This window comes from Saccostrea echinata, unplaced genomic scaffold, assembly GCF_033153115.1.
Source record: "Saccostrea echinata isolate AGI-Se365-2 ecotype Australia unplaced genomic scaffold, CSIRO_AGI_Sech_v1 ptg000028l, whole genome shotgun sequence".
Lineage (NCBI taxonomy): Eukaryota > Metazoa > Mollusca > Bivalvia > Ostreida > Ostreidae > Saccostrea > Saccostrea echinata.
The window spans coordinates 3703858-3847207 of NW_026889777.1; the positions used below are offsets into that span (position 1 = coordinate 3703858).

The 143350-nt window shown below is 33.7% G+C and overlaps 5 protein-coding genes across 8 annotated transcripts; 1 reads left to right on the plus strand and 4 right to left on the minus strand.

The window, feature by feature from the left end:
• Positions 1 to 8682: 8682 nt before the first annotated feature.
• Positions 8683 to 18432, minus strand: LOC133193914 (mucin-2-like). The gene is made up of 5 exons (XM_061329826.1): positions 17760 to 18432; positions 14236 to 14339; positions 11121 to 11346; positions 9539 to 9672; positions 8683 to 8772 (listed from the first exon to the last, which is right to left on the minus strand). The coding sequence occupies exons 1-5, from the start codon at positions 18430 to 18432 to the stop codon at positions 8683 to 8685; spliced, it is 1227 nt and encodes a 408-aa protein (XP_061185810.1).
• A 319-nt stretch (positions 18433 to 18751) lies between these two features.
• On the minus strand, positions 18752 to 22458 carry LOC133193915 (fibroblast growth factor receptor-like 1). The gene is made up of 5 exons (XM_061329827.1): positions 22371 to 22458; positions 21623 to 21786; positions 19838 to 19961; positions 18910 to 19070; positions 18752 to 18757 (listed from the first exon to the last, which is right to left on the minus strand). The coding sequence occupies exons 1-5, from the start codon at positions 22456 to 22458 to the stop codon at positions 18752 to 18754; spliced, it is 543 nt and encodes a 180-aa protein (XP_061185811.1).
• A 9773-nt stretch (positions 22459 to 32231) lies between these two features.
• LOC133194033 (fibroblast growth factor receptor 4-like) lies at positions 32232 to 63321 on the minus strand. 3 transcript variants are annotated; one of them, XM_061329953.1, is made up of 8 exons: positions 63303 to 63321; positions 49971 to 50244; positions 49107 to 49270; positions 46849 to 46972; positions 44169 to 44329; positions 36313 to 36655; positions 35364 to 35618; positions 32232 to 34879 (listed from the first exon to the last, which is right to left on the minus strand). In XM_061329953.1, the coding sequence occupies exons 2-8, from the start codon at positions 50053 to 50055 to the stop codon at positions 34575 to 34577; spliced, it is 1437 nt and encodes a 478-aa protein (XP_061185937.1). In that variant the 5' UTR covers positions 50056 to 50244; positions 63303 to 63321; the 3' UTR covers positions 32232 to 34574. The 3 variants fall into 3 exon arrangements, with proteins under 3 accessions (XP_061185937.1, XP_061185938.1, XP_061185936.1); XM_061329954.1 differs by lacking the exon at positions 63303 to 63321 and adding an exon at positions 63157 to 63260 and having other exon boundaries at positions 35364 to 35615; XM_061329952.1 differs by lacking the exon at positions 63303 to 63321 and adding an exon at positions 63157 to 63260.
• Positions 63322 to 67005: 3684 nt separating this feature from the next.
• On the minus strand, positions 67006 to 82321 carry LOC133194034 (inositol polyphosphate 1-phosphatase-like). Of its 2 annotated transcripts, none has more exons than XM_061329955.1 (6): positions 82181 to 82321; positions 74938 to 75212; positions 71602 to 71719; positions 69953 to 70099; positions 68136 to 68304; positions 67006 to 67660 (listed from the first exon to the last, which is right to left on the minus strand). In XM_061329955.1, exons 2-6 carry the CDS (start codon positions 75151 to 75153, stop codon positions 67159 to 67161), a joined length of 1152 nt encoding a protein of 383 aa, XP_061185939.1. In that variant the 5' UTR covers positions 75154 to 75212; positions 82181 to 82321; the 3' UTR covers positions 67006 to 67158. The 2 variants fall into 2 exon arrangements, with proteins under 2 accessions (XP_061185939.1, XP_061185940.1); XM_061329956.1 differs by having other exon boundaries at positions 82161 to 82321.
• Positions 82322 to 82514: 193 nt separating this feature from the next.
• On the plus strand, positions 82515 to 95617 carry LOC133194035 (cyclin-dependent kinase 13-like). The gene is made up of 10 exons (XM_061329957.1): positions 82515 to 83496; positions 83924 to 84622; positions 84863 to 85009; positions 91092 to 91228; positions 91547 to 91717; positions 91927 to 92116; positions 92478 to 92639; positions 92854 to 93048; positions 93234 to 93365; positions 93615 to 95617. The coding sequence occupies exons 1-10, from the start codon at positions 82883 to 82885 to the stop codon at positions 94858 to 94860; spliced, it is 3693 nt and encodes a 1230-aa protein (XP_061185941.1). The 5' UTR covers positions 82515 to 82882; the 3' UTR covers positions 94861 to 95617.
• The last annotated feature ends 47733 nt before the right edge of the window (positions 95618 to 143350 follow it).

The window sequence follows — 143350 nt, forward strand, 5'->3', positions numbered from 1 at the left end:
TGTGTTAGTCTATAGATAATATTATGGACAACATAGATTTGGAAAATATAACTTTTCCATGATGTTTGCAAACTGAAAAACACTAGTATATTATCTCTGAGGAAGAGATTGTCTTCACCTTGTACGCCCTCATTCTTTTTCGAAAAAAAACAGACCCACTGACAACGATTAATATGCCATATCTTGGGTTTCAAGATAAAAAAAAATGTATGTATCCAGGCATTCGAAAAAAAAAGCACTTTCTAAATACTTATATGGTATTTTAATTCTTCTGTTTACTTCAATTGTTATTTAAAACACAGCTGTAAAAAGCTTTAGCTGTCATTGGAAGACATCACAGATTACTTTCAATGACTTATGTTCCTACAATGCGATAAATACGGCGCAGTAAATTATGGAATTAAAGAAAACGTGCTATGGTTTTTGCATATATATATATATATATATATATATATATATATATATATATATATATATATATATATATATATATATATGGAGGACTTCTGTATATAAGGGACCACTCATCCATATATATATATATATATATATATATATATATATATATATATATATATATATATATATATATATATATATATATATATATATATATGTTAAGGTGACCGTGATAGTACGGGTACACGGAATTGGTCCCCCTAATGTTTAAGCTTTAATACCCTGATAATGGACTATTTCAAAGAAAATTAATTGTGAAATTTTAATAAAGTTCAGTATCATGTTACATTATTTATTCAAATTTATTTCTTTAAAATATCATTAAATGATATAAAAATAATTTTTTTTATTCATCTTGTATATTTTAAGGAACATAAAATTATGCTTTCGGGGCACCACCAAAAATCATCAATTTTTTACATATTTCCGATATATATAAATAAATCAAACGATGCATATTTTTATTCATCATCTTTTAAAGCTTATGCACACGATTTCACATATTTTTGAAAACTAGTTTAAAATTTTCTTTTCCTCTCACTGGGCATCTTCGCTAGCCAAGTGTTTCCGATCCGAAATCTACTCTACAACAGGGTTGTAGAGTAGATTTCGGATCGGAAACCCTTGGCTAGCGAAGATGTAGATTCCCTATCCCTCTCACACCAACTTTTACGACAAACATTTACAAAGGTGTGATAGTGCAGTTTTATAGACTAAAGATTAAAAAAAAAAAAAAACAAGCGTGAAATACATAACATAAAAGTTAACAAATGCACTGGTCGGGAGTGGTTGTCCTTCACACGACGACGCCTCTCAGAAAAGAAAATAAGGAAGGTTACTACGGGATAATAAATTCTTTACTGACATGCACCAAGAATAAAACACCAACAACTGATTTTATTTACATAACCAAATTAATCATTGATGCGCATCAAATTTGTTACTGACAGCATATTCTTTTATAATTTTCATAATAACCCATATCACACGCCTGATTTTGAAGACAGGAGTAACTCTGAAAATTATACATTAAATGATTATTTTTGAACTTTATAAAATTTTCAACTTCAGACATAAGAAAGTTTAGAAAAAGACAAAAATATAAATAAAAGTCACTGAACCCCTTTTGTTTGACATTGCAATTCAGGTTTTATCAAATAACATGCTGAGGTCACTTGTCGGAGATACCGTTTTATACAGATATACCAGCTATTTTTTCATTTCTGAGCTTACTCAAGTCTCATTTCCTGAGGTGCATTTCTCACATTGGGGTGTATTTGTATTATATGACATCTTTCTCCGATTGCAATAATACAACACAAAAACCATCAAAAGCACGACCCCAACGGCCACACCCACGATTATGTAAACAGTATTTGAAATTGTTTCCTCTTCTGCCTCATCAAGCTGTGTTGATTCTTTACTGGTCGGTGGACGTTGTATGTTAAATTCTGTAAAGATTGTCGTCAATATGACTGAGAAATTTGAATTAAAACAGATATTAATTTTGATCACAAAATCCTTGATATTAACAACTAATGATATTTTAACATTAATCCTAAAATGATGGGTTCCTTTAGGTCAATAAAGAAAAAGGGAGATAAATAAGATTATTTCATGATTGAATAATTCCTAGCTCTCCAAATGCCTGACATCCAAAATTGTAGAAAAATATTACGCTATGTTCACCGGCACGTGACCTTCCAGTTTAGCATAGGAATTTATTCTTTTTTACATTGGACTCAAAAAAGAATGAGAACTTCTATACTGATACGATACGTTCACCCGCATTCGACCTCCACCCAGGTGAATAACGTTCAGGCACGTGATATGTGTGTATTAAAGGGTGGGGTTTGGGTAGAAGGGTGTGCCCCTTCCTACTCTTTTTTGAAAGTAAATATATACTTTATTAATTTAATATAAATCTGTTCATTGTTAGTTTGGTTGCTCCCTCCCCATCCTACCTTTTTTATATTCAAATTCCCCTAGTGCTCATGGACAATACCCTCCCGCCCACACACACACTCACACACGAAATAAGATTTTGTTGTTTGGAGAATTCTCTTTTTTTAACTTGTTTATTCGTTTTTTGGTAAATTGTCAATTATTCTCCTTCCTGTCCGCCTCCCCCTTTCAAAATGGTTGCTACACATGTATGTGTCTGACATGTATTTTTTTCTGTAAGAAAATTCCAAATTGATACAACTAGTTCTGTAATATTAACCCCCCCCCCCCCTTCTCATTGTATTTGGCTAGGACTTCGACATTTGTAAACAATCAAGAAAGAATACCATGGTTCGCTTAAAGAGTTTGTATTATTTGAATCATGTATCATTAAATTAAGTAATAAAACAATATTTTTTTTTCAGTCAATACGATGATCGAGTCATCACCCTCGGGTTCGGTGAATGTTGTACTCCTCATGTGATCATCATATTAACCTAAATCAGCAATAATTGTATAATATTGCTTGTTCTTGTATTTATGTAAACATGTTGTAAAATATATGGATAATAAATGTTTCTTTTAGTTTAATTGCTATGCTTTTAAATACTTGTATTAAATAATTGACGCAATTGCTTATTGTTTTTGTAAGTCTTGATGATCAAATTGCGCTTTTAATGCTAAGAAAGTCAAAATTATATTACCCTCAAGACCCTCGTCGTCTGTGGTATCTAGGTAATATATCATAGGATTTGGGGTCATTGGTCTTGGCCTCGTTGTATTGGTGATGGTTGGAGTAATGATGGTTTTGGTTGCCTCTGTTGTGGTGGTTGTTATTGTGGAAGTGGTGTTAGGTTTCACTATGGTGTTTGTTATATTTCTGCTAGTGGTGGTGGTCATTGAAGTGATGGTGATGGTTGCCGTTTTTGTGGTTGTCCATGTAATGATGCTGGTGGTGTGTGGTTTTGTTGACATTTAGATATATCGACGATGTATTGTCAATTAACAATGGCTATTTTCATTCTTATGTCGATACGATATATCCTGGTGAGTTTGAGATAAAAGATACCACAGAGTCTGACACATCTGTTTCATATTTGGATATTTTACTTGGAAAAGACGTTAATGGTAATCTAACAACCAAGCTTTATGATAAACGTGATGACTTTAACTTTTCAATCGTCAACTTCCCTTACTTATGCAGCAATATACCTTCATCACCGGCATACGGGGTATATATCTCTCAGTTGATTCGATACGCAAGAGCATGCTCTACGTATGAACAATTTCTAAAACGAGGTAAATTATTGACGAACAAGTTGATGAAACAAGAACATCAGCTGTCTCGTTTAAAGTCATCATTTCGTAAGTTCTATGGTCGATACAATGACCTTGTCAGCAAATACAATTTATCATTGAGTCAAATGCTGACTGACGTTTTTCATACTAATTGTTAGGCCATTATTTACACACTGAATTGTCGACGGATTTTTCCGTTATTTCCCGATCATGACAAGGAGCACACGGTGGGTGTGACCGGTCGGCAGGGGATGCTCACTCCTCCATGGCACCTGATCCCACCTCTGATGTTTAGAGGTCCGTGTTTGCTCTGCTCCTATTTTGTATTGTTTAATGGACTTTTGAGCTTGAATACTGTTCGTTATCTCCATATATTTCATACTATTGTTGTTTAGTGGAAATTGGTCCTTCTCTAATAAAAAAAAAATACTACAGTTAACTATAGTTTACTATAATATCAAAGTTTTAAATCAAAGTTTCAACTAAAGTGAATCAAAGTTTCTTTTGTATTTCATTTTCAAAACTCCCTACCGTATATTCAATTTTCTTATAGTACAAGGAATAATTACTTGTATATTTACATTTTTTTCAAAAAAATACATCGTTGATATGCAATTTAAGAATTATTTTGTCTCTAAATCCTAATTCAAGAGTATATGAAGTTTTATGGTAAATCAAAGTATTTACTATAGTTAACTATATCTGTAGATGTTTTGAGATCGATCACTGTTCGTTATCTTCACCTTTTTCATTCTTATCTCTCTAAAATTGATTTTTTTAGTGCATGATACATGTTAATTAAGGTGTATGTTAATGGATTAAATTCGTGGTTTGTTAGATCAAAGAAAATACAATGCACTCTAATTCAAAACAGAGGAAAAATTTCATTTTCTTAATTATGTGGAATAACGGTTATATTTCTCTATATCATATCCTATTTTGTATTGTTTAATGGACTTTTGAGCTTAAATGCTGTTCGTTATCTCCATATATTTCATTTATTACAATATATTTCTATAAAGATTATTTATATTAAACAATATTTTTATATGATTGCTGTATACGGATGGTAAGGAATTCAATCAAACTAATAACAATAACACTCATCCAAAAAGGCTTGATATTTTCAAAATAACACATTAAATGATTTTGATCACAATAACAAAAATATATAATATTAATGAAAGATATATTATTTTATCCTCATATTTCAACAATTAGATTTCCAATATAAAAAAATACATACCTTATATCGTAATTTTTCATGAAACACATCCCCGTCTTTGAACCACGTTGTTTTGGGTTTGGGATACCCGTATGTTGAACAGTTATGCTGGACGTCACTTCCTGAGAACTTGGTAATGCTGATACCCTTATTGAGTGGCCATGACTGTGGCGTCTTCCATATTGGAGCTTTTAAAGTATATTGATTGCAGGATTATTAGATTAGATTTCACACGTACTTTATTTTCAATGACAAAACTCTGAAGATAAATACCGATTTATTTTAATATCGTCGATGTTTTTTGTTTGTTTGTTTGTTTGTTTGTTTTTTTGAAATAGTTGATATTCAGTCTTAAATTACCTTCGTGTTTTGTTTGTTTGTTTAGATGTTTCGTTTTGTTTTTTGTTTTGTTTGTTTGTTTGTTTGTTTTCTTTTTTTTTCTTTTCTTTTTGGTTTTTGGTTTTTTTTTTTAACAAGAGGTTGAATTCAAGGAAACTGGTGGATAAGCTTAAAAAGTATTTGAGATATGACTTGTAAGGTAGTTTCATTAGTTGTTACCATATAGTACTCCAAGAACTGCACTGTCTTAAACTGAGTAGAGTGGGATGGGTAGAATACTATTTAAGGGAAATCTTGACCAGACATCGATAACTCAGAGACAATATGCAGAGACATTTATGTAAGATCTCAATTCATAGCTAGCTTTAATGAACAATAAAAAACATAAACAAATTTAGTCGTACTTAAAAGTCTGGATTGACTTTAATAAGACCACTTATACTTGTACAAACCTTGAAATAAATTCTGCGTAGCATTATATCACTCCAAAACATTTTGACCACATGACTGTTTGCTAAAATGGTTTTATGTACATTTTCACCGATTTAATGTTTTATTTGTTAATATTCTGTAATGAAAATTTTGAATAACTGACTTCCACTATTCTATATACAGATAGAATGCATTTCATTTTTCTGTAATAATGAATCACTCTGGAACTTCAATGTTTTCCTTATTTCATACTTAAATTATTTTCAGCTTCCTCTGAAAAAAAAATCTGCAGAAAAAGCATGCAATATCACTTGAAGTACATAATGTTTCTTGAAGACTTTTTGATGCCCATGAAACATTCAGTAATTACAGTTCTCTGGTTCATCGTAAAGACAATTATGTAAATTTATGTGCGTATTTTTTTTTCAAACATTATTATTAGCTTATTATAAAGTTTAAGTGCTGTATTTTGCCTAAATAATGAAAGTGTTTGTATATAAGCTTAACTTGAGGAAATAAGTATCTTAATAGCTTCAAAAAATTTAATTGAACTAAATGCATATTCTTGAATTAAATATATTACTACTAAACAAAGACGCAAACAAAAAAATATATATGTGAATTTTGCATTATTACTATTATAGCTTTTCTTATATTCATTATTCAATTTGAATATTTACATTTCCAATGTCTTTGTCCGAGATAAAATTACAAATTGTAAAAATACTTTATTTCTACATAAACCTACTGGTTCATCGATAGGCGCGGTTTAAAAAAAATCACGTGCGGGGCAGGACAAATAGAGACAGAAGCGGGGCTATTAGCACGGGAATTTGCAGAATCAGGAGCATGTAAATATAAGGAATAACTGTCAGATTTTTTGGATTCATGACGATAATCAATTGATTGGCTTGCGTGATAATTTTATGCATAAACGCCTTTGGCGTTTATGCAAATTATCACGCAAGCCACTCGATTGATCAGATCATGAATCCAAAAAATTAGACAGTTATTCCTTAATACTTTACTCGTACATTGTATAGTACATATTTAGTACTTAGTTGCTCCCTTTCTGCATAAATATCAATCCTAATGCAATTAGAATTGTTATGAACTAAGTGTCCTAAAACTTTTTTTGGAAATGAACACCGTTCTCTAGAGAGGTTTTCATATATCTTTTTATTAATAGGTTGTTCCCATGTTTTGGGTATGGTCCAGTCTTCCTTATTTGTTTTAATTTTGGTTTGAATCAGGATTGTCTAAGGTCAATGGACGTGTAGAAATTATATTTCGTTTAAGATATCTCTTGCGCTTTTTGAGTTATAGCATGCTGCTAAATACATGTAATATCTACAAAACGTTTTCTGCAAAATTCGGAATAAGCACATGTGGTAATAAAAAATTCATCGCTCCTGATGAGTACAAGAAAGTTTCTCAAACGCAATGCATTTTTTAGACTAATGTGGCCGAGAAGCATGCATTTCTAGATGACACTCAATCACAAGCATTTCAGTTGAATTTTAATATGGAATGAGAAGACTTAAGTTAAAAAGAAACATAGAGACATAAAAGAATATTTCACAATACTTACGCTTCTTTTGTATTTGACCATCAACTAATGATGCAAGACAATTACTGCCAACCAGTAAAAATATACACAAACGTTGAAAAGGTTGCATGATACAAAATACATGTTACGTTCACGATTTCTGAAAAGAATGTTGACTTTTTTCATAATGCAAATTTGCTTCGTTTGCACTATTTAAGATTTTAAAAACAGTTACAACCTTCTCTCTCGTGCTCTCCAATAAGAAAATGGAAAACAATCTTGGGCCAAAGTTTAAATGAAACAAGAAGGAAGCATTGTCAAAATCAACTTTTAAAAAACTTGACCAAATGTCAAGGAACACTTTATTTCCAAAGCCCCTAGATTTTCTAGCCGTCTCTCACAATCTTTTCTGATATAATTTGAGTAACATTTATAAAGGCGTGATAGTGCATAGATTTAAAGACTAAAAATTAAACAAAAAATGCAAAGGTGTATTTCATAAAGTAAAAAGTTAACACTGTTAGCATTGTTCCGTGGGGATTGTCCTTCCCGCACTGCCCAGAAAAGAAATTTAGAAAGGTTAATAAGAAGTACCCAGTGTAAGATAATTTGCTGTCATGCACCAAGAATTTTTTTTATTGGTTTATTGATTAACGTCCCTCTCGAGAAATTTTCACTCATATGGAGACGCCACCACTTGCCGGTGGAGAGCTGCAAATTTTGGCGTATACTCGGCACTCAGGGTCATTGAGCAGCGAGGGATCTTTTCGTGCCAGCGCCTACTGCGACATGGGACCTCGATTTATACGGTCTCATCCGAAGGACCAGTCTCCACGTTTCGCAGTGGTATCGAACCAGCGACGTAAAACGAACGCTCGAACCACTGCGCCACGCAGGCGACACAAAGAATTTAACACAAACAAATAATGTTTGTTTACATGACCATATCAAAAACTGATATGCATCGCATATGATACTGAGAGTGCGTTTCAAACATATTCTTTTATACTTTCTGTAATAAATCATTCCACAAGACTGTTTTTAAAGACAGAGATACATCTGAAAATTATAAATTGAAGCATGAATTTTTGTCTTTATAAATTTTCAAATTCAGTAGTAATTTACCTAAAGTTAAACCCCATATGGCATATATAATGTGCTTGATTTTGAATTTATCTAAATCTTCTGTTCGAAAGATTTTGTTATATAAATCAACACGTGAGCAAACCATTACAAATCTTCTTTTATCAAGGACATACTTTACGTATAGTATCTTCGATAATTTTGCAAGATATTATAGAGTTAATTAAATATTAAAGTACATTCCGATGTTCTAAGACAAAAAAATCATAATACATTAACAGGGGTTTTGAAAAATGTCAAATGATGAAAATCCTTTTCCATAAAGATATATTTTCAATGAGAAAGAGACTAATTATATACTAGTAGTTGTAGCTGATATTTCCTCAAAATGAGTTCTAGAAGTTATCATAAGAGTCTCATAAACGTTTTTAACTTTCAGGAACTAGAGAAAAAGATAAAAACAACTTTAATTTGCATGTGTCCTTTAGTATTTATGCACTGTTTTCTCAACAACAGACTAAAATATAACACAGATTCGGAATACTAAAAAGACATGATTAAAGAACAATTCCGTATTTTGATAGAAGAGGTGTCCCCTCTCAATAATGTAAAAACCAAATATTTAACAGATATGGTTGGCTACATAATAAAATATACACTGTACACACTTGTTAAGATATTGAGCTTTGTTAGAAAACAAAACTTGGAAATTTTTGTGGATTATTATAAGATATTATGATTTGAATATATTTTATTGCACATGTGCTTTGGGACTGGACAAAAGTTCGAAAAACTTAAATACTATAAGATATCATAATGACCCAATTGAATATCAAAAGATATTCAAATATATATAAGTGTTAGAAATTGATACATGTAATTTCAATAAACGAAGAAAGCATGCATAATGATAGTAAAATTTAATCAATTCATATTTCTCTCCTATAATAAAGAAAGGTGAGAAAAGGACAAAAATATCCATAAGAGTCACTGAACCCCCATAGTTTGGAAAAAAATACAATTCAGGTTTTATTAAATAAGATGTTCATATTGTCATTTGTCAGAGTTTCCGTTTTATACAAATATACCAGCTTATTTTCTCATCCCTGAGCTTACTTAAGTTTCATTTCCTGAAGTGTAATTCATACTTTCTAATACTGGGGTGTATTTGTATTATATGACATCTTTCTCCGATTGCAATAATATACCAAAAACATTATCACGAGCACGACCCCCACGGCCACACCAACGATTATGTAAATTGTATTTGAAGTTGTTTCCTCTTCTGCCTCATCATGCTGTGTTGATTCTTTACTGGTCAGTGGACGTTGTTTGTTAAATTCTGTTAAGATTGTTTTTAAGTTAATATGACTGAGAAAATTGAAATAAATATTAATATTGATCACTAAGCCTTGCTATTAATAACTAATGAGCCTTTAACATTAATCTTAAAATGATGTGTTCCCTTATGTCAATAAAGAAAAAGGGGGATAAATAAGATTATTATATGATTGAATAATTCAAACCTCTCCGAATGGCTGACATCCAACTTCGTAGAAAAATACTACGATATTTCATCGGCACGCGACCTTCCAGGTTAACATAGGGATTTATTTTTTTCTACATTGGACTCAAAGTAGAATGAGAACTTCTATACTGATACGATACGTTCACCGGCATTCGACTTCCACTCAGATAAATGTTACATTCAGCACTTGGTATGGGTATGTGTGTTAAAGATTGGGGCCGAGGATAGAAGGGTGTCCCCCTTCCTCCTTATTTTATTATTTAATTAAATGTTTACTATATTAATTTAGCATAAACCTTTCATTGCAAGATTGCAAGAATGCTTGCCTTCCCCCTACCCTTTTTGTATTCAAATTACTCCAATGTTCATGGACAATACATCCTCCCCCAAGGAAATAAGACTTTGGAGTGTGAAGAGTTCTCATTTCTATGCTTGGCAGTGATTTCTTTATAGGTACATTGTCAATTATTTTCCTTCCTGTCCCCCTTTCAAAATACATACAATGTGTGTCTGACCATTTTTTTTTTTCTGCCAGACAATTCCAAATTGATGCAACTGGTTATGTTTAGTTTAACCCTGCTCTCTCACTTTGTTTAGCCAGGACTTCAACATATGTAAATAATTTTAAAAAATATACCATGGTTCGCTTAGCGAGCTTTTATCATTTAATCATTAAATCATGTAATAAAAATAATTGCTTTTATTAAGTCAATATGATGACTGAACCATTCTCGAAATACAAACCTTAGGGCTCGGTGAATATTGTACTTCTCAGGTGACTAAGTCAATATATTGACCTCAAAAACAGCAATCTTTGTATATTATCACATGTTTACTCCTTTATACGGTGGATATAGTTCATGGGATATCGTTTTTATATCAAAGGGTGTGAAGTCACAATGGTTTTTGTCTGAATTTGATCAAGTCAAATATTGTGGATTTACAACAGTAAAACAGTGTAAAACATGTAATAGCTATGTGTAAAACACATGATAAAAAGAATCTCTTATGGTTTGTGGTAAGATCCTAGGTTTTTTTCATCCAACTCGTTGTGTGTTTTTATCCCCGAGCCTTAGCAAGGGGATAAGAATACACAACTAGTTGGAGAAAAAATCATATTCAACTACAAACCATGGGAGACCTACATGTATTGCCTGTTCTCGTTCTTTTAAAAATAAATACTGATTGCAATTGCTCATTGTGTTTGTTAGTCTTGATGATGAAATTGCACCTTAAATGCTAAAAAATTAAAATTATATTACTCTCAAGATCCTCGTTGTCTGTGATATCTGGGAAATGCATCATAGGACTTTTGGTTATTGGTCGTGGCGTCGTTGTAATGGTGGTGGTTGGAGTAGTGTTGTTTGTTGTTGCTTCTGTTGTGGTGGTTGTTATTGTGATGCTGGTGTTAGGTTTCACTGTGGTGTTTGTTATATTTTTGGTAGTGGTGGTGGTCAGTGAAGTGGTGGTGATGGTTTGTGGATGTCCCTGTAATGATGAAGGTGATGTGTGGTTTTGTTGTGATGCTAGTTCGTATTTTATAGCGTAGGTCCACCGTCTAGCAGTATTAGTTGTCACTATAGTGCTTAGTGATGGTTTTGTTGTGGGATAGTTATTGATCTTCTAGTGATGGTGGTTGTTGTTGAATTTTAGGTTCCGGTGGTTGTTTTGGCATTTTAACTGTATTCTGATTTTTACATCAAATAATGGGCCAAATTTGGCCATAATCATAACCTCTCCTTTAATGCATCCCCAAAATTAACATGTTTTCGAAATGCGAATTTGATATCAAGAAAAATACTTTGTTTAACACATTCAATTATTTACGTCATTTAATTAATATTTAACTTAATATTATGCTGTAACTGTTAACTTGAAAAGGTATAATAAGAAATTGTGATTTGCTTTTGAATTGTAATAATTGATACTGCTTTAGAATCTTTTTTTTTTTTTCTTTCATTTTTTTAGCAATCTTACCTACAACATTCAAAAGGAAGGTAAAGTAGTCGTAGACTGTCTTCTGAATTTTGGACAATATAAGTATAGCTTCCGGTGTCTGATTTCTGGAGAATCTTGAGTCTTAACCATTTCTGGCTATTGCCTAAAATTTAATTTACGCATATTAAATTTTTAAAACGTTTCACTTTTTTGTTAAGACATAAACTTAAAAAAAATAATAATAACTCAAAAAAGATCGCAAAAATAAATTCATAAATCTTTAAGTTTACCCTTCAAATGTTACAAAAATGTATTGACTATTAATTTTTAAAACCCCAGAATTTAATATATCATTTCTTTCAAAAATTTCTACATGAGAAGAGGAATACACTTCCTGTGGCCTTAAACTCGGCATTCAGATATATCGGCGACGTTTTATCAATTAACAATAGTTACTTCCATTCATATGTCAATTCGATATATCCTGTGAACTTGAAATTAAAGACACCACAGAGTCTGCCACATCTGTTTCATATTTTGAAATCTTACTCACTGTAGAAGATAAGGACCAACTAACAACTAAATTATATGACAAACGAGATGACTTCAGTTTTTCCATCTTTCCTTATTTATGTAGCTATATTCCGCTATCACCTGCATTTGGTGTTAAGGTCTCCCAACTTATTAGATACTCAAGAGCATGCTCGGAGTACGATCATTTTTTAAACCAAGGCAGGCTATTGGCAGATAAGTTGATGTTACAGGATTTCAACAACCTTGTTTAAAGTCATCGTTTCGGAAATTATATGGTCGTTATGATGACCTTGTTAACAAATATAACCTATCATTGGGTCGTATTTTGCTTGACGTGTTTCATACCAATTGTTAGGTCTTTCTTTTTATATACAATTTGCCTACGGAACGTTCAGTCTACCTGATCAATACATAGGACTTACTGCCAGTGTGACCGGTCAACAGGGGATGCTTACTCCTCCTTGACACCTACTCATCTCTCTAACTCCCAGTCGTCCATGTTTTATGCCCTGTTCGCAGATACGTATTGTTTGTAGATGTTTTGAGATTGATATTTTTCGTTATCTTCTTCTTTTTCATTCCTTTCTCTCTAAAATGAACTTTTCAGTGCATGATACATGTTAATTAAGGTGTATAATATGGATTGAATTAGAGATTGTTAGAAAAAGATTCAAAACAAAAAGAGGAAAATTTTCATTTTCCTTCTTATGTGGAATAACGGTTATATTTTTCTATATCACGTTTATTGCAATATATTTCTGTAGATTATTTATAATAAACAATATTTTTTTTAAGATTGCTGATTACTGATGTTGAGGAATTCAATCATACTTATAACAATAATACCTGTCCAAAAAAAGACTAATCTTAAAATTCATTTTCCCAAAAATAACATGTTCAGTGATTTTGATCGTAATGACAATCATATACAATATAAATGCAATAAATAGGATTTTATCTTCATATTTCAAAATAAAATTTCCAATATAAAAACTTATATACCTTAAGTCGTAATTTTTTTCATAAAACACATCTCCGTCTTTGAACCACGTTGTTTTTGGCTTGGGATACACGTATATTGAACAGTTAAGCTGGACGTCACTTCCCGAAAACTTGGTAATACTGATACCCTAATTGAGTGTCCATGGCTGTGGCTTCTTTCATGTTGGAGCTTTAAGAATACTGTAATCGTTTTTTTTTTTACGGATTCATCATTCCGCGAAAACATAATTTCTGTTCAATCCACGGGTAGAAAATTATGCGGATTTCTTACATTGCTATTATGTACCTTAGATGTCCTTTAAGTACGCTGGGACAAATTTCTTCGGAGAATTTATGAACGCGTACATATAGCGTAAATTCATACCACGCGGAAAAACGTTCTTCTACAGTATATTAATAGCAAGAACATAATATTATTAAATTTCAGACGTACTGTATTTTCAATGACTGAACTTTGAATAAAAATACTCATTTAAATTTATATTAAACTAGAATTAAAAAAAAATTCAAGTAAATTAAATTTGATTGTTTTAAAGAGGTTGGTGTTCACTTTTTATTGTCTTCATATGATAATTTATATGACAAATATGATGACTTCAATTTTTCCATCATCAACTTTCTTTATTTATAGAGTAAGATTCTGGCATCACCTGCATATGGGGGTTTACGTCTCCCATCTTATTCGATACTCGAGTGAATGAGTACTGTCAACCTTTAAACCGAGGTAGGCAACTGACAGATAAGTTGATGTTACAAGGATTTCAACAACATTGTTTAAAGTCGGTATTTCGTTCATTCTTTGGACTTTATAATGACTTTGTTAGCAAATATAACCTATCATTGGGTCGTTTTTTGGCTGACGTATTTCGTACCAATTGTTTGACTACGGAACGTTTAATCTACCTGCTCATAGAGCTCACGGCGGGTGTGACTGGTCGACGGGGGATACTTGCTCCTTCTGGGCACCTGATCCACCTCTGGGATTTCTAGGGTCTGTATTTTATGCCCTGTTCACAAATATGAATTGTTTGTAGATTTTTTTAAATCGACCACTGTTCGTTTCTTCATCATTTTCATGTAATGATAATTTTTAGAGAGACATTTCAATGTGAACTGCTGGATAGGCCTGTAAATTATTTGAGATTTGACTTGTAAGGTAGTTCCATTAGTCATTACTCTGTACTAGAAGTACTGCATTGTCTGAAACAGGGAGGAGTGACTAAATTGGTTTGAATACTATCTAGGAGGATTCTTGACTAGAAATGGATAACTCGGAGACATTAGCAAAGATATTTACGTAAGATCTTAATTCACAGCTAACTTCAATTTGTGAAGTAAGGCCTAAGTATAATTAACAACATAAACAAATTTAGTCGTACTTAAAAGCCTAGATTGACTTTGATACATGTACGACCACTTGTACAAACTTTAATGTAAATAAATTTTAGCATTATATCACTCAAAACTTTTTGAGCACATGACTGTTTGCTTAAATTGCCCAAATTTTACTGGAAGTTATTGTTGACAAAGTACTGGCAGATATATACCAAGATCAATCTCAAAGCTATATTCATCATGCATATAATGCAAATAAATCCAAATTACAAAAAAAACGATAAGTTGAATCATACAAAAATACAATTTAACTATTTCAATCAATGTTGAAACAAAAACTGTAGTCAGAAGTCATTCTGCATTTTATTTCCCATCTAAAATATTTTAGAATACTTACGCTTGTTTTTGTTTTGACCATCCACTGCTGATACAAGACAAACATTGCCCACCAGTAAAAATATAACCAAACGTTCGAAAGGCGTCATGATATCAAATGTTATGCTCACGATATATGAAAAGAATGCTTTCCCTTCTTCGTAATGCAAATTTGCTTCGTTTGGATTCTGCGTTTACTAAGATTTTAAAAATCTACAAAAAGTTGCGTCCTTCTTTCTCTTGCTCTCCAATTGTAATTTGAAATCAGGAAAATTGAAAACAGTCTTGGGCCAAAGATAATTGACACAAAAAGGAAGCTTTGTCAAAGTCAACTTTTAATAAAACTTGACCAAATGTCAAGAAACACTTCATTTCCAAAGTCCCTAGATCTTCTAGCCCACTCACACCAACTTTTCCGTCAAACATTTACAAAGGCGTGATAGTGCAGTTTTATAGACTTAAGATTAAATAAAAAAAAAAAAAAAAAAAAAACAGGCGTGAATTACATAAAATAAAAGTTAAAAAAATGCACTGGTCGGGAGGGATTGTCCTTCACACGACAACACCTCTCAGAAAAGAAAATACGGAAGGTTAATAAGGGATAATAAATTCTTTACTGACATGCACCAAGAATAAAACACAAACAACTGATTTTATTTACATAACCAAATTAATCATTGATGCGCATTGAATTTTTTACTGACAGCATATTCTTTTATAATTTTCATAATAACCCACATCACACGCCTGATTTTGAAGACAGGAATAACTCTGAAAATTATAAATTAAATAATTATTTTTGAACTTCATAAAATTTTCAACTTCAGCAGTAATATAAAAAAGAAATAGAAAATTATACAAGTAATTTCAATAATCAAGAAAAACATACATCACGATAGTGAAATTTATTCTATTCATTTTTCTTTTTAATAAGACATAAGAAACTTTAAAAAAAGACAAAAATATAAATAAAAGTCACTGAACTCCCTTTGTTTGAAGACAGTGCCATTCAGGTTTTATTAAATAACATGCTGAGGTCACTTGTCGGAGTTGCCGATTTATACAGATATACCAGCTATTTTTTTTCATTCCTGAGCTTACTCAAGTCTCATTTCCTAAGGTGCATTTCTCACATTGGGGTGTATTTGTATTATATGACATCTTTCTCCGATTGCAATAATACAACACAAAAACCATCAAGAGCACGATCCCTACGGCCACACCCACGATTATGTAAACAGTATTTGAAATTGTTTCCTCTTCTGCCTCATCAAGCTGTGATGATTTTTTACTGGTCGGTGGAAGTTGTATGTTAAATTCTGTAAAGTTTGAAGTCAATATGACTGAGAAATTTGAATTAAAACAGATATTAATTTTGAACACTAATCCTTGATATTAACAACTATAATGATCTTTTAACATTAATCCTAAAATGATGGGTTCCTTTAGGTCAATAAAGAAAAAGGGGGATAAATAAGATTATTTCATGATTGAATAAATCCTAGCTCTCTAAATGCCTGACATCTAAAATTGTAGAAAAATATTACGATATGTTCATAGGCACGTGACCTACCAGGTAAGCATAGGAATTTATTTTTTTTTACACTGGACTCAAAAAAGAATGAAAACTTCTATTTTGATACGATACGTTCACCCGCATCCGACCTCCACCCAGTTGAATAACATATAGGCACATGATATGTGTGTGTTAAAGGGTGGGGTTGGGGTGGAAGGGTGTGCCCCTTCCTACTCTTTTATGAAAGGAAATATAAACTTTATTAATTTAGTATAATCCTGTTTATTGTAAGTCTGGTTTCTCTCCTCCCCATCCTACCTCTTTTATATTATAATTCCCCCATTGTTGATGGACAGTTACCCCATCCCCACCCCCACACACACTCACACACACGAAGTAAGATTTTGGAGTTAGGATAATTCTCTTTTTTAAGCTTGATACATGTAATTCTTTTTTAGGTAAATTGTCAATTATTCTCCTTCCTGTCCCCCTCCCCCTTTCGAAATGGATGCTACGTGTCTGACAATTATTTTATTTTTTTTTCTTCAAGAAAATTCCAAATTGATACAACTGGTTATGTTTATTTTAACCCTCCCTTCTCACTGTGTTAGGCTAGGACTTCAACAATTGTAAACAATCAAGAAAGAATACCATGGTTCGCTTAAAGAGTTTGTATTATTTGAATCATGTATCATTAAATTAAGTTAAAGAAACAATATTTTTTTTTTCAGTCAATAGGATGATCGTGTCATCACCCTCGGGTTCGGTGAATATTGTACTCCTCAGGTGATCATCATATTAATCTAAAACAGCATTAATTGTATAATATTGTTTGTTCTTATATTTCGGTAAACAAGTTGTAAAAAATATGGATAATAGATGTTTCTTTGAGTTTACTATGCTTTTAAATACTGTTGACGTACTTTTTTTTCCGCGTGGTATTAATTCACGCTATTGTACGCGGTCACAAGTTTTCCTCGGAAATTTGACACAATGTGCATTTCAGACATACAAAGGCAATTCAAGAAGTTCCGCATAATTTTCTTCATACGGATTGAAATAAAATTATGATTCCGCGGAATTATGATCCCGTGGAGAAAAATACGTGTACAGTATAAAATAATTGACGCAATTGCTTATTGTTTTTGTTAGTATTCATGATCAAATTGTGCCTATGCTAAGAAAGTCAAAATAAGATTACTCTCAAGATGCTCGTCGTCTGTGGTATCTGGGAAATGTATCATAGGACTTTTGGTTATTGGTCGTGGCTTCATTGTAGTGATGGTGGTTGGAGTAGAGTTGGTTGTGGTTGCTTCTGTTGTGGTGGTTGTTATTGTGGAGCTGGTGTTAGGTTTCACTGTGGTGTTTGTAATATTTCTGGTAATGGTGGTGGTCATTGAAGTGGTGGTGATGGTTGGCGGATTTGTGGTTGTATTTGTATTGATGGCGGTGGTGTGTGGTTTTGTTGTGATGGTACTTCGTAGTTTATTAGCGATCGTCATCCTTGGGGAAGTATTAGTTGTAGTCACTAGAGTGTTTAATGATGGTTTTCTTGTTATTGGTCTTCTGTTGTTAGTGGTTGTTATTGGAGATTTGATTCTGGAGGTTGTTTTTTGAGAGATTGTGGGTGATCTGGTGGTTGTAATCGTAGTTGTGGTAGTGGCTGTTGGAGTGGTTCTGTTTTGTTTTACTGTGATGGTAGTTTTATGTCTTTTGGTGGTAATGATTGTCGGATAGGTGGTGGTTGCGGTTGTTGTGGTGGTGGTGGTGTTGTTCAGTTGGTTTGTTGTAATGGTAGTCGTTGTTGTTGTTGTAGTTTGTCTTACAGTCAGCCATACATCAACCAACTTTATGCCGATATAATTTTTTGCCATGCATGTGTATTTTCCAGTATCTTTTGGGCTAGCACTCTCAATAACAATTTCTGGCCCCTTGCGTAGAAGTTTCTAAGAGCAAATATTGACAAGTATATTTAAATTCATTACTACTAAGGACACCAGGGAAAATGAAACATCTACAAGATATCTACAATAAGAATTTGTCATTGATGAAAGATACGTTCCGATTTCGACTTACAAAAGTAAGAAGATGATTTTCATAATTGATCATGCACTCAAAAATAAGCTTTGTTCTTAAAAAGAATATTGATGCATTCAGACTTATGGATGCCTCTTACTTCTCTAAATGTGCCTTTTAAATCTGGTTAAAGAGATCAAATGTCAGTAACTATATGTATTTGCAATTTGTAACACCTTCACATTTTTACGTTTGTAATAATTTTGTATATAATTATAACTATATTCACTTACTATGTTGCAAGTGGAGCTTGGGATGTTTAAGTGCACGCATACATCTTTATTGTATCCACCTGTATCACCAACTTCAGTGTCCCGCTTTATCCACTGAGTGGTGGCATCTGGGTCATTCAAGACGCGGCATCGGAACACTACCCTCTCTCCCTCCATCACTGTGACATTCTGAGGCTCCTCTACCTCTAGTGGCCAAGGTCTTCCTTTATGTAATATCAAATGTTACTGCCGCTGGAAGTTTAGATATACTTTTGTTCAAATATTTTACGTATAGTCTGTCCCACATGACCTCATTACACATTCGAATTATAATTTTTTAAACAATTTTTCGTCAGATTTAATAAATACAACTCGAAACACATACGTTTGATTTTTTTTTACCTTACAAATTAACATTTTTTATTTTAGCCATTGTTTTTTTAGGACACGAAGAAGTTGTTGCTGTTGAGGGAATTGTACAAACATCAAAATTTGTTTCGTCATTACCCTATGAAAATCACTAATAATAATGGATCCCTTACCGAAGTAGAGGCCATTTTTGCAATGTTAAATTCCCGTAAACTTTTGAATTTTGCCGCGGTGTCCATATATTAGTTGAATTAAATTAAGGGATCACATATGATTTTGGGAAAATCCATAAATTGCACGTAATTTGAAATAGTTATATGATTGGAGATAAAATGCAAAAAGTGATGACGTTAGTATCGTCAAACCATAGGAAGGATTAATATTTTCGTCTTGGTCATGTTATTACTAACCAATTAGTGCAACAAGAAGTTAAGTTATACTTTTTTTCAGATATATTAATCGCATATTGATTTACATTGTCCCAATAACGTTACTTTTATTAAATCTCTTCTACAGGTATTTTTACTATCATTGTTCCACAAACACGCCCTCACACACACACGATATTATTTTTACTCTTTCTGACAAATTTCTTGTGAAAACAGCAAGAAAACAAACTTACGAATGATATTGACAGTATATGTGAAATTGAGACTACCCTCTGAATTATGGACCACACAGCTATATTCTCCCGTGTCTGATGTCTGTGTATCATTTAGCAGCAATGAGAATCGTCTGGTTTCTGTCTAAAAAAAGAATTCGTTGAACAATTAACCGTGGACAATTGAATTGAATAATTGTGATATGTGAACCTTTGTTTACATTTTATTGCAGTTTACGTGTATTTGTGGGTTTTTTTTTTTTTTTTTTTTGTGTATTGCACTGACACTGCAAGTGTTGTAAGTTTCTCCTGGTAACTTTCTCTGCTGCTACGGAAGATGCACACAGTTACTTTTTTCGCTTTTCGGAGTGTTTTTCAATTCATCCGTCTACACAGGTGAAAACTGAATACATTGAATCGTGACTAAGTGAACGGCTTATATATAGGGGCCTCAGATATCTAAAGACAGAATAAAAGAATATGGCGGACAAATTCCTTTTACGAATCGTGTTTAACTTGTAAAACCTCCTTTAATACATGTGGCCAACGTTGTGATATTTCTTAGCGTTGCAAAATTTGTCAGAAGTTTGTCTCAAATATATTTCATAGGTCGCTAAGTCATTGCCATGATCTCTAAGTAATCTCCTAGAGGGATGCAAATTCTCCATGGTCTCATCAAAATTTTTATTCTAGCTCAACAATCCCAATAGTAAATTGTCTCTCAAGGAACGCCCAAAGAGAGTTGTAAGATTTACTCAACGATCTCCTAAGTTTCCAAATTAGCTATAGAGTCTTTTAAAGAACGCAGATCGTTTATTATTTTGTTAAAATACATTATGATTGTACACACAAGTACTCTTTAGTTGATATTAAAAAGATGCTTGAGTTTCTGACTGATAATATCTATGTGGTTTTTGGAGACCAGGTCTTTCAAAATTCTATTGAAATTGCCATGGGTACCAATTGCGCCCCGCTATTAGCAGATCTATTTTTGTATTCATATGAAGCAGAATTTATTCAGAATCTTATGTGTGAGAAAAACAAATTTCTTGCTGTGGCCTTCAACTCGACATTTAGATATATCGACGACGTATTATCAATTGACAATAGTTATTTCCATTCATTTGTCGACACGATATATCACAGTGAACTTGAAATAAAACAAGTTGATGAAACAAGAATATCAACAGTCTCGTTTAAAGTCATCATTTCGTAAGCTCTACGGTCGATACAATGACCTTGTCAGCAAACACAATGTATCATTAAGTCAAATGCTGACTGACGTTTCCCATATTAATTGTTAAGCCATTATTTACACACAGAATTTTTTTAACAAAATAATTTTGCAAATGACCAATGACAATGTAAGTAAATTTACGACTTCCATTTTTATGTCAAAAAGCCTGGACTTTAATTTATTGTGGGGAATGGCTGTATACAGAGTTGAAAAGTAAGTTTTTATGTTATTGATTTTGGTAAAAAATTTTCCCAAAGTTCCTTGGAATTTTTAAATATCAACATCTGATTTACACCACCTTTGAATATATTTTTGCACAGTACTCCTGACGTTTCTCCTTCACTGCTGTTAATATTTTAGTGAGGAGTAAAGAAAGAGGCTTGGTAGAACATTTACTGGAACCCGCTATGTATCTTTGTTTGTAAAGATTTTTATGAAGTTTCGGAATCCAATATAAATATGGTAATTCAAATTCAATGTGGATGTTGGGAATATTAAAAATATTCAAAACTGGCAGATGATTTTGAAGAATTTCCCCTTAGAAAGGAGGAAAGCTAAAGCTAACTCACATTTAATCGTTGACTAGCATTAAACCAATCCCCGTTTTTGTACCACGTTGTTTTTGGTGTAGGATTTCCTGATGCTGGACAAGTAAGATTGATGTCACTTCCTGTTAACTGGGCAACGTTGTTCTCTCCCTTGAAGGGTCTGGACTTGGGTATCCATCTTGGAGCTGTAAAATGAATAAACATTACTTTTGTGATTCCATTAAAGTGTGTGAGGGTGTGTGTGTATGAATAATTTGTGTCTCTCGGGTTATCTATATAATCGTGCAGTTGATTATAAAATATTTACATTTCCAAATATTTTTCCTTCAGATTCTTTGCAAATTAGAGAAAGTTCATTCTCATGAACTACCGTAGGATGAGTAAGAATATTTCCATTGTGATGTGACTAAAGTAAAAAAATAATGCAAACTTTTTTTTTCAAAAATGATCGTTGAATGACAAAAAATATTTGGCAAGTCATCAGAAAAATAATTTAAATATAAGATATGAATTTAATTTTTGAGAATTCATGAGGTACATGGACTACAACGCTTCACGTCTGCATATTTATCATGAGGCGCTAACGCGCTTCATGAAATATGCCGGCGTGAAGCGTCGTAGTTCATGTCCTCATGAATTCTCAAAAATTAAATTCATCTCTTAAATAAATTTCCAAATACACTGCCATAGATATTCAAATATGAATACATTGTGATCTGATCTAAAATTTTTAGTTCCATAAGTGTCTTACCAATTACTCATTACTTACCAATGAGTTTCTTTTGACCATCCACCAGCAAAACAGGAGAAATGCTACACACCAGCAACAAACTCACGAAATGTTGAATAGGCAACATTATGATAAAAATGAAGAATTCAATTCGGTAAAATATGATGATAGCCTCTGTTACGTTATGTTCAAAATGCCCAAATAAAAAATGACCTTGGTTCCTTTATTATAAGTCAAGTTTAATGTGCCATGCAATATACTTTCTCCGGTTTTTCCTTTTGCAATCTGAAATCATGCAATTAAAAATAGCATTGAATACATCGTCATTGTCACAAAAAGGAAGATAGTTGAGGATCTCAGAGACTTTTAGGCAGGGGACAATATGTTAAGGAGCACTTTACTTAAAAAAGAATTTTTGTTTTTTTTTTATGATTTCCTGCTATAACGTTGAGCAAGGACTAATGACTAGACCTGTAAGGCATCTTTAAAGCTGAACATGATTCGTAAAAGGAATGTGTCCGCCATATTTGCTTGGTCTCTCGCTATATCTGAGGACCCATATATAAAGCCGCTCACTTAGTCACTGTTCAGTGTAATCAATCGTCACCGGTGCAGACGGACGTATGCCTATACAGCACTCGGTAGCGACAAAAAATAACTGAGTACTTCGTCTTATGCAGGAGAGTAAGATACCAAAGAAACTTACAACAGTTGCACAGGTCAGTGCTGTATACAAACAAACACAAATACACGTTACTGCAATAAAATGTATAAGAAAGGTAATGCAAGATAAACAGCACGAACACGGGTTGCCATTCCACGCCGATACCCGTGATAATAAAGCAGTCAGGTGTAACGAATGCGAAGAATATACCCCGGTGCTGATATCGTAGAAAGTAATATTGAAATGGCGTGTGCCTATTTACGAGTCGTGTTCAGCTTTATATCACGCGAAAAAGTCCTCTAGCACTATTGCAAAAGCTTTTCCTGTGGATAAAATTAATTACAAAAACTAATAATCTTATTAGTTTATGCATTATTAGACAAGTTTTTCTAAGTTTGTCTCTTTGTATTGAATTCCATATACGAAAGCCAACTGCTAACTGCCTACTGCTCACTGCATTACCAACTGCTTACTGCCAACTTCTGATTGCCTCTGCCAACTCTTTACTGCCATTGCATGCTTAAAAATGATATTGACTTGTTTTATATTCAATACGAATGCTTGGTTAAATAAGTATTACAACAATGAAAAAAGGGGCGGATCTAGAATTGTTTGTAGGGGAAAGGAGAAGGTAGAAGCTTTTCCTCTGTCAGAAAATACTGAACTTAAAATTTTTTTGATAAATAAAGAAAACTAGAAACAATTGTGACAAGAGGAGGGATTACACTATATACACACTAATATAAAGACAGAAAAAATGGTGATGGGGTGAAAATTTAACTCTCAAATTTCTTGAAGACCATTCAGAAGAAAGGGGGGGGGGGCAACTAACTCTTTAAGGGTCCTGACTAACATTTGTGTATACATGTATTAGAAAAACTACGGAAAATCATTTTGACTTTTGCCTAGGGTAAAATGTCTTGATATATTTAGATATTACTTTTTAAAATACTATATGTCATATGCTACAAGACACATTACCCTATATGCAAAAGTAATTCTGATTTTTCGTAAATGTGTCTAATTTGAATCAATCGTATAATCTTATGTTACTCCAGACCCTATTCAGAGATAACTGTATTGAAACCTCTAATAATCCCTCTGAGTTACCTGTGGCAACGCACTTTGAAATTTTTTTCCAAGTGCGTTAAATTTTGTACAAAATCAACTCACTTTGAAATTTTTTTTCAAAGTGCGTTAAGAGTGTACATCAACATTTTTTTTTAGCATGGAAACACTTTGAAAAAAAAAATGTATATAAAGCAAAAATTCTGGACTTAGATTTTAGAGACAGTATTATTTTGTTATATTTCTTTCGAAAAACTGATGAATTTGATCTACCCTCATCGAGAACTAGGAGAAGACAGGTAGAAGATCCCTCAGTCCAACTCTTTATCTTTCCTATCCAAATATATTTTAATAAGATTTCTTTGAGAAAAAGTTATTAGTGAACGAGGTAAAAATTTCAGTCGAGTGAGTAATGTGGCTAATTAGGTTTATTTTTCTCACTATCAAATAAATGAGTCAACCATTGTTTCATGTATGTTCACAAACGATAGATGAATATGGTAGATTGATAGATAGATAGATAGATTAGAGAGGAAGAGAGATAGAATATTCATCGTATGGAAAAATCATAATTGCTCCCTTTTTCCTAAGAAAAATGCGATGGTTTAAATCACTTATCAATCCCTACATCTACCGAACTTATTACAGACTGAATAAAATAAAAAAAAAGAAGAAGAAACTATTATATTGTGCCATTAAACAATTATTCCTCCATTATTTCTAAAAGACCCGTTTCCTTTTCATAACATTTACGAGAACCTTTTGGAACAAGACAACCTAAAAATCTTTAAAACGTCTATATCTCATAAATGACGTCATCACCGAAAAGTTATCCAACCAGGTTCAAATAATTATTTATCATATCTAAAATTTGCAAGAATATTGACCAAGCTGTGCACATTTGTTTTCAAAGTGGTTAATATGGTCGATATTAACGCACTTTGAAAAGAATTTTTTTTTCATAGTGCGTTAACTTATAGTCCCAAATTTAGAAAAACTTTGAACAAATTTTTTTCAAAGTGTGTAATTTTTCAAAGTGTATTGTAACAGTGATCTCTTTTTCATAAACGTAGGGAGTTTCTATGAATATGATTTTGCATAAGGTAAAATACCTTGTGATTTCTGACATTATGACTTACAATTTATTAATCGTCCAAGGTTGTCCAGGACACTAATAAGACTTCACAGAATATGATACCCCCTCCCTAAATTGCTTCCCAACAGATGTAGAAAAATTGAAAGTTAGATTTCTTTTTACCTCTATATTTCTGTCGTTATACCTGGGTGCCGCCCCCCCCCCTCCCGAAATATCTTGTGGATTATTGTTTTTTTTTTCACAAAAAAAGACGATGGTTCATCGCATTATAAAACAATGGATCAGCTCTTTGTCTGAATGTCGAAACATCTCATGGGTTCATTGATAAAAGTTCTTCAATTATACAAATTTAAGTTAATCTCACTCTGCATTTCATAAGATTTAAATATTCTGACAAACTTGGAAATTTTCTTAAAATATGGCGCTAAATTCGGTAAATTGCACTAGAAGTAAGAACATCTTTGTTTGAGCCGTAGACTGTATATTCTGTAAAGCTTCAAATCCAAGTGATTATTCAAATTTCAGGAGTCATATGATTCATTGATCATGTGGCTAAATATTGCACGATTTGGCATATATTAGGGAAAAAATTATTCTTAGTTTAGAATAATTAGCATTCAAAAAAACTTAAAGGAAACATAAATATGACATTTTTGTGTTTGCCATTAAATTGAAAGCTATTTTCATGATCTATGAGATTAATATTTCCTTAATCTAAAAAACGACCATTTGTTATTGAAATGATAACAAGAGGCCCATGGGCCTTGAATCGCTCTTCTGATAAACTGTACAACCTATCACTTCTACTTGAAGCCTCGAAGTATCCTGTATATTTACATAAACCCTTGAAATTCCAATTCACACACTGAGAACCCAAGATGATTCTAAGCCAATTAGTACCTGAGAGTTGGTCATGGTGACCTACTTATCACTTGTCATTCTCTGAGGACCCATCAACTAACTTTGATGATTCTAAGCCAATTAATACCTAAAATATTTTTTAAAATTATAATCATAAAATTTTATAAGTAGGTCAAAGTGACCTACTTTTCAATTGTTTTACTCCAAGGACCCAAGATGCATCAACTGACAAAGTTTGATTATTCTAAGCCAATTAGTACCTGTAATATTTAATTAAAGCCATAAATTTTCAAAAGTAGGTCACCGTGACCTACTTTTCAGTTGCTGTACTCCAAGGACCAAAGATACATCGACTGACAAAGTTTGATGATTCTAGCCAATAAGTACCCAAAATATTTAATTACAGCCATAAATTTTCAAAAGTAGGTCACAGTGACCTACTTTTCAGTCAACCTACTCCGAGGACCAAAGATGCATCAACTGACAAATTTTGACGATTCTAAGCCAAATAATTCCTGAAAAATATTAAATGCAGCCATAAAATTTCAAAAGTAGGTCACGGTGACCTACTTTTCAGTTGTTGTACTCCGAGGACCCAAGACGCATCAACTGACAAAGTTTAATGATTCTAAGCCAATTAGTACCCGAAATATTTGATTAAAGCCATAAATTTTCAAAAGTAGGTCACGGTGACCTACTTTTTAGTCGACCTACTCCGAAGACCCATGACGCATCAACTGACAAAGTTTGATGATTCTAAGCCAATTAGTACCCGAAATATTTAATTAAAGCCATAAATTTTCAAAAGTAGGTCACGGTGACCTACTTTTTAGTCGATCTACTCTGAAGACCCAAGATGCATCAACTGACAAAGTTTGATGATTCTAAGCCAATTAGTACCCGAAATATTTAATTAACGCCATAAATTTTCAAAAGTAGGTCACTGTGACCTACTTTTTAGTCGACCTACTCCGAAGACCCAAGATGCATCAACTGACAAAGTTTGATGATTCTAAGCCAATTAGTACCTGAAATATTTAATTATAGTCATATAAATTGAAAAGTAGGTCACGGTGACCTACTTTTCAGTTGACCTTTTTTGAGGACCCAAGATGCATCAACTTACAAAGTTTTATGATCATAGGACTTAAAATGTCCAAATTATGCCTCTAAAACGCTTTGAAATCGAATGCCTGCAAAGTTCAAAAAGTAGGTCACTGTGACCTACTTTTTAATAAATATGTTTTATGGCCCCAGAGGCATCTTCTTACAAGATTTAATGATTCTAAGCCTCCCCGTATTCGAATTAATGACCTTAATTGTTTTAAAAAAGATTAGCCATAAAATTCAAAAAGTAGGTCAAGGTGACCTACTTTTTAAGTGACGTACTTTGACGACCCAAGATGCATCAACTGACAAAGTTTGATGATCATAGGCCTTAAATTGTTCAAAATATGCCTCTAAATCATTATGAAAAAGAATGGCCGCAAAATTTGAAAAGTAGGTCACCGTGACCTACTTTTGAGTCAACATGATATGAGGTCCTTAGATGCACCAACTGACAAGATTTGATGATCCTAGTCCTTATAGTAAGCAAAATATCAACATTTTAATAAAATGTAATTTTTGGTCAACTTTGAAGTGACCTTGAGACCACGCCCTTTGCCCCAGGGTAAATCCCCGTGCAAATTTTAATCTACAACATATCCTCATCCTTTTGTGTAAGTTTGGTGATAATCTGCCCAGTGGTTCTTGAGAAGAAGATTTTTTAGCAACCAGTACTTTTGTTTCTATTTTCCTAATTATCTCCCCTTGTTTAAGGGTCACAACCCCAGTTTTAGTATAAAAGGGAGCCCTTGGGCCAAGGATACCCTGTGACAAATTTGACAATAATTGGCCAAGGGGTTCTTGAGTTATGGCCCATATTCTAAAAAGTTTACGCACACCGCACAAATGGCCATAGCATTAGCTCTTTGAGCCTTTGGCTCAGAAGAGCTAAAAATATATTCACACTATTTTAATTACATGATTACATTCTTTTCGCAATCGCTGCTTTTTTGATCATGATAATTTTACTTCATTCCGTCAAAGACAACTGCTTCTTCAATAAAATGGAACTCAAAAATAATGATTATCATACTCTGTGACTGGTCATCCAAATGATTACTTTGTCAAAAATCACTCTGATTCTACAACACAAGTACTCTGAAGTTGAAATTAAGAAGATGCTAGAGTTCCAATCTGACACTATCTTTGTAATCTTTAGAGGCTGGGTCTTTTTAACAATCTATGATTCCGAGGGGCACTTATTGTTTATTAGCCGACCTGTATCTATATTTACGCGAAGCAGTGGTTCTTGAGAAGAGTTTTGAAAAATATTTTCCTATATATGCATTTCAATGTAAAATTTTGATCCTCTATTGTACCCCCACTCTACCCCAGGGGCCATGATATCAACAATTTAGAATCTACACTACCCGGGAAGAAGCAATTTAAGTTGCAGGTCCAGTGGTTCTTGGCAAGAAGAGTTTTAATTTTTTTTCCCTATATATTTCAATGTACAACATAAGCAACATACTTTTTCATAAAAAAAAGTTCAGTATTGCATATTCCACCATATTTTAAGTTGAAGTCTACAACCTGTGTTTCCTACAAATATTACCTAACCTTTGCATCAAAAATTTTCAATTATGAACAAACTCTACAGAGTGTAAATATTGATCATCTAAAACAAAATTCTCCTAAATGTTCTTGTTCTTTCTCTTCTTTCAACTATAGTCCAGCTGGAAACATCATTACTGGTGATGCAAGTATAATTCAAAATGATGACCTAAAAGCTATCATAAGTTTATGGAGATTAGATCTTTAAAATGGCGACAGAATTTCATTTCAATTAAGCATTCCGTCGAGGAGTACGCTAGACGATGGGTATATATGAGGGGATAGACCTTGACACTCTGTCAGAATGGATTAAGCGTTCGGTTCCTTGTATCAATATAGTCTTTGTTTGTAAGGCTCATTATCTGCATTTAAGAATTCGGTAATACATTAATTCCACATCTGGTAATCCAACCTATTCTCAGAATTCCCTTTCAAAAGATGAAATTCTTCGAAATCACCTTTTCAGTTTTAAATATGTTTAACATTCCAGTCATTGGAAGTGAGTATGGTTTACCGTACCTATAATGGATTCCAAAAACCTCATAAAAATCCTTATAGAAACAAGGCTATATTGCAGAGTTGAGAAATGTTCAACCAAGCCCTCACAAGATGCCCATGGGTCACAACGCATACCTGAGTCACTTTGGCCCTGCTATTTTGCATCAGATTTTTTCCCCTAAATACATGTGTTCTTCTGTATTTTTTAATTCCTTTTATGGTCCCACCCTATACACAGGGGCCGTGATTTGAACAACAAGAGGCTCAAGGGCCTTAACGGTCACCTGAGTACAATACAACAATTTAGAGGATCCATAAACTGATAAATGAAGCTTTGTTGCCCAAAAGCAAGAAAAATAGTATGATTAGCATCAACAAAATAATTGGTCTAGTATCTATCTGTCTCCCATTTATCACTTTTACCATGCAGACTATTAACAAAATGTTTATTTTTCAACCCCATATTATTACTTCTCACACTGGCCTCTATGGCCTTTGAAGAACATTTAAAAAGATAAGTTATTTTTGTTTCATTTTTATTCATTTATTATTTCCAAGTCATTAAAACTATGAAAGTACTTTTTCTATTCTACAATAAATATTTTTGCATAATTCTCTAATTCTATTAACCTTTCAAATACATTATTTACATTGATTAATTATCAAAGGTGAATGGCAAAGGGGAATAACTTTGCTCAGCAGATTACAAGTTAATGGTCCAGGTGTTCAAAATTCTGGTAAAAATACCCTTGCATATTAAAACTTTCACTCTGTTTGCCTCAAAAATGCCCAGAAGCATAGAAGATTTTCAAAGAAATGCATTTTCACTATATTATTAAATAAATAAAGCCCCATCCTTACACCAGAACATCTGACCCATTGGCCGTGAATTCACAATTCTGGAAGAAGCACCCTTGCTCATCATAACTATACACTTGTTTCTTTGCTTTATAACTAGTAGTAGAAAAAATATTTTGAAAGAAGTTATGCATTTTCACTATATAATCAATAGAGACCCCCCCCTTTTCTCACCAGAACCCCTGACCCAGGGGCCATGAATTTCACAATTATGGAAGAGGCATTCTTCCTTATCATAACCATGCACTTCCTTTGTTTGAAAAATACCCAGGAGTAGAGAAGAAGATTTTGAAAGAATTTATGCAATTTCCCTATATTATCAATAGAGCCCTGTCCTAATGCTAGAACCCCTGACCCAGGGGCCATGAAATTCATAATTTCTGAGGAGGCAGCCATGCTCATCATAAGTATGTACTTAGTTTATTTAATATCCTGGAGCAGAGAAGAAGATTTTCAAAGAATTAATGCATTTTCAATATATATATATATATATATATATATATATATATATATATATATATATATATATATATATATATATATATATATATATATATATATATATATCAATAGAGCCCCTCCCTGACACCAGAACCCCTGACCCTTGGGTCATGAAATTCACAATTATGGAAGAGGAAATAATGCTCTTCAGAACTATGCAGTAAGTTAGTTTATTTTTTATATCCAGGAGCAGAAAAGAAAGTTTTCAAAGAATTAATGCAATTTTACTATATAATCAATAGAGCCCCGCCCTAACACCTGAACCCCTTACCCAGGGGCCATGAAATTCACAATTTTGGAAGAGGCACTCTTGCTCATCATAACTATGTACTTAGTTACTTTATTTAATACCCAGGGGCAGAGAAGAAGATTTTCAAAAATGCATTTTCACTATATAATAAATAGAGCCCTGCCCTAACACCTGAACTCCTGACCCTGGGGCCATGAAATTCATAATTTTAGAAGAGGCACTCTTGCTCAACATAACTATGTACTTAGTTACTTTATTTAATACCCAGGGGCAGAGAAGATTTTCAAAGAATTAATGCATTTTAACTATATGATCAATATAGCCCCACCCTACATGTAATACCTGAACCCCTGGGGCCATGAAATTCACAATTTTGGAAGAGGCACTCTTGCTCATCATAACTATGTACTACATGTAAGTTAGTTTATTTAATACCCAGGAGCAGAGAAGATTTTCATGCCAACAGTTTGACTGCTTGATGTCCAGGAGTAAAGAAGATTTTTAAAGATTGCATTAATTTTTGAGGTTTTAGCCCCACCCCTCAGGCCCCAAGGGGGCAGGGGCCATGAAATTCTTAATTTTTGTTCCCCTTCACCCATAGATGCTATATGTCAAATTTGGTTCAAATTAGTTAAGCTGTTTCAGAGAAGAAGCTAAAAATGGTCAAATGTTAACACACAACGCACGACAACAGACGAAAACAGATAGCAATAGGTCACCTGAGTGATTCAGATGACCTAAAAATGGATGAACACTACCAAAGGATGCTTCTACATTTAAAATTAGTATGATTTATCCATGACGGGGCTTAAGGGTATTTCCCTGTATAATCCCTATTGTGGCTCCACCCGACCATCGGGGGAAATGATTTGAACAATTTTGAATCTACTTATCTCAGGATGCTTCCATATAAGTTTCAGCTTTTCTGGTCCAGTGGTTCTTGAGAAGAAGATTTTTCCTATGTATATCAATATAACACTTTGATTCACTATTGTGGCCCCACCTACCCCTGGGAATGGCCGTTGGAATGGGGCTTGGCCCTTTATTTGAAATAATCTCCTTTACCCAAATTTAATTATGATCTTGTAAATTCTTGGAGTCAGACATTTGATAAAGACAAAGGAAAAGCTGTGATGTCAAATTGCTGTCAAGTTGAGCAATCTATTTGCTTGTTGCTCTCAAAAAGGCACAATATGAATTGCCAAGTATTAAATTTCATCTTCAACCAAAAACACAGAATTTTAGTATAAATTTCAAAATAAAGGCTTATTGGCATGAAGAGGTTTATCTCAGATGTCCTATAATGTTTTTGTCAGAATTCTACATGGTTAAGTCTACTATTTGATCCTTTGTTGTCGAACTTAGGATCACATAATCATATAATATATCATATAATCCAGCATTTACCAGCCTTCCACAACTAAACAGATTAGAAAACAACTATTCAGGGTACTTATAAATGGATACTTTATTGACTAAAAATGTAAACTACAAACAAAACTTAAAGGACTTAAATTGATGATCTCATTTTTGAACTATACATTGACTACAGTGTAATATATTCAACATGAATACTGAACAACAATGCCATACTATAAATTCTTTTGACCCAATACAGATTATTGAAATGAGTATATGCATGTTAATATCAATAGTTTGTAAAATATTATAAGGAAACACCGGACTTCTGAACTACTCAAACAACATCTGACCAGTACGTTTTCTTCATTTTTACATATTTCCTTTACATGTTGATATACTTACGGACAAATGACCCTCTGCTATGGGAGAGAACTCAAACAAGGAAAGAAATTATGTTTCCTTTAAAGTTTTCATCTTCAATATAATTTGTCTCAAATTTTGTGCCCCACATGGTATACCAAACTTGCATATATTGCATTTGTATTTTGTTTAAAACATTCAATTATTACAGTAAAATTGCCTTTAGTGAAAATAGGTAATTTTCCCTTAAAAATTAAAAAACCCTATTAACTTAAATGTAATTTGTATATAAAACACTATTCTTCTTATAGCCATTGAAAGTAAATTCTTTGATTCACATCTACGAGAATAATTTTTTTTTTCTCCCTAGAATACAAGTAGTATAAAATGTTCAAACAATTTTGAAATTATCATTACTGATAGTTTTAAGAAATGGCATATGCACACAATATGCCTAATAAACCATTGTAAACTTTTCAATACCTTGAACATGTTGAATGGTAAAAATGCAAGTTGGAATCTGAGATTGCTTTATGGTTTTGTGATACACATGCAGAATATACCTAGTCTGGCCTACTTTTCCCTGTAAAGATTACAAATTTAAACAATGTACTCGTAGATGTAAAAGATATCCTTCTAAAGGATCAAATCTCATCACCTCTGATGAGTATATCTACAATATATTGAGTATACTTACATGTACTATGTCAAAATGAGGCTAATATTCAGAATATTCACAAAATAATTACAAAAAGAGACATGCATCAAATAAATACATTTCAAGAGACAAACTTAATGTGATTTTTATTATAAATGGTTCCTGATTTTGTGAACTGTATGGGACTTAAGACTTAACAGGATATTATTTTAGTTTCCTTGACATCTTTTTGAATACAGGTACATCATACGTTTTTTTAATAAATAGTTACATCATACATTGACTTTGTGAGAAATTTAAGAAAAGAAATTTTTCCTATGCATTATATGAAATTCTTGGTAAAAAAATCAGTGGGGAAAAAAACCCAATAGACTAGTTCTTTTAATTGAAAGATCTTACTTCATCATGTATTAGGATCCAAAATGAATCTAAAGGATTTTGATATTCAAACAATTAAAGTATGTTTCTTTACTTAATGAAGATATCATTTGTTCTTCAAGAGGTTTAAATAATTACATTAATTGGGTGATTCTGAGAGAAGGATAATTCAAAATGGACAATAAATACACTCACTGGAGTATGAAAAAGATACTCAAATTTAAAGCATTTACCTGCATGTAAATGACACAACAGCACCATTAAAGTAACTGGTCAAATATATAAAACACATACACAGATTGTTGGTAAATGTACGATAAGTGACTTATGAATTAAAAAAAAAAAAGAAGTTTTTAACATTAGTTAATAAAATTCAAATAAAGTAGATAGGTGACTGTCCTTCCAGCAAGGGCAGAAAATATATATACAATATTAAGAATTAACATCCATACATTTTGAGGGATGCTATAAAATGTAAAGAAACAATTACTATTGTACTAACATAATTAATACAGAAATGTCTCGAGACAAGAAACTTACAATATCAAACCATATTGCACACTGACCAGAATGTACACATAACATGCACCAAGTGAAATATACAATAAAAGACAAAAATATCAACAATGAACTTTTCATAAACACATATCAATACTAAATATGACTATCATTTATGATGTGTTACATATATGTAATTACACATACACATGTCAGTTGAAAAACTGTTTCGTTGTGGCAGTGTTCATACTATATTAACATTTTTAAAGTTTCTTATTAATGTTTGTGTTCACAAAGAAACTTTCATTGCAGTTTCATAGGATGTAGTCACCAAAATGGTATTTACTTCAAGATTTAATGCTGCCCTCTCATTTCAGTGTCATCACTGTTCAGCTGTGTGAATATACCATTTCACAATTGCTATCTTGTACGTAGCAAATGGCAACCATTTAAAATGTAATTAAAAATTTTGTCATTGTCCTCAAAATGCATTGCAACATATAAAACGAGGACGAGGGCTCAATGTCTGTTCACACTGATGTGTGTTTGTACCCATTTCGGTCCTCAATACGATTACAACAGAGTGCCACCACAATCGCCACCAGCCCTACAAGGAGGACACCACCTGCCACCAGACCCACAATAATGTAAATCGTCCATGCACTCATTCCCTCTTCCTCCTCAGAATGCTGTTGTGTCCCTGCTGGGAAATCCTGAAATGTATCCCTATTAATGGGGAGTCTGTCGTTGTCAGGATTTCCAGAATTTACGAAAATATTGTCTTCCTCTGATGGTGGAGTTGTGGACGGGAAACGGAAATCTGGCACAATAACACCTAGTTGAAAAAAAGGAGGGAAAAGTTCAAGTAAATATTTGTTGTGGAGAGAGATTTACCGATAAATAAAGCATTATTATACTTGTAGTAAAATCATTTTTGTTTCAAACCAAAAAGGAAATGAGAAATACAAATTGTAATAGTGTATTACATCTTTTTTTTGACATGATTTTTTAAAAAAAATAATCCCTACATGCAGTTAAGATTTGTGCATATAGTCATCTTTCCATTATAAAATAATATTTTATGAACAAAATTGGTGAAAGTACTGTTTGAAAGGGATGGTATTTAACAGTCAGAACAGCATGATTTGAATCGAACTTCTTTAACTTCTCCTTGGGGCACTCTTGAAATTCTTGAAATCCAAGTAATCTGGCTTTCATAGATAAAACCTAGCTTACAGCCATATTTCAATGGCCACTCATTGATTCTCATTTGACTATGGAGATAATAGATCCCAGAGCAGTAGAAAGAATAGCCTCACCTTGGTTGTTGTTATAGATGTCAGGATTGTTGAAATCTGGGAAGTTGCCAATATCTCTGTTATCTTCCATTCGGTCCTCCTTGTTCGTGCGATCTAGCTCCTCCTTGCGTTTTTTTTCCCGCTGTTGCTGCTTTCGTTCTCGCTCCCTCTGGCGTTCCTTCTTTTTCTTCTTCTTGTTTTTCTTCTTCTTCTTTTTGTTCTTCTTCTTCTTTTTTTTCTTCTTCTTCTCCTTTTCCATATCATTTCCACTTCCTCCTTGTAGAAAAGATAAAACATGTCTACTCAGACACTGGTTTCCAAACATGTTAGCAAAAAAAAAAAATCAAAGTACTGAAAGTACTGATGGAAGTTGTTTTTAATGACGGATTCATTAAATTCAATTTATGTAACCTTGCCCACTTTTCAAATTATGTACAACATTAATGCTCCATAATTTGGTATGTGAGAAGCAAATGACTAAGAGTTACTCAGACACTGGTTTCTGAACACATTAGAAAAAAAAACCATTAAACACTGTCACCTAAGCTTAACTAACTTGGAAACTACTGAAAATAAAGACACTGTAGTACTATAAATTCCTTTTTATTTGCCAAAACATTATCTTCTGATCACAGAAATTTCCTTCTCAGGTATATTTGTGTTCTTAAAGATAATATACCTAAAAGTACATGTATATCATGGTATACAATGAAAAAAGGTAGATCAGACATGAAATGTATATGGGCTTATATTGCAGAAGAGTTTGATAATTTCAAGGAAGGGTAAAACCATAAAAGAAATACTTTTTTTTTAATTTTGGCAAATTAATCTGAAAATATCAGGTACACGTGTTCAAATGACATGTATTTCTGAAAGTTTGAAAAATATTTATTGAATACTTTCTTTGATATTTAATCTCCAGAAAAAGAACATAAAAGGTTTAGCATTATCAAAGTGAATAACACATTACCCTCCAGGTCCTCATCATCTGTGGTATCTGGTAGGTATGGGAATTGTATCAGAGTATTTACAGTTGTTGGTCGTGGTGTCGTTGTTGTTGTGGTAGTTGTTGGTCTTCTGGTGGTGGTGGTTGTTGTTGGAGTGGTGGTTGTGGTGGTTGTTGTTGTGGTGGTGGTGGTGGTTGGTGGTTTTGTTGTGGTGGTAGTAGTGGTTGTTGTGGTGGTCTGTCTTACTGTTAACCAGACATCAACTGACTTTATTCCAATATAATTTCCTACCATACAAGTGTATTTTCCTGCATCTTCTGGACTAGCATTTTCAATAACGATTTCTGGTCCATTGCTTGGAAGAAACTGAAAGCACACATAACAATTACAGCAAAATTGAACCCCAAAAATAGGATACATGTACAATATATAGGAAATATAGATATCATTGACAATGAGATGGTGTCCATCTCAAAGGGCCCCACTTTTAGTAAGGGACATTATAGGGGTGCAACGATACACTAACCTCACCATACGATACGTGTCACGGTATTCAGTTCACGATACGATATGTATCACAATACATGACAAGGTTAAAAAGTCTTTCAAGTTTGTCGTCATATCTTTTTAAAACTTGACAGGGATATATAAAATGTTCATATTTTTTAATAATAATTAAGGTACTCTGATCCTCAGCCAGGAAGGATAACTCTTCAATTTATAATTTAATTCAAAAAGTCTCAAAATGAAGCTTGAAAATCAAATCTTTTCATGCAACAATTTTCATTTTATACCTCTCAATGTGCTTCAAGGTTCTTCGAAGTTCTCAGAAAGGTCTTATAAAATGTCGAAATTTTTACCCCATAAAAGTATTTTAAAATTACATACTTAAAGAAATTGAGGTTCATTTTAGTCTAACCATAGATACCAATGTTTATTTACATGATATGAAATTAGAAGTGATTTATGGTGTTTTGCAATGATAGGAAAATCTTAATACACTATGCATTGTAAAATGATCAAAGTAAATAGAAGAAATTAAAGTACCTTATATGTATGAACATTGTGCAATTTCTTCAAAAGCCTGGATACCTATGATTTTTATTTCTAAAATGTGTTTGTTGATCAAATTTAAATTGGAAAATGCATAGTAGGTGTTTTTATTCGCATTTCGTGAAAATTTATTTGAGATTTACTAATTTTCCCTATATAATATGATAAACTTTAAAGATTAAATTTGAAGAATTATCGTGGGTAAAAACACGTTACTTTGAGAATTCAGAGACGTTTTTGTGAGCATTTTCAATTACTCAATGCCTGATTTTCAGAACCTGAGGATCGGAGTACCTTAAAATAACATTTTGTTAACTTAAATTGGATTGTTAGGTAGATCTTTTGAGTTGTGACAACATTCTAAACCAATGATGAACATTTACAGGGAACTACGGGGACCTTTCCTAATAACCTCTCTTTTAAAATGGAATGAAAAAGGAAGACATTCATTCTTTTATTCCTTTTATTTACGTAAAAAACCAGTTGTCATATTTCTCGTGTTAATATGTTTTAGTCAACAAAACAGCGAATTTTCATCGAAATACACCCGTGATGGAATATCATGTATAGTATTACCAAAGAATACGTTAAGATCTAAAGGGTTTATCATTTGTCTTAACATCCATAACCTATAATCACATTAAGTCCTTCTCTGTGTTAAATATGAGGTCTGTACGATGCTGGAGATAAGTTTAACTGCCGTAAATGCGTTATTGGCGACCTCACGTTTTGCGCGGAAGCCATTTTGAAATAGTAAAGAAAGAGATAAAACGGACAAAATGGATAATTCTGGACCGATTGAACCGAACCGCGATATCAGTTTAGCATATCGTGAATTGAACCGTGGAAAAATATACCGCGATATACCGTCAAACGGTTTATTGTTGCACCCTTAGGACATTACATGTAGGTTGGTTGGTTGGTTGTTTCACCCCCCCCCCCCCCCCCCACACCCACCCCCTCAACAATTTTTTAGATGGAACTCTTTGGTTGGAGTATGATCCAGATTGGACAATTGGACAAAGGGGAGAGAAAATATGCTCAAAATAAGGATTTTAAACAGAGTTATGCTTTGACCTTGACCTCAGACTTACAGTGGCTGCAACGTTATTGTTGACAACTTACACAAACGATCACGTTACACGAACGATTCCGCACGATTAACGCACGATAAAATCTGTTGCACGAACGATCCTTCACGCACACGATTCTACACGTTACACGATCTTACACGATTGCTAACGCAAACGCACGATTCTTCACGCAAAATAGTTCAAATTCTTTAGGAATGGATATTTTCAAAACGAAAGAAGGCTTTATACTTATTTTAGATTTCAAATAATTATTGATATCTTGAAAAATGAAAAAAAGAAAAAAAAAAAGAAATGGATTTTTCTGGAACTAAATACATGTAAGACTTATTAATTATTTTAGATTACAAATAATTATTTACGTAATTCTCCGACTTGAGAAAACTGATTTTTCCCCTTCTATCAGAAGATGTACATGAAGATGGACCGTGAGTTTTGATTGAATTGGATTTCATACTATGCGGAAAGGGATAAGTTTGAAAAAAACTAGAAATATGTCCATAGGACATGAATGCCCCGCCAAGGGTATATTAGTAATGCAAGATTTTAACACAAATTGAGAAAAGTGAGGTCAAGGTCAAAGGAAAGGTCTAGGTGAAAAAATATTGATGCAGTTGAATAGCTTACATCAGTATGTATCAGCATATGAAGTTTGACACTAATTTAAGAAAAGTGAGGTCAAGTTCAAAGGAAAGGTCAAGGTAAAAAAATGTTGATGCAGTTGAAAAGGTTACATCAGTATGTATTAGCATATGAAGTTTGATAAAAATATTGTGAATGGTTTCTTTAAAACTGAGCTAAACACTAATTTAAGAAAAGTGAGGTCAAGGTCAAAAGAAAGGTCAAGGTCAAAAAATATTGATGCAGTTGAATAGTTCTCATCAGTATGTATCAGCATATGAGGTTTGACACTGATTTAAGAAAAGTGAGGTCAAGGTCAAAGGAAAGGTCAAAGTCAAAAAATGTTGTTGCAGTTGAATAGCTCTCATCAGTATGTATCAGCATATGAAGTTTGATAACACTATCTTGAATGGTATCTTTAAAACTGAGCTAAAACTTATTTCAGAAAAGTGAGGTCAAGGTCAAAGGAAAGGTCAAGGTCAAAAATATTGATGCAGTTGAATAGCTCTCATCATTATGTATCAGCATATGAAGTTTGTTAAAAATATCTTGAATGCTTTCATTAAAACTGGGCTAAACACTAATTTAAGACAAGAGGCCCAAGGGCCTTAACGGTCACCTGAGTATGATACAACAATTTCAAAGATGCATAGAGTATAAAATGAACTGAAAGGTGAAGCTTTGTTGCCCAAAAGCAAGAAAAATAGGGTGATCATGATCAACAAAATAATTGGTCTTAATATTCATTAACAGTTCATAAATTAGGTTCTAATCTATTCCCCATTTATCACTATCACTATACAGTATATTAACAAATTATCAATGCTTCTGTACTATTTTAATCCTTTGTTGAAATCTCTTACATTGGCATCTCTTGGTCTTTGATGAATATTTAATAAGACAAGTTATTTTTGTCTCATTTTTATTTATCTACTACTTACAAGTCTATCTGATCATTAAAACTATGAAAGTACTTTTTGTATTAATACAATAAAAGTTTTTGCATAATTCTCTTGTTCTATTTACCTTTCAAGTACATTATTTACAGTGATAAATTATCAAAAGTAAATGGCAAAGGGGAATAACTCCTCTCAGTAGAATACAAACTAATAAAGCCCTGGCCAGGACCAGAACACTTGACCAAATGGTCCAGATGTTCAAAAATCTGGTAAAAATTCCCTTCCTTATAAAAACTTTTACTCTGTTTGCCTCAGATATGCCCAGGTGCGGAGAAGATTTTTAAATAAATAATGCATTTTTACTACAGATTCCACTATATTATCAATAGAGCCCCCCCCCCCCCCAATCCCCCACCCCCAAAACACCAGAGCTTCTGACCCTGGGACCATATGTTTGCTCATCATCACTTTGTTTATCTGCTTAACACTAAGGAGCAAACAGGATTATTTAATAGAATTAATGCATTTTCACTAAATTATCAAGAGCTCCACCCTCACACCAGCACATCTGACCCAGGGGTCATGAAATTCACTACTCTGGAAGAAGCACACTTGCTCATCATAACTATACACTTAGCTTCTTTGCTTTTTTAACCAGAAGAAGAAAAGAATATTTTCAAAGAAATTTTGCTTTTTCACTTTATAATCAATAGAAGCCCCCCCCCCCCCCCCCCCCCCCCCCCACCAGAACCCTTTAAACCTGGGGTCATAAAATTCACAATTTTGGAAGAGGCATCCTTGTGTATCATAACAATGTACTTTAGTCTGTTTAAGCAATACCCAGGGGCAGAGAAGAAGATTTTCAAAGAAATAATTCACCTTCACTATAGGATCTATATAGCCCCGCCCTAACACCAGAACTCCTGTCCCCGGGGCCATGAATTTCACAATTTTGGAAGAGGCATCCTTGCTCATCATAACTATGTACTTAGTTACTGAATTTAATACCCAGGAGCAGAGAAGAAGATTTTCAAAGGATTAATGCATTTTCACTATATGATCAATAGAGTCCCGCCCTAACACCAGAACCCCTGACCCACGGGCCATGAAATTCACAATTTTGAAAGAGGCACTCTTGCTAATCCTAACTATGTAATTAGTTAGTTTATTTAATATCCAGGAGCAGAGAAGAAGATTTTCAATGAATTAATGCATTTTCACTATATAATCAATAGAGCCCCACCCTAACACCAGAACCCCTGCCCCTGGGGCCATGAATTTCACAATTTTGAAAGAGGTACTCTTACTCATCATTACTATATACTTAGTTAGTTTATTTAATACCCAGGAGCAGAGAAGAAGATTTCCAAAGAACTAATGCATTTTCACTATATAATCAATAGAGCCCCGCCCTAACACCAGAACCCCTGCCCCTGGGGCCATGAATTTCACAATTTTGGAAGAGTCACTCTTACTCATCATAACTATATACTTAGTTAGTTTATTTAATACCCAGGAGCAGAGAAGAAGATTTTCAAAGAAATAATGCACTTTCACTATGTGATCTATATAGCCCCGCCCTAGCACCAGAACCCCTGACCCTGGGGCCATGAATTTCACAATTTTGGTAGAGGACTCAATGCTTATTACAATGATGCCAACAGTTTGACTGCTTGATGTCCAGGAGTAAAGAAGAAGATTTTTAAAGATTGCATTAATTTTGGTGGTTTTAGCCCCACCCCTCAGGCCCCAGAGGGGCAGGGACCATGAAATTCACAATTTTTGTTCCCCTTCACCCATAGATGCTATATGCCAAATTTAGTTGAAATTGGTTGAGCGGTTTCAGAGAAGAAGCTAAACATGTTCAAATGTTAACGCACATCGCACGACGCACGTCGCACGCCGACGGACAAAAACGGATAGCAATAGGTCACCTGAGTGACTCAGGTGACCTAAAAAGTGAGGTCAAGGTCAAAAGAAAGGTCAAGGTCAAAAAACGTTGATGCAGTTGAATAGCTTACATCAGTATGTATCAACAAATGAAGTTTGATTACATTATCTTGAATGGTATCTTTAAAACTGAGCTAAACACTAATTTAAGAAAAGTGAGGTCAAGGTCAAAAGAAACGTCAAGGTCAAAAAATGTTGATGCAGTTGAATAGCTTACATCAGTATGCATCAACATATGAAGTTTGATTACACTACCTTGAATGGTATCTTTAAAACTGAGCTAAACACTAATTTAAGAAAAGTGAGGTCAAGGTCAAAGGAAAGGTCAAGGTCAAAAAATGTTGATGCAGTTGCATAGCTCTCATCAATATCTATCAGCATATGAAGTTTGATAAAAATATCTTGAATGGTATCTTTGAAACTGAGCTTTGAACAGAGCTAAACGCAAAGTGTGACGGAAGGACAGACGGAAGGACGGAAGGACAGAAGGACGGAAGGACGGAAGACGGACATGACAAACACTATATGCCCCGGCCATATTCATGGCGGGGCATAAAAATGGCATGAAAATGAATTATAAGTTATGTCCATGTTTCCATTTCTGAATCTCTAAAATAACAATTATTTTACAAATCATTTATTTGCAGAAATTAAAAAAATAATTAAAGTAAGCTCCAAAGATAAACACTGATAAACGAAACCCCGACAATCATGTCGTGTACATGTACATTTGCCAATTAAATATTTATGTAAGCATTGAGAATTGTTTATTTATTTATTTGTAAAACTATCTATTTTTGATCTTTTGATTTTAAAAATATCTTGACCATAATTAGCAGTAAACATAATTAACATCAGAGAAAAAATCCTTACACATCTAAGTAAGGTTTATCACAAAAAATCAAGCTATTTGACGAGAACACAATATTGTACGACCTAATATATTGCTTAGTTCCAAGCGATAATTAGCTCATTCTGCTTTTAATTATGTAAATCGCGCTTCATTTGTTTTATTTGGATTAAAAAAAACAAACAAGCGAAATGCTTGTATAACAAATAACATTCCGATAAAAACTTACAAAACGAAATTTACACGTTTCTTAACGCACGATCACGCACGATTAAAACCGCAAACGATTGAGTCTGATACACGCACGATCTCGCACGTTACACGAACGATCACGCACGTTACACGAACGATTCTACACGATTGGTTTGTCAACAATAACGTTGCAGCCACTGTACACCTTTACCCATAAACTAGTTGGGTGAAGCAAGATCTAGATTGAGCCAAAGAAAGAGAAAACATAACATTCTCCAGACAAGGATTTTAGACATTGTCGCAAACCACGGCCAAAATGTAAGATCCACTCCCATCTGGCCATGGTTGAATGAGAAGAGAATATTTTGCAGCTCATTTAAATATTGACCAATGCAAGTAAAGCATAGTCGGATGATGAACTTTGATGCGACCTTTCAATACCCAATCACAGTTAATACAAAACATTTCTTGTATACTGCTAATGTCAGTTGTTGATTTCAATTGCGATGGAAACAAATATTGTCATTGGCTGAACATGATGTCACAACATAGAGGCATAAATATTCAAGATTACGACAATTTTTGTGATCAAGCAGCCACGGGTAGGAGAGAGCTACGTATGCGGACTCCGGACCTTGGCTTGAGATGATATTTTTTTACTTTGACCTTTAATCCAGGAATTTGTTCAAAGTCACTGCACACACTTTACTCTTGAGCACTCTATAGGTAAAGTTTGATTTTTTTTTTTAACCCTGACCTTTGATCTTCAAATTAATTCAAGGTCACTGGACACCCTTTATCCACAGACACTCTCTGATTCATGTTTCAGCCTGATTGGGCGAGGAGAGAGAAAATATATTCCTGAAAAGTGATTTTGGACAGACAGAGACACTGATCAGGTGCTTGCTGAGCGGAGCCACTAAGAAAATATTTAAAACACAGTAAAGTCAAGCAGTGAATAACCAATAGAAGGTAAAGTCAACTTTGACAGTCACAGGACTGATCATAATCATAAAAGATCTTGTACAGGACAGCTCTAAACAAGCATAAATGTATATAAAAGCTAATGAATGTTCAACAAGTACCAAGATTAATATTTTCTATAATACTCATGGCCATGATCTGCAATTTATATGTCACACACCAGTAAAAATTCTGTGTGTTATCATAATTATTTTCATTTCACTGCATTGTGAGGTTGGAATGGTTTAGTAGACACATACATCTTTATTGGATCCACCTGAATCACCAACTTCAGTGTCCCGCTTTATCCACTGAGTGGTGGCATCTGGGTCATTCAAGGCACGGCACCGGAACACCACCCTCTCTCCCTCCATTACTGTGGCATTTCGTGGCTCCTCCAACTCTAGTGGCCACGAGGTTCCTGAATGTTAAATCAATATACAGTAAAACATGCTTATAGCGAACACGCATATAAAGAATTAATGCTTATAGTGAAGTGATTTTCAATCCCTGTGGTTTTAAAAAGTATTGTGAACTTAACTGACATAACCAATTACGTTGATAAAGAAGCAAAATTGTTCGTCCCAGGCACTTCACTATGAGTGTGTTTTGCTCTAGTACTGAGCTATTAAAAATTAGATAAATACCACAGTATTTTTTTTTTGCCTTGTTTCTCAAGAGATTAAGAATAGGTCCATTCCCTGAAAGTAAAGGAGCTGACGGAGGCCCCTAAGGGGACAAGGCCCATTGCTTTTAAGGAATGAAAAGGTACACTGAAGGAGGATATTAACCTACAAATTTGGTACACCTATTTTAACAATAAATCTAAATAATTTGCATTTAAGAATTCAAATACTGGGCATATCATGATATACTTCAAAATAGTTTTTGAATTTAAAACTGCAAAAATGGGGTCATGGAGCACATCAAAATTTAGTCATTTGCAAACAATACACTAATTAATGTCTCCAATCAAATCACTATAATCGTCATTAAAAAGGTATAATAGTTGACGTTGCAGGATGTCACATAACACAAGTCAAGATAAAACAAGAGGCCCATGGGCCACATCGTTCACCTGAGTAACTTTGGCCATGCTGTTCTTTACCAGATTTCCCCCCTTGTAATACCTATTGTGGCCCTGCCCTAACCTGGGGGTCATGATTTGAACAATTTAGAATCTACACTACCCCAGGATGCTTCCACATAAGTTTCAGCTTTTCTGGTCCAGTGATTCCTGAGAAGAAGATTTTTAAAGACTTTTCCTATATATTTCAATGTAAAACTTGGATTCCCTATTGTGGCCCCGCCCTACCCCGGGGGTCCTGATTTGAACAATTTAGAATCTACTCTACCCCAGGATGCTTCCACATAAGTTTCAGCTTTTCTGGTCCAGTGGTTCTTGAGAAGAAGATTTTTAAAGATTTTTCTTATATATTTCAAAGTAAAACTTGGATTCCCTATTGTGGTCCCGCCCTATCCTGGGGGTCCTGATTTGAACAATTTAGAATCTACACTATCCCAGGATGCATCCACATAAGTTTTAGTTTTTTTGGCCCAGTGGTTCTTGAGAAGAAGATTTTTTAATGACCCCACCCTATTTTTGTCTTTTCTTGATTATCTCCCCTTATAAAGGGACTTGGCCCTTTATGTTAACAATTTAAATGTCCCTTCACCCAAGAATACTTTGTACCAATGGTTCTTGAGAAGAAGTTGAAAATGTGAAAAGTTTACAGACGGATGGACGGACAGACGGATGGACGACGGACAACGGATGATCAGAAAAGCTCACTTGAGCTTTCAGCTCAGGTGAGCTAAAAAAAACCTACAAAACAAACTCTAAAATGCTAGAGGAAGAAAGAAATAAGTCAAAAGTGAAACATGCATTTTTATATGATGCAGACAATTTTTGAGTGGTAGATATACAGCACTGGACGACGAATGTCTGCGAGGAAACAGATTATGTCAAGAGTTAGTAAGGTCAAGGACAGTGTTTGGTGCTTCACTGTTGCAAAACATGTGAAAGCAGAGTTACGCAGTAAAAAAAAATTGAAAACACTAACGAACAAACTAAATCTACCTGAACAATTGTTTTCAACCCAGTTTCAAGTGGTACATAAACTTTTTTAGTGAGTGGGTAAGGTACCACCGTGAAAAGTGGCAGGTGAGCCTTCAGGCCTGGTTTTTATTTCCCTCTCTAGATCTATCGGGATATATTCTCCAATAATACCTCCAATGCTGGAATTATTTCTCTAATATTTCAATGTCTTTTTCATGATAATATTTTGATTTGTTATACCCCTACTAAACAGTCCCTTTATAATTTCTTACTGTAAAACAGTCCAACAGTTCAACTGTTTTCCCTAACTGTCGGTCCAGGAACTGTTAAAATAGACTGTTAAAAAAGACTGTTGCCTGCTGATGTCAAATGGCGCTAAATTGAGTTATCTTTTCCTCATTCGGCAAACTCTGGCTGATTCGGGTAACGGTGAGTTAAATGTAATCAGCCATGGAGTGCAGAGTAGTTTAAACCTGTTGTTAAGATAAACAGAAATGGCTGATCTTTGTTTTGCTGCGGCGAACGAGGATGAAATTCAGGCGATACTTGAAAGTAGGGACAGTAAAAATATGAAAAATGTTTATTAATAAAATACACGTAAAGTCTCTCTCTCTCCCAAAACAGTTTTATTTTCTGTTAAATTTATGAATTCGATTGAGTAGGAGTATATCAAAACAGTTGTTGACAGGAATCTCGGGAAACAGTCAATCTGTTGGACCAGAGTGAGAGCTGTTGCCTGTGGCCTACGGCCTTGGGCAACAGCCTGCACTTCGGTCCAACAGATGGACTGTTTCCGTCTACCCCAGTCAACAACTGTATATTGTTGTCTGCACTGGAAAATTTTAAATTAGTACCTTATACAAATACATGTATTAACTTACGTATAACATCGACAATGAAGGTGAATTCTATGCTGCCCTCGGAATTTTGGACCACACATTTGTACTTCCCACTGTCTGATGTCTGTACATCATTAAGACTCAGGGCAAAGTGTCTGGCCTTTGTCTGCAATGATATTGAACAAAACAGTAAGCACAGTAATCTATACAGTACAGTGTATAACAGATATTAAAAAAAATGAAAACACAATGCTAAGATTAAAAATTTATATGCTACTGCATGTCATTTTATGTAATAATGCAAGTAAAAAATAAATCAACAAACCAAGGAATCTTTATTTTTATAAAATTGTAAACTAAGGATCTCCCTGTCAAGTAAAATATCCAAGTTGGCAAGAGAACCTTACTAAATACCAAACAACTGAAATTACTGAATAGAACCATGCATACACGAAACCAAAAATGAAATCTTTCTAAATTATTTCAATTTTTTCTTATTTAATTTTACAATGAGTAATACAATGAAAAATGTGCTTAATGAAAACTTAAATATTCTTAGTTCACTTACTCAAGCTTGAGGAAATGGTCTTCAAACACTTTAATAGCATGAAGATTGCACCGCAAATCTTATCAACATGATCAAAGAAATTTGTTCTAGAAGTTGTATGAAAATGAACTGTTACATAACCTCATACTGCACATGGTGTGTGCATATATGAAAATTATAATTTAACGTAATCTTATGTAGATCAATTTTTGAGCATTATATGTTGCTGGTGCACTCAGAATTCATCATATGGAGTTTAATGTAACATTTCATCAATATACCCACATAAAACTTCATTTTTAAAACCAATCTTTTAAACTGTGCAGTGCATATGTCTAATATCTTCCACTTGCACTACTAGTCCAGGTGATAACTTAGCAATGCTTAAGAACAATGAACATTTTGAATGCAAAACACTAACACCTCCCCAGCAGTCATTTAATCAATGCCAAGAGATGAGCTCTCTCATCTTAGCCTTCAAAGACTCTAAGTCTTGGATCTGTTGGGCAATATAAATAAAAGGAATTACTGAGTCATGAGATGTTTATTTCACAAGAGGAAAAAAGCTGAGGAAATTAGAAGGGTGGTAATATTAAAGACTCCAGGAATTTTCAGCTGAACACCCCTCTTGCAAGATGCAATGCAGTTTACAAAGTGAGTTAAACAGTTTGGTATTTGTCATCAAATATTCTGAATTACACAGCACAGTGTTTGTCATAACTGTTACTAGTTCAAGATGCTGATGGACGATGTTGAAACATGCATGTTACAGATTTCTCTTTCATTATATACATATAACCTCTCAAAATGTGAATTTATGCCTTCAGCATATTCAGATAACCATGTCAGCAATAATTTTGCATTTTCCACAAATTTTCAGCTCACTATAAACCTTATATAATTTTGTTTGAAACTAGAATTGCAACACATCACTCAAGATCATCACCTTACAATTTCATTTCTAGGGCACACTTGATTACATTTTAAGAAGAGTTGTTTGAAGCATCTTTTTCTGAATCTTGAGGATTGACAATACCTACTGCAATTTAAGAGAGGTCCCCTTATCTATAGAGGGGATATTTTAGACCTATCAGGAAGCTCCTTATAAAGCTGTTTAGGTACTTATGACGTAAGTATACTTACAGAGTAATGAAGAGTTGTGCATATGTTCATGTATGGGTTTGTTATTCCTTATATGTGAATTCCAGTTAGTAAACTTTGTATCATAACCGAAGAAAAATGTGACAGACTCTGATTTAATCTAAACCTTGGCCCTATGAATTTACATGAGAAAAAAATCACTTTACAGTACATTTTTACCATAAAAATGGACCCCTATTTCCATCAAGCCGCTCATTACGACATGAAAATACTTCTGGAATATCTGGCTTCCGCTAATATACAGGATGTATGAAAGTTCAAACTTTACTCTTTTTTTTTAAAGTTTAAGGCAGCTCAATTGTTAAGGCTCAAATTCACTAAACACATTCTATATGGGAGAAATTTTTGCCCATTTTATTTTAGCCCGGGCCAGCCGCCATGCCCTTGTTGTCATTAACTACCCAGGGTAATTCAACGTTCACAGAGTTGTATATGTACCTCTCTTTTTTACAAAGTGTGTATGAGTGAATTTAAAATGAGGTAAAAGTGTTTGCATGTGATTAAGGGTGAAAACAACCCTGTATATAGCAATTTTACCATTCCCAGGTATCACTTAAGTAGGTCAACATCAATATTATTAATACTTCAATACCTTTGGTCTCTGGCTAGCATCAAACAGGTTCTCCTCTTTGTACCATGTTATTTTTGGCTTAGGGTACCCGTAAGCTGGACAACTAATTTTGATATTACTCCCTGATGATTTGGCAATGATGTTATCCCCATTGAATGGTCTGGACTTGGGTTTCCATCTTGGGGCTGTTAAATGTAAGGTAAAGATGATATATGAAATTGAATTCATGAGTCAAAAAATTTCTTTACTAGAACTAATCCTTATTTTAATAATCATTTGTTCTTATCAAATAATGAATGTTAATGATGAATATAGGATCTTAGATAAAGTAATGATAGAATACTTTATTATATTACTGATGAATTTTATGATGAAACTGATTTTACATGCACTGTTATAATAATAGACCCAATTTAATTTCAAAGCCAAAAAAAAAAAATAATTGTGGACTATCCATTTCAAACTTACACATATCATAACATATATTATTTCTATTATAATCATTGACAACAAAAAATAATGGTAATTTAATTATATGAATGTCACCAGTTTTCAAAGCTGAAACAATGTGCTCACACTTACGAAAAGGACCTTGACAATTGATCAAACTTCATAAATGTTTTCTTTGGTTCAAAAATGTATAGGGATCAAAATCAAATGTATTAAATATCTTTTCCAACAATTCATTCTTTGTTTTCAAAAGTTCAACTGGATGCCTAAACATAAATTATTTCAACACAATCCTTGGTACTGTCAAAGTAATCATGCCTGTACAGCATAGTCATGTAATTAAAGATTTTAATTTGCAGGAAGTCATGCTTTTAGCAGTGACTGCAGATGTAACAGGTTTGCTTTCTAGTTGACAAATCACTGCTAAGTACTTACGTTTGTTCTTCTTTTGACCATCCACTAATGATGCAAGACAAATACTGCCAATTAGTAAAAATGTCAAAAGTTCACAAGGTGACATGATTATTAATGTCAGAGTTCAAGGTCACACAAACACAAAATAAATCTCTGTTGTTCACATTCAGAATAATGGAATATGTTTCACATCCCTGCTTCCTATTTTCTTCTACTCCTTATAAGGAATGTCATACGTGGGTCCTAGGCAGTCACATCCTTTTCCTACAAGCCCTCAATGTCTAATTTGAAAACTCTGAAATGGAGCATAAGTGTCAAGTTATAGATTTACTGTCGTAAAGAAGCTGTACATACCGAGGTATAACTTCTCGTGATATTTCTTGTTTAGACTGAAAGGGGATTGGATGGAAAAACTGTCAAAAGAAAACATAATCCAGATAAGAAATTGCAGAAAATAAATTTTGTTTAGTCTTGTCAAAACACTGGGGAAAATCTCTTCAAAGAAATCTAATTTTTTTAATATCATTCAAAAAGATAATTTTAAACATGGTAGATATTCAAAGAGATTTGACAATTCTTTAGTATACTGTCTAATAAATTTTACATCCTTTATCAATCAAATGCTGCATAATGTAAATAAATACTGCATTCAAAGATTTTCAGAATTTATCTGATGAGTCAGTATAAACAAGGGAAGTAACTCTTTCAATTCTTAATCAAAAAGTAGTTCAATGCAAACAATTGCACTAGAATATTTTATCTTCAAAGAAATATGAAGAAAAAAAAAATTTTACTTTGTACATGTCATTTTTATAATGTATCTCAGCTTTCAATATTCAGCATTTTCATTTTTCAATCTGCATTCAGATATGAACACCAAAATCGAAGATTTAATTAAACCTTGACTTTGATTGAATGAAAATGTCTGATATTAAACAAAACACGTTATTATCATATTGTTACAATTATGATTTATCTTTTCCTTTTTTTAAAAAAATTTTTTATCTCATAATCTTTTGTCAAGGTTCTTTGTTGTATCAATTATAAAAGTACATGTACCCAGGCCTCTGACAATGGACTATTTCACTGCTAACATTGACAAAAACATCATGCACTTATGTTGCATAGTGTATATAATTATTATGGATCTAAAAGGTTTATGACTTTCATAACATCAGTTTATAGTGTAACTTTTATAATGAAACATAGTAATAATAAACCCAAAAAAGTTCCTTACAGAGTTGTTCCCCTTTTAATTTAAACTGAAGTCTACAGGATTGAGATTGATGTTTTGAAAAAGAATTATTAGAGATCACGATCCTTTCTAAAACAAGAGCTCTTTTTAAGTATAAAACTGCGCCCAATATAGAACATTAATGTACCTTCTCGACCTGTGGCAATTTTCCCCCTGATGTCGAGCTAATATTATCAGAATATTCCTGAAGATCTGCCAACACAAACTCAGAATTCTGACTGAGATACACAGACTGGTTCAGAGGAACTGTTAATCTCCTAGATCTGCCCGATCTAAAGTAATCTTTGATTTCAGGCTATCTGGAGTGATGTCACTTACAGAATGTTTCTCACACACCAGTAATCCTTCAACTTCAAAACCTATCTTAACTTACACTTCTTTGCTTTTTATTCTGGCATTTCTTGATAGTTTTGGAATATCTTTGTTTGAAATTTAACACCTCTTAAGATTTTTTTTTTGAAAAATTTCAGTTTTGTTATCAGCTCAATTTTTTTAAATAAGAAAACAAAACCTCCTAGCAGAAATTGTGTTCATATGTATCCAAATTACCTAAAATGTTGGAATTTCCTTGCAATGAAAATTTTTCTCTCTGTAATAAGCAATAACAGTGTATAATTTTGTCACTGTTATCTTAAATAAAACAACTGTTGATTATGCTAAAATAATAAGCCTTCCAGCTTCAACCAAAAAAAAAATATTTACTTACAAGAATTAAGAATTCAGCCTTTCATAATGCCTACATGAAATGTTTTGGCCAGCCATGCAATACATGTACTCCACTTTAAAACAGAGTGCGCAACTTTAATAATATTAACCAATCATCATCATGATCATGTGTGATACTGATCTTAAGTCAGATATGATTATTCCAGTGGGGGCTTTAGGGTCAGTCTGTCCACCTGTTTGTCCCACTTAGTTTTTCTAAACTTTTTTCTAAACAGCGAGCCCACATGAAGTTTGCTTTTTGCTCTGTTTGGATGATTTCTGATGAAATTTAATAATGGCCCATTTTAGTATTCCTTATGCAATACATTCACAGAATTCCTGTTAAAATTCACAATTATTGCAGTGTAAATATTAAACAATGTTTTAAATTTTAAAACAATATCTTATTTTTACTTTAGTTTGAAAAAAAAATTCTCATCGATATATTTTCATTATTAACTTTATTTAAATGATTCGTTTGAACAATATAAACAAATGTCATTTCACTTTTACCATAGTTTAGCTTTTTCTTTCATCGAGATGTCAAACAAACAGGAAATCTTAACAATAATTTTCTTACTGTCTACATCTCTAAAAATGATAATTGACACTGTTTATAAACTTGATAAGGAAAGTTTACTGAATAACACATATCTCAATTTTTAATGTCTACAAAACAAATGCTTGACCTAATAAAAGTGAACAAGTCAAGAGGCCCTTAGGAGTCACTTTAGCCCTGTGTTCTTCAGCAGCAGACCTCCCCCCCCCCCCCCAGTATTCCTAATGTAAAATTTGATCACATACTATGGCTACTCAAGGGCTTGTAAATTTATTAAACTTGAATCTACACTACCTGAAGATGCTTCCACATAAATATTATTATATATGTTTTTGAGAAGATTTTTAATAAAAGATTTTGTCTCTGTGTCCCTGTGTAAAACACTGATCACCCACTGGAGCTCCACCCTTCCCTGGTTAAGTCATGTTCTGAACAAACATGAATCTACACTTAACCTTAGCATATACTTCCATTGAAATATAACTAATCACAACTTTCCCGTTCTTGAGAAAAAGATATTCAAAGAGTTTTCCTATATATTCCTATGCAAACCTTTGATTACCCTTTGTGGCCCCACCAATACCCCGGGGTGTTGATTTGAACAAACTTGAATCTACACTACCTGAGGATGCTTCCATATCAATATGACTAATCATTGATCTTGCTGTTCCTGAGAAGAAAATTTTCAAAGATTTTCCTTATGTATATTCCTATGCAAACCTTTGATCAATGATCATCCACTGTGGCCCCACTACCCCCCTCCCCCAAGGGGTTATGATTTGAACAAACTTCAATTTTCACTACCTGAGGATGCTTCCATATAAATAATATGACTAATCAAGACTTTGCTATATTGTTAAGAAGAGGATATTTAAAGATATTTAATTTGTATGTATTCCTATGTAAACTTTGATTGCCCACTCTGGCCCCAACCTACCCCAATGGGTCATAATTTGAATAAATTTGAATCAACCTTATGTATTTATAGTTTCATCATTTCTGGCTTAGTGATTCTTGAGAAGATTTTTACAAGATGCCATTTAATTTTCACTACATATATAATTCTTAATTAACTCTTGTAAAAGAGGGTGTGGTCCTGCATTTGAACAATTTCTCAATGAATCCCTTTCACCCAAGCACACTTTGTGGCAAGTTTGGTTGAAACCATGCACCCAACGGTTCTCAATAAGAACAAGTTAAAAACATGAAAGTTTAAGACGAGGATGACATTGCCAATGACAACTGACAAATTTTGATTAGAAAAGCTCACCTCAGGTGAGCTAAAACTCCATTCTCTTTTATAAAATACTAGAATCAAAGCTAAGTTAACTAAGACTAATAAAACATATATTTATATCCTTGACAATTCATTTCTTGGATAAATGAGAACAGAGTAGTTTATAGTATAAATGGGGCATAATGGCCTTGCAGCTTAATTATTTCCAGTTAATCAGATTCACTCAATTCATTGATCAATAATCAAAACATTCCGGAATGAGGAATACAAACAAAAATCAAAACATTCCAAGCAAATGACTTGTACAGAAATGGAAACTTCTACTAGAAGATTCCACACCCCCTGGCTTTACTAATTGACTAGTTGCATTTGCAGACTTGTGGTGTTAATTAATCATTATGTGGCATATCAGACTAACTGAATCTTGATTTTTCTGCAAACAAAGGTAGAAACTTGCCATTATCACAAAAAAAATTAATTTTTATTGAGAAGAATTGATTGTTATGAGGCATACCAGACTAACTAAATCTTGATTTTTTTCTGAAGAAGTCTAGAAAATTAAATTCACCAAAATATCTCAATTAAGGTGGTAAGACCCCTTCTTATCAATAAAATTCTAATATGTTTCTAACAGAATTTTCTAACAGAATTATAATAGAGGTAAAAGTGTAATTCAAACAAATTTCTGTAATTACCAGGGCAAAATTATAAAAATATAAATGATGGTTTAAGTTTAAGATGAAAAATTATATGGGAAGCAATTAGGTAATTTATCAAATTTTAATAAATATATCCCTCTTGATAGCAAGGTCCATTTCACCTTTCCTAATTCAAGAGTTCTAAACATTATAAATTTGCATATGCTGGTCAAAAGAACTGGCTTCAAATTCAAAAAGCATCAATCAATTAATCCTACTTTGAAAAGAATAAATTATAAAAAATATACATTTAAAATTTTTTGAAATCATGCTACTTTTTACCCATAATATGCTTCTGGGTTAATTTAACAATGTAAATTAATTAATCCACATACTGTATACATGCAGGGAGTTTTGGCCCCCATTTAATTTCCATTTCTTCTGCCCTTTTTGTTGTAATACATGTAAGTGAGTGAATAAGAAATTTGGCAAATTCAAAACTGTAAATTATTGGCAAGCACATCTACCTGTATCATGGTAACATAACTGCATTTGGGCAAATTTAAAATGGGGTGAAATAGTTTGCAAGTGTGATAGCTAGGATGAAAATAACATGGCGCAGAGCAAAAATAATCCAGCACACAATACAGTCAAACCTCGTTATCTCGAACTCGATGGGACCGAGAAAAAACTTCGAGATATCCAAGGATTCGAGATATTGAGGGTAAAATTCATAAAGAATAAGTAGTTGGGACTTCCAAATCACTTCGACATATCCATGGAATTCGAGATATCAGTGTTTGAGATACCGAAGTTCAACAGTATTTGAGTGTTGACCAACCTTAAGTACAAATAAAGTTAGTGACATACAAATCGGAGGAATGTGGTGCACATAGAAATGGGTGAAAAGGCTATGAAGGTTGACATATGGTATGTAAACATAGGCATGTGTTTATTTGGAATATCATTTTTTGAGCAGATTATAATGTTGTTGATATCTTAAAACAAAGTATACATAGTTTTGTCTTGAATCCCCTGTAAATTTTCTTTAACTTAATAACAAAAATACATCAGTTGTTCGAGATTTTTTTTTTTCTTTGGCCCTCTCTCGGAGTCAAAAAGAATTCTTGCCCTGGCTTCACCTGAATTTGACAGTGAGTAATTTTTCATGTAGTTCATCTATAACCAGCATGAATTTCATTTGTGTTTTGTTACCATAACACATTTTTGGCAGGTATAGCATTGTCAGATCAAAAGGCTCACAGACACCCTCATCAGGTGGGCCTATTGCAGGTAATTATCTGAATCAAAGAGTACAGATAAATCATAACCATGTAGCAACATGACACATCAGTGGAACACTTCCAGAAAATATGATAAACACCTAGAAACAAACCACCCTCCCCCTACAGCCATCTTTAAGCTTATATCAGAGCTTAACACAGAGGGGTGCATCAAACAAAGTCAGAGAAGCTGGATTTTCTTCCAAAGCCACAAGATTTTTTTTTTTGGTGTGTAAATGTACAAGAGAGTGTGTTCCATAGAAAACCAGCAATCTAATTTCTGTGTCTTAATAAGTTTAAAGGTTATAGAGGCATCTGGCAAATGATGCGCTTCAAGTCCAAGAGAGAATTCAAAAGAGGCTCCTCAACATCTGGAAAGGGTTTTTCTTTTTAATTGATATGTGTTTGTGGAGAGAAGGGAAAAACAGTATGTTGTTTCCATTGAACAAACATACTTAACAGGCACATCACTGTGTTAAAAATTGACTTCAGGATGGCAACTTATTTTAAAATTGTGTTTTAATGAAAACATCTTGTCAGAACCAGCAGGCGTTGGAGCTCTTCACTAATCTGAATCATTACTACGTTTTTACTACAATGACTCTGAGTCATTGAAAAAAAACCTTCAAACTACATGGAATGCTTATAAAATGCATTAAATTTGAAAACCTTGCTGTTTAAATATCTTAATTAACAATCTTTTTATTCTCAGACAATTGACATTCTTCCTTGTATTCTAGCAGATATTACAACTGTATCAATCTGGTTTGTTTTCTTCTAATTCACTACTTAAAAATTTTTGTTAGTGTTCAACATCAACAAACCTGTTGGAGCTGACATGTGAAAAGTTAGCATCCTCATCCCCCAAGGGTTATGTAAGTTTAGCGCCTCCGTCCCAACACTCCCATCTCTTGAGGGACTTTATGTCTAATATCCCCATCTCCAAATGGACTACCCCATCCCCAAAGGTAGTATAAGTTTAGCACCCCATCCCCTATTCTCTTTAGAGAAGTGGACAGGCTTTCGCCTACATCCAATGTAGGATGTAGGCGAAAGCCTGTCCACTTCTCTAAAGAGAATAGTGGATGTAGGCGAAAGCCTGTCCACTTCTCTAAAGAGAATACCCATCCCCCAAAGGACTTTAATTTTAAAACCCCCATCCGGCCAAGAAACTATAAGCTTTCAAAGCCCTAGTTCTCAATACTAAATAATTATGTCCTAATTAAACAATTCCCTCCTCTTGTTTTCATAGCCAAATTCCCCTTCTTATAACTCACTGAGAAAACTGGAGAATTTATTTAACAGTTTATCCGAAGTCTTTTCATCAAAGATAGCTAAGGCCAGAGATGTTTACAAAAACACATCAAAACAAAGATTGTCTGATTGATATAGGAGTTTTTGAAATTATGTAACTAAATCCTATGTTAGGGCACTTCCACAAGAATCAGGGGGGTTTAAATGGTTTCACACGGAAGAAACTTAATCCTCATCAATCAAGTCTGTATAATAATGGTGAAAGCCACAGGAAATATACCAGGAACATTTGACATTTAAATGGTAGGTTTTCTCTGCAGACTTTAAATAAATCAATCACGTTAGAGACTGGGACAACAATGGAAAAGTGATGGGTACAAAATTAAAGTCGTCAGAGAACAAGCAAGGCTTCTGTTATTGGGAGTCAATTAAAAACAAGGTCAGGGGAAAAAAAAAGTAAGACAGAATCCATCTAGAGAACCAGGTCAGGTAACTGGGTCTGCTCCTGAGATTTTAACAATTCACCTCCCTCTTCTTGCTGTAACTTCATTGCAGCCTAACTGTGTGTAACCTGTGTTTTATCCAGTTTGAAGGGGGAGGGGGTACAACAAGTCGTTTTGGGGTACCTGCAACATGAGCTAGTCAGGTTTTAAAACATTACCTTCAACCTGTCGCTACATTTCAGGGAGTTAAAACAGTTATAGTAGCAGATTGATTTGTTACACAGGGGAGCCAACAAATCTGATGGACACTGTTGTGTCTGGATGGAGGCTTAAGGAAGGGGGGGCAATGATTATTTTTCTTGAAGTGGTAAGCTTTAGGAGGGCACCGTGTAATTCATGGACTGGAGGCATGGAATGGAGTTATGGAGTGGACTTTGGAGTGGAGTTTGGAGTCAAATTTTGGAGTCTAAGATTTTTTTATTTAAATTTGATTTTTGCTATTTTGAACATAATTCTTCAGGTGACAACTCTGTAGTTTATTATATTCCCATGTTGCTATAAAGCACCAGCTATTGCAACATTTAACATAACCTCCTGTTACTAAAATTAGGTTATCTTGTTGAATCACCTTAAAATCTGCTCCAAAAAAACAGACAAATAATGTTTCTTTCTACTTGTTTAAGTGGTGTCATTCATGCCCGTTTGATATTCCGTAATTATTTTCAAAGTATTTTTCTGCTCCTTTGGCCTGAGATTTTCCGATTGTTTAAGCAAATATATTCTTTATTGCAATACCCCCAAAATAAGAGTTACTGAATGTGAGCTTTACATTGATCAATCTTGGTATAAATATCAGATTTAATTTGTCGTACTGACGTATAGAATAAAGATACAAAATTCTTCAGGTGACAACTCTGCAGTTTTATTTTATTCCCGTGTTGCTATTGGAAGTGATGTGTGTGTTCCTTGGAAAAGTGTAGATGAACATTTTAGTTTATATTTCTGTAACTTAAAACTAGAAATATGTCCATAGGACATGAATACCCCGTCCAGTGTATAATAGTAATGCAACATGAAAATTTGTATTAGTGTATGACGTTTGAAGAGAATATCTTGAAAAGTTTCTTTAAAATTGAAATTGAAATCTAAAAAATTGGATAAAAATGATAAATTCTCACCAGATTGTGTATAAGTGTATTAAGTGCATAAGCTTACATAAAAATATCTTAAACGGTTTCTTTAAAACTAAGCAAAATGCAAATTGAAGAAAAGTGAGGTCAAGGTCACAGGAAAGTGCAAGGTTAAAAGATTTGATGCAGTTGAATAGCTCTCACTAATAAGTATCAGCATATTAAGTTTGATAAACATATCTTGAATGGTTTATTTAAAACTGAGCTAAACACTGATTTAAAAAAAGTGAGGTCAAAGTCAAAGAAAAGGTCATGGTCAAAAAATGTTGATGCAGTTGATAGCTCTCATCAGTATGTATTAGTATATGAAATTTGATGAAAATATCTTGAATTCTTTATTTAAAACTGAGCTAAACACTATCTATAAGAAAAGTGAGGTCAAGATCAAAAGAAAGGTCAACGTCAAAAAATGTTGATGCAGTTGAAATGGTAACATCAGTATGTATCAGCATATGAAGTTTGATTACACTATCTTGAATGGTTTCTTTAAAACTGAACTAAACACTAATTTAAGAAAAGTAACGTAAAGGTCAAAGGAAAGGTCAAGGTCAAAAAATGTTTACGCAATTGAAAAGCTCTCACCAATACCTATCAACATATGAAGTTATACAAAAAATATCTTGAATAGTTTCTTTGAAACTGAGATTTGAACTGAGCCTAAATGCAAAGCTCGACAGAAGGACGGAAGACAGACATGACAAACATTATATGGCCCGGCTATATTCATGGCGGGGTATAAAAAATTATTATAAAAGTAAACTAGTGGTATGCTTTTTTAATGTTTATTTGAATTACAAATAAATATCAATTTTGACCACTTTTCATAATAATTATTAATCAAATTTCTTTGTAACATCAATTAGAGCTTTTTTCACAACCAAATCTATACTTAAGAAAGACATTGTATCAGTCAAATTTGAAAGCTTATGTTCTAAGAGTTGATATGTTAACAAATATTCATTTAAAATATTGATTGTTAGAACAATTCAGTTGAAGATCACATTATCTATTACCTAAATCTCAGGATTGGTATTATATTAATGTTAATTTTTATTTAGACAGATTAATCTTCTGGTCCAACTCTTGAAGTTAATCTTTTTCCTCAAAAATGAATTACCCATAATTATTGTACTTTAATGAATAGCATACTGATGTGAATAAATGGGTCTGTTACAATCGCCTAACACTGCCTGCATACTCTTGTATAAATACCTTTTGACAGATTATGTGGGACAAACAGTGGCTGCACCAAATTCTCGCAAATTCTTTCAGATAAGGTCATGGGTATTAATTTCACTCTCATTGTCAAAAAGTGTGTTATCTAAAACAGTGACAGTTTATTCTATGTTTTAATCAAATTTAACTGTTACATAAATAATGATCACCATAGCTTTCAACACATAATTGGAAGGTGATAAAACCCTTTGAACTAAATTTTAGCTTTCTGTCACATCTTTGTTATGTCTGCTAACACTTTTGTATGTTTTTGACCACACAGCTGAACAATGTAGGTTAATGTATTGTTACAAGGTTGTTTGTAGAATAAGATCGATGATTTTTCTCTCTATATAATTTACTTTAGATTTGCAACCATCAATTTTGTATCTTAAAATGTGACTTTAAAAAAAGATTATCAATAATTCATATACATTTACTTAAGTAATTAAATAATATTATGATACTGTAGTATGAATAAAATACATTGGTGACTCACAATTTTATCAATTTAGAAGTTAATGAGAAGGAATGCTCTGTGATGCTAGTTAAGGGATGATAATATTTATATAAACTCCTAAAGAATGCAATAATTTTAATGTATGCATGCTGTTAAGTTAATTCAACACTAGATCACATACTCCAAAATTAAATGGTCATCGTTCACAGTTTAATCAGTGAAACTGGGTGTGAGGATTCTGGCCTTTCTGTATGAGCCAGTGTAATTTTAAAGAGCTTTCACTATCAATTAGAAAACTAAAAATTTATTCAATGTTTAATAAAGATAAACTGGAGTAAAAACAATTAACACAATGCGTTCACTTGAAGTGTGATATAACCCATAGTTGATTTGTTGTTTCTGAGGGTGAGGTAGCGACAACCCAAGGAAATGGGAGAGAGATTAGTATGGTAGTTGCTACATGTATGTCGCTTTTAATGCAAGGAAGTAAGGGAGTGAGTGAACCTTTTAGTACACCATTTACATGTAATAGTGGTATAAAGTGTAAAACTTATTTTAAAACTAATTATAATTTTTTTTTAATTTAACATAGAAGGTAATGAATAGGTGAGTGTATATATTGAAAAATAGCATTCATATAAATTGCTTTAAACACTGAACCTAATAGCTCTTGACAGGTTTGTTAACAAGTCAAATTAAACTGTATTAAAATAATCAGTAAGACCGACTATATCTGTTGATTAATTATGTTCAACAGTTTCCAAACGTTTTTTAAAAACGGGGTTATCTTGTCAGTATCATGTCTGTCTATTCAATACTGATGTAATTTTCTCAAGTTACAAATACTTACTTAAGTTTCAGAAACTTACAAATTTTAATTAAGTCATAGTACCTATGAATTGTCAATCTGTTTAGTTACAAGACATGAAACAGCCAACAAACGTACAAAAAAGAATTAAAGACTTTCATACTAATGCAATTTCTTGAACATCTTTTTCCATTCATGTTTTTAAAAAAAATCTTAGACTCCAAAATTTGACTCCAAACTCCACTCCAAAGTCCACTCCATAACTCCATTCCATGCCTCCAGTCCATGAATTACACGGTGCCGCTTTAGGAGGGGGGCAGTGATTAATTTTCAGACAGCTGAGGTTTAAGATTGATGGTTGCCAGAAGGCCCCAGGTCAATAGCCACCTACAAACAAGCATTATCTGGAGCTAGAGGCACTTGTGTGTCAGAATACATCTGAATGGGGGGATTCCTGGCACTAAGAAATATGATTAATCTCAAGGAGTGGCACCACTAACTGACCATTTAAAAGATCTGATTCTAAAATATGTGCATTATAATGGTTATTTTGTTCACATTTCTTTTTTTCCTAAATTTGGCACACACATGGTAAACCGATACCTTTGTATTTGTAATGCTCACCTAATTATTTATGGTTTAGAGGTTAAAGTACATTCAGGTGAGTATTATATAACACAAGGTATACGTAATTAATTATTCAATGATTTTCTTATCCTATCGGGAATGCATCAAGTGAGTAGTATGTAGAAATTCGAAGGAAATTTTACCAATTACTGCCACAGCAGTGACATCACACATTTAATCAATAATGATTAAGTACTACTGAGGATCAGAAAGTTCAGTTAAACTCTTCCAATAACTTCTCATTTAAACTTTTCCAATAGTTTTCAGTTAAAATGGCTGTGAAATGCACAGGTTTTGATAGACCGAGGGTTTATAGAGATTTGGGGGGGGGGGGCAACAAATCTAAAAATAAAGTAAAGTACAAGTTTAAGCTTTCACATCTTTTTTTTTGAAGGGGGGGGGGGGGGGGGCATATTACCCTTATATCATTAGTAGATTGGAAGGGACACATCAGGCTTAGTATCCCTCTAAAATATAAAAAGTCTTTATGAAAATGATGCTATTAATAAACTACAAAGATTCCCAGTTTCTATTGTAAATTTTTTACAAGCTTTTAACCCCACCCCATTCTTATGTAAATCCTTGATCTACCTATATGCTTTTGAACATACATGTACTAAGGATTTTCAAATAATTTATATTCAATATAATCATTTCTGACTCTCTGTTTATTTTCTGGAGCAGAGAATCAGTGTTACATGTCATGCAACTCCATCATAAAAACATCTTTGGAATACTGGAAGAGGTAGGAAAAAGTTCCAAGGCCAACACAGGCAACACTAAATCTTCGAAGATTGAGACCACGACCTTAAGTTTGTCACACTTGTCTCTAATTGGAGAGGGACATCCTCATATGTTCCTCTCTCTCTCTCACACACAAAGACATGCAAATTCTGGCTGCAGTATTTGTTGTCAATTTTAATTACAATGATTAATTACCAAGTAATTAAAGATCATTTAGTCCCTGACAAAAGATGACAAGAGTTTTTATGACCAACCTTACAAAAAGCAAAGCATTCAAGGATCCTTTCTCCAACAAAAAAAAAAAAAAACATCATTGACAACTATCTCCTCTTCATCTCATTGCTGCGTGTGTGTGCACCCAGCGGCGTTTTTTCGCATGAGTAAACAAAGGATTCTGACAAACGGTTCCCCCTATCTAAACAAAGACCCCTTCCCTCACAAAACCCTGCGATGGATTTACTACGCAAGATGGGCTTTATCAACAGCGCTCAAACTGTGAGATAGCCAAGGAACAGATAAGAAGAAACATTTTATTACCTATCTATTGTGTTAGTTGAAGTCTTTCTAAATCGAGGGTCAATTCATTTCTCTGCTGCACTTTCCAATAAAGCTTTTAATTAAATTCATTGACCCCTATGAGAGTTCTCTGAAAAACTTTAAAAGATAAGAGCAGCCCCTCGCCGCAGAAATATTAAGTTTCTTTTAAGTATTACGAGGTTTGTAAAAGAGACTACCGTTTAACCGTTAAAGTTTTTTTTTTCCTCCATGCATTTTTTTTACCAAACTTACCTTTAACAAAATGTTAATTGTCCCCTACTCTTTTTTAACCAGTTAACTTTCCCGGTTTGACACGTAAAATTAATAAACACTGAGCAAGCGCTCCGCTCCCCTCCGGATGTAGGCTCAGAATAGATTCAGGTAAACATCGTACTTACAAAATGATCTCGTTCCCATGGTAACTCAGATTTGGCGAAGTTCACGTTCAGCGAGCCTTGGGGGTTCATGATAGTGTACGCATCGCACATCACACGGCAAGGCAAAGTATATAGCATGCGCGCTCGGGCGCGTAATCAAAAAGAAAAGAAAAAGAATATTTCTCTGCATAAATTTCTCCAACCGGGGAATTTCATACACGTGCAATTACAACATTTAACGACCTTTGACACTTGCCCCCCAATCAAGCAAGACTAATCATGCTAATTGGATCGGGTCGTGGCAATGAATAATTCCAATATAAACGCACAGTTTATCAGACACATCAATAATCCCGCTGTGTGAAACTAAATACAGCTTAGGGATCCAAGATTACACGTTTAACTTTTTTTCATTGATGTGAAATAAAGTTGAAGTGGAAAATGTATAAAAGAAAATGTACCTTTCATTTGACCGAGATCCACTGTTTCTTTTTCTGTTGCGCGGTTGAGTGACTTTGTGATTTTTTTTTTTTTCTAGAAGTGTCAAGATGGGTGGGTCCCGAATATTACAATACACACTGCACCCCCGCCGGGTCAATCAATATTTAATCTGAGGCCTTTTAAACCCGTTTGGTCAGCCTTTCCCCCGACATATTTACAATAGGGTTTTATGGCGTTGTCGGAGTTATAATTGTCGCGTTTTTTCCACTGTGGCTGTGGACCGAAAAACAAACTTCTTTCACGCAATCTAGGGGTTTCATTTCAAATAAAACTTTATTCTCTTTAAAAAATAATGAAGTGAAAAAACACCAGAAATACGTATAATAACGTTAATTATACTTAAACATTGATCTTGGATAGTTTAGCGCGTGGTATAGAGAATGTAGTGCAGCAGAAGATTTATATAAATTATAGAGAGAGAGAGATAAGCTGCATATATGCATCTTTTTCTTATTTTTTTTTCCTTAAGGAACAAAAAAACTATGCACATTGAACATAATATATTGATATTTTAATTTTTTTTTACAACATACAGACTAAACCCTCAGTGCAACACTTGGTATATATATTGTACAGGAAAAAACTTCATGTAAAATATCACATAAATAGCATACCCCTGTTATATGCTGGGAATACATATGATAATGTATTAGGGTCTAATATGAGCCTAAAGACCAACATCTAAAAGAGGTATCTGAGTCTGAAGGTCTTAAAATTCTTAAAAGGATGTGACATATTAAAAATCAGAGCTCCATCTCAATATAACAATATATTGTTAAAATGTGATGTTGAGAATAAGGTCAAATGTCAAATTGAACATCAACTGGGGAAAACCCTGGTAAAGGTTATTTTTCAAATGGCTAAAAGTTTCTGCATGTAACAAGCAATACATGTGCAAAACATCGAATTCCCATAAACTGACAATTCATAGGGGCATATCACGATTAAATTGATCTCCAAGTATTACTTCGCTTACAGATTACATAGAAGTAATGTCAAGCTTTGTGGTTGCACATTATATGCTAGCTTATAATTATTTGTTTACATGTACATGTAATACACACATTAACCCTGAGAATATTTTTTACAATAAATAATTTCAATCACATTTTGCAAGTGACTACATTTTCCCCACTATATATATATCAAATACATTTACTTATGAAATAGTGAAACATAATAACATACATAAAAAAAAAAATACTGGACCAATTCTGAACATACTGAAAATTAACTGAATTTTTGGGGGGTTGAATTTTTATATGGTTGGGGGAAAAAATATTTGTTCATGGTGATTTGGTTTCATGGTTCAAGAAACAATTAGTAACCAGATATGTTACTGTAGTTAGAAATTTTAGCATTCCATTAAGGACATGAATTTGTGGGAATTTTGCTATATATAATGGTTAATTAAAATCTACTTGCATACTAAATTGAAGAGTAGGATTTTGAAAAAAATTATCCAGACAGACAAACACTTTATCTTTGTCTAGTCTTTGACTGCTGGAGCAAATAAAAACATGGTAAATATTGGCATCTGGGAAGAACTGAAATATTCTCTTAAAGCATTTACACAAATAATTCAAGGAAAAATAAGCATTTGCTATACATATATATATTAAAGACATAGACAAATACTCATATTCCCTATAATCATGTACTGAAATGCACACAGTAGTATTTATTTCTATAACACATATTGCAATGAAATGTTACTATTCAAATACATGTAAATCACACGTACATCACATGTAGATGTATAATATATATACAAGTACACTGTACTATTGAATTTGTATAAATGCAAATACAAAATATGAAAAATACAAATGAAAAAAAAATCTGTTTATAAAAAAGTTAATACTTCACATGACTATCACATTAAAATGAAAAAATAAAAAAAAAATGTTTCTGAGCTGTTTTGACTAGTAACAGAAAGATGAATTGGACCACAGGACACTCAAATAGTTATATCATAATTAAAAAAATTATTTGTCCTATCTTTATCATGTTAATTAAAAAATGTTCACTTGTTTAATTGATATGCAGAATTACATATTTAAGACTACTTCTATATCAATTACTAGCTGTAAGCTAAAACAATGAATGATTATGATAAAAAAAATTTATGTACATGTACCACATTTAGTCAAGTCAGTGTAACAAAAATATTAGCCCAATGTCAAACTAACTGCAACATACCGGTAAATTATTTTGCCATAAATTATATCTAACATGTACAAAATATTTGCATTAAAAATTTAATGAGCGGAAAATATGATATTGGCATGATTTAATTATAGCTATTGGCATAAATCTGCAAATCCATCCAATGTTTTGCTGAAGCATGCAATTAAAAAAAAAATCCTTGTTTTTCATGAAAGCATTAACTAATTTAAACTTTTCTGATACACTTTAACAGATGATTATTTCACATAGATAATATAAATTTGAAACAGATATTTTGAATTTAATTTCATACTTACTGTGAATTTGGAAATTTAGCATTTTTAAGATATAGTGCATAAATACAGAGTTTAAATAATAAATTTCATATCATTGCATTAAGTACATAAATACTATATATAATTTAAAAAAAACATATCAGATTCCTTAAGATTTAGAGACAAAATTTGACCTACTTTTTGATGACCTCTGCCCTTAAACTTAATTATCATATATGAGGTGAGGAAATGCAACATACAGTCACTCTGGTGACTGTGAGCCTGAACATCTGCAAAAAAAAAAAAAAAAGAAAAAAAAACTTTTTTGGGGTATAAAAGGTTTTACTACATCTATAATTCATTATAGAGTTTAGATGGTTTAGTTCATTAATTCCTCTTTCTTCAAGTTAGAGAAAAAAATGCACCAAAATTTTAACTGAAATTTACTAAAATAACAAGAGTTATGCCCCTTTCCTGATTCCTATATAAAAAATATCCTGTAGAAAAAATCATAGAAAAATTATGAACCCCATTTAATGCTTTCCCCTCACAGGATCTTGTTAGATTTTTTTTAATTACATTTATTTTGTGCATTAAGTTTATTTATAAAAGAAATTGTGTTGCAATTAGTTAGACATCTCATAATAAGTTGACTGGACTTTTGACTACTAAGAACATTAACTCTTACATATAATCTGAATATCAAATTGTCCACAATTTCAAATTTGCTGTATAGTACAACATTATAATATATTTAAAAAAATCATATTTTTGAAAAATCAAAAAGTATTCTTTATGGTTTATCATACAAAGCAAGAAATACAAAGAGACATATTTAAGAGAAAAAAAAATTAATACAGATAAGTGTAACATATAGTTTTTTAAAAAATATATTCTAACGACATAAAATTGCACACGTTAACACAGTCAAATTAGACACCTCTAACAGCTTGGATGATAGCTTTTAATGCCTCTAACGAACCATAAGCAACAATGCCCTCCTGGTTACAAAATTTCTGTGCTCCACTACCACGATTGTTGTCATGGTGATAAACAATCTGATGGTTCAAGCTTAACTCTGCACAAGATGAGGGATCATCTTTGAAGTCACATAAACTCTTGTAACTAATGACTCCACCCTTCTGAGCAAGAAGGATTGCATGTGGTGCACAAACATCCCAGAAAAATGTACTGCTTTTAGACAGAACATAAGCATCTGCAAGACCCTGATTTACACAGAGAAGCTTGTAGCCTGCACCAGCTGCATGATGGACAGACCCTGATGCCAGGAAAGTCTTTTGAACATCAGCCTTTTCACTCTGACTCATTAGGACCGCCAGATTGTGCTTGTTGAAGTTGTAAGTATTTTCATGTGGAAGGGAGAAAACTCTGCATTCATTGATTGCAACACCCCACATCAGGTCCCCTTTCCATCTATGTTAAAATAAAAAATAATTATATCCTGTATTTTTGTTATTCTTTATGACTTAGTTTTTTAATTTACTTGATAAATAACAGCAAGAATGTCTGTAAGTAAGAATTTGTGACTACCCTGGTAAACTCAATCAATTTAAACATAACCCTATGAACACCTCTCTCCCTGCAAATTAAATTGGAGGGTGCATAAAAGTTAAAATATGATATCAAGCAGAAATTACAATTAAAGCTCAGCATTGTGAAACTATATTTTTTCAGTAAATTAAAAGTAAATACTGCTTATGAGAGAGGTAAGGCAAAAGAAAATTGATGCTGCCATATTGGAATAACAAAATCATAATGAAAAGTAGGGTGGTAAAGAAAATTCAATAAAAGATCTGCAAAGTCTCCAATTTCTGTAGCAGACCTTTTGTCTCCAAAATTATTATATGAATTTACAATGAGCTATTTAAGATGTTACACATATACATACTTGTCTCCATTACTGTCTGCAAATGGACGGTTACAGACTCCAATGAGGGGGAGACCAGAGGACTGACTGTAAACCCCTATCAGCACCACCACACACTGGAGGCCACAAGAAATCAGACCAGCTTTGTCAAGAACCCCACACTGGCCATTAATATACTGTGCTGTTGAATCTGAATCAAAGTACTTATAGTACTGTAAGCCATGCTCATTAAACACAGTAATAAAAAGTTAAGGTTTGGACAGTGTTCAATGAAATCTAACATGAAAAAACAATTTTAAAACAATTTTTTCTGTAACTTCATGATTTCTGAGGGTTCAAGATATTGAGGTTAAAATACATTTAAGGAAAAAGTGGTTTGAGATACCGAGGTCCGACTATATACAGGTACATGTATATACAAGTATAACAGACAAATGTTAATTAAACTGCATGTTTTATGTCATAGGAATCTTAAAAGTATTATGAATTTTATTTACTTAACATTTTAAATATAGTGATGACTTATTAAATGTAACTACAAGGTTAAGAGGTCAAAAATGTTGGAACCAAAGGAAAGGACTTGTCACAAGGAATACAGATGTGAAATATGATAGCCCTTGCACCAATTATTCAGAAATTATAATCAAGGTTAAAGTAGGTCAAACTCCATGGTCAAGGTCATGGACAAAAATGTTGGTATGCAATAAAAGGTCTTGTCATAAGGAATAGACTAGTGAAATATGACGACCCTAGCACCAACAGTTCAAAAGTGATCAAGGTTTAAGTTTTCAAAAGAAGGTCAAACTCCAAGGTCAAAGTCAAAAGGTAAAAAATGCTGGTACCTAAGGGAAGGTCTTATCACAAAGGAATATTCATGTGAAATATGAAAGCCCTAGCACAAACCTTTCAAAAGCTTTGGCCCAGGTTAAAGTTTTTAAAAAGTAGGTCAAACTCCAAGGTCAAGGTCAAAGGGTAAAAAATGTTGGTAGCCAAGGAAAAGTCTTATTACAAGGAATACACATGTGAAATATAAATGCCTAAGCACTAACCATTCAAATATTAAGGCCAATGTTAAGGTTTGGTAAAATTTTGCAAAAGTTGGTCAAACTCCAAGGTTGAGGTCAAATATGTTCATACCCAAGGAAAGGTTTTGTCGCAAGGAATACGCATATGAAATATGAAAGCCTAAGCTCTAACCAAACAAAATTTATGGGCAAGCTAGGTTTAAGTTTTTGTAGCCAAATAGTAGTTACCTTCCTTCTAGAACTGAACAATTTTACATCTATGCTATACAATGTATAAATACACTTGAATGGACAAATGATAAATGGCTGAAGATTTGAAGGGGAAAAAAAGAAATTTTAAGCTCTAAGGTAGCTTTCACTTCAACTCCCTTGATTCTGGCCAGGTAGTTCTAGAAAAAAATTCACAAAGATCCCATCCTTTTATTATCTATATCCCCAGTCTGAAAAGAATTTGGCACTTTAACCTGAAGAAAATGAAATCCCCATCAATGAAAGATGCTTTTATCCTAGCTTAGTTAAAATCTGACTGGTTGTTGTCAAGGGGACGTAAAAAATGTGAAAAGTTACCAGACAGGCTTACAGTAACAAGAAGACATTTCTTAATCATTAATCTTTAGCTTACTTCGATCACACACTAGTATAAAGGTTTAACTGACCTTTTCTGTACATTCTCTACTACACAGTGGACATTCATGCAGTGATTCTGAAATGGTATTTCCTAAGAAGAAGGACATGTACCATTCACTGACTTATAATTATAAGTACATTAATCATGACATCTAATTTATGTACTTGATAGGAATCATTACTTACCTATTGGATCTATCCATACTCCAAGGTCATCCAGATCGAGGTCTACACTAACATCTTCTAGCCTCGGTCCAACGTCCACTAGGACTTGTTCATGTGCCACTCTGGCAAGTGTGCTAGCAGCGGCCATGTTGTCATCCAATACTGAACCTATGATATTATATATCATTTGCTTGTCAAGTGGAACAATTTAAACTAGTACTCACCTACATTACAAATATATATCAGACTACTCATAACATACAGATATCTGATACATGCTGCACTTGTCTATAGTGTATTTGTCTTGTACATTGCATTTCCATAAAATAAACTCAGAAATCGGACTGCTTTTTTTGGGGGGGGGGGGGGGGGGGATAAAGTGCATGGTATTTAATCAATGGTAGCAGGAAAAATACTTCTACAATTTAAAAAAAAAAAAAATAAGAGGTCCATGGGCCACATTGCTCACCTGAGCACATTGGATAGAAAAAAAGCAAAAATCAGTTCAGTTTTGAAAAGTTTACATGGGGGAGGGGAGGGGGAGGGGGACTTGAATTTTAAACTACCTAATGATGCTTCCATTTCAATACAACAAATGGCTTTGCTGTTCTTGAGCAATAGATTTTTTCCTATATATTCATTTTTAAAAATTTGATTGTGGCCCCACCTTACCCCCAGGGGCCCTCATTTGAAAAAAAAAAATGAATCTACACTACCTGAGGATGCCTCCATATCAATATGACTAATCAAGGCTTTACTGTTCTTGAGAAAAAGATTTTTTCCTATATATTCCTATGTAAATCTTTGATCCCCCATTGTGGCCCCACCCTACCCCCAAGGGGTCATTATTTGAACAAACTTCAATCAACACTACATGAGAATGCTTCCATATAAATATAACCAATCATGGATTTGCTGTTCTTAAGAAGAAGATTTTTAAAGATATTTTCCTATAGATTTCTATGTAAAACTTTGATCCCCCATAGTGACCCCACTCTACCCCCGGGGGTCATGATTTGAACAAACTTAAATCTACACTACCTGAGGATGCTTCTACATAAATATGACCAATCATGGCTTTGCTGTTCTTGAGAAGAAGAGTTTTTAAGAATTTTCCTATGTATTCCTATGTAAAACTTGAATCACTCGTTGTTGCCCCACCCTACCCTCAGGGTCATGATTTGAAGAAACTTGAATCTACACTATCTGAGGATGTTTCCACATAAGTTTCATATTTCCTGGCCCAGTGGTTCTTGAGAAGATTTTTTAATGATGCCATTATTTTTTCACTAATTCCTAATTATCTCCTCTTGAAAGGGCATGGCCCATCATTTGAACAAACTTGAATCCCCTTCACCCAAGGATACTTTGTGGAAAGTTTGGCTGAAATTGGCTTTTTTGAGAAGAATTCGAAAATGTGAAAAGTTTACAGACAGACAGACAGACAGCTAAACAGCTATACAGACGCCGGACAAAAAGTGATCAGAAAAGCTTACTTGAGCCTCAGATGAGCTAAAACTAGAGTGACAATTACAGAGAGCTTTTCCCACCTCCACAAATTTCAATCTTTGGGACATAAAGATCAGCTTAGTATATGCCAATACCGAAAAAGGAGAGTACAAGTACATGTATACATTTAGCAGAGACAAGAAGAGATATTCTATACCCACATAGGAGCTGAGCTGTTGCTTCCTGATCCTTCAGTAATCGGACAGAAATGGACTCCCCCAAAACATTGGTAAACTTGTTGCTCTCTTCTCCATAAATACTATCCCCAATTCCTGGAAACTGAAAAAGAAAAATCAGATAACAGCTAATGTCATAATTCTGTATGTATAGAATCTTCTTACCTGCTGTTTACTCAGCCAAGTACTGTTAAAAGATTTATACATAAAACAGTAAAATGTTGTGTAATTGAATCTACCGAATACCTGTGCAGATAATTACCGGTATTCCACCATGTACCAGTATGTCATATGTACAGCAGGCATCAGGTGGGAATTACAGGTTCTTATTGACATAAACACTGTTTTTCCGCAGCTAGGTTAAGGATGCCCATGAAATATACGCCTTAATATATTCAGGGAAAATGAATACAATTTTCATAATTTTTTTTCAACAGCATTAGTTTTGATAAATGTGAATTGTAGTGTTTGCATTTGTATAAATCGGGTCTCTGCTGAGTTCGGCCAAAGCGACATCGGTTACATCAGCTGTTTGTCACGTGACAGGTTTAAAATTAGAACATTTATATACTACAACAAAGATCGTAAAAGTTCAGTGATATGTGGGCATCTTTCTGCTATAAAATTTATTTTGTTTTCTTTGAGGCAAATTCCTTAACATGAAAAGTGCTGGGAGCAACTTCCTCATGCTTGGAAATTGTTTCAAATTTAGCCGTCTTTCGATAAACTCCAGACGAAAATGTAATACGCATTAGAATAATGCTACATTACGGAATAAATAAACAATGCACAACCAGCTCCCTGCACTTTTCAGAATAGTAGGAATAATAGCTACACGTGTTTAAAAATTCAGAATTCAGAGTGAAGCGGATATCGTTGAACTTTTGATATTTTCGAGGGGCTGGACCCCTCATTCTAGCACGTTACTGTATGAATGTGCTCCCTAGGGCTTTATATAAAGTCTACACATTATCAATTTAGTATGACAATAAAATGTGGATTAATATATTTCAGAATATGTCTCTCTTTTGATCCGACTGAGCGTGTTTCGTATTTATTTTTGTTTTTACAAGCTACGATAAAAGCTTGATCCACGCCTCAAGTACAGAGAAGCTGCATGTCAAACTAAGAAATGACGTCATCTCAGTAAGTACAGCGAGATCAAGCTGGCTTTCATTCTACATACGCTAAGTGCTATTATGGCAAGATAAGTTGCACATCCATTTATCTTTATAATATTTATGAGAAACAAAAGTATTTAGTGTGTATGAAAAAGAAAATATAGTATTTATACATCGAGATTTATTTGTATTGTTTTAACGTGACTTCATAATAGCTTTCCCGAACCTCTGCATAGGCTGACATATATATGGGAGTCCTTAACCTAGCTGTGTCCTTTGTAATACATGTAGTATATCATTTGTTCGTGAATTTCCATACAATTATGAAGTCACAATTTCTTGAACAATCCTTCCCCTTAAGGAAGCTCTAAACACTAATTAAAAATGCTTTTTGGACTTTGAGAAAAATATATCATATAAAGGTGCACATATTCAGTGTATCTAGTTCATTTACAACACTGGGTACCTGCCCTATTTCTGCATAAAAAAGTTCAAAGACAATGAACTATCTGTGAACAGAAATCACTGTTGTTTATTGCATCGGGAAATGAATGGAAATAATGTATTCAATTACTTAATCTTGGTCTAACATAACATTAAGAATACTTTAATTCGCAACAAATTGTGACATTAACTGTAGATTCCCATTTATTCTATTTTTCTTCTAAGGGCAGATCACTCTAACTCAATAAAACTACCCTACAAATAGTACTCTTTAGTGTGCAGTGTGTAGAGTTTCCTTAAGGAAGAGTTTAATAATACTGTAGTTTTATGCAGTACAATAAAGAGTGATCTGCCCTTTGATATATAAGTGCAGGAATAAAGGTATTCTTTAACATTATATAATACCAAAATATCATAATTAAAACAGTATTTGCATGTGTCCCAATGTAAGTAAACAATTGTTACTTCTATTTCTAATGCTTCAATGTCTTTGATTATTTTTCCTGAAAAAATATGGCAAATATACTAGTATGATGAAATGAACTGGATAAACTTAAAATTATTATAATGTACACCTTTATATGACACAATTTTCTCCAATAAAAATCATTAGTGTGTAGAGCTTACTTAAGAAGCACAACATTTTATCAATAATTTGATAGCAATCATGAATGGTAACTGTGGGTAGTTTGTCATAGTGGACAACTCTGTATGAAGGAGATTGTGTAAGCACATCTAACAAACTGTATATCAATAACTTACACATCACTGTTGGTGCATTTTCTTTCACCGGTAGACCACCAAGGGGCATGAAGGTGAAAAACACGGCACATTTATTTCAAATGAGTACTTTCTTACTAATATTTCTTTAAAACTATTATCAAAGAGTATCATTCTGCACCGATTTCACATTACAAACTATACCAACATCAGTTTCATAACAAATTTTGTGTCGCCTGCAGAGCACAGTGACAATTATGTATCACTTTACCCAGAATCTGTCTATCTATCTGTCTATCTTGAGAACTGTAAGATGCATGGATTTGATATTTTGCACATATATTTCTTGGCTTTATGGCTTTTGTAAAATTGCATTGTTACTGATCTTGTGACCCTTGAAGTTGATCTTTGACCTCCTTTTCAAAATAATTCATGGTGCCAATATGCAGCATATTTTTTAATATTTTTGATGATGCTATAAAGCATTCCTTGGAACACTCTACCTGAAATATATTTACTATTTCACTTATTTCATTTATTGTGTCAAGGGGAACAACTGCATCACAAACACTGTATTGTTTCTGTTTTTTTTTTTTTTTTTAAATCTGACACGGCAAAGAGAGAATATTGAAAAGTATCATCAATAGTCATGTATTTTTGAATCCAAATATAATTCTGAAATAGACTGGTTACACCAAATAAACAAAAGAAGTATTGACATTCAGCCACAATCAGCATCTTCAAGATTGTATTTCAGAGAACATTTTACTAACTGTACGTATTCTCTATTGAGAAGTTGATGGCTCATTTTAATACTCCCCCTCAAGAAGGCATTTCTCTACAACCCTTGAGGGGGAGTATTAAAACGAGCCATCAACTTCTCAATAGAGAATATACTAACTGTAGCAAATCTTTGATAACCTAAAAATTATAGCACATGGTCACACAGTTTAATGTAAATTAAAACGACAAAATCTTATGTAATACTGTAACCCAGCTATACTTCTGTCTACATAAACAGTAAGACTCTACGTACCTGTTCACTCAAATCATGCCTGACTGTCTCCTGAACCAGAACATCTGCCAGTGTTTTGAAATCTTGAACAAAGCGGTAGTTTTTCTGGTCCCCTTTCTTCTCCTGCACCAGTAATTCTAAGAGAGCGGATTCGGCTCTGATGACCCGAGCAATGCGGGCCCCCTTCTCTGAGGCATTTATAAGGGCCTGCACTAAGCTCCTGGCTGAGACCTTCATCGCCTTGCTGAATTAACTGTGATAATCTCTGTGCTGTTCACTTCTTATTGTAGAATGTCCTTTAAGAAAATATTATTTAAATGTAAAAAAAAGAGTATTTAAATTTCAAAATTTGTAACAATTGCACAATTCTTAAGTGGTTCATCTCTCAAATGTCAAATTGAATACAATGTACATGAAAATTCATATGCTTGATAGGAGGAGTTACAATTAAATGTCAATTTATTACAGTATATATAAGACATTGAAAAAAAAAATTCTGCTTTTAAATGCCAATTAGGCAATGTTTCATTTGCAAAAAACAGTGTGAATCTATCACTGCATGGATCCAGTTCATCACATGACCTTAATTTCATAGTGAAGTCATGAATCATCAACACAATTTTACAGTTATGCCATACATGTGTTAAAGGAAAGGAGAAAATACATGACTGGACCAGGAATCGAATCCTGGAGTGAACCCCTGCATTACTAGGCGTTCTACCAACTGCACTATCCAGGCCGATATCCACGGTCCAAATTAATACATTCCTCCTTCCTAAAATTTTTGTACCCTCAAATACATCCCAAGTTCTTATTTGCCCCTTGCAGGACTTTCATCTGCAAGTCCAGGGGTGGACAACATACAGCACCAAATTATTTAATAGGAAAGAAGAAAATGTATGTGGTAACCCTCTCACATATCAATATTTTACACATTAAATAGGGTTGCAAAGGATCATTTTTCTTTTAATGCATAAATTACTCATAGGAAATGCACTTGTGGAAATATTTTTTTTCTCCCTAAAATTTTAAATTTCTACATTAATACAAAAATATATCGCATACAATAAAGACACTTAACTTGCATGTCCATGAATACAATGCCAGTCCTTCAAAAAAAAAAAAATCTACCCCATAATTTTATTTTAAATTAAGCATGCCCTACACATTCCTCACCTGTCAAGGATTATAAATTTCTCCTTTTTGATAAGATGTTCAAGCTTGCCTGTGTATCTTAAAAGATAGCTAGCATTGTGCTGCTCTTTTATGCTATTTAATCTGCATGAACTGCAAGTCTCATGCCGTGCCTTCATATCCTATTACCTACTTTCTCCATAATCTTTCTGATATTGGATTCGGTAAAAGCTGGTAATCAATAGTTTAGATATTACCTTCTCAGGCAGAGACTGGCACATTTAATGATTTCTTGGATGAAAAATATGCATGTATCATTTTGTTCATTAAAAAAACTAAAAATCTGACGAGTCAGCAAGGGCCCCGCCGAGGGGTAGAAATATAAGGGTGCAGATTAGGGGATGAAAATTTTACTTGATGACAAATAAAACTTTAAATATATATATATATATATAGAATAAGCAACAGCAACTGCTAAACATCCAATAACCTGTAAAAAGTATCCTTGTATTTACATAAGGCAGTAAAAAAAACATCATATCTATAATAACTAAATTAAATGTATATTTAAAGAAGAATGAAGCATGTGTTTTCTAAAATGCCAGCCTTCAGTGAATGTAAATATCACCCAGGCTTGACCTTAACTTCAAAACAAATATCAGTTGCAGACAAAGGTGTTAATTAATCTTAAAGTGACAGAAAGATAACCCTATAAAATTTTCTGCAAACCAGCAAGATAATCAATCCCAGGGGATTAATTATACTGCTCTCTAAACCTTTTCTTCTAAGTTTACAATAAGAACTTTTTCAGCAGTGATAGAATGAGGTTATTATTTGAATACCTGCTAAAATAAATAGTATTCTTGACTTTACATAAGACAGAAAAAAAAACAAAAAAGAAAAAAAATAAAATCATAATAAAAAAGATATCTTTATCTACATGTATATCTTGTTTTTAGAATTCAATAAAATCATTACATAAGGCAGAAAAAAAGAAAACAAAAAAGAAAAAAAATAAAATCATAATAAAAAAGATATCTTTATCTACATGTATATCTTGTTTTTAGAATTCAATAAATCATAACTCATTGTGTATTTTACGAAAATAAAGTATGAACATTATTTAAATCCACATTTCAGAGAACGTAAACATCATTCAAAATTGACCTTAACTTCAAAACAAACTTCATTTGCAGACAGAGGTGTTAATTAATCTCAATATGGCAGATAAAGATAATGCTTTGGATTTTCTTGGAGAGGAAAGTTAATTAATCCCAAGAGACTCATTGCAGCCTTTCACAGTTTACAATAGGAGCATTCTCAGCAGTTATCTCTCTTTGCCCATTCACTCTTATATAAAGTTAAGGAATTTACCCCACCACCCCAGCTCCAAACCAGATGACATAGAGACCAAAACTTAGCATCAAAATATGTCCTTTTGCCTATTCAACCAACAAACCAAATTTGAATTTAATTGGTCAACCCTAAAAAAAGTTATTAGAAAAAAACAGAAAATTTGTGGACGGAAGAATGACAGACGGACAGACAGACAGACGGACAGGCAGACAGAGTGATTACTATAAGGCACCCGAAATCCTTGCGGGGCTCTAATAATCACTTTATACATAGATCTATAAAATTGTTTGTTTGTTTGTTTTTTTTTTTGCCTCAACCAAGTGGATGTCAGAGATGACCAGTTCAATCTAAGTCATAATAGTTATTCCCTTCTATGGAATACATTTCATCATCATTCAGGCTCTGCTCTCTCATATAAAATTTCGTGCTTTTATTAAATCTTATGATTTTCCAAAAGAAATCTAAATAATTCATATTTAAATTGCACACAAATTAGCATACATTAATATGGTCCAAAATTTGACTTTCGGATAATTTTATAAAGGAAATTTTTTTTTCAATTCCAGTGAGAGTTATCTCTCTTATCAGAGGGTTAGTGAGCCTTAATTATCTCACACAGTAGTGGATCCAGGATTCTTGAAGAGGGTGGGGTCAGCAAAGCCATAATTGGTGGGGACTCAGGGGCAAAGCCCCTGATAGCTCCTACCTGGTTTTAAGTCTTGCTTTTTTTAGTTTTTTTTTATCAAGAATTTGAACTTTCCTTCTGTAGCCAGTATCCCCCATGCACTCTGTGCAAAAGCAGAGATCCTTGTTCTTCATTGCTTTGTTTATTTGAATCATGTCTTAAAAAGGTTCAACTTCCCAGATCTTTCCAAAATTTTTCATTTCTCCAAGAGACCCAAGTCACTTCCAAAGTCTCTCCTTGGAAATATTTCTTGCATCTATCCATCAATACACTATCAACATGATCAACTCACTACAAGGTTTACAGTGAACAAGAAGTTATCTGAAGCTACCCATTTCATATTCCACTGACTTGCAGATCTAGGATGATTTCTATCATAATATTGAGTCGATGGAATGAAAGTACATGTATTACAAAATATAAAGACACATATAAAATATAAATTTAAAAAAAAGTAAATAAAAACTAAAAGCACATGTTTATATACTTTGGATTTCATTTAAAGCATATAAATGTTAAAATGTTGAATCAGATATGCAAATTAAAAAAAAAAAAAAAACTATTATATTATATGTATGGGCAGGGAGCAGCTAAAATACTACATATAATTCATAGAGAGAAAAATCAAACTTGAATCTGCACATTGATCTAAAAAAATTTGTCTGAGTCCCCAAAAATTCTCAAACAGGCTAGTACAATGTACCATACCGGTAATTCATGTGAACATTGACAATAAAGGGCAAAAGTAACATGCAGGCCATGGCCATCAAAATTTGGTTGTTTGTAATAGGTGCTAGTTTTTTCGCGATGATCTATTTTTCAAATTTTTGCAATCATTTTTAATTCGCAAAAAAATAAAACACAAAGAATTGTGTGCCATAAAAACATTACCATTTTTCATTTTTTTTTTTTAAATCGTAAAAAAAAACTTTCGCAAAAATAAAAACTGTGCAAATCTGCCCTTTCTTTCACAAAATTTCAAACACACAGAAAAAAAAAACCCGGATATACAGTATGCAACTGATGGCAGGTGTCATTGATAGAGATCGAGGATCAATCCTGGATTAGTCTGCAAAGATTTAAGTAAGAAAATAAAAGAAATACAATCTATTAGAAGTAAAATTTGTACAAAATAATCTCATTTGAATTCATTAGCCACTTTATATCAAAAAGATTTTGAACCTTAGAAACCTCCATGTGTGAATGTATGTGCTTAAGAATGTGCAACACACTGGCCCACCCCAATCCCAACAAGTTGTCTCCTAATTACAACATCTTTGGTATATTTATGTAATGAATTTATTTTAACATGCCAAATGAAAAGTTTGAAGTAATACTTTTTAGCAACATGTAGAATATCAATAAAAACATTTGTAATCTAGGAGAGTCAGGAGTCATAAATTCTTAAGTTTGGTATCTGTTAGTCAAGGTTAAATCCTTCTCTGAGCAATGTGGTGTATAAGGCCAGTGCTTATACCAGGTTTTTTTGTGGTGCTAAGTGGATGAGAGTAATTGACTCCCCCTAAAAGGGACACCAGTCCATCATAGGTTACCCACTTGACCAGCATATTTAGACCGAACCCATCGCACAATATGTTTCAGCTGGGTGGACTGACCCAAATTGACTTTCTGAGGACCGGTAAAGTAAAGTTGTTCCTTAATTTTTTTGTCACTGTATTAAGTTAAAGCCTTTTTTAATAAAAGAATTCTCAATACAAAAATACTTATATATATATATATTATATATATAATTTAATCATGGTAATTATGACATGAATGTCATTACTCGTTTATAATGACCAGATTTTTTACTTTCCAAATCTGGTCCCTGATCAGATTTTTACATGTTGAAGGTTGGCAAGTATGGAGTCAATACAGATAAATAATACATCATGTATACATAATATTATTAAAGAATTCATTTCAACATAACGAATTGTGCCTGTCGAGAAGTATAAATTGATTCCGTAAAGCTGAAGAATATCAATAAAGGTTCACAATTCATTAGTCGAGAATCAGGTTCAAGTAGATTTACTGCATGCATTACTAAGTGAATAGATCCTGTTCACATATAATTAAGTAAACTCTGACATGTCTCCAGCATCATAATTTTGACCTTAAACTCTACCTTGATTGATACTATTATACATATTACCAGTTTAAATATATGGAAAAAAAAACAACTACCGGTAGCCATAAGTGTGGTACATTAGTCAGTAGAGCGCTTTTTCTGTGATTGGCAGGTAGTGGGTTCAAGCCCCGCACCTGGCCTCAAGACCATAAACTGAGAATAGACTTAAGTCAAAATTTTGATTTTTAATATCTTGAATTTTATTTTACGTATTTGCTTAAAAATTTGCAATTTTATATAACATTCAAATTCAAATATATGATGAAAATTTTGTTTCAATATCAAAATTATTTCAAAAGTTATATTGGTTTGAAATTTTGACTTAAGTCTGTTCTCAGTTTATGGTCTTGGGGCCTGGTCATGATAAACTTAAATCAATAAAAACAGATAGTAACTGTTCCTTATCAAGGTGCTTGGGTACTTTGATGTAAAAGTTGCGGTTCTTTTGGATGAGACCTTAAAATGATACAGATCCCTCACTGCTCATTGGCCTAATCTCAAGGAAGTTCGGTCAAGATTTTTCCAAATTACTTTGTGGAACTGTGAAGGGGAGCCAGTCAGTGCCCCCCCCCCCCTCCCCGCCAACAAAACCGTCCCGGTCAAAGTGTCCCATGATTTTGGTCAAAAAAGATTTTGACCAAAATCATGGGGCGCTTTGACAGGTTGGGCACAGTTCCTTTTTCGGGGAAGTATTACTATAAAACAGGATTTTTCCTCTTTTCAGTAATAAAAACATTACTGTATATGGGAATTTTCACTCGTTTACCCTATATTCTCGTGTTTGCTTTGAATAAAAGATTAAGTGCAAGAATATTTTCACATCCTCTAAATATTTATAGTCTATTAAGGGTATGTATGCTCAAAACTACAATATTTATCGCTGCAAAATGCTGAAAAAGAGTGATGAAATATTTCTACAATATAAATTTCTTACGGAAGCTTATCTGTGTTAAAATTGTGAGATTGAATACGTTCAGCACTTGATAACTCTACATGAAATTATTCGTTATTTAATTTAATTTTATATCATTTCTTTCAAAGACATTGTAAATATAATTTTTTACACCACTGCTTCTTTTACAGATGAAAATAATTATTTGAAATATCAAATTTTAAAACATTAGTCTTTCAAAGATGGTTTTAGCATGAATGCCCTTATAAGATTCCATACTTTTCGTATCATTTATCAACAGGGAAAATTTAAGTAAAAGTCGTGGATTACTGCTGCACATGAGTTTAAATTACTATGCATGTTCAAAAGATGTCACCTGAACGAAACCAAGCTATGAAATTTTCCATTTTTGAACAAATAATATAATTTATAAGGGAAATATTCACATTCGTTTGAAGAATACTCATGATGCCGTACGATTAAATCTCATATTACTCCCATCTGCAGCACTAAAGGACCGAAATTTTTTGTCTGCGAGGTTGGTTTAATAAAGTTTAAACACATCACATCGTATTTTTCATGCACTCTTTATTTAATAAACGGATTTGGGGCATTATTTTAAAAATATGACGAAATTCCCGTATACAGTAATGTTTTTTATTACTGGAAAGAGGAATAATCCTGTTTTATAGTGATACTTCCCCGAAAAAAAGAACTGTGCCCAACCTGTTTGACCAATATTTGGGGGTAGTTTTGTAACATCATTTTACTGTAAAATTGCTTTACGGGCGCTTTGACCAAAATCAGCTGGGGCGCATTGACCAATATTTGGAAGCGGTTTGTTAACATCATTTTTCTGTAAAATTTCTTTATGGGGCACTTTGACCAAAATCAGGGGACGCTTTGACCAAAATCAGGGGGCGCTTTGACCGGGACATCTCAAATAAATAATTTTGCAATAATATAATATTTATATAATATAATTTTACCAGTAAAGAGCAAACAAGCAATCAAATAACATATAAAACATACTTAATAATTTATACCTGTCAAACCTTGTTGATACCTGTCAAACCTTGTTGACGATTTGTAAATTACTTCTGGAGAGCCTGTGTATTTTCGAAGTCATAGCAGAGGAAATACTTTCTAGGAAATTATTTTGTATATGCATTTCATACGGTTAACATCTTTACATCAACATAAAGTGCAGTCAGTTCTCCTTGCTAGACTGTCAGTGCTTGCAATGGTATACTTCCGTGAGTACTACGTCATCAATATTGTGTGTCTAACCCAGAATGCATTGCGGCATATTTTAGTAGATCTGTAGGAGAGCATCTAAAATTCTCCGTTAAAAAAATCAGAAAATATCTTAGTAAAATTAAACCATCACTTTACTGAAAGAAAGTTTTAAGTTAAAATTGAACATAATAAAGCGATTCGTGGCGAAATTTTTAAGAAATTTCTCATAGTTAGCTACAATATCGCAAAAGATGTAAAGATACAAAATTGCTAACGACAAGATCTACGTCGCCATATTCGACGAAAAAAAATCATCTGTCTTTCACACGCACAATACTATTTGGAAGTGGATGTTGTGTTTTAATGGATTTCTGTGATTTCTTATACAAGAATAAGAAGAGGTAAAGAAAATATCGTCCGATTTTGCTAAATAAGGAAGTGGCTTTGGATTCAAGTGGAGGTAACTCGAAAGTGCAACAATGGACTGCCGCGTGTAGAAAAATAATATATTGGAGTAGGTAGTGACAAAATGCCCCGCAAGCCTCCACCAGCTGGGTCTGCATATTTCGGGGAGTACGATGCAAGATCTTATCGACATGTGGGTGGAAACGATTACAGGTCAACCGAACGCGAGCCGTCCAGAGATTCGAGAGATGGAGGTAGGAAAAAGAAAGTAAAACAAAAGAAATCAAAACGAAAAGAACGTTCTAAGGAGAGAGATGTTGTGAATGACCAGACACGTGGGAAGCCAATTGTGGATTATGATGACATTAGTTCAGATTCTGAAATTAACGCTACGCCTCCTGCCCCCATGCAATCGTCTCGTTCAAGAGATCTCCATGAAATTTCACCTGCCACTGAACTACGAAGGTACAAATATGACAGGAGTCGAAGTAATTCTCCGATTGTTATCAGGGACAGTCCTCCACAATCTTATTCCTCCAGGAAAACGAAAAAGAGACCTTATTCTCCTGAACAGATGCATCGAGAATCAGTGAAACATTATGCTGAGCCCCCTCGAGCATATGCACATCCTCCCAAAGCTTACAGAGATCATCGAGATATAAGCCCAGTGGGAAGTCCAAGGAAGCGATACAGGTCAAGGTCACCTAGTCCATACAGCAGGAAATCAAAAAATAACAGGTAGTCCAAATCATTACAATCTTGTGATGCAAACCACAGTGATCCAAATACATGACTTGAGATTATGTTAGATTTTTTTGTAAATGTGACAATTTTGTAAATTGAAGATGGATTTAAAATTGAAATACAAGTTAAGAATACTTTATTTGGCAAAAATCTGCTTGTAAAGGAGATGAAAATTCTATAATATAAACATAATGATTATCAATTTCAAGAACTATCATCCATTGAGCAGAAGATGGAGTTGTCTGTCTTAGCAGAGGGTCATACGGCTTTAAAAACATTACTGATTTATATTTTTTCATTCATTTTATGTTCCAGGAAGTAACACGTGATATAAACTTGAGCAACCTTAAAATATTTGGCAGCATAAATCTTTCAGTTTGTTTAAATGTGAATTTGGAAACCTTTATTTTTATCATTTCAGTTCAAGATACCCTGAGAAGTATGTTCGTCGATCTTCTCGAAGTAGATCTCCAAGTCCTCGTAATCGTTCACGGCGATCTAGTAGATCTCCATCCAGAGGGAAGTACTCCAACTCCAGTCGTCAAAGACGATCTTCATCCAGGAGTCCTTCTAGAAGCTCAAGTACAAAACTAACGCATTCCAAATATGCTACAAACACTCTTGCCGCAGAGCTTTCAAAACACAGACGGGCCAGGGAGGCTAAGGAAGCAGCCCTCCTTGCCGCCAAAGGTCGCGATTCAAAAGAAACCCGACCCAGCAATAAAAATCATTCCTCTGACAAGGACAAATCTGATAGAAATTCTGTTACTTCCAGTAAAAATGATTATTTACCAAGGTCTCCTGGGTATTCCAATTCAAAAAGAAGCAGGGGTCCAGATGAAATTATGAAGTCGGAAATGAAACGAGAGGAAAGGGAAGTCAGGGAATTGAGTTCTAGAGATATGGAGCCAAGAAGAATGGAACCTAGAAGGGAAGAAATCAGGGAACCTCCAAATATCCCTTACCATCGAGATGATCTACGTAAAATGGAGGAACGGAGACCAGATTACAGAGAACAAAGACCTGAACTAGAGCTACCGCCCACCCATAGACCACCCCCAAATTTACCTCTCCCCCGCTTATCTCCTGTAGATAGTTTGGGGACTAACAGTCCATACAGGTAGAATTCTGTCAAGTTTGATAGTCCTCACACCTTGACAGTTTTTTCCGTTATTTTATATTCAGTGACATGTAATCCTTTAAAGCCTTTGTACTTTCTACATTTTGTGCAAAAAATGATTTTATCAGAATTCATTTTGATGTAGGTGGTGCCTTTGTTAAAAAAATATAATTCAAGAAATTGAACTTCTTTGCAAGCGGATCAGGTGACAATTTTTAAAATTTTTCTTTTTATTTATAGAAAACAGGAGCCTCACAGGAAGCGGATCACAGACCTGCCTATGCCGCCCATGATTGATGAACCAGAGCCAGAATACGAACCAGAGCCAGAACTGCCTCCTAAACGAGAGCAAGTTCACCAGTCCACCCCCAAAGTTAAAAAGCCAAAGTAAGAAGGCTAAAATAGACTAGAGAAAATGTTTGAAGCACATTTCAGTTGAGTACAACTGATGGTTGCAATTTGACCTGTAGTTTTGACCTTTAACTGACACAATGGATTGACCACATTTGACCTTCATCTTTAAAGTGTTCAGGCCAGTCTATATACGGTAATAATGACCAAATTCAATGGTGAGGACATTATAAGAAGTCTGCCTCTAATCTTTAATAACTAGAGTATAAAGTGCAAAATAAGCTACACTTTAAAAGCGAATAGGCTTATAAACAATTTTTTCCACAAGAAATTGGTTTCTAAACAATTTTCTTTATTAAAAAGCTCATATTAATAGGCATCTATGATCTTTCACAAGAAGGTGTAATTTACAAAATACCTTTTTCCCTAAAATTAAAGAAATGAATTAAAAATTAAAATTCTAAATTTTAAAAGAAATGTGGATGTTCATGGACATCATAAAGAATTTGGGAACTTTATAAAAGAGTCTGCTACTTTAACTCGCATTAATTTACATAGATTTTACCCACATCTCCTGCTTACATCTTATGATCTAGGAAATAGATTTACTTCAGGATAAACATTCCTTCCATTTTGACTTTATCATCTGGGCAACAGAATGAAAACATTGTCCAACATGCCCAATTAAAAATGACCCACAACAAGATTTCACAATGCCTGTACAACTACAAGTCTTGAAATGCACTAAAATTATGGTAAGAGAGGAGAGTGTAACTTGAATAAAACTTAAGTTACTGCGAATTAAATTTGAACTGCTTTCACACGGAGAATTTAATGTGAATTAATTTAAATTGAATTAATTTATTGCGCATCAAATTACATCACATTAGCTCTGTGTAGTGCTGGGCTGATTATCGCCGATGATCAACTGTCAGTCGTTAGGAGCTCTTTGGTGCTACTAATTGATTACAAAATAAATGTCGCCGACATCACTGACAAAAATAAAATCGTAATACTTTAATTTTATTACCAAATCCATATGAATAGAGTTTTAAAGTAGTGATGAATGTTTAAAATGTTGAACGTATCTATGCCATGTTGATATTTTTACCGCCATGATTGAATATAGGGTCAGACTAATAACAGAAAAACGGACAATATAAAGAGGTTTTAATATATACAGGAAAACATTAGTAGTCCAGACAATCTGTAAACGTAATTACAATCAATGATACAAGTCCAAATTCTGGATAACTACAATTTAAACTTGTAATTCCAAGAAATAAAAAAAATGTAATGCAAGATGGGACTAATATCAGCAGATTTTCAGTAACAGCTTATTCAGTATTTTTAATGAGAATTTTTTTGAAGTAAATTCTCATTCAATATACTTTTTTTAAGAAAGGTAAAGAAATCCTAAAACATATATATTTCAAAATATATTGATGAGAGGCAGATGAAAACAGGGGTAAGAATTTGCTCGAGGAATGGGCTGTATGTTTATTTTGACTTTACATGACTATTTCCGGTGCTATTTTCCACTTTATCAAAAGAAAAAAAATTAATAAACATTTATGAATATAATTTATTAAAGGATTTTTTTAGTGAAAATCTGAACTTAAATCTGAATAATTTTAATTTTTTTTATTAAATCATTTAAAGTTAAAAATTCAATTATAAACAATTATTAATCGATTATGTGCAGCTTATTATTACTGATAATTGATTATGATACCGATTTTCCATCACTAGCTCTGTGTGAACGCTTAGCAAAGCTAATTCGAATTTAATTCTGGCGCATGTGTAATGGCTTAATTAAGTCACATGCCACATGTCAATGGTCAGATACAGGTGTTTATGCTATTTTTGAGTGAAAAACAAAGAAAAAATATGTTGATCTCCAAAAATATGTACAGACACTATAACATTATGTCAAATGGATCTGCTCTGCATAAGGTGACGGTATCTGATAGTGATGTCATAATTGCCCTACGGAGTAGCCTTTCTGTAGAAATAAAATTTTAATGTAAATTAGTTTACTTCAAATTAACTGTTGTGTGAACGCAATGTAATGCGCATTAGTGTAAATTGTATTTTACTTCGCACTATTGTACTGCGAATTCAATATGTAATGCGCATTTGTGTGAACAGGGCATAATTTTTCTCTAATTAATTGGTCAAAGGTCACCAGATGATCATTTTGGTAATCTAGGTTCATCTCATTTTGTCTTAACACAAGTTAGGTAGGAAAGGATGAGGGAACAATTGCTATATTTGTGAATTTTTTTCCTTGTTAATGAACAGATTTCAGTGTCCTTTTAAATCTTAACCTAGAGTATGCTGTTTGTGAGGTGTTGAATTCAGTTTGGGTTTATGCACTTAAGTAGAACAGCTAGATAAAATGCCTTCTATCACGCCAGGGAGTTTTCTTTGAATTTTCTGGGTCTGGCATTGGGCTATACGTAAACAGTGGTAAAAAGTTCAAGACTTTTGGGAGATCAGAATGCTTAGTAGGTCCTGAACACAGGTACTTGTGGAAAGAGTCCCCCCTCTCCCTGATATACAACCACAGGACTTGTACAGTCAGCTAGTTAAATTATATTAATCACACTTGTATATATATCATGTTTACCATATATGAAAAATATAGCGAAGACCCTTAAATAGCCATTCCATACAAAAAATATACACGATAAGAGAGAAATCTGTATGTTTACATTGTACCCCCGCTGGTCTTTCTGGGTTGAACAGCATGTTTTTATTTCATTTCAACCTAAAATGCCAGATTTTATTACATAAGATTATCAAATAACAGAAGTCAAAAATGTTTGAAACTTGTTTCTAACACAGAGTTGTGAGTGGGGTTATGACATTACCTTACACCAAGGTAATTTTGGCATGCTCAAGAACATCGGTAGAAAAAATGTATAATCTATGTCCATTTCATAACTTTCAGTATTTCCATTAATGCATAAATAGGCGTAAAATACACATAAAAATATATAAATACCCACTTCCAAAAAAATTTGGTGTCAAAATAACTAAAAAAAAAATTCAAGCTTTCAAAATTTTCTGACCAATTCAAAACAAAACCGGAAATCCAAAGAAAATTTGTCATGTTTGCATACTTCAGTTTGGCTTTATCAGTAAGACTGGAGATGTTTTCAAAACTTTGGATCAATAACGCCCAAGTAGTCGACTAATAGTTTTGCAAAAGATTCAGCAATTTGCAGAAGTTGGCTTTGTAAAGATGTATCCTCCATTGACAGAATCGGTAAAATGTGTCAATAAACAACAAACACATTTAATTTTTTAATATTATTTATAAACATAAAATTAAGATGCAAGCAAAACCAGAATTCATTTTAACTGTCTAACATTCTCTTGACTCCCAAAATTTATTTCAAAGAGTAAAATAACCCTTGATTTTCAAAGTTGGCAGAAACACTGACAAGGTCATTTAGGAAAGATCACTGGCAGAAAAACATTCATCACCTGTCCTGGCCATATCTTTTAAATTGAGCAACTTTGAAAGATGATGCTTATGACTCAAGGGTGTCTTGACCTTGACCAAACATCTTTAAGGCAAGTTAAAGGTCAATGATAAGAAAAAGTATTTATTTTTGTCTGGTCCATAAGATTCTAATGGAGAGACATTGGTAGAACTTTCCTACTTCATGATAGATTACTTATGATTTGAGTATTTGGGCAAGTTGAAGATATCTGGCAGAGAAATGTTAATTTCCTAACTTAGCCATATCTTGTAATGGAAAAACATTGGAAGCTAGTATTTGACAGAAAGATTGCATACGACACAAGGGTGTTTTATGACCTCAGTCTGAGGCCATTTGGGCAAGTTGAAGGTCACTAGCAGAAAAAGTGTTTAATTTGTGTTAGATCCATTTATTTCTTCCTTGAGAAGCATTGGAAATTCATACTTGACACAAAGATTACTTATTTTGTGAGTGTGTTATGACCTTGACACGGTCATTTTTTGCAAGTTCAAGGTTTCTGACATTAAAAAATGTAAAATTAGTGTCTAGTCAATAAATTTATATAAGAGAAATGTGTGAACAATTGAAAAAAAAGAATGGGCAGTGGAGAGTATCATTTGTGAGCTCGTTAACAGTATCTAGAGTTCATTGTCAGAGTTTAGCCATGTTTGTCAGTCTTTCTTTTACCTTAATATGGGCAAGTTAAACCTAAGTACTATGGAATTGTGGGATTCTATACATCCAGTTGTTCTCTGCTGTTTTTTGAGGTGGTAAAGCTTCCATGTTTTATACACTCAAGCAAACAGCAATATAAATGCCTTCTTTCATCATGGATAATTTTATCTTGAATTTTCTAGATCTGGAAGTAGGCAACAAGTGTATGTAATTTGAGATGTAAATAAAATTACTCTCAATTTTTGAGTACAGTAGGTCAGGAGTGTATGAACATAAATAGGCATCTTTTCCCCTTAAGTTCTAACATCATGAAATATGCCTTTGTGAAAAGTTCATAATTGTACCCTCGTATACCTCAAAGACCTTTCTTAAATGATGTCAGACTGAGGTTTATATGTATTAATATGAAAACATAATATTCTTGAAAACATATTGAGCAATTGTAAATGATTGAAACAAATGACATGGATTGAAGAAAGAATTGGAGAATGGGGTCTTGAGGTTTTGTAAATTGCCCTGACGTAACTTAGTGCTGTTTTTATGCCACCATAATCAGAGATTTTGAGGCATAGTGTTTTGGTCTGTCTGTTCACAAAAACTTTAACTTTGCCCACAACTTTTGAATGGTTGGTGCTAAGACTTCATATTTATCATGTGTATTCCTTGTGACAAGATCTTTCTTTGGGTATCAACATTTCTGACCTTATGACTTTGACCTACAAGTTTGACTTATTTTTTTGTAAAACATGAACCAATTCTAACCTTAGCAAATACTTCTGAACCAGGGATCGACATTAACGGTTGTCCAATTGCCCGGGGCAAGTAAATTCCCAGTTCGGGCAAGTGAAAATGCCAATGTACTTGTCCGATTGGGCAAGTGAATATTTCCGATAGAAACATTTTTTTTTCCAAATCTTGCATTAGTTTTAAACGAAACAATAACACTTTCCGCCAAGAACATATCAAGAATAGTTTCTTAACATGAATAGTTTATTTTTTCACTCACAGAACACCAGTTATTCTCTGCACACAATGTATTCTGATCAGGATATGTATGTTTCAAAACATGGCAACTGTTTTCCTTTAGTGTGGCCTCAGTTTTCCAGAGAAAAAAATCAAAATAATATATATATTTAAGATGTAAATTTTATTTTAAAGAAAATATATACTGCTGCATGGCAGTGCGAGTTTTCAGGATAAATGAAAGGACAGTGGTATACATGTACAGTATTTACAATTGTAGGATCAGCGACACATCAACATTTTTTCTTGGCAGTTAACGTGCCGATAGAAAGTACTTTATCACACATAAATTAAATTACCCGTATTTTCTTCTTTCTAAGGTTTGGGCAACCAAGTTTTGCATTCAGACAAGTCAAAATTTGAGTTCACTTGCCCATAGGATAAGTGAATATGAAAGTTAATGTCTATCCCTGTGAACACTTGGTGATAGGGCATTAATATTTCACATGTATATTCATTTTGACATGAGCTTTGAGTACCATATTATTTTTGACCTTGTGACCTTGACATTAGAGTTTGGCCTACTTTTGAAAAACTTATTTTTGACATTGTGACCTTGGCTTTGGAATTTGACCTACTTCTTAACTTTTATCTTAGCCATGAGCCACCATACAAAGGCATCAGTTTTTCATAAACACATTTTGTTTGAGTTGGTAAATCTACTAGGACTTTTACATTCATGTGGCTACATTAACACATAAAAGCATATATTCTACTTGTTTGTAGATTTCCTTATTATAAGGGTATAAGTGTTATTTTGTTTACGTATGTTGTCTTCCTTCATTTGATAAATATATAGGATAGATCATAAAAGAAAACTTCTAAATTTAATTATTAGTTCCTCAGAATGTTTGAAAGCATACAGTTGTATTTTTATGTAATTTTCAATGTGTTAGATATCATAGAACTTTGAATATCTATTTTAGGATTTGCCAGAAGAGACGGTTAGATGAGAGGGTCAAAGGTGACTGGGGAGAGAGATGTGTCGACTTGTTTAACATTATAGAAATCATTGGGGAGGGAACTTACGGTCAGGTGTACAAGGCTAAAGACACCTTCACAGGTAAGTTCCTATAGTATGACTGGACAAAGCTGCCATTAAAGGAGTAACTCCTACATAACTGTCTAAGATGATTGCCTCTGGCAACTATAAATTGATAAAAAAAAAAAATCCAAGTTAAAAATTGAAGTTCAGGGGGCCTGTATGCAAAAAAAAAAATTATATATATATATATATATATAAAACTAGCAAGTATTTTGTGGACAACTGAAAGCTTATCTCAATGTATTCCTGTTCACTAAGAAAGGTTTTGAAGGATTTTATTAAAGTTGAGAAAGGAATTCCCTGCACTCTAATGTATCATTACTTTTGTTTTTGTAGATGAATTGGTAGCCTTGAAAAAAGTAAGACTGGAAAATGAAAAAGAGGGATTTCCCATCACTGCTGTACGTGAAATAAAAATCCTTCGGCAGCTTAATCACCCCAACATAGTTAACCTGAAAGAAATAGTCACAGATAAACAGGATGCCTTAGACTTTAAAAAGGACAAAGGTAAGGAAAGCTAAGTATCACACAATAATGACATGCATGTTACTTTCTCTACTAGTAGAATGTTGTAATACTGAAAGATAGTCAGTGAAGGTGTGAAAATAAAATCAGAGCAAAAATCTGTTTACAGTAATAGTTATGATTCAATTTCAATCCCCCCCCCCCCCCCCCCAATTCCATGATGTCCTACAAGTATGCTTTTAATTGCACAGGTGCATTTTATTTGGTGTTTGAGTACATGGATCACGACTTGATGGGACTCCTCGAGTCAGGAATGTGCCATTTAAAAGAAGAACATGTGGCGTCTTTCACCAAACAGCTCCTGGATGGATTGAACTATTGCCACAAAAAGAATTTCCTACACAGAGATATCAAATGCTCCAATATATTGCTGAATAACAGGTAAGTCAGTGGTGCAAAAATATTCATTCGTATTTATGATTTTCACTTTTTGAATGCATTTTTAGTCTTACTTGCAGGAAATTGTCATAGGCCTAAGGCCTGTATGTCTGTCTGAATATTGGAGTCTGTATTTATTGCATATGTATTTTTTGTGATTATTTATTTTTCCTCTCAAGACATTCAACTGTGATGAATGTGATTCAGCATGCATAACCTTCATTGTATTCTTTTCTGACAAAAAATTACGTTATTTGTAAGTTCTTGAATGTCACTTCTCTTGGAAGTTTTCTGCAGGTAGAAAATCTTTGTCGATCTGCCAGTGGAGGCAGACATTGCCGTAACTAAATGTGCTTTGTTACAGGGGTCAGATTAAATTAGGAGACTGGGGATTGGCTCGTCTGTATGAGGCGGATGATAAAGACAGATTGTACACAAACAAAGTGATCACACTGTGGTACAGACCCCCAGAACTTTTACTGGGTGAGGAGAGATATGGACCTGCCATAGATATATGGAGTATTGGGTAATGTTATTATATACACCTTTATTACTTCTTAAAGATTCAATCAGAAATCGATTGAAATCGGTTAGAATTTTTTTGCTTCTGTGAACAGATTTAAGGATTTTGTTGAAATAGACTTAAGTATCTTGTTGAAATAGATTAAAGTTGGACTTTTTGCATGGAAGTTGCAAAGTGACATAACATTACATTAGAATGTCTGTTTGGTGAATTTCAGGTGCATTTTAGGGGAGTTGTTTACAAGGAAGCCAATATTCCAGGCAGGTCAAGAGTTTGCTCAATTGGAGCTTATCAGCAAGACCTGTGGCTCACCCTGCCCTGCTGTGTGGCCAGATGTCATTAAACTGCCCCTGTTCCACACATACAAACCCAAGAAACAGTACAGAAGGCGGCTAAGAGAGGAATTTTCTTTGTAAGCAGTTCAGTTCAATAATAAAAAAAATTTCATGAAAAAAATCTGACTCTTCAAAACACTCAAGTTCATGTTACTAGACTGCTATTTATTACAAGATAACAAGTTAAGTATTATATATATATATTGATAAATTTTTGTATATGAATTCAGATATTTGACTTTACAAGTTTATTTTCTTGCAGCCTGCCAAAGACAGCTTTGGATTTAATGGACCAAATGTTAGAACTGGATCCATCCAAGAGAATCACAGCTGAGGCGGCTCTTATTTGCCCCTGGCTGAGGGAGGTGGATCCCATGAGAATACCCCCTCCAGAGTAAGATTGCTGAATAAATTGCTTCAAATTTTGTAAAATTTAATTGGCTCATAATTTTACTTGTGAGAATTTGTTCATAAACATGTGTTTTTTGATGCTATGAATAGACCATTTGACCATTTCCAAAAGTAAGAATTTCATGTTTCAGAAATACATGATAAAGAAAAAAATCTTTTCTTCTTACAGAATGAATTTATATAACATTTTGTTGACGATTTTATTTCATTAGTATGCATTTCTTCCCAATAGTCTACCTAAAGATCAAGACTGTCATGAAATGTGGTGCAAAAATAGGAAAAAGCATATGAAAGAGGCACAGAAGAGAGGAGAGGATTCTTCTTCAACTCAATCCAGCACCACCAAAGTGGCATCTAGTGGTTCAAACTCCAGCATAGGAAAGACTGAAGGAAAAGATGTTAGGCGAGCCTTGTCTAGTGACAGGACACTGCCACCAAAGACCAAACCCTCAGCTACAGGGGCTAACAGCACAAACAAGACTCCAGTGGGGATCTTTAATAGAAAAGACAAAGTTGGTGGTGCCTCGGGGATTCCAGGACTAGATGTGGCTGCCCAAGAGCAGCAGATAGAGGCTCCACCTACAGGAGAAAATGAGGTGAAGGAGGTTGTGGCCCCTGTCAGTAATCAGCTGTCACAGATGATATCACTGCTTCAGAAAGGCATGTCCGTTCCTGATGTGGCCAAGAGTGTGAATGTGACATTGGATGAACAAACTCAACAACTGATGAGTAATCTTAATGCTCAACTCATGCTTGCAGCACAGTTATCTACAGATCAAGCAGCTGCAGTACCTCCAAGTCAGCCAGAAACCTCTGTGAGCCAAATCCCTTATCCTTCTGAGGGATACCGGCAAGATTATGGAAATCATAGTTCAAGCAATATGTTTGGGGGGGCCAAAGGGGGTGGGTCAGTGGAGGGTAATCCTAGTTTGTACAGTCAGGACTCAAATTCAGGGATGGGGAGTGAAAATGCAGGAGTGAAAGCTGCCTTAGCTCAGCTGTTGGCTCAGCAGGGAATGCGAGTGAGCCTGGGAGGAACAGAGATATCTGCATCTGAAACCCGAGTGAGTCACACCGATACATACAGTAAGCCAGAACCTAGCTACTATTCTGATAGACCTGACTACAGTAGATCTGGAAGCTACGCTGGTGGAAGTATTTACTCTGATGAAGGTTCTAGGGGAGGTTACTCCTCTAGTGGCGACAGCTACGGTGCGCAGTATAATCCCCCTAGTGGTGGATCTGGTGGAGCGGGCTATTACGGACAGTATCCTGGAGAAGGAAGACCACCTAAGTCATATGCAGAAGCAGCTCAAGGTGTTCCTAAACAACCCAGGAGTATACTGAAGAATAAATCATCTAGTTCAGCACTGCCTGCAAAGCCTGCTTTGGATCCTCCTATAAATCCAAGAGGGGGTTATCCCCCACTCCCCTCGGGACACAGTGGGCATTCTAGGGGTGGAAGGGGAGGTTGGTAAATAGTTGGACTTTTTCCTTCATTTTAAATATTGTTTCCTCTGGGGTCAAGTGGATGTTGGGGTGAAAAAAAGGTTAGGTCTTTGTTTTTTGTTTTTTTTTTTTTAGAATTAGTCTGATACATTAAGATTTGTACAGCAGTAGGAACAGCCCACTTTGAGAATAATATTTGGTGCTAGTATTAAAGGAAACAAATTGTGGAGGATGCTGAGCTTTGAGACAGTTGCATGTGTTTGTTTACTCTCGAAATATGTTATATTCTCTCTGTGATTTCCAATTGGTCCACTCTGAAGTACTATATTTACTATATTTTAACCTTATTGATTAATGACAATGAAAGACATTTTAGCAACCTCTAGTTGTAAAAGGCAAAGGATAAAAGTCAACTAAGATAAAGTGTTTGTAGAAAGTTGGGGTCCATGGCTTTTGAATGTATTTAAGCTTGTAATGAAGTTAAAAATGTATTTTGTTTAGTGTGTAAAGATAAATATTTTTTTTTGCAGTTTGCATGAGAGTAAGAGAGAGAGGGTGTGTGTGTTTGGGTTGTTGGAAGAGTTTTTATTTAAGTGGTTTTCTTCATGAAGGTATTGTGAAGTTGTATGCAATATAGTTCATCAAGAACAGTTCTTACAAAGTCCATGTGGAGAACACTCAGACAGCTCGAAAATATATGTTAGATATAATGCAGAGGGCATATTTATACCTAAAAAAAATCTCTGAATTGTACATGTGTGAACTGAAATAAAATTTCAACCTGTTTGCTCTTCTCATCTTGTTCTTTCAGGAGAGGATGTGCATAATTTTGGTTCGGTGTATATATGCTTCTAGAGTTAAGTTCTTAATGATTCTGCTTGGACTCTTCTTTTAGTAAACAGCTATATTTTGAAAACTTGACATTTATGAAAATTGTGAGCTTTTTTGTTTGGAAAAAATAAATTTAAAAATAATGAATAAATGGTAAAGAGAGAAAGAAACTTAAATTGAAATTATTCTGATTTAAAGAGAAAAATTGATGTTTATTTGAAGTAGCATTGATTAAGAACTTGCTCAAATAGTAAACAAACATGCCTTTTGTGCAGACATGAAATTTTCCCTTGTACAACTTGAGCTTTGTATTATCCCTGTTTAGAATTGTCATGCTTTGGAAATTTGTTTTGGATAAAAAGATGTTTACTGTTGTAATATTGTTCATTTGTGAATTCAAGTATGTTTATTACATTTGATAAAAGAACAAGCAATGGGCAAATTATGAGAGTTAATTTTCATTTGGTAAAATTGTAAGTATTACTTAACTGTATTACTTAACTAAAAGTATAGGTCTCATTAAAAAGCAAAAAAAAAAAAAAAAAAAAAAAAATTACAATGAGTAATAAGCTTAATTTTTGTACATCTTTCTCTAATAAATGAAAGACTTGAAAATGCATAAAAGCTTGCCTAGCTAGAGGAATTTCTTGATTACCTTGTAACTTGTTCCTTTATCAGATTTATTGATTTCAATATGAATTTTGTGCTTGTTATTCAAAATTTATAGATGTATATATTTTAAAAACGTAATCTATTGTCAAGATACATGCATATGTATATGTGATTAGGGACACTATCTTTGTGACTAGTATCAAGGAACTGATGCTATGATATGAAACCTAATAGTTCAGTTGATGCCTTGACCTACTATAAGCAAGTCATTCCCTCCAGGTTGTACATATTTTTAATTTGACTCTTGGAACTCTCTTAAAAAAAAGGGGGGGGGTTAAAGATTTTTAGGCAATTTTAGATATTAAAGATTTTTTTTTTTTTACTGAAATATTTCAATTAATAAAAAAGTTAATTGATTTCATTATTAATTACATGGATAAAACGCTGAAATTTACTTGTGGATCAAACATGATGATCATAGATAAGATGTTGTAAATTCTGAAATTGTACCCTGTGAGTGTCTGAAAATTCTTCTTCATAATATCATGGTCTATTCTTGTTTAGACAGTCACACACACACAAAAATCATTAAATGATTTTTACATTTTTTTAAAAATTCATTTGGGGGGGGGGGGGGGGGAATGATAGTTTCCATATTGCTTACATTTTTGTTGGAACCTAAGGAACGAGGAACTGATGATTGAATCATTGGATTAAATATGGTCATTTGTATTACTGCTTCATAGTGTCAATATATCTTTTCTTAACTGATGTTATACATGTACCATAATTGCTGCAAAAACTAATGTCATTTGTAAAGCTATTGTGTCCATCTCTGACAAGGGCAAGTTTTATAGGAGTTATCTCCACTTTATATCTAAATTATTAATATAGGAAGTAAAGTTTTTTTTTTTAATTCTTTTTTTAAATTGATGCCATACTACAACTCCAGTAAGTTTGTTTGGAAATATCAGTATGTTTGAAATTTTGTTATGTTGACACAATAGCTAGCGATGAAAATTGTATTATTTGTTGATTAAAATTTGAAGCAAACCTGAAAGAAGAGGCGTAGTCAAAATGAGGAATGCTATGGCACATGGAACCCTGATAAAAGAGACAATTGCTAAAGTAGGAAATGTTCAAGACTACAAGACTGAAATACTTAACATGGACCAAAAAAAACAAAGCTCTCTAGGATTTTGATCTGTGTTTAATTCAGTGTTGTGTGGAATTGAATTGTGATAGTGCATTCTGGAGATTTTTTCGATTGCTGGTTAAAGGAAGTTGTAATTGTTGAATAATGGCAGATAAATGATAAATGGACAATCACGATTGCACTGCTATGTATCTGAAGCTCAGGTCTGGGGCCACGTAGAAGATTAAGGTGGGTTTTGACCACTAATCGAGGTCTTCGGACCCTCTAATTAGTGGCGTTATTGTTTTCATGCATGGGGAGAATTTCATGTGTAATTTCTCCCTGGATTTCTTTTCCCAAAATTAGATAATTTTTTTTTTTAGATATTTATTATTTAATTTATATGTTTTTAAAAAAAAATTAGGGTGCAAAAACTGAAGTTCTGCGTATTTCAAAATTGAGATTATGTTGAAAATGAAGCACTTGCTATAAATCTTGATATATTTCGATGTGCTACGCTGATTGTGAAAAAAAAAATTGATTGCCCCAAAATTTTCTTAAGTCCCAAATTTAAATGAAGTGACTAACACAAACCTGGTCATAAAATAAAAACTAGAATGTAACTTCAGACAAAACATGGAAACGTGTACTTTTGGACATTCTATTAAATAAAACATGAAGGGAAATAGTGAAAAAATATACTTGATGGAAAATGCGGAAGAATTCAGAACTTGCCATTTGTCAAAGGGGCAAAACTCTTACAAATGACATGCTCTTCATATTTTGACAGCTCATTCTCTACATTAAAGAAATTCTCTCTGAAGTAAGCCAGTAATTTAAAAAAAAAAAAATTAATTATTTTATTTTATTTATTTTTTGAGAAGAAAATTATGAAATATGCAATTATTTCTTCAATGGAAAGAGGATTAGCTGCCAGTCATATAACAATAAATATTAGTAAATAGCTGTTTAAAACAAAAACCTGGAAGAATTTTGAAGAAGGTGCTGAGCTGAGGAGCAGTCCTCCAAAAATGTGAGTACCAAGGACGTTTATAAGTCCTTTTTTTCTATGCATCAGTTTTTTTCATGGTTGTTGTGGTTAATTGTGTTCTTTATCATGTTTATGTATTGGTGTACTTTTCTGGAGCAGTTGTGCAATTCTGACTTGAATTTTGATGGCAATGTAGCATTTGCAATTGAAGATAACCTGATAGTTTTAATTTTTGGAATAGCCTCATTTCTGGAATGCTTATGGATGAGTTAAGTGTGTGTGGAATTGCTGTTGATTTGACGGGTAAAAATGGAAATTCCATGATTTAGAATGTCATGTTTTGGGAGGTTCTAGTGTTCATTGATGGGATGTGACTTGTACAATGTTTGTGGTGTTCAGACGGGTTCTATTGTCACTGGCCAGATGACTTGGTAGAGCACCTGAATGGAGATTCAGTAGGTTTGAATCCTGGTATGTCTCCCTTATCTGTTACATTTGGTGCTGTGCCATCGATGCTCTTGAAGTGACAGGTGAAAGTCCTGCTAGAAAAGAGTCTGGGTTGATTTGATCATCAGAGGCCAGATAGCTCAGTTGGTAGAGCACCTGACTGGAAATTCAGGGGACCAGGGTTCAAATCCTGGTCTGGTCCATTGCATTTTTCTCCCTCATCTGTTAAGTTCCAACTTGTTATGCCTGTAAGACATGAAAATATAAAGGAGCAGTTCTAAATTTGAGAAGAAAATGCTCTGTAGATCTATTGCATTTATGCAAGAGGTAGGGTGAAACTTCAATATTGCAATCGTGGAAGGACAAGGATAAGATTTGAATGTTTTTGTATGATCTAGATCATTGACATACCAGTATTCCAACTATTCCATGTCTGTGAAAACTGGAAAAAAAAAAAATTATGATCTTGTTCTTGGTCAACTGTTGTGAGGTTATTCCTGACTTAGTTGGCCCAAGGCTACAGAAAATATTTGATGAAAATGCTGGAAATGATTTGTTTCACAAATGCTTCATGTGTGAAAAGGCTGTTTGGTATATGTGAAATGAAACATTTTTGGTACTTGGTAGATCTAGCCTAATCTTGTATAGATTTCATGATTTATTTACCAATCTGTTAGAGGCAGTTGGGTTGTTTTGTTTTGTTTTTTTGTTAGCCATTGAAAGAGTTGAAGTATGGATGTTTTAGTGTCTTTGATACGGTCAACATGCTGAAAACGTTCTAAAACCCTGTAATTATAAGCGTGTCTTTGATGATGGTGGCAGAGCCATATCGCCACTGGCAGGTTTCTGGAGAGGAGGTGAGGATACCACTAAACAAGATAGTTTTTATCCATGGGTACTATATTAGTGGGTTCTTAAGCATTCTTGAAATCTTTTTTCACATTTTTAAAGAAACCTTGGCAGTCTGTCTTAAAACAGATACATAATGAATTTATTGATATAATTGATATGATAATTTTTATGAAAAGGGGTGCAAGCTCATCCCACCCCATCCACATCTTTTGACAAGCTTGTAGTTGTGGTCATTGTTCAGGTTTGTTAAGTGCATCAAGTAGTTTATTTGAGACCAATTTAAAGTTGGGGAGAAAGGGCTTGTCAGTTGCATGCATTTGCTTTCTACTTGGTTGTTAAATCAAAGTTGTCTTTTGAAAGTGTCCTCAGCGGAGAGGAAATAGGAGAGGGCAAACCATGTAAGTATGGCAGTCAAGGAGGGTTTTTATTGTTTTTAGTGTAAATGGAGAGTTACTATCTGTCTCGTGTTCAAGGGACTTAAAATTCATAGCATTTTTCTCAGTCTTATAGTTGGTGCTGTGCAATTCTCTTGAAGTGACACTAAAAGTCCAGCAGGGAGTAAGCCTGGCTTGTCCTCAAGGGTGAAATTATAAGGAAAGGGAAATGTAGCCATGAAACAGGTTTTGTCTCTTGGAGAGGAAGACATGACAGGTGCAGATCCAGGAAGTTTTTACAGGTGGTGGCTTCAGGGTTCCTATATCAACTTTAACAGATGTCAGACCCAGAAAAATGGGGGTGGGAGGATGGGAGAAACAACATTTAATGAATTTTTTCAGTTACATTACTCTCCTTACCATCTTAATTAAGAGAGGGGTCTTTGTTTCCTGTGAGGGGGGAGGGTATCCAAGGTCAGTTTTTCGTTACATTTATATAGAAATTTTTAAAATTGGAAGGTGGTGGTGGATCCTGATACACCCCCAGATTCATGCATGATTTAAGGAAGGAGGAATGTGTTTATCTGACAGTTTTTTTCACTAGTGGCCAGTATGCCAGGAGAGCAGTATGGAGATTTCTGGTCCTTGCCAGGGCTGTTTGTTACATTTTCTCTCTGTAATATGCAAGTAAGAACAAAGTGATTATGCTAATTTTACTCTGTTTAGTATCATGCATTCTTGTGCTGGTTTTATGTCTTCTTGTCGGTTTCTGTCCAAAGTTGTACATCTTTCTTGACATATGTGGTAATTGCTAGGAATTCTAGTTGTGTTTGAAAATATACAGTTGAACTTCGGTATTATAAAGACATTCTAGGTATAATGTTGGTCCTGGGATGCATTTAAGAATATTAATTTGAAATGATTCTAATCGGGAGTTCACTCATGATTAGTTTTACCTGTGACATGATTGTAGAATTCATAGTTGTAATTGTTATTCTGAGATCTATGTTGGCAAACAAGGAAGTTCATTTTTAAAATATTTTTTAGACTTCTCAGGAGGAACAATATGATTTGACTTGTGCATTCTCAGAAGCAAGTGTTGGTGATCTCTTTATGTCTTGATGTTCTTATGGATGTGGGAAAACAGTTCAGATGTTAAGGGATTTCAAGTTGGAATACAACTCGTGGTCTGCTACCTTAAAGGCTTTTAATTGAATGGTTTTAGGCTGTGTTTCTGCCTGAAACTATATATCACCACTTTTGGACTGCAAGACAGTGGTTGCAGCACTAGCATATTTTAAGTATTTTACTTTGGGGCTGCTTTAAAGAACCAAGATTGTAAAAAGTGTAATCTTCTGCAAATGGTGCTTGCTCTACATAGCAAACAGATGCAGTTTCTTATTGTATTCAGGTCATTTTCATACATGGAGATCAAAGTTAATAAATCATTTCAAAAATGTAAAAAAGAAAAAAAAAAAGAAAAAGAAAAGAAAAGAAAAAAAAAGTAGAACAAGTAAATGCAAGGCAAATTTATTATTTGAAAGAAGTTTGAATTTATACCCTTACATGTAACACAGAGTCAGGTGGCACTTGGTGAATAACATTCTTTAACTTTTAATAAAATTTTCTACCTTTACTTCATTTACCTAAAATGGTACATGAATGGACTACCCAGGCAGGCAATGAATGAGATCCATCAAATTGGTTTTTGTAGCTTGCTTTGTACCCTTACAAAAAGTGTTTTAGAAAATTCTCAGCAAGATGTGTTTTGAGGTCCATTTTTCAAACATATTTGCTTCCTGGAGCAGCAATTTCATGTTTCAAAGGGAGCAATTTAGTATTTCACCGAAATCTCTAGAGGAAGTTATTGCATTGTCCAACTAAGTACTTGTTTTCAAGTGCATGGGTCTCTGAGGATGAAGTTTGTTCAAGGTACTTTGAAATTCTTTACATGTAACAACTCACACATCAGAATCTACTGATTTGGGTGCAAAAGTGAACTAGATAGTTGATAACTTTGAGCTGTAAAATCATTACTAGGTCTTTGCCATTGGCAGATTTGCAACGTGACTAATTACAAAATTCCCTAATGCTAAGTGTGATTTGTTTCATATTTAATACTAGGGTTTTTGAAAAGTACACTAAAGGAGAAAGGAAGAAAATATGATTTTAAGTTGGTAATTAAATATCCCTTTGCAAAATCTAGTTTATTTCTTCGGGTGAAGGTTTTGGAGTCTTAGAGGTAGGTGTTTCCATATGTTACATTCTTGTATTAAATTAAGACAGAGTAGAAATTTAGATTTTTTTTCCTGGAAAGTTTTCTAAACATTACAGTGACACTAAGAATAAGATTTGCAATGTATATAATTAACAGGGACAGTTTAATTGTCAGGAAAAATCAATTAACAGGAACAGCCTGTGCACAATGACTTAATGTAGTTCTGATTGTCAGGTAGTTATTTGGAATTGCAAGCAAATATTCTTAGTTCAACAATCATTTCAAACATATTGAATATGGTCATTGCACTGCATTTGCCAGTTTTTTTTTTTCATGTTTTTTTTATGGAGATACCTTTTTTCATACTTCATGTGTCAGATATATTTAGCTAGCTAGTAATATTTATTTCTCTAAGTAAGATAAATGATTTTAGCTTACCAGAACCCAAGGCATATATCAGATGCTATATCGTTTATGAATGCTTGACTGATAACTCGGGATGTCATTGTTGTAAGTTGATTGTTATTTGATGTTTATTGATTGTTTGCTTGCTTGATTTTTTTTTTTTTTTTTTTTTTTTTTGCCAGCATCCACTGCTACATGGGACCTTGGTTTATACCATTTCATCTGAAGGACCTACATATGGATGCAAACCTATACCATAAGGATCAACTCCTTAATCTGTGACTCTAGAATGAAGAGAGACATTCACTCTAAGCAGTGCAGCAGGAAGGGGGTTGGAGGCATACTTTTGGGTAATCTTGGCATGTTAATTTTATATGCATAGAATTTTGTGATAACATTATTTTGATTTGATATGTGAAAAGCTACAAGTTTTTGCGTATTGTTGAAATTGAAATATATGTTTGATATGTGATATGGAACATTATCATGAAGGACTGCAATGAGAGAGAAACAGGCCATTTGTAAATAGACTAAGACTGTACCATACTGGTATCCAGTTTATAACTGGTGATGGTTCGATTCCATCTGGTGCAAAACTTGTCTGTTCTCAAATAGCAGTTATCATGACATTAACATTTTGTAAAACTTTTTTAGATTTGTTGTAAACAGTTACTATTGAATGACTGAAAGTAAGTAACTTAATTTGAATTGACACTTTCAAAATTGCGAGCTGACATTCTGTGTTCTACATGTACATGTATTTCTTTTTGAAATATGAATTATTCTATTATTCTACATTATTTATTTATTTTAGCTATCATGTGATAACTTAAAAGTACTCTTTTTGGATAGAGAATAATTTGCTTTTGAGATATGAATTATTCTATTAATTTATTTATTTTTAGCTATCATGCATGCATATGTTGATCAATTAAAAAGTAGACTTTTCAGAGAGTAACTGCATTCACTCCAAATATACATAATTATGTAATCCAATAGAGTAATCTTCTCTCTCTCTCTCTCTCTCTCTCTCTCTGAACATGCTCTACATATGAAAAATTTCTCAAATGAGACAAGCTATTGACAAACAAGTTGATGAAACAAAGATATCAATAGTCTCATTTGAAGTTATCATTTCGCAAGTTTTATGGTCGATACAATGACCTTGTCAGCACATACATTACCTATCATTGAGTCAAATGCTGACTGACGTTTTTCATACTAATTATTAGGCCATTATTTATACACTGAACTGTCTATGGATTTTTCCAGGTTTTTTACCTGATCACGGCAGGTGTGACCGGTCGGCAGGGGATGCTCACTTCTCCATGGCACTTGATCCCACCTCTAAATTTTGAGGTCTGTGTTTGCTCTGCTCCAAATTTGTATCATTTCATTGAACTTTCGAGATTGAATACTGTTCGTTATCTTTATATTTCACCTTATACCATATAAAGAATATCTGGGATGTAAGGGAGAAATTTTTGAAGTCCCACTGACTTCCTAATGACCTGAGTTTTATTGTATATATACTTAGTATACTTTAATAAAAAGGGTGATTACACAGAAATTTTGGAACTCATTTAGAAACTGCTCAGTCAGTGAAATGGTATATCATTGAAATACATTTACATGTTTTTAAGGTTCTTTGTGAACCCTTTATTTATTATATGTGTAAATTATTCTGTTTACTACTATAATCATGATAAATGTAGTACTCTTGTGTCATAAATTTAGACTCTTAAATAATAGCTTCATAACTTTATGTTTATTTTATAAAAAATGAAAAGAAAACAAGAGGCCCATGTACCACAACACTCACCCGCGTCACCTTGGCCCTCTGCTTTTTTTTTTAAAGATTTTAAAAAGATCATTTTTCCTCATGAAAAATTTTAACACCATATTGTGACTGTTCTGAAGAAGATCTTAAAAGATTTTATATATATATATATATATATATATATATATATATATATATATATATATATATATATATATATATATATATATATATATATCTATTTCCTGGTAAATCTTCAATACACTATTGTGATCCCACCCTATCCCAGTGGATCGACCATGAGTTGAACAAACTATATGTAAACTCATTTAGGAAGTTAGCTTTCATGCATGTTTTGTGTGTTCTGCCAGATTCTTGAGAAAAAGATATTTCAATGTACCCACTATATTTTTGCTATTTCGGAATTACCACCCCTTGAAATAAAGGGGTCGTGGTCCTTTTAACTAATTTGATCCCCTTCAAGCAAGAATACTTCATAGCAAGTTTCGAACTCGGTTGACTCATTCTAGAGAAGCCATCAAAAACGTAACTAGAGTGTTCCATGGAAGGCATGGGTCGCCTGTTTTGAAGCTTCAATAAAAAGATGTAAATAATTCTAAGAGTGGTACGCTATTTATTTAATATTCAGTACATGCATTTGCCTGCAAAGGAAAAAAAAACATCCAAGACTATGTTAGAATATGACAATCAAAGAAAACATGGTTCCTTACCCCTTAAATGAATCAGTGAATTGAAATTATTAAAAATAATTATTTATCATTTAATTTTTAAAATACATGTTTCCACAAGCGCGGATTCAGGGATTTTTTCAAGGCGTGGGTCCATCCCAATCAAAAATAATTTCCAACCCAGAAATTTCTTGACAAGCAAAAAAAAAAAAAACAAACAAACAAACAAACAAAAAAAAAACAAACAAACAAACAAACAAACAAAAACAAAACAAAAACCCCGTAAAATCCATTTCCCAAACGTGAAAAAGATCTAATTCGTGGTGGTGATGGTAGGATCTACATTTTTTAGGAGGGTCCAAAGTCATTTTTTATTTGCTTCAGTATATACTTTTTAATAACTCTGCAAATTCCGGGGGGGGGGGTCCACTCTAGATCCACGCATGAAATCCTCCAAAAGAGATTTCAGTCTTTCTTTACTGCAATTGATCCATTGTGGAATACCAAAACATGTATTTTCATAGTGCTTAAATATAAGTTTGTGTGGTAAATGAATATCATACAGTTTCAAAGTCCAGTATCATAAGCTCATAAACATGTATAAATGCAAATTATCAAAACTTTGCCTCTTAAATATTCAAAGGTCATAAGATAAATAAGACTACCCGGGGTATTTTTTGCAAAGTAGGTCAAAAGCCAAGGTCAAGTGGATTGTAACGCTGTTATTTATCATAATGTGAAATGCCAAACAATGCACATGTTAAACAGCATAGACTTACCTCTTAAATGTCAAAAACATGATATATCTGCACTATGAATTATTTTGAGAAGTAGATCAAAGGCCAAGGTAAAGGTCACTAGGTCGGTAACCATGGTAATTTATAAAAGTCATAGTGCCAAGCAATATATGTGCAAAATATCAAATCCATACCTCCTACAGTACTCGAGATATAAGGTGTAACAGACGGACAGACAGACGCAGGGTAAAGTGATCCCTAAGTGTCGCTCTGCTCTGCAGGTGACACAAAGAGTAAGCAAAGAAAGATATACAGACAACAAACAAACTTCTGTCTCCTACACAACTTCAGTAGCCAAGTGTCCTAATTATATCCTCTCATCTCTGAGATGAGGGAATACAGACACTTTAATTACTAGCGAAGTTGCCCACTATATAACAAGGAGTTGACACTATTTCTGGAACAGTAAAGAAATGTCTGCTACTGTTTTGGTCAGGTTACAAGTCTACCATTTTGTCCCCCAGGATTGAAATAAATCACCAAATTCCATGTCACAGATGTAACCATGTAACGTATGAATGCGTGTCCTAACTTGTTGAAGCCATTAAAATTATCAAAAGGACAAGCAGACATACGACGAACAAAATTATCAGAATAGCTCGCTTAAACCTTTGGCTTAGAAAGATTGTTTTCAAGAAACTTTGAACCAGGCGAGCTATAACAAAACAAAAAATATTTTTGAACCCACAATGCAGCCTTTTTAGTCAGTTTCACTTATTGTTTGTTGGTCCTAGTTTTTAAGTGGGCGTTCGTTTTTCTAACATTCAGAAGGGAAATTTCAGTAAGAAGCTTTCTTCTGCATGACTTCCTTTCAAAATTTCCGGGATTTAATGAACTTTCTGATATCATATTTCCTTTAATCTTTTTTTTTTTCATGGCTTCGGTTCAATATTTCTTTCATTTATCTGAAAGTATGGCATTATAATAAATTGATGAATTTTACAGACAGAGCATTAATCGATATGGATTTTTGCCTTGGGTCAAGTACAAGGGTGATGGATACAGCTACTTTAAAAAAAATGAGGAAAAAGGACCCAATTTATATTTTTATGCAAAAGATAAAAATATTTTTCTCTCCGAAAATCACTGTAAACAATGCACTTCCTACCGTCTCAATAGTGTAGTTTTATAATCCAAAGGTAGAATCTGTAGGTATCAAATATGGAATAGATTTACATTTCAATTTTATCGGTTGCCTGATCAAAATTTACATGCACCCCTCCCCAGATTGGGGTTTTAACGTTATCACTAACCTAAATTTATGGAATTCTTTTATGCAAACAAATGGATCTTTGAACTTCCTCCAATCAGTTTGCTGAACTTTAATGTGATATTTTATTTATCAGAGAGAATATATTCTTTTTTTACTTTTATTGTTTGCTCTTTTATTTTGAACGCAGTTTTAGATTTTAATATCTAGCTTATACTCAAGACCTACTCTACCTGGTCAGGGAGATGGATTTTCAAATGTTTTTTCTGTGTATCTGTGTACTTGAATGGTCGTTAGGGCGTAAGTAATATTGCACAAAAACCTTATACAATGTACATGTAAATTAATTTTATATATTTATATAAAAGCAAAGGTTGAAAGTTAAATTACTACTATGAGAGCATAACGAAGCTATATCTACAATTAAATATTTACTTCAAAGCTTTGTATACTGAGTCTTCTTAATTTTGACAGATGATTGTCCGAATATTTCCACCCTTTTCTTTAATGACCGGTGTTTCTGGAAGCTAAATGAACGTAGAACATTTCTAGAGGCACACGGGGAATGTCAAAGACATGGCGGAATTCTTACAGAGGTCCCCGATAGTGAGACCGAAAAAATGCTCACAAGGTAAGATATAACATCATATCAGGTAAGATAATAATAAGATAATCAGAATAATCAATAAGATAATATTGATAATTGTTTTTAAAAGTACCTGTTAGTTATACAGTGCATGTCTTATGAAAACAAATTTGAAACCGTAATAAAATCATATATATACGTCTGTCTGATTACGAAAGAAACAGAAAACGTACACAAATTGGTAATTATGTATATATACATGTATGCCACCAACGCCAGTCAGGTAACCTATACTGTTAAAAGTCTGTCTTATACTTGTGAACATTTTTTTTTATTTCTCTGAAATATATTAATGAGTGATCCACTGGGGGACGTGGAGACCGGTCCGTATAAACCGAGGTCCCGTGTCGCAGTAGATGCTGGCACGAAAAAGATATCTCACTGCTCAATGGCCCTGAGTGCCGAGTATAGCTCTCCACCGGCAAGTGGAGGCGTCTCCATATGAGTGAAAAATTCTCGAGAGAGACGTTAAACAACAAACAAACAAAACAAATCTGCCTCGGTTTAAAAATTGATTATACTCAGAACACGCTCTTGAGTATCGAATAAGTAAACACCATAAACAGGTTAATGCAGAGTATTACTATATAAATAAGAAAAAGTTGACGATGGAAAAGCTGAAATCTCTTTTGTCATACAATTTATATTTAGTTGGTCATTAACATCTATAGTAAATAAACATCCAAATATGAAACATATGTGGCGGCCTCTGTGGTGTCTCACTTTGAAATGTCGGATATATCGAGTCAAAATATGAATGAAAGTAACTATTGTTAATTGATAATACGTCGTGGATATATCTTAATGTTGGGTTGAAGGCCGCAGGAAGTCTTCTCTTCTCATGTAGACGTTTTTGAAAATAAATTCTGCTTTATAGGAATATAAAAAAAAAACATGTCGGCTAGTAAAGGGGTACCATTAGTGCTTATCGGCATTCCAACAGTTTTTTTTTTTTTTTTTTTTTTGGAAGAGTACATAAATGTTGTCAACAAGGAATTTCAGCATCCTTTTTTAATATCAACTTCACGGTACTTCTGTGTAGAATCAGAGTAATTTTTTGTTAACCAATAAAAGACACTAAAATTACTGAGTTCCAATTTAATTGAAGAAGCAGTTGTCTGTGATATCAAAAAGCCTAGTTTTTAATTTACAATGTATCGTGAGGAATATTTATATAAAGTGTAGAAAAGTCGTGCGTTTTGAAATTATCGACTTTAGAAAAATGGTGATTTTAAATTTTTTAAAAGTTCTTTGGAGTTGTGTCCAATCCCTTTGACAAATTGTCAATAAAATACGATCAAAACTTTCCTGGACCTCTCGCCAACAAACTGTTTGCATGATTAGAATGAGCAGCTATATCCCTCTAGATAAAAAATGTTTAATTCATACCACCTGGGTCAAAGGTTGAGGCCATTGTTATGGCTAAGTTGGTCCTTTACCGAAAATAAATTACAATTTGAATCTCACAGACATCTGTCAGACAAATTTTTGCAGTAAAAACGATGGGCAGCTATCCTTCCAATCAAAATTTTGAAATTCATATGTCATTGTTTCAAACCCTAAAACATGGATAGTTAAAATGGAAGTATGAAAATTTACATATTGTACTTATTATTTCAAGACATTTAAGCAAGCAAAATTTCATTGTAATACAATCGAAGTAATTAGACTTAGCTTATGTCCTGTACCCAAGTGTAAAAATGATTTCCACATGATAATTACATTGTATTATAAAACTGAAAATTAAATGATACCCTGAATTTGCTTTGGTCGCTTGACTATGAAACATGTAATCTTGTTTAAAGTTTTATTTAAACTTCTGTGTTGAAGATCTTTCGGGCATGAGTACTGGATTGGTATCAATGATATTTACCATGAACAGCGTTTTGTTGACATGATGAATAGATCACTGGACTACCAAAACTGGAAGACTTCTCAGCCAAACAATAAGGATCATTTGACCATAGAAAGTCCAACTCCGTGTTATGTGATTGATTCTTTAAGAAAAGTAGCTGACGTAGACTGCTTGATGAAATTTTCTGCATTTTGTTACAAAGGTAGACATTTAGGTAAGGAGAGAAATAATATTCATTAAAAAAAACGCAAGAGACAAATAACACACACACACTCACATACACACAAGGCAAAAAGGAAAAACCAAACATACACCGTTTACGAAAGCCGAAAAGACTCATTTCTGAGAAAAATTTAAAAAAAAAAAATACTAACCTCATTATAACGAGATACTTATCTCTTTAAAATCAAGTTTGTATCTCGTTATAACGAGTTAGTGTCTCGTAATAAGGAGTTTGTATCTTTTTTTAACGAGTTATTTATCTCGTTATAACGATTTAGTATCTTCTTATAACGAGTTAATCTCTCATTGCGAGTAAGTTTTCTCGTTATTACGCGATAAAAATTGATCTAAAATGTTGAAATCTCTAGGTAAAGAATACCAGCATTGGAAATATAAAGAGGCGAGTCGATTAAATTTGTTTGTAGTGTGCATGCTACTACGGAAGCGTAAAGGTCTCTACATATGTTGTGTTATAACTTGTATATTGTCTTACATTTTATTGTCTTGTCAACATATTATGTGTTATTATACATTTATTGCATGGTCATGAGGGAAATATGAAGATTTACTCAGCCAAGAAAAATCATATTCCCCGAGGGCTTCGCAATAATCTAGAACCAATCAGATAATGCGTTGTATATAGAATAATTATAATGAGGTATAATAAAACTCCTTATTTATGCACATATTTTGAATTGTTTTTACATAATGTAAGGACCTTCTTTTATTTAATTGATTTTATTGCTAAAAGTATTATCAACTTAAAAAAGATATTAATTCGAAGATACTGATCAAAGCAAGCTATTTAATCATATCAATATAGTAAAGTGGATTTGTAAAAATAAATATAGACATATATCGATATTAATATATGAATATTTCCCTGAAAGAAGCGAGAAAATATTGTTATTGGAATTAACTTCGTGAGGGCGGGAATTCTAATGAATCTTCACTTCACTCGGGATTCAGTGAAAGCTCCTGTACCTTGTATTTACTATCATATACGATTATAGACTGCTACAAATTCAAAAAGATTTTGAAAAGGGGGGATGAAGAGGCATTAGCAGTTAGATCATAGTCATAGGGGGCTACTGTCCCTATCACCACCTTAGAAGAGTGGGAGAGGAAAGAGTATCTTTGTGCCCCTCCTCCAGTTTTTCTTTTACCTGGGTATAAGTATAGATCCGCGAACATATCCCAAAAATAAGGAAGAATACTAGCAGTTTGATGATTAAATCTCTTTTTTTCCTTTTATTTTGCTGACCCCCACTCTTTCCCCTTTTAACATTGTGACTAAGTTTATGCAGATTGACTGAAATGAAGCACTTTTTTTAAACATCATTCTAAGTAATAAGATGTATGTTGTATGTTGTGCTGATAGTTATACATTTTATATCATATATATTCATCATGTTTCACTGCTTTTTTTTAATTCGAGGGGTGGGAAGGGGGTTAAGACTGTGGATGTTCACGTCTATGTGGCAGATCCTACGTTTACCATAGGGTGTTAAAACATCAAACATTTACAAAGTACATAGCCAGTGTCACTTTCATATTATTATTACTTTTGATTCTACCACTAAAATGACTAATACTAAATGTTCTTATGAATGGAACATTGAAATTATGAAGGGGGGGATCAGCTGTCATTCTGTATTTTAGTCATAGTGATTTCTATCATTCATAATTTGCAAGCACAAAATTTTTTATTTCAAAGAGAGATTGGTGAGCTTTATTAATTAAAAAAATGTATAATTATCACTAGACTTGCATATATATTTCTTCTTTATTAGAATTTTTTGTTGTTGTTGTTGTTTAACGTCCCTCTCGAGAATTTTTCACTCATATGGAGACGCCACCACTTGCCGGTGGAGGACCGCAAATATACCTACTAGTATACTCGGCACCAGGGCCATTGAGCAGTGAGGGATCTTTTTCGTGTCAACATCTACTGCGAAACGGGACCTCGGTTTATACCGTCTCATCCGAAGGACAAGTCTCCACGTCCCACGGTGGATTCGAACCCGCGACGTAAGGATCAGCTCCTTACTCCACGACTCTAGAGCAGACACTCTAAACACTGCGCCACGCGGGCGACTCTCTATTAGAATGCTGTAAATTGATATTTGCTTCAGTGGGGACAGTCTATGGCTCTCTTGCCCCCTTCTTCTTCAATAAGTTTTTTTCTCTATAGTCATACAACTAATATCTGACACTTTACACATGGTACATTGTGCATGTGCCGTCAATAAATCTGCTTGATATGACGTTTCATTAGAATTCCGCGCCCGCGAAGTTAGTCGGAGAACAATATTTTCAAACTTTCCCCTTAGAAATACTAGCATATTTATATCAATTTAACAATTAGGCATATACTTTTATTGTTTGTCGAGCTAACTACATCTACAAATACATTTATACAACTACAAATATATTTAATTCTCATGCTTAAATCAATATTTTTCAAATCAATATTTTTTTAAGTCGATATAACTTTTAGCAATAAAATTTATCATACAGAAAAAAACGCCTTAAATTATGTAAAAATACCCAGTTTTTATGATAACATATGAATGAAAATAAGAAGACAACACTTGAAGCTACACCTGTCTTGTAACTTTTAATTTTCTTATTTTTTAGAGTCTTATCAACATATAAAGTGTTTCGACTCCTTATTTTTACATATATTTTGTATTGTATCTAAGAATAATTTTAGTCACTTTTGATTGATTTTATAGCTGTAAGTTAAATATCGACTTAAAAAAAATCTTGCTTTGAAAGATGGATCAAAACGAGAAATTTAATTATACTGAAAGGAAAAAGAAACGCAGGATGAACTTTTGATGTGATTTAATGATAACTTAAAATGTATTTTTCAATATTTGTCTATTATTTAGATATGTCTTTAATCAATAAGTTAAGAAAATCTCATTTTATTTTGATGAATAGTTCAAGAGAAATTGAAACTCATTTAACGTTACCCCCACAAAAGTGAAATCGAAAATGTAGTCATTGTTTCTTTTGCCTCTCTTACGCATCGGTCACAGCCTCAGTAATCCTCTGCATGGAGATCTTCGGTGCATTTTTTTTTCATTTTTCCAACAAGGTAGCCCTTAGCTGGTCAAGAGGGGTGGGATATTCCAATGCCTTCTCACTCTGCAGTCCAGTTAGACCCACAAATGTTCAATTGGAGACAAAGGAGGATTGTACGGACACAGTAGAGTAGGTTAATGTGATTTATTGCTATAGAAAGTCTTGATAATCCCGGGCTACATTCGGTGGGGTTAAACATACTGAGAAAAAGGTATACAGAGGTCACATGCGCGTTTGAGACGAACACCTTTGTAAAGTTGACAAGCTCGCAGACCAAACTCGCGCAATCGGCTTCTTCCAGTTTTGGGATGGAAGTGAAGATCGTGATTGCTTACTGTATTAAAAGTGGTTTTGGTGGTAGTGACGTCGCGATTATTCTCTATTGAGAAGTTGATGGCTCGTTTTAATACCCCCCCCCCCTCAACTTCTCTACGAGAGGCCTAATAATAGCAGTTCAGAAATTGACTAAATGAAGAACAAAGTCTTAAACTTTTTTTCCGGATAAATTGGATTAAATGTTCCAGTGTTAAATAGTTATCCGGAGGAATAGTTTTAGACTTTGTTAGAGGTCAACCGGGTTCAAACGCAGTTTTGAATGAATAAACGAATCCGGCGACGCAGATATCAGGTCTAGGCGGCCTCCGTTTTTGGAGGATAGCTAGATTCAATATGGCGGCCAAATTTTTTACCATATATGGAAACCGCATTGCATTGTGGGATAGTTTATCCTCCAATTTCAGAGGATAACACAGGTAATTTTCAAACGCCTCGTGCCTACCTTTAATCAAAAAGTGCAAGCACCAGAGTACATGTAAATTAAAGTTCAAACATTAAACTATCGATTGTATGTGGCGATTTGAGATTCTATGTCTAGAATTTTTACAATACGCTTTCAAAGTTGGCACTTCTTGCACTCCATTTTTACTGAATATTTCTTGGCATTTTGTTATATTTTTATGCTTTTCCCTATCAAGACAAATAAAAAGGGACTTAAATAATATAACTTTCATATTTTCTCTTAATTTAAAAATGGAGAAAAAAAAAAGAAACACAGAAGGAAACGTATTTTAAACACAAAATATACTCTGCCTTATAATTTAAGCAATGAATGAATATAAATTAAACATATAATAAATAATATTAAAAAAAATAAATAAATTATTTGAAAAGCATATATAAATAAATAAAATATAGATAATTTAACATGTTTACTAAGAAATTAACATTATTATATACATGTACATATATATGTGTTTCAGGATTATTCATTAAATGAAATGCTAATAATACTTAAACTTAATTTTTCAAAAAAATTATTTATCAATTTTTACACATAATTACAGTACCGGAAAATCAGCTTGGATATAAAAAAACGTCTCAGACAGGTACACATGTAAGGGTATTTGTTGTTAACTAAGCTTTAAAGTTTAATTAAAACTAAATAATTGATTGACAGCAATTACAAAATAAATGTAATATTAATTTAATATCTAGATTTATTCATCATCACATGAAATTTTACGTTTTCTTTGTTACGGTTCATAATCTGATAAATGCAAGAGTTGCTGTTATTTGTTTGGTTAAGAGTTAACTGCCCTTTGTTTTGATAAGTCCGGTAGGTGGCGACACCTCTATCCTCTGTTTTTAGAGGATAAAATATATCCTCCAAAAACAGAGGCCGCCTAGACCTGGATATCGCAAGTAAGTGTTCTACCGTGATAAATGTTTTTTTTTTAAGTCAGCAGAATCGGTATTTTTAATCGCATTTCCATTGCAAAACAACTTCTGTGCATCCAAAATATGTCTATGATAATGCATCAATCCTAAAACATCGATCGAAGTGGAAACCGGTTTTGGTTCTTCATTTAGTCAATTTCTGAACTGCTTTTATTAGGCCTCTCGTAGAGAAGTTGAGGGGGAGTATTAAAACGAGCCATCAGCTTCTTAATAGAGAATAACGTCGCGATTACCAAGTTAGTAGGATGGACAGCTCCGTCTTGACAAGGTCTTAATAGTTACATGCAGGCTGACGTTCTCGTCATAGTTGAACGAAATCCCTTCCACTCTTTCTCTGGGGACCGATAAGACGTCTTATGGTAGACAATTTATAACAAACATTTCAACAAACCAATTTTTGCCTTTGTTCGTTCTCGGGCAAAGCAATTGCCAGACAACTTTGGACTTCTGTCAGCCGTACTATTTTGTAAGAAATTCAAATTAATTTCAAATAGCGAAAAACAATGTGTATACCTCTAAAGTATCAACTTTAACATGTTTAATTAAAAAAATTATTGACAAACCTCTTATCGTCAATCTGCACGTGCATTTGGTTTTTACCACTTTCCCTATGTGACGCCATGTTTTAGGGTTGAGTAATTTTCAACACCAATTTAGGTGCAAAGTAACCAAAATACCTCCCATACAAATTTTCGTAACGTTTGGTCAAGTATTAAATTAATTATCGAATATTATGTTACCCTGCGTTTCTTTTTCCTCTCAGTATATATCGACATAATACAGGGTGTCCCAGAATATATGATACCATTTCAAGATTCTGTAAAACCTAATGAAATGAATATTGAATTTATAACAAACGCATTATAAACATTGCATATACTGTCCAATTTTATTCACATGATTTGACAGTCATTAAAAAGAAAACAACAAAATGAGTTCACTTTGAAAAATGCTATGGTTTTTAAATGATGCCCTCTAAATGACGTTCTCTCTGTGTAATGATACTGCCTAGACATTGCACAAAATTCCTTAACTTGAGACAACAGTGCCTGTCTCGGTAGTAACTTCTTGATTTTCATCAGTGGTAAACCTTTTATGTATGTTAAGGATTCTGGTTTGGGTTTAGCAGCAGTAACCTTAAGACTAGGATTGATAATTGCAGTTTCAGAATGAGGGTAGCTAGCTCTATTGTTAATTCACTTTGATTGAAATTACAGGTTTTTTTGTTTTGTTTTGTTTTATTTTGTTTTTTTTTGTTTTTTTTTTTTTTTTTTTTTGCAAAAGTTTGATGTAAATTTGTTACGTTACAATTTCATAAGTGTGAGAATTTTTTTGGAATATTTTGTTGCTATAAATTTGTACTTATTCAAATATTTTTAGAGAGATATATCAAAGAAATTGGCCAAGGGATGTGATTGTGGCAGGTAATTCAAATGGTATCATATATTTTGGGACACCCTGTATGTCGATATGTAACAATAAATATAAAGTTTTATTATATAGTCTATTTATGATCCCTGTCAGATTTATACAAACACAAACGGTTCATATCCTATCATGATTCACTGATTATATTTTTTGTTGCTGGGGGTGGGGGTCAAGTACGGAAGCGTAAAGGTCTCTACACTTGTTATGTTATTTATTGTATATTGTCTTATATATTATTGTCTTATCAATTTAAGGCGTCTTCTTTCATTTCATCGATTTTATTGCTATAAGTATTATCAACTTAAAAAAATATCAATTTTAAGATATTGATCAAAGCAAGATGTTTAATCCTTTCAAAATAGAAATGTCAATATGTAAATAGAGGATATTCAATGTTTTATAGTTGAATATGAAATTTATTTAACGAGTGGGACAGGATTTTTTTTTATATTTTCACGAGTGCGAAGCACGAGTGAAAATATAAAAAAAAAATCCTGTCTCACGAGTGAAATAAATTCCATATTCAACTACAAAACATTGAATTTTCTGTTTATTACATTTTCTTTGATTTTCTTTTTGCCTCTGTCTTTTCTTAACACTGTGTCATAGGCTGTGACGTCATAGTTGAGCAGTTGAGACGTCATAGCTTAGCAGTTGTGAGATTGAAAACATATTTGGGAAGAAATTGACAGTTTTAGTCTCATTCAAGATGGTTTAATTACTTTCTCAATCTTATAACAGGCCAGAAATTATATTTTACTTACTTTGATATCCTTTCACACTGTGACAGAATATCACTTTGGTATCCTTTCACACTGTGAGAGAATATCACTTTTATTCAATGAATAAATCACAGTATTTCACTGTTGAAAATGTAATAAAGATAAATATAAAGTTATACCGATATAAATATATGAATATTTTCGAGAAAGAAGTGAGAACATATGTTGTTATTAAATTAACTTCGCAAAGGCAGAAATTCAAATGAATCTTCACTTCATTTGGGATTCAGTGAAAGCTCCTGTACCATGTATTTACTATCGTATACAATTATAGACTGATACAAATTCAAAAATATTTTGAAAAAGGGGGATGTAGAGTCATCAGCAGTTAGATCATTAGCATTGTCATAGGGGGGCTACGGACCCCATCGCCACTTTTGATGAGGGGGCTAGGCAGGAGTATCTTTGTGCCCCTCCTCCAGCTTTTTTTTTTACCTGAGTATACTATAGATCCACAAATATATTCCAATAATAAAGAAGAATACTCGCAGTTGGATAATTAAATATCTGTTTTTTCCTGTTATATTTTATTTGGCTGACCCCACCCTTTCCCTTTTAACTTTGTGTCTAAGCTTATACAGATTGACTGCAATGAAGCACAAAATATTTTACATTATTCTAAGTAATAAGAAGTTAGAGCTGATGTGCTGATAGTTAAATTTTATTTGATATATACATTCTATCATGATTCACTGCTTATATTTATTGAGTTCGGGGAGGGGGGGGGGGGTCACGTCTATGTGATAAAACCTTAAATATTTACAGAGTCACTTTTATAATATTGTTACTTTCTACATTCGTTTCATCAACGAATGGGACTAGTACTAAATGTATTTATGAATTGAATATTGAAGCAATGGAGAGTTGGAGGAGGAGCCGTCATTAATTTTTTTAGTCACAGCAATATTATTATGCATACTTTGCAAGCACATGTCTATTTCATTAGAGATTGTTGAATTTTATTAATAAGAAAAAAATTAAATTATTGCTAGACTTGCATACATATTTCATTTCTTATTAATTAGAATGACGTTAATTGACATTTGCTATAATGGGGATAATCATGCCCCTCTGAACCCCTTTTTCATCAATACGTTTTTCTCTATAATCATACAACAAATATTTGACACTTTAGACATGGCACATTGTGCATGTGGCGTCAATAAATTTGCTTGATAACTTTTCGCAATAAAATTCTCCTACGGAAAAGACGCTTTAAATTATGTGAAAATACCTAGATACAATACAACATATAAATGAAAATAAGAAGTCATAACAGATTATATGTTGATAAGACAATGAAAAGTAAGACAATTTACAAAATATAACACAAGTGTAGAGACCTTTACGCTTCCGTCCCTAACAAAAAAATACTATAGTTAACTATAGTTAACTATAGTAAATCAAAGTGTCAAAGTGATCACCATAGTAAATCAAAGTTTTCAAAGTGATCACTATAGTGTCAAAGTTATCGCTATAGTAAACCAAAGTTTTCAAAGTTATCACTGTAGTAAATCAAAGTTTTCACCATAGTAATTCAAAGTTTTCATAGTGAACACTATAGTAAATCAAAGTTTTCATAGTTATCACTTTAGTAAATCAAAGTGTCAAAGTTATCACTTTAGTAAATCAAAGTGTCAAAGTTATCACTTTAGTAAATCAAAGTTTTCATAGTGTCAAAGTTATCACTATAGTTAACTATAGTAAACTATAGTTAACTATAGTATTTTTTTTTTTTTTTGATAGGGGTAGTGAAGAGTGTGGAGGTTCACGACTATTTGGCGGTTCCTATGTTTACTACATGGTGAAAAAACTTCAATAGTTTACATAGCTAGTACCACTTATAAAATATTACTACTAACATTATAACACATAATTTTTACTTCAAAATTTTTTATTAAAAAATTCAAAAGAAATTATAATTTTTTTTCTCGATTTGCATCTATTTCATTTCTTATTACAACGTTATAAAATGTTATTTGCTTCATTCCGGACAGTCTCCCCTAATCCCTGCATCTTCAAAGCGTTTTATTCCTGTATTTGACACTTTACACATGGTTCAACGTACCAAAATTCAAATGATGTGACAATATTTTCACTTTTTCCCTAGAAATACTAGCAAATTTATATTGATATATTGATATAACTATTGTGCATATATTTTTATTGTTGCATGTCGAGATTACTACTTCGATATCTTTAAATCTATGCTTAGATCAACACATGTATTTTCAAATCAATTTTTTTCTGTTGATGTAATTTATAGCAATAAAATAAATCTAGTAAAAGTTGCTTTAAATCATCAAGGCCATTGAGCAGTGAGGGTTCTTTATCGTGCCAACATCTACCGTGATATGGTACCTCGGTTTTTAAAGTCTCATCCGAAAGACCCGTGACTTTTACACCCAGTGAGGGGAGCTTGGCGAAGGATCTACCTATGTTTACGTCTTAGGTTTGACGCAGAGCAGCGAACGAGAATGGAAACCAGGCCTCCCGATCACGAAGCAAGCACCCTACCACTAGGCTACCGTGACCGACAAGCAAGAAAAACCTAAATTCAATGCAAAAAGGTGTATACATGTAGATAAGACTATAGTAAACTATAGTTAACTATAGTTTACTACAGTATTTTTTTGTTAGCGGAGGGTTGTACCACAATTCCGTAGACTGAGCTCATATTTATACAGAAATTAATGTATCTTGATAATTTTGTTTTTAAGTTGGGAGGGGGGGGGGGGGGGGTTGTGGGTTGTTGGTTGCTAAATTACGAAGTTTCAACTTGATTACTTGAATACAATTCGAGTAATAAGATTTGTAGCGTTATCGTTCCCTTAGCACCCGGAGCAACTCTCAACGTCATAAAAGATTCAGTTTTGGGTTGAAATACACAAATTATACCAGAATCAAATTCTTTAATTCATCATAAATATTCTAAATATACATATGGAATATCTTAATCACTATGACATGATTAAACATTAAAACAAACAAAGTATGTACCTGTATATCAAAACATGATAATTATCTCGGTATAACGAGATACTAATTGTTATAACGAGATAATTATTTCTATAAGGAGATAACTAACTCGTTATAACGATATAATTATCTTTATAACGAGATAACTAACTAGATATAATGAGGTACATGTAATAATCTCTTTATAACAAATAATCTCGTTATAACAAGATCACTAACTCGTTAGTACGAAATACGTACTCGTTATAACAAGATAATTATCTCGTTATACCGAGTTAATTTTTTTATCTTCTCAGAAATGGGCCCATCCGGCTTTCATAACATTTTGCATCTTATCTTTTTTATTTTGTGTATTATTTTTTTATCTGTTGGCATTTTGTTCATGTATTCTGGATGAGGAAAAAATATTAAGTAGCTTACTATCTGTGTATTCTAAACAAAACAAAAATATAGCGATAAAAAGCATGGATTTTATACTTACTATTTCTTTTAAAAAATCTAGCTTGTTATAATGACATTTATTTATTTTATCTTCATAATTTGATGTTACTAGGGTTTCCTAAAATACAATTTGTACATGTACATAAAATATTTGGTTCATTGAAAAAAAAAGAATTTAAAATTCCCCTTTTTAAAAAAAAAATGTGTGTTATATATTGTTTTTGAAAAGGTTCATTTCTAGATGAATTTTTTTTTCTAAACTCAATAATGTATAAAAGGAGGGGCATTAAATGTAGAATCATAGATTCCAAAAGAATTACCACATGAAAACAAGTAAATATTATTTTCATCGTCTCTGAGCAATGCCATTTAATTTTTAGCTCATCTGAGGTGGAAACTCTAGAGAGCTTTTCTGATCACCGATTGTCCGTTCGTCTGTCCATCGGTCTGTCTTTCAACTTTTCACATTTTCGACTTCTCTAGATACAATTTGAGTTGGTAGTTGGTACAAAGCTTCGCTGGATAAAAGGGAAGATAATAAAGAAAAGGCAAAAATAGGCTGGGTCATTAATTTTTATACCTTCGCCATAAAATGCCCGGGGCATATAGTGTCACCCTGTTCCGTCATTCCGTCGTCATTCACTTTCCGTTCATTATCTCTGCAACGGTTGCACACATTCAACTCAAATTCGACATATGGATACGTCTTAGAAAAACGCAGGTCAGGTTGGAATTTGGTCATGGTCCAACGATTTTTGACAGAGTTATTTCTCTTGAACTTAGGAAAAAATAAGAAATTTTCAGTTTCCGCTCTCTAACTTTTGTAGGGATGTATGTATAAGGTTGAAATTACATATGCGGTTATTTTTGCCTGCTTGCGGGGGCATTCGTGGCGATAACGACAAATCTGGTCTTCTCAAGAAAAACTAGGTCAAAAGTGGTGAAAACGATGTGAAAACTTCCTAAGGAAGTGTAAATTCTAAATTGTTCAAATCCTGACCCTCGGGGGTAAGATGGGCCACAAGAGGGAATGAAAGTTTACATTAAGATAAAAAAAAACCTTTTAAAAGATCTTCTTTTCAAGAGCCACGGTGCAAGAAGAGGTGAAACTTGTGTGGAAGCTTGTGACGGTACGTATTGTGCTTCTGTACATATTGTCGTCCATTGGTACATATTGTCTCAGCAACAAAATATGCCGAGACGAGCCTTTTTTGCATAATGTACGACAAGTTATGCAGTCATGCATCGGCACATGTTGTTGGCGGCGACAATACTAGTATGTATTGTGAACATTTGCACATTTTGTCGCCGATTTATTGTTTTGACGAGTGTATACTAAGGTCATGAGGAGAGAGAGAGATTGACAAACACAGACAGACAGACAGAAGGATAGACAAAGTAGATAACATAGCAGATAAATAGGTAATCAAGTTGCATTTACGTATTTATTTAGTTACTCGCAATACTGTACGGAGAAATCTTTTTGGGACGAAAATTGTATCGTTGGTCGGTGTACACCACTGTGATATGCCAAGATACCGGAATTCTTGATTTAACTTTAATAAGCATACTATATTCTTTTTTCACATTATATGTATTTGGAGATTGAATGTTACTTTTTGTATTCAGTAGTAATGATGAACTGGATAATATTTTCTTGTTTCCTTATACATGTACCGACTGTGGTTGGTGTCGACATTTTTTAAGTCTTCTCGTTATACCCGCTTCTATAGAAGTTATATGAAATTGGTTAAAACTTTAAGTGAACTGGATATCAGTGTATAATATAAGGAGGCAATTGGTATTAATATTTTAAATTAAAGATATCTGAACATGTATGTACAATTTGTCTGCAACCTAGCCGACTTAACATCTTCTTCTTCATTATCATTATCACAGGCCTCAACATTAACTATCAACTCGTCCATCGAAAACGTTAGCAACAATTGTAACTTGCCCGAATGCATTCTTTACCTGTCTGATTCTGAACAGATGAAAAGAAAATTGTCGAAATCTATTAAAATTGAAGGAACATTAAAACAAACACTAAGAGAAAAAATTATTTAATCAGAAAAATAGAAATATTACTAATATTGCATATTCCATTGTATGAATTCTGTGGAAATTTATTCACACTATTCCATAATTGAAAAAAAAGTTACTTGTCCGATTGGGTAAGTGCTTGATTGGCCGATCGTTTAATGAACTGGACACGGACAATCGGGCAAAAGTTATCCCTGCATCAACATTTACAATTTATAACATGTGCAGTAAGGGTACGCTCATGTTGTCGCCAGCGACAATATGTACATGTATAAATTTGCAGTCTGCGACAATATATACCGACGAATGACAATATGTTAGTTAGGGGAGGTACACAATGTCCCCGCCTAAAATATGTATAGGACGACAATATGTACTGTCACAATCCCGCTGCATGAAAAAGCCTATAAGACACGTCTGTGTGATTTGCATACCAATTAAATTCACAAAGCTACCAAAAAACCTTAAGCAACCCCAATTGTGGTGCGACAATTTGTGCAGAGAGAGTAGGAACGTATTGTTGCCGACTACAATATGTGCGTGCGTAACTTTCCCGCCCGCAACAATATGTTCCGATGGACGATAAATTTGTAGGGAGGGTAGGTACATATAAAAGATTTTTTTTGAAAAAAAAACCTTTAAAAAGCAATAGAACCATTAATTTGGAAACATTCCCAATTTGCATGTATTTAATCTTAAGCTCACCTGAGCCATAGGCTCAAGTGATTTTTTTTAATCAAAATTTGTTCGTTGTCGGCGTCGTCATTGTCGTAAATTTTCCACATTTTCTTCTTCTTCTCCAGAACCATTGGGCCAATTCCTAAAAAAACTTGGCGGAGAGTATCATGTATACAGGAATTTACTTCTCCATAACTGCAAATGCATGTTAGTCCTATTGTTATTGATCCCATGTTGTCCGGATTCAGAGACCCCTTAGAGTTAGGGTGGGAACATAATTTGGGTCACAGTTTTTCAAGGGAATATTAAACTCTGATAAAGAATAGTAGGACAAAAGTAACTCAGGTGAGCGTTGTGGCCCATGGGCCTCTTGTTTTTGCTTAATTTAAGCTAATGATGTATTTTTGAAGGAAGCCTGTTTTTGGAACACAAGTATACTTTTGTGGAGGCAGAAGAAGCTTGCATAGACATGGAAGGAAGTCTAGCGAAAGCTCATTTCTTATTGTGGTCACAAAAACTGATGCAAGTACTTTTTATATAGCTCACCTGAGCTAAAGTGAGCTTTTCTGATCGATAGGTGTATGGCGTCCTTCCATCACCAGTTATGTGTTTTCACATTTTCGACTTTAAAAAACACTGAATCTTTTTCAACTATAATTGCCACAAAGCATCCTTGGGTGAAGGAAATATAATTCTTTTCAAATGAGGGAACTAACCATCTTTCAAGGGGAGACAATTAAGAATAAGTGATTTAATGGCATCTTTTAAAATCTTCTCAAGACACTGAACTAAAAAAGCTGAAAATTATGTGAAAGCTTTATTACGTAATATAGATTCAAGTTAGTTTAAGTCATGACCCCCGGGGTTTTAATTACTTAGCTACGTTAAGGAGGGCTTGAGTTCACATTTGTGGTGCACCGTATGGGAGGTTTCATTGTGACGTCATTAAAAAATTCAAAAGCGACAAAAATCAATTTAACCACATGATGATGCGTACAAATTTATATGATCAATAATTAATAAAGGCATGTAAAATCACAACATTTGATTACAATACTGCCGAGTAATTAAAAGCAAATCTTGTGTCGTAAATGACGTGACTAGCCTTGATTTGACGCAATACAAGTGATCCGGAGGAGTGGATCCATTGGTTTAATAATACAAAAATGCTTGAATAAATATGAAACCGTAGCTTACTTTTTAATCTAATCAATAAAACTAAATGGAAATAAACTCTTTAGAATAATTATATAAATTATCAATTTATCTAGTTGCTATGGAGCTCCGACAGAAAATGAAAAGAATATCTCAGACACGATGAGCGTATTCCTAATTAACCTCAAAAGTGCAACGGCATAGAACTGTTTGAGACGAAATATGGAATATCGATTGCTTATAGCATGTATATTTTAAAAAGTTCTGGGAGCTGGTTCTGGTCAGCATAACATTATTTTTATTCATTACAGAACTTAAGCGAATTAGGAATTTTTAGCTATTGTACGCATTTTAGGCAAAATTACCAGTACTTTCCAAACAGCACAAACTAGCTCCCAGCACTTTTCGGGTGTACGATATAAACCTTTTTTAATGTGTATCATTTTTTTCCCTAAAACATGCGTATACCCTTACACTAGCGAGATTTTTTATATTCAGCTTAGCAACTCTTTTTTATATCAGCCATGTGACACACAGCTGATACATGGGATATATCTGGTACCGAGTACGGCACAAACATATCCATTATGATATCTATTTCACCTTTCCTACGTGTATACAGTTACTTTGTTACAAAGATTTTTCAAAAGTATACCTATAACGAAGGTACTAAGATATCATTTTCCATTTCCTTTCTTAACATAGCTGAGTGTTTTTATTATTTTTTTTTTTTTTCAAGAACAGCTCCGCCATGATTAGTGATATTTAATAGTAGTTATCTTAATATTGAAGCAATTTCAGGTAATGAAGATTCATTTTTTTTTTCAAATCAAGACGCCAAGGGTAGGGTGGGGACATATTTGTTTTTACATACGAAAATATTTAATACTCCTCAAGAACAGCTTAGCCATGATGAAGCATGTTCACACGAAAGCATCCTTAGGTGGTGAAAATTCAAGTTTGTTAATAAAATAATTGTACATAAGAAAAAATTCTGCTGATGAAGAATAACTGGGTCAAGGTGACTCTTCCATGTAAATATGATTAATCATGGCTTTGATCAGTCCTACATCAGGGGGCATTAGAAGAAGACATACAAATTTTTACTATGTGTTCCTATGTAAAATTTTGATCGCCCAATGTGGCCTAATCCTACCCCTTGGCGGTCATGATTTTGACACACTTTAATCTACAGTAACTGAGGATGCTTCCAAATAAATATGACTAATTATGTGTTTTCTGTTCTAGAGAATAAGATTTTTCCTTAATACTAGCATTCTTATTTAAAAGTTTGATCGCCCATCATGGCCCCACCTTACCGCTGGGGTCTTGATTTGAACAAGGTTGAATCTGCACCACTTCAGGATGCTTCCTTATACATATGACAAATCATGGCTTTGCTGATCTTGAGAAGAAGTCTTCAAAAGATTTCCTAAGTAAACTGTGATCCTTCATTGTCGTCCCACTCTACCTTCCGGGGTGTTATGATTTGAAAGTTATGATTTGAACAAACTTGAATCTACACTACCTGAGGATGCATCAAAAATACATATCAATGTGAAAGATGAAGATATTAAATCCCATAAATCCAGTAAACAAAATGATTTGTGAACAGAGCAAAAAAAAATCATGACCAATCGTGGCTTGAGCTTTTGCCGTTCTTTAAATAATTTTTCATACATGTATATATATATATATATATATATATATATATATATATATATATATATATATATATATATATATATATATATATATATATATATATATATATATTCTAATGTAATACTTGGTTTCTTTATTTTAAAACCACCCTACCCTCGGGTTCATGATTTGAAGAAACTTGAATCTACACTATATACTTCCATATGAATAGACTTATCATGGCTTTTTCGGTTCTTCTTTTCAAGAACCACTAGGACAAAAGAGAGGAAATTAATCTGAAAGATTTCTCAAATAGACATAGATTCAATTTTGTTCATGTCAAGACCCCCAGGGATCGGATGGTGCAACTATGAGGGATCAAAATTTTGCTTGGGAAAACATAGAATATTCTTTGAAAAATCTTAAAATCTTCTCAAGAACAGGAAATATTAGTCATATTTACATACGGGTAGCGTAAATTCAAATTTGTTCAAATCATGACCCCCGTGGGTGAGGTGGGGCCATAATGTGCAATATAAATTTTTGCATAGGAATATATAGGAATTAGTTTTGAGAACAACGAACCCCTGTTTAATAATCATTTATACGGCAACTTCCTCAGGTAGTGTTCGTTCAAGTTCAGTCAAAGCATGAACCCTGAGAGTATAGCTGGGTCACAATGGGTGATCAAATTTGAACATGAGAATATGTTGAAAAAATCTTCTCGAGAACAGCAAAGTCATGTTTATTAGTCATATTTTTATGCAAGCATCATCCAGGATAGACTTTTCTTTATAAGAAGAAAGCTGATTTATGGTCAATTTTTTAATCATGGCTTTGTTCTTGAGGAGAAGACTTATAAGGATATTTCTAACAATCTCCTATGTAAAACTTTGATCTACTCTTATTGTGGCTTTACCCTGCCTCCAGAGCCAAGATTTGAATAAACTTGAATCTATATTTCCTGAGGATGCTTTCATAATAATAAGAAGAAAAATTATTGCTTTGATGTTCTTGAGAAGACTTTTAAAGATATTCCCCTCTATATTCCAATGTGACAGTTTGATCTAGTATGGCCCTTCCCTAACCCCGGGGACCATGATCTGAAAAAAATTGAATCTATACTACCTAAGGATGCTTCCGTATAGATATGACTATTCATGACTTTGCTGTTCTATAGAAAATAGATTTTTCCCCCTATATACTCCTAATTAAAACTTTGATTCCCTCGTGGCCCAGTACTACTCCAGGGGCCATGATTCAAACAAAATAGAACCAAAAGTATGCAATGAAGCTTCCAAATAAGTTTTTTCGTTTCTTATAAGGGAATTTTTTCGTTTCTGATAAGAGAATTTTTAAAAGATCGCCATCGCCATTAAATTTTCGCCTATTCCCAATTATCCACCCTTCATGAGAGGAAATTTGAATTCCCTTTACTCACGGATTCTTTGTGCCAGGTTTGGTTGAAAATGGCCTGTTTTTTTTTCTGGAGAAGAAAGGGAAACTGCGAAAAGTTAGGAACGATGCCGACAACTGAAAACAGACAAATTTTGATCACAGTAGCTCACTTGAGCTGGGAGAAAAGGGTTGTACAATAGAAAACCAAAGCTTATGAAAGAGATATTGAAATGAGAAATCTCTGACACATAGTAGGATGATGTTTAGGTAATATTTCTCTCAATTTTTTTTTGTATATGTAGGATTTTTGGGCTTCGATCTTGATCAAATCACAATTCAATATTCTTCCAAAAAATTACACAGCTGGCCTTAGAATCCATAGGATCCTTGAGTACGAAGTTGAAAAAATCCCTTTGAAAGAGAGATAAGAGAGAGAAAGAGACAGAGATAGAGAGACAGACTAATTTACATAAATATAGTCAATATTATAATGAGGGTCGAATACCAATATACCGCGTTCTTCTGAACAATATATCGGATGTCATTCGTTCCAGACTTTTACAATTAATTACATAGTTTAATATATTTGGAAATAATATACATACTAGTACATGTTTTGTGTGCCGGAGAGATAAATGCAATTCAGACCCTAAAAACGAATCTCTTTCAGTACGTCCTTACGCTGTTTATCCAACAATTTTTTTAGAAAAGATTATTTTTATGTTTATTGCTAGTATTATGTAATTTCTGTTCTGCAATCATTTGAGCAATTCTGTCATGGAATACTGTCACACACAACTCCGCGGTTCTCGCACAGGTGTTGTCAAAGTGGAAAGCAGTTTACTGCCAAGACATGCAAAATCAGTCTGCAATGTAAAGGGGGACAGGGGGATCCAAAACACACTCCCCCAGATTGTCGTAGTTTTTAGCTCACCTCAACAAAGTTGGGGGAGCTTTTGTAATACCGTCGGTGTCGGCGTCCCAGGTTAAAGTTTTTGGAGCAGATTTCTTTTCATGTACTTCTATGCCCTATATTAATCAGAGATGCATGGAGGATGCTTCTAGTATGTTTCATAGTACCAGTCAAGGTTTCAGATGCTGCAATTTCAGCTGAAGAATGACAAGATTAGTGTGTTTGGAATAGGTTAAAGTTCTCGGAGAAGGTTAAAATTTTTGGAGCAGGTCTCATTTCCAAGTAACTATAAGCCCTATATTGACCAAACTTGCATGGATGATACATCTAAGGATGCACACAACCACACTTGCTTTGAATGCTGAATATGTCCTATATTTTCCGGATGAGTGACGAGGTTAAAGTTTTTGGAGCAGGTCTTATTTCCGAGTAACTATAAGCCCTATATGACCAAGCTCACAAGGATGATACATCTAAGGATACACACTCCTGGATTTGGTTCGGATGCTGGATCTGACCTACATTTTTCGATCGAGTGACCAGGTTAAAGTTATTGGAACAGGTCTCATTTCCAAGTAACTATAAGCCCTATATTTCCCAAACTTGCATGAATGATACATCTAAGGATGCACTCTATCGCGTTTGCTTCAGATGCTGGATCTGACTTTTTACGGTTGAGTGACCAGGTTAAAGTTTTTGGAGCAGGTCTCATTTCCAAGTAACTTTAAGGCCTATCTTGAACAAACTTCCATGGATGATACATCTAAAGATGCACACTACCAGACTTGCTTCGGATGCTGTATCTGACCTACATTTTCAAGATGAGTAACCAGGTTAAACCAGGTTAAAGTAAACTAAAAGGCTATATGAACCAAACTTGCAAACACTCTCAAACTTGCTTCAGATGCTGGATATGACTTACATTTTCTGGATGACTGACTAGTTTAAAGGTTTTACGGAAGTCCATTTCCAAGTAACTGCGAGCCCTATCAGACCAAAATTGCATCTAGGGATGCACACTACGAGATTATTAGTTCCAGGGACTTTGCCTTATGTAAAGACAACATTCGTTGAGGTGAGGTCTGTAGTCTCTGATTACATGTACCTATGTTTAAATTGTATTATAAACAAAAAATGACAATGGAACCACCCCATCCCCTTCTCCTACCCCTTCTTAAAAACCAACCACTCAGTGATACAATGGTATTGAAGAGTTATACCATATATACGAAGTAAGGCGACTTGTCTTGTCTAGTTTGGTCCCTGCCCCCCCCCCCCCCCCCCCCCCCGAGACCTTAGGGATGGGGCTAAAACCATCAACATTAGTGCTTTCTTTAAAACTCTTTTTTACTCCTGGAAATCAAGCACTCAAACTGTTGGCCTGATTGTAATAAGCATTGAGCCCTCTATAAATTCTTTAAAAATCGTCCTCTCTCCCCCTGTATATTTAGCAGATAAATCAGATGCATGGTTATGATTAGCAAGGATGCCTCTTTAAAATTTGTGAAATTTGTAGCCAGAGTGTCAGGGACCCTGGTTTTAGGGTGGGCTCTAATGATTATATAGTGAAAATGCATAAATTCTTTAAAGTATCTTCTCCCCCCCCCCCCCCCGGCCATCCCCCTTGTATATATGCAGATAAACTGGATGCATCGTTATCTTTCTTTGCATCATAAAATTGCTTAAATTACTTCTCGCTTAAATCAAATACTGATTTTTAAGGACAAGTCGCTAAATTTGCGTCTCGCTAAAAATTCTACTTATACGGTATAAGAAAGAAAAGAAAAATGTTCCATTCAAATGAAGAATTTTACCACTTTAGTGCTCACCATTGTTTTTAGGTCACTCAAGACGTTCGAAAGCGATCACATGGACGAAAGCATGTTTGCCTGGGTAGTGAAAGGAACATACAATCAAACAAGGGGTAAGGCTAGGAAGAACGATTTTGAAGACGCAGACTGCACAAAGAAATGTAGGGATGGATGGTGGGACAATTGGTGCACCTCAACTAACCCTGCAGTGTGCTCCAAAAAGATTACATGTATGTGAATACAATTCATTTTTCATTTCTGCTTTGTCATTACATTTTTGAAGATTTTATTTATTTACGTTTGTTCCTCTCTATTCATTTTGTCATAGCAGACAGATGTGTTGAATCAACTAAAAATACCAGTTCTGACGTGTGCATTTGGACAACAACAAAAGCTTTTACCTTCCATGAAGCACAAGAAATATGTCTATCACATAATGGGACCTTCGCTGATTCTAGTACCTTGAATTTAGTGTTCAACTTGTAAGTATACAAGAGTCGGTAAAATTAAAAAACCAAAACTATTTCAAACTGAAATATGTATTTATCCTCTTTCGGCTTCAGAGGTTCCTTTTTTTCTACATCCAGATATTCCAGAGGCCTTTTCATTGGGACATGTTAGGGATCCAGGTCATCTGGAAACCTGTGAAATGATGTTGATATTGCATCCAGTTATAAAAACGTTGGGCTTTGATTCATTTGAACAGTGTGATCTTTTTAGCTATTAGGCCATCTTAAAAATGTCTTTTGCCCTCTCCCGACCGACTGACTAAAATTGTTGAAATCAATACCTGGAAATGATTTATTTTAATCATCCCGTCAAAAACTTTTTAAATTTTATTTATAAATTCAATTCATTCAGTCGGTCAGGAAAGGGTAAGCGAACATTTTTTTTAAAGATTGCCTTATCGGCAAAATTTTTCTTATGGATATAATCTATGACTTTATTCCAATTCAAAATTCCAACAATGTTTATTTAAAAAAACATTTTTACTGGGTCAATCTAAGGTTGACTTATCTCTTAGTGTATTGATAATACAGTTTACCTTAGTGAAAATTGATTATCCATAGCCATTAAGCAAGTAAACTTCATGCATGACGGCATAAAAATTTTGGGAAAAAAGGGGGGATTGTTTGATTGATTGTATGTTGTTTAATGTCCCATTCGAGAATTTTTCACTCGTATAGAGACATCACCGTATGCTGGTGTAGGGCTACAAATTTAGACGTATACTCGGCACTTAGGGCCATTGAGCAGTGAGGGTTCTTTATCATGCCAACGCCTAACGTTACAGGTGCTTTTTAAAGTATCATCTGAAAGACCCGTAACTTTCACTTCTAGTGCAAAGGCGCTTGGCAAAGGAACAGTCACTACCTATGTTAACGTCAACGAGAATCGAACACGGGCCTCCTGATCACGAAGCGAGCGCCATACCACTAGGCTACCGTGACCGATTTAAAAAAAAAGGAAAGATTGTGTACGTAAATTTAAAAATCCCAGTCATACTCGTACATTTAAAAATGATAGAATATTACCTTGTGTGCTCTGTGATAAAGAGTTGAAGATATTAGCCATGCACATCCAAATCTTTTATTCAATTACTGAGATCCAACTGGAAATTATTTCAATAATACGAACATTTTTAAACACGTACAACACTTTATTTCTGCTTCTAAAAGATTTGTAACTTAAATCTTACTTGTGGCCGTATTGTTGAATTGTTAAATTTGGATTGTATGACTGTTTATTCCTAATACAAATGAAATTGATATATTGGAAAAAGGGTTCCATACTGAAGATCTATTGTCGCTTTTTCACAAATGTTCACCCAACCGAAAATGTCCACTAGTGCAAATGTACTATATTTATTGTTGAAAGTTAATATAAGGACACGGGTTAATATAAGTTGTACCAACTTGTTTCCGAATCCTGTATGTAGTACACGAAATATTGAGATAACGAACAGTATTCAAGTTTAAAGTCCATTTAAACAATACAAATTGGGAGCAAACACGGACCTCCAAAAACATAAGATTCGGGATCAGGTGCCATGGAGGAGTGAGCATTCTTACCGACCGGTCGCACCTGCCGTGTGCTCCTAGTCATGATCGGGAAAAAGTTTAAACTAATTCAGTTACTGTCAGAATAATTTACCTCTGTTTACCTCTGTGTGGAATCCATTTAGATAATTAAATTACATTTATTTCATTTATTGTTTAAATTTCATCAACTCCTGAAAATATACGAGGGTTGTCCCAAAAAGTCGTAGACAGGGTAATCAATCTAGCTTCTCTATGCTAACAGAAGTTTCCTTTCTTGTCATAGTAAAAAGCAACATTTAATGATTATAAATTTCAAGTTTTGTAGTAATGATACATTTAATAAGGAAATAGTATTAAAATAAAGATAGCATATAAGTGTACACCGGCGCACGAAAGCAAACGTAATTTATGGCTCTTATAACGTAGTGCACAATCTTTTTTTAAAATACCCGCCCTTTGTGCGCAACACGTATCATGGGATTTCTTTGATTTTGATTTCTGGCAAACCTATTTTAATTCGGGGCCGCATTAAAATTTACCACTGTCATTCTTGCTCTTGATCAAATTCAAAGTTCAGTACATGCAAGGTCGCGTTACATATTGTAAGAACAGAAAGTCCTCAAAGTTTAACGTCGATTATGATCCGTAACGTTCCTCACCATCTGAATATGACAATTATTACTCTGCTTCTTAGGCTTGCCTTTTTTCGGTGCTGAGGTGAAACTGTCATTAAATCTCTAATAAATCTCTAATACCATTTATAAACTACTTCCCTGCGCATGTTTAAGTGTGCTATATATTTTTTTTTGTCTCTGAGGGGTTCAAACCATATTCAAACAATATTTTTATGAGATCCCTCTGCGCCGGGAATTTGTTTGACGACGTTTTTTGCAGCAAACTCAATTCAGAGTAAGCTTTGAAAATTACGTCACCACTCCTTTGTCTCAAAAATCATTTACTTGAAAATTTTACATGTTACGCAAATTTCTTTTGTAATTTAAATGATATTAAGTATTTTATACTTAACAAATTTTAAAATATTAAGTATTTTATACTTAACAAATTTTTAGGGAAGCAAATGCTATTGTAAAATCATCTCAGATTTTATTCGTGCGCCGACAGACCATATCGACCTTCCCATAAATTGTTATTTATTATATTACTACTATAGGAGTTTTACGAAGAGGCTTTCTTCTTTACAATCAACGGCTGACTTTTACAATTTAAAGGGATCAACTCCAAACATGAAAAAGGTGATTAGTAATTGTATGTTACTGTACGTGTACATGTCGCCCGCGTGGCGCAGTGGTTAGAGTCGCGAAGTAAGGAGCCGATCCTTACATTGCGGGTTCGAATCCCACTGTGGGACGTGGAGACCGGTCCTTCGGATGAGACCGTATAAACCGAGGTCCCGTGTCGCAGTGGGTGCTGGCACGAAAAAGATCCCTCACTGCTCAATGGCCGTAAGTGCCGAGTATAGGACAAAATTTGCAGCTTTCCACCGGCAAGTGGTGGTGTCTCCATATGAGTGAAAAATTCTCGAGAGGGACGTTAAACAAAATACAATCAATGTCCTTGTACATAAATTGGCGTATTCAAAATTTAGCGCAATCACTGGGTATAGAGTTGTTGGCGTATTCATGAATTAACGCTACACACTAACGCACTCTATATTATATTAATAAATGATTTCTTAGCGGTATTCATGAATTAGTGCATTGTTGCCCGCGCCATAGCCGCTAAAATATGAAGCCCGCTTTTGTATGTACACATACAGTGTTTTACGTCCCATTCGAGAATTTTTCAGTCATATAGACTCACCATATACCGGTGAAGGGCTTCAAATTTAGACCTTTACTCGGCACTCGGGGTCATTGAGCAATGAGGGTTCTTTATCGTGCCAACGCCTACCGTGACACGGGGCCTCGGTTTTTAGCTCACCTGAGCCGAAGGCTCAAGTGAGCTTTCCTGATCAAAGAGTATCCGTCTGTCGTCTGTAGTCCGTAAACTTTTCACATTTTCGACTTCTTCTCAAGAACCAGTGGGCCAATTTCAACCAAACTTGCCACAAAGCATCCTTGGGTAAAGGGAATTAAAGTATGTTCACAGAAAGTGCCGCGCCCTCTTTCAAGGGGAGATAATTAAGAATTCGTGAAAATTTGGTGGCATCTTTTAAAAATCTTCTTCTCAAGAACCACTGGGCAAGAAAAAATGAAACTTATGTGAAAGCTTCATTACATACTGTAGATTCAAGTTTGTTCATATCATGACTCCCGGGGGTAGGGCACGGCCACAAGAGGGGGTCAAAGTTTTACATAGGAATATATAGGAAATGTCTTTAAAAATCTTCTTCTTCAGAACAGCAAAGCCATGATTAGTCATATTATAATAGAAGTATCCTCAGGTAGTGAAGATTCAAGTTTGTTCCAATCATGACCCCTGGGGGTAGGGCAGGGCCACAACAGCGGGTTAAAGTTTTACATGGTTTTATATATGTGTTAAGGGGCATTTGAGTAAAACGCACTGAAGACTTCAAATAATGGAATGACCTGACAACCCTTGGAATGGACTAGTCATACTAAAGGGTATATAAGGCAAAGCTTTGGGAAAGTCAGGCATTCAGAGGTAGCTGAAGAAGTTGGATGCTGATTCAACAATAAAGAAGTTAAGGTATTCCATCCCTAATAGCAACAGATTCAATAAAATTGAATAAATAACAGATGTGTAGGTGTTTAATACTCAGTATATTTAGACATAATTCCCATTGATTACTATTAGCATGCAGAGTGTCCCAAAATATATGATACCATTTGAAATACCTGCCACAAACACATCCCTTGGCCAATTTCTTTGATATATGTCTCTAAAAATATTTGAATAAGTACAATTCCTTAGCAGCAAAATATTCCAAAAAAATTATCTCAATTATGAAATTGCAACATATCAAATTTACATCAAACTTTTGCAAAAAAAATACAATTTCAACCAAAATGGATTACCAAAAGAGCTAGCCACCCTCATTTTGAAAGTGTAATTATCAATCTTAGTCTTAGGTTACTGCTGCATAACCCAAACCAGAATCCTTGATATATATAAAAGGTTTACCTCTGATGAAAATCCAAAAGTTACTACCGGGACAGGCACTGTTGTCTCAAGTTAGGGAACTTTGTGCAATGTCTAGATATTATCATTACATGGATAGAACATCATTTAGAAGGCATCCTTAAAAAACCATAGCATTTTGCAAAGTGAACTCGTTTTGTTGTTTTCTTTTTAATGACTGTCAAATTACGAGGGCTGTTCGAAAATTATTGAGACAATTACTTCTACTCCACAAAGGACAGAGATAAATTCATGAACATTCGTCAACATTTTATAAAGAACAAATAAAAGAATTGTGCAAAATTTCTAATTCATAGGATAATTAAATAAGTTCCAGTGAAATTATAAACAAGCATATATCTATTGACCTGGAACAGCATCGTTACGTCATTTTAACGTCAAGTCAGCCGATATTTTCTCATAGTGAAATGATCGGGAAGCGTTCAATCTACTTCCTCTGTCATTACATATAACATTCCAAAATTCAAACTGTCTCTTATAACACTTAAACGATTCTTCAAAATTCTTTAAAAAGAATTAAAATAAAACGTGTGCTGTTGCTATCCCAGTGTAAAATATACACGAAGTGTCATATACAGGTTGACTTAGTATCATGCAGTATCGAGTTGTGCAACGCGGGTCAACGTTGTTTAGTCCGTAATAATTGATGGTCGTCCGGAGCTTTTGTTTTTACTCTGGTTAAATTATTTGTAAGGAAATACCAATGAAAAAAATAAACCCTTAGACATGTTTTATTGCATTGTTATTGTTTTAGCAGGTCGTTTAGTCTGGACAAGAGTTCTCAATACCGCTACACAAAATTTTAGATATGCTCGCTGCTCCGCCTTGATGTCAAAATCCGTTTTGTCGTCGTTATCAGATTGCTATACCGCGCTTAAATTTTTTAATGATCTTCTTATTTCTGATCGAAATTCTAGCAAACTTGCACGAAATGAATTCCAAGTTAAATTGAAAAATTATATACATAATTTGAATTATTTTCTCTCTTACAATGGGTCCACTGGGAGTTTTAACGTTGGTTTTACATATTTTCAATATCTGATTTCGTGACTGCGCCGGGTACCTTTACCATTGACACATTTATATACCATTGAAAAGAAGAAATAAAATATTTTTAAAATAGTTCTTGCTTTTATTAATTCTTAGTGTTTGTCAAACGTACATGCAAATTTTCACCGAAAAACGTACATTAGAAAGAAGAATATACACAATGTCTCAATAATTTCCAAACAGCCCTCGTATGTGAATAAAATTGGACAGTATATGCAATGTTTAAAATGCATTTGTTGCAATCCAATATTCATTAAATTAGGTTTTACGGAATCTTGAAATGGTATCATATATTCTGAGACACCCTGCATGTAAGGGTGGGATGTGTCCTAATTTATGACCTTGAATTTTGGTAAGGGTTATCTCCCTCTGTTTTTAATTAATAAAAAAATCAATTCAAAAAAAATTATCTAGTAAAAAAAAAAGGTCGTTTTCAATTGTCCTTTTATTTCTAATGTTTTAATGTATCTTTCCACCACAGTATTTATTGATATTCTTATTATTTGAATTTTTTTAATTTAAAAATAAATCGCTTGTCCTCATAGACTTAAATGCATTTTTTGTTAATCGACACTGCTTAGTTAACATTTTTGAAACTTTCTCTTGCTAAATCCTTTTCTACTGTGAAATGCTTGTACATAGGAAATATCTTTTAAATCTTCTTCTCTAGAACAAATAAGCCATAACTAGTTATATTTATACAGAAGCAACCTTAGGTGTTGTAGAATCAAGATTGTTCAAATCATGGGGGCACAACAGAGGGTCAATTAAGTTTTGCATAAGAAAAAAATATAGGAATCATCTTGAACAAATCTTCTGCTCAAGAACAGCAAAACCATGATTAGTATTATTATTGTAGAAGCATCCTCAGGTAGTGTAGATTCAAATTTAGGGTGGGTAGAGTAGGGTCACAATGAGATTTACATAGGAAAACATAGGAATGATTGATTGTATGTTGTTTTATGTCCTGTTCGAAGTTTTCACTCATATAGAGGCTTTACCATATACCGGTGAAGGGCTTCAAATTTAAACCTTTACTCGGCACTGAGGGCCATTGAGCAGTGAGGGATCTTTATCATGCCAACGCCTGCCGTGACATGGGGCCTCAATTATTAAGGTCTCATCCAAAGGATCCGCAACTATCACTTCAAAGTGTCGAGTGCTTCGCAAAGGAACAGTTGCTACCTATTTTTATCGACGTAGGTCAGTCGCAGCCGGGGCTCGAACCCATGACCTTCCAATCACGGAGCGAGAGCAGAATGAGCTACCGTGACGGTGGAAAACATAGGAAAAACATCTTCATAACTCTTCTGTTTAAGAACAGCAAAGCCATGATAAGTAATATTGATATGGAAGCATCCTGAGGTAGTGTAAATTAAAGTTTGTCCCGCCCTCCCCCGTTCAATACTGAACTGATTTCTGCTTCTTCCTAGCCAATGAGCTCAGGTGAGCGATGTGGCCCATGGGCCTCTTGTTAAGGTTTCATCCGAAGGACCCGCAACTTTCACTTCAAAGTGCCGAGCGCTTGACGAGGTAACAGTTGCTACCTAGTTTTTATCGACTTAAGTCAGTCGCAGCCGTGATTCGGACACACGACCTTCCGATCACGGAGCTAGCGCTCTACCGAGGTACCGTGAAGGTTTAACGAGAACAAACGCTAATCACGTTTTGAAGTTGACACCTATTGCACCTTTTTCATGTTTGGAGTTGGTCCCTTAAAGTGTTATAGTCAGCCGTCGATTGTAAAAGTAAGCCCCTTCGTAAAACTCCATAAAAGATATTTCTTTATAAATTCCCCTTTTTAGGGACATTATTAAATGATAATCATGCAAAATTTAGTTAGTATTGTTCGATTGTTTACAAAGTTATAAACATTGTCTACCACCTTTTGGGATAATCCTCGTACATTTAGTAAAGCATAAGATGTGCACGCAAGTAAGTTAAAGGTATTAAAATGTTTTAATGTTTAATACTATTCAGGACAGTCCAGAATGGTTCAAAAGTTTGGATTGGAGTACATGATTTATATTTGGAGGGATATCTCATGAATATGGTGAATGGATCAGTGTGTTTGGGGACGGATTGGCAGGAAGCGCTCCTTGAGAACAACGACACTACTAACTGTATGTCAATGGATACACAAGACGGGACAGTGAGGATGGAAGCATGCAACATTTCATTGCCCATTGTCTGTTCTTCTAGCCCAGGAGGTAACTTTTGCAAAATACAGCGTACTATTCTATGATTGAATAATTCCTATCGCTCTGATTAATTGGCTGAGATCCAAAACAAAAGAAGTTAAGAGAATTCTTGTTTCCTGGGGGCTAATCAAAGATTTTTTCAGCTATCATTTTCCCCCAATAATACCCCCCCTTTCAAAATCGATCCTATAAAAGAGCCTGGCAATATTTTTTCATAGCAACTAAAGTAGATTTTTAAAATTCCAAATTAATACGACTTGTAATGTTTATTTAACGCTGCTTCTTTCATTGTTGCGTTTGGCTTGGACGTAAGCAAATGTAACCAAGTAAGATGGCATGAACTGCTTAATTAATGAGTGTGTGTATCATTTTACCATTGAATCATACAATAAAACAATTATCGCTATTTCTTCAGTCAATACGATGGCTTAGGCACCTTCGAGCTCGGTGAATGTTGTACTCCTCAGGTGGCTAAATCATCGTATTGACCTCAAAAACAGTAATAATTGTATAATATTTTGTGCAAGAAACTACCGATAGTAAAACAACCACGCATAGCCCACCCACACACACCCCAACCCTGACCCCCTTCTTACAGGTACAACTTACATACATTGTATATAAAATCTTTGCTGGCGTCACAGGTGCTAAGATTTACTAATTCCTTGATATACATTTCGAAATCTTCTAGAAATTCTGATCATCAACTTTTTTAAGACGCGAAAGAGAACTCACAAACCTTTCAATGAGATAACTATATTCAAACTAATATTTCTTGTTAATATTTTATGTAACATGACTTCATAAAATATACGTTGATATTACTGTATTATTCAAAATAATTGAAAATTTACATTGAAGTAACTCTATTGTTCAAATTAATTAACAATAAAAAAAGAGATCAATTGCTATATTCTATGTGGCAGAAAACAAATCAAATACGTTTTCAATTCTCTGTCTATGAATGATTTAAAACAAATCTTCAGATCTTAAAAAAAAAAGCATCAGCATGAAGGACAATTTGAATGTGCCTATAAGAAGAGATTTTTATTTCAAACAAATCGAAGATTTTCAAAATTTTGTAGAGCGTCAGGTTGCTTTTTCAAAAAATGTATCCCAAGTATGGTGCACTAACGGATCTCAAATCATCGAAGTATTTCCCACCAGTTATATACCAAATCCAGTTTTACCAGTAAGTGACCAACGGAACAACATTAGTACCAGAATCACAAAGGGATCAACAATAGTATCGTCATATTTATCAACCACAGAAGAATCAACAGTATTGCCATATTTATCAACACCAGAAGGATCAACAGTTTTGCCATATTTATCAACCACAGAGGGACCATCAACGGTATTTCCCTATTTATCAACCGGATTAACAGCAGTATTGCCGTATTCATCAACCACAGAAGGATCAACAACAGTATTGCCATATTTATCAACCACAGAAAAATCAACAACAGTGTCCTCATATTCATTGACCATAGAAGTATCAACAACAGTATTGCCATTACTTCCAGCCACAGAGGTATCAACAACAGTGTCACCATATTCATCAACCACACAAGGATCAACAACGGTATTGTCATATTTATCAACCACAGAGGGATCAACACTAGTATCGCCAAGTTTATCAACACCAGAAGGGTCAACAACTGTTCCGCCATATATATCAACCATGGAAGGATCAACAACTGTTTCGCCATATTTATCAACCACGGAAGTATCAACAACAGTTTCGCAATATTTATCAACCATAGAACCAGATCCATCAACAACAAATACTTCAATTAGGCTGGGTACGTGTACTGTTCTTTAAAATTGATTATTATCTTGATATACATGATTTATGGATATTGTTGCAATTAACTATGGACAATCTAACGAATTAAAATTGCTCTAAATGGGATACATTTTACCATGACATACATGTTATCAAATTGTTTATATCAAGAAATTTATTTTGACAAATAATATGTACCTACATTTCCTTCATTTCCATTATTCTATCTAACACTATTTATTCGCAAGAACTTTATTTTTTGCATAATAACTCGAGACTGCTTGTTCACGAAAATCTCTCTCTGGTTTATCATGTTTATAATTATTTTGTTAAAGACTGTGTACACCAAACCGAAATTCGTTAAAAAAAAAAAACAAAATAAGAACCTCGCGAAAATAAGGTCTCACGAAAATTTGGTGATCCAAGTACCTATAAAATGTTAAGCTCCAAATACTGTAGTACTGTCCTGTTTGAAACACATGACCAATTATATGTTTCAAATGCTCATGAGACCTACATTTTACAACTGAAGTAAACCCTTTTGAGCTCTGTATCTTTAAGCGCATAATGATATTATTCAAACAGTGACAAGGTCCTTAGTTTGTATTTAGACTACATACAGAAATTTTCGCTAACGGAGTCAGTCTCAAAAAAGAAAAATCTTTTTTTTAATGACCTCAACCTGCGTCAAATATCAGGATATTACTTTATAGCAGTTATTCCCGACTGTAAGCCTCTAGTAAATCTCTGCATGTAGACGTTTCCATTAATTAAAAGCTTATATACTTGGTCAAGAACAAAAGACAAATAATCGTAAGATAATTCTATAATGACATTAGAAATTATTTATCAGGTTGTCTTTATGATGACTTAAACTATGATCACAGCACCACGGTGATTGTATCTACCAACGCTAGTACAGTGGGATTTGCTTTCGACAATTTCCAAAATTCACTTCCGGTTGGAACAGAAATAAGATTTAGATGTTTAGACAATCACCGTCACAGGGGAGGAGATCTTACCCGATACTGCCGTACCAACGGAACATGGAGCGGAGAAAAGCCAGTCTGTGCAAGTAAGCAAGGAGTCTGTTGTTTCAGATTTCTGATTTTAGTGTCATAAAGTCATAAATATGTTATGTATTGAAATGTATGGAGATATCGAACAGTATTCAAGCTCAAAAGTCCATTAACATTACAAAATAGGAGCAGAGCAAACACGGACCTCCAAAACATCAGAGGTGGAATGAGTTAAGAATCCGCAAAGCATTTGTATATAATCTCAAAATTGGTTCCTTATTGAAGAAATCATTTCAGTTTAGTGATGAAGCGAATATGCATGTTTACTATTAATTTTACTATTCGATTAGGTTGTTACTACTAGTAAGCTACAGAATAATCTGGAGGTATTTGCTCTATCGGTTTGAAAATGGCAAAACAATTTGAAGTGAAAGGGGAATGTTTTTGTTCTTTTTTTTATATACATGTAGACGTAACAACTTTTTAATGACATGAATTAACTTTATATTTTTGTAACCTAAAGATTGTGTTGATATTAAAAATAAGAAATCTGAAAAGGGAAACGTAATTAATTGGGACTAGAAAGAAACACAACATTAACAGTACATTGTAAAATGTGTATGGTAAAAAAAACTGTAAAATATACTAGTAATTATATTTTTACCCATATTTAGGTTGCATGTGTCCTTGTGAACGTATGAAGAAACAGATCATCATAAAAAACGATATGGAGTTAAAAACTAAAATTAACAAGATGAAAAAAGATCTAGCAATTAACAAAACAGAAGTAAACCAACACCTCCGCAAAAGAATATCTGCTTCTGATCCGCGACCTTCTGCGACAGTTATGGGAACGATATTAGGTCCGCTCCTTTTAACACTTTTTATTGGGGCCATCGTAATAAGCGATATCACAACGATGATCCGTCACTTAAAGTATCGTCCTAATGAAGGAATCAAAAGAAAGAGAAAGAAGATAAAGAGAAAGAAGAAAGCAAGGCGACATATTCCCATATCTGGTGACGTCATAGACGAACGATAGTTATCATTAATGCAGGTCTATTAAACACTGTTACAGATATCATAAACCCCCATAATAACTTCTTGAAAAAAGTTGCAAAAGAGATCTCGGTCAATAAAAATTCAAGAAATGAAGTAGTCCGAAGTTTTAAATTGAAACACTTTCATTTTTTTTTCCTTTGCAAATTGCTTGACAGAACTTTTCTTTGATTCTAGATTCTGAGTATCTGAATCTTCTGTCTGACTTTCAAATGATTTCTTTCTTTGCAGAGTCGTTGACATTTGCAATTTATACACTAATATCGAAAGCTGTTTTTATGATTTTAATTCTACCTCGTAATATTTCTTTATAATAAAAAAAAAAGCCTGCTATTTGTCCAATATGGAGATCGATAATTTGCTACATGTATGATATGAAATTTTTCCAATATAATAGTTTAATATGATGTGATTTTTTTTTATTATACGATAATTTGCTATGATATGAAAATTTCACTGTACCTGGTACATGTATAACCAAATGAACCTCCTGCACCCGGGCTAGAGTCCAAAATGCATGGGACATGCATTTCATAACATTTATACGAGGTTTACTGTTTATCATAATCGTATTTTGTATTTTGTACGCTCGACGTCCAAGATAATGGAAGAATATTTTGAATTGTATGATGATTTTTGTGACAAACTTAGCCAACTGAGGCCTAAACTGGTAATTCCTTGGCTATTTCTTGACCAAATTTAAATTTTTATACACCAAACTGTTCGAAATTTTGTTTTCTTTGCATCTAGACACCAGAGATTGAAATACGGAAATGTTTTATTTCTCTTGAGGAATGACAAAAAAGGATACGAGCTCTTCAACCTTACGTTCCTCTCACGTGCGTTGACTAATTTTCCAGCATGATAACCAAATGTTACCAAATTTTGTCAAGTTTTTGCGGCAAACTTATTACATTAACCCACTTGACTGGTGGCTGTACAATCCACAACAGTGCCCAATCTAACATCTGTGGGTCTAACTAGAGAGTTGCGTAGGCATGGTAGGTGTTGCTAATATTGCTCCTGCTACTCTCGACCAACTAAGGACTAGAGCTAGCTTGTTGGAAGAG

Excerpts from the sequence above, each read along its gene's own strand:
- LOC133193914 (XM_061329826.1), bottom strand. The coding sequence starts at position 18,432 with ATGGCAAAAAATTATATCGGCATAAAGTTGGTTGATGTATGGCTGACT. Across the intron at positions 11,347-14,235 it reads GCCGTGAGCTCTATGAGCAG|GGACATCCACAAACCATCAC; the intron begins GTAGATTAAACG and ends TCATCATTACAG. Across the intron at positions 9,673-11,120 it reads AGACAACGAGGATCTTGAGA|AATTTAACAAACAACGTCCA; the intron begins GTAATATAATTT and ends CAATCTTAACAG.
- LOC133193915 (XM_061329827.1), bottom strand. The coding sequence starts at position 22,458 with ATGTTGCCTATTCAACATTTCGTGAGTTTGTTGCTGGTGTGTAGCATT. Across the intron at positions 19,962-21,622 it reads ATGCTAGTCAACGATTAAAT|ACAGAAACCAGACGATTCTC; the intron begins GTGAGTTAGCTT and ends TTCTTTTTTTAG. Across the intron at positions 19,071-19,837 it reads ATATACTGTCAATATCATTC|GAAGACCTTGGCCACTAGAG; the intron begins GTAAGTTTGTTT and ends TATTACATAAAG.
- LOC133194033 (XM_061329953.1), bottom strand. The coding sequence starts at position 50,055 with ATGTCACCTTGTGAACTTTTGACATTTTTACTAATTGGCAGTATTTGT. Across the intron at positions 46,973-49,106 it reads ATGCTAGCCAGAGACCAAAG|ACAAAGGCCAGACACTTTGC; the intron begins GTATTGAAGTAT and ends ATATCATTGCAG. Across the intron at positions 35,619-36,312 it reads AGATGATGAGGACCTGGAGG|GAGGAAGTGGAAATGATATG; the intron begins GTAATGTGTTAT and ends CTTTTCTACAAG.
- LOC133194034 (XM_061329955.1), bottom strand. The coding sequence starts at position 75,153 with ATGAAGGTCTCAGCCAGGAGCTTAGTGCAGGCCCTTATAAATGCCTCA. Across the intron at positions 68,305-69,952 it reads AGTATGGATAGATCCAATAG|ATTCAACAGCACAGTATATT; the intron begins GTAAGTAATGAT and ends ACTTTGATTCAG. Across the intron at positions 67,661-68,135 it reads GCAGACAGTAATGGAGACAA|ATGGAAAGGGGACCTGATGT; the intron begins GTATGTATATGT and ends ATTTTAACATAG.
- LOC133194035 (XM_061329957.1), top strand. The coding sequence starts at position 82,883 with ATGCCCCGCAAGCCTCCACCAGCTGGGTCTGCATATTTCGGGGAGTAC. Across the intron at positions 92,117-92,477 it reads AATATATTGCTGAATAACAG|GGGTCAGATTAAATTAGGAG; the intron begins GTAAGTCAGTGG and ends GCTTTGTTACAG. Across the intron at positions 93,366-93,614 it reads ATGAGAATACCCCCTCCAGA|TCTACCTAAAGATCAAGACT; the intron begins GTAAGATTGCTG and ends TCTTCCCAATAG.